General features: G+C 43.2%; 2 protein-coding genes across 2 annotated transcripts; both read right to left on the reverse strand.

Annotated features, from left to right (window-relative positions):
• Positions 1-11,828: 11,828 nt before the first annotated feature.
• Positions 11,829-13,586, reverse strand: LOC308288552 (complex I assembly factor ACAD9, mitochondrial-like; the record flags this gene model as incomplete). Its single annotated transcript, XM_080730017.1, has 1 exon — positions 11,829-13,586. Exon 1 carries the CDS (start codon positions 13,323-13,325, stop codon positions 11,829-11,831), a length of 1,497 nt encoding a protein of 498 aa, XP_080586143.1. The 5' UTR covers positions 13,326-13,586.
• Positions 13,587-23,042: 9,456 nt separating this feature from the next.
• Positions 23,043-99,520, reverse strand: LOC308289080 (Golgi apparatus protein 1-like; the record flags this gene model as incomplete). The annotated part of the gene is made up of 27 exons (XM_080730631.1): positions 23,043-24,938; positions 29,537-29,643; positions 31,248-31,368; positions 33,756-33,863; positions 35,428-35,529; positions 36,909-37,051; positions 38,014-38,137; positions 38,947-39,084; positions 40,026-40,118; positions 41,446-41,563; positions 44,847-44,935; positions 46,751-46,864; positions 48,111-48,173; positions 49,658-49,744; positions 51,727-51,864; positions 53,124-53,141; positions 55,609-55,762; positions 57,014-57,115; positions 57,715-57,836; positions 58,587-58,804; positions 61,234-61,420; positions 62,197-62,268; positions 64,560-64,763; positions 74,397-74,612; positions 75,556-75,642; positions 81,242-81,271; positions 99,131-99,520. 27 exons carry the CDS (start codon positions 99,518-99,520, stop codon positions 24,771-24,773), a joined length of 3,513 nt encoding a protein of 1,170 aa, XP_080586757.1. The 3' UTR covers positions 23,043-24,770.
• Between the last annotated feature and the right edge of the window lie 2,862 nt (positions 99,521-102,382).

Consider the following 102,382-nt stretch of genomic DNA (forward strand, 5'->3'; position numbering starts at 1 on the left):
TAGGTTAGCCAAGCTGTTAGCCCTAGGTTAGCCCATGTTCCACATGAGCGTGTTACAATCTTAGGCATATCTGTGCATAGAGTTGATTGATTAATATAGTAACAACACTCATAACTATATTAGATAACTATTAATGTATTTACTAGGGACACATTAATCACCATGATTAATGTAAATGACTGAGCCAGATAAGCAAGGTGACCGCAAAGCAGCCAAAAGGCACACACATCTCAAGCCACAGTTGGCTGGGTGCTAGACTAAACTTAATGTTTGGGAGCATAAATCGGTGTGAAGATTTGTATTGTTCTACTTGTAATGACTAAGCCAGAGCCAAACTTTATCAGTAGTCCCTGATTCCTGTGCCATGGCCATGCTGGCTTGTAGTGGACATTTCTTTTTACAACATTCTATTTTTGCCATGGACATACAACATGATAAATCACTAGCCCTAAATGACCATTACAGGTCTGACTGTTACTGTACTGTACTGTAACTGAGCATCACCTTACCGAGCATCACCACGACATGTACCTGACAAACTACTTCTTAAAGGTCAAGGATGTTCACGATCACAACACCAGAGGCAGCTCCACTAATCATCATCGACGTAGATTTAACACTAAACAAGGCTCTAACTCGTTCTCCTGCTACACCATCACCATGTGGAACGCCCTTCCACAAGCCTTAAAGGAGAGCAAATCCCTAGCCACCTTCAAAATTGGTATGAAAAGTCACCTTCAGACAGCTGCTACCCGTGACTTGTAAATAGACAAAGCCCCCATGCTCCCCCCCCCCCCTTTCTTTCTTTTCTGCCTTTGTAATTGATGTTATGCTTTTGAAACTGATATTATCCTAGATAAAGTACTATGTTCTATCCGTCTGTCTTTCAATGTTATATGAGATACTTAAAGTGTGGTTCCTGTGGAAATACGCCTTGGCTTTCTAGGATCTCCTTTTAGTTGACCTTGTACCAGTGATTTGTACTGGTACTGGTAGACACAGTACAGGACATTGAACAATTACACTACTAATGAGCGACGTTGTTGTTTTTCCCTCAGGAAAACCAGCCATGGAAATGGATGAGTGTGATCCTGACTGGGCACCCTCTTTACACCTGGGGCACACAGAAGTGAAGGCATCATTGGCTCACCGGCTTGAACGGAGGAAGAAGAGACGAAGAGCTGCTGAGCTACTGAGCAACACGGGCCCTGCAACAGCAGCAGATGTGGAGATGGAGGGCACAGAGGAGGTGGAGGTAGGGGTGGGCGATATGGTGATAAATATCGTTGAGACGATACAATGTCTCCACGATATGCCTTTTCAGAGATATCGTATATATCGTGATACAATGAGGGAGCCATATAAAAAATCCTGTTGAATTGTTCAGATTCATTGCAGAACTCATTTAAACTTGCATTTTGGTCTAAATCAGTAGTTTTCAAACAACAATGTTCTCCCCCATTTGGTTTTATTTGTATAATGTCAGAGTTACATACTGGTAATGGTCAATTTAGACCTCCCCAAAAGATTTGTGTTTGTAGGTGGTTGAGTAACTTGGAAAAAAAAGAAAAAGAAAACATAAAAACCAACATGAAAAATATTGTGATATTGTATTTTTTCGCCCACCCCTAGGTGGAGGATGCAGCCCGGCTGACAGATGAAGCTTTACAGGAGCAGCAAGTGGATGCTGCACCTCCCGTAAGGGTCCATTTGGTTTTATTTGTATTATGTCAGAGTTACATACTAGTAATGGTCAATTTAGACCTCCCCAAAAGATTTTTGTTACCTTGTAGTTGGTTGAGTAACTTGAAAAAGAGAAAACATAAAAACTAACATGAAAATATCATGATATTGTATTTTTCCATATCGCTCACCCCTAGGTGGAGGATGCAGCCCAGCGTACAGATGAGGCTTTACAGGAGCAGCAGGTGGATGCTGCGCCCCTACCAGGTGTTGTGGCCCCGCTGTGTGCTGAGATTAAGCGCTTGTTGGAGGAGAACAAGACGCTGAAGGAAACGCTCTCCCAAATGCAGAGCGAAGAACAGCAGGAATGCAGTTTGTGTAGCTGTCGGCGTGACGAAATAAATCGCCTGTTGGAGGAGAACAGGACTCTGAAAGAAGAACTCTCTGAACGTCGGATGGAACTCTCTGAACGTCGGATGGATTTCAAGTTCTTTGAAAATGATGACAAGAAGGTTAATTACTACACTGGCCTTGTAAGTTATGAAATGTTGTCAGCTGTGCTAACACACGTGCTTCCCCTGCTTCCACAGACAGGCCATAAACTGTCTCCTTTTCAGATGCTCGTTCTAACTCTCATGCGCCTCAGGCTGTATCTCCCAAGACAGCACCTTGCACACCTCTTCCACATAAGCAAGTCAACTGTGTCCACCGTCTTCTTAAACACCATATCTGCCATGTACACGAAGCTCGGCGCTTTTGTGAACTGGCCGGATAAAGAAGCATTGGCGTTCACCATGCCTCATCAGTTTGTGGAGGCGTTTGGCAAGAAAGTAGCAGTTATTATTGACTGCTTTGAGATTTGGATAGAGGCGCCATCCAACCACAAAGCCAAAGCAGAGACGTTTTCCAACTACAAACACTCGAACACCATGAAGTACCTCATTGGCATTACACCAAATGGAGCCATCTCTTTCATTTCCAAAGGGTGGGGAGGGCGCACCACTGACAAGAAAGTGACTGAGCAATGTGGCATTCTTGACAAACTGCTGCCTGGGGATTTGGTGTTGGCCGATCGTGGATTTGACATCGCAGAGAGTGTTGGTTTTATGTGTGCAGAAGTCAAAACACCTGCTTTCAGGGGGAAACACAGTCAGCTGAAGGCAAGAGATGTTGAGCAAACACGACACATAGCTCACCTCAGGGTTCACGTGGAGAGGGTGATAGGGGTTGTACGCAACAAGTACACTATGCTAAGCAACACCATACCAGTGCACATGGTGGTCCCACTTGAGGGGCAGGAGTTAACATTACTAGATGTGATTGTACATGTATGCTGTGCTTTGACCAATCTCTGTCCAGGTGTTGTGGTGAAACTACCTAACTGTCAGCAGGAACAGCCGCTCGTAACTGGTTAAAAAAAAAGATAAAAAGAAAAAAAAAAGAAAAGAAAAAAAAGATAAAAAAAAGAAAGAAAAAAAAAAGATAAAAAAAAAAGACCAGTTTTGCACTCCCTCTGACCCTTCTATTGTAAATATCTATTGTAAATATCTACTTCTATTGTAAATGTCTTCAACAGGGGGTCCCCAGAGTTACTACAGAGGGTCCTCCAAACTTGGAGTGATAGAAACCTTTTTTTTCTCCTTTTCTATATCTATTTTTTTCTATATCTGTCATTCAAGTATTGGTTTCAGAATGTACCAAAAGTAGCTAGTACTCATTATGCAGAAAGTCCCATTTCACATGTTTTAAAATGTATACAAACCTTTGAAAATAGTAGATCTACAAGCTCACAATTGGAATGCGCGCGTTTTAAATGGAATTTAAATACCCACAGTCGTAAACACTTCACAAGAACGCCGAACAAGATGGAGAGAGCCAAGCTTGGACTACCAATACCTTACAAAGACAAGCTCAATAACGAAGAAAGAGAGCGTTATCTGAGCAAAATTGAGGACATTGCTGGACTGTGTTCTGTCTGTCATTCAAGTATTGGTATAAAATAAATAATCGAAAAATGTCGAATAAACATTCTTGAATCTTGAAACCATGTCTTTCTTATTAATTCAGGTGTTATCATAGGAAATTTCAATACAAAATATATTTATAACCACTTACATTAGGAAATGAAAGAAAATTACTTCAGTTCTGAATGCCTTTTTTTGTGCAAGTAGGCTTACAACAAAAAAGTGCACAAGTTTCAAGTACAGTTGACAAATACAATAAAGAAGTCAACTAATACAATCCACATTCGCAACTGTCTTACTGCTGTGTACAGGAAGAAAAGCAAATACAGCCAAAAAGTCTCATCACAGTAGGTTGTATTTAACATTTTTAGCAGCTAATGGTCTGAACTACAATGCAGATATTATTACTACATTACAGGCAGGCATTGATATTAAGGCTTTGTTGTGGAAATTCAGCGTTTCTTCAGTGAGAGAATGAAGAGACTGATATGTCATTAAAAGATTTATTCAATACAACAGATGATAATAATATGACAAGAGTATAATATGACAAGAGTATAATAGTAGAGAGTAGTAAGATGGAGAGAAAGGGGTGAGAGAAGATGAGTGAGCTCCATGGAGAGAAAGGGGTGAGAGAAGATGAGTGAGCTCCCGAGTGAGAGTCAGTCGGAAGGTTCAGAAGTCTGACACTGATCTGAAACTATCAGCCTTGTTTACTGTAATGTACTGTACTGTACTGTTAAAACATGACATTGCACATATAGTCACACATATTCATCATAAGTGTGATAAATATGAAATGAATAATGCACCATGCATACTAGATCAACAATAAATCAATAATGAATTAAAATAAAAGTCTGGGTTTCCGAGGCTAATAATGAATAACCTAAATAGGAACTTTAAATTGTATTTCCATTACAGGCTTGTCCACATATCCCCGGCAGGTAAATAAAACCTTCGGGCAGCTAAAGTTCGCTTTCAGGATGTCTGACCGGGCAAGTGCTCATTTCAGAAGGGACACAACCGTCTATAAACATAACAAGATATATCTAAACACCTGGACATGGAAACCATAGACATATTCAATCATAGCTATGTAGGCTTTTGGTATTTTGATTTGTAAGTATTGAGGTACAGTAGTGTCAAGATAACAACCTCACTCTCCTCATGAACCGGACCAAAGAGCTGACTGAGGACTACAGGAGGATGAGAGAACACATCTGAAGGAGCCGTGTCCAAAAATGTGTTTTGAGCATTTTGATGCGTTGTGAGCTTGTAGATCTGTTATTTTCAATTGTTTTTTATGCAAGCCGCACAGTACCACTTCTCACTTTCTTTTGGTACGTGATCTAAAACACACCTGACATGGAACCACTTGATTGCACATCTGTGTGTGTCACAGCGCACCATGGTGGTGCCATCTTCCGGCCCTCTGCATACGCAAAACAGTTTTTCTGTGTTTTTTGGCCTTTTATTTTCTTTGCCTCTTGGCTTGCGGGTTGATGGCTGAGCACGGGGCGTTGTGAAGGAGGCTGAGGCACTTTGCTGAGCAGTGGATACGGTAGGGTTTAATGGCTGTGTGGATGGGGCTGGGGTGCTTGTCTCCCTTGCAAGCTTGTGTGCTCTGGAGTAATGAGATGCCACAAGCTCCGGAAGACAAACCTTGAGAAAAAACTCCTGTGCCTTTGTGAGGAGTACATTCCAGAACTCCACATCTGGACAGATCCGCACAATAGCAACGTCTTTTTCTGTCCAGACCACAAAGTCACAGTAGTCCGATTCTGTGACAAAGATTTGTGTCTGTACTTGACTGTAGTAGGGGTGTTTTTTCTTCAGTGTGTACTCGCCATCAAATCTTTGTAGACAGAAGTTCTTGTCCTCACAGGCTTGGAGGATGGTGTTGGAGCGTTGAGAATGTGGGCATTTCACTTCCAGACAGCCTTTGGCAACACAACAGTCACACTGAATGATGCCATCAGGTGATGACCCGACTTCTGGAAATGAGGGATTTATTATGAACCCACATGGCTCAACCCTGAGGTTCCGATGTTTACTCTCTGACTCTGTGACATAGGCCTGTATTGCCTCAGCCTCATGGCTGATGCCCCACGCCATGGGGCAATTTTCACCGCCTTCTCTGGCTCTCTTCGACCCTGACCTTCTGGGGTCACACGTACGATTGACCGTTGAGATCGCAGGGTTGTCAACAGAAGTGGCTGCAACAAAATGGATGTTGGACGCTGTTATTCTTCCTGTTCTTAAATTGTACCAGTCAGTGGATAAATGTTGCTGTCTGGTCTTCTTTTCCACCACCGCTGCCTGTGTTGCTGTTACTGCTGCCTTGTCTTTGAGGCCCTCACAGAGCTGGCGCAGGACAGGAAGTTCACATCCAACTTTTCCTGGATCGTAGAGCTGCTTCAGGGACTTTGGCAGTGCACAGGATTGAACAGAGTCTGGGTAATGATGGTAGAATCCAGGAACAGTAGACAAAGAAATGGACTGCTTCTTCAACATGACCGGGAGTAAACCTAGATAGATAGATAGATAAGATAGATTATTAGATAGATAGATAATTAGATAGATACATCCCTCCCTCCCTCCCTCCCTCCCAAGGGGGGAAATCAGTTGCTCAGAGGAAGCACAGCAGTATAAGGTTATTTACAAAGTTACAGAGAAGTATGAAGATAAAAGAAAAACAAGAACAGAGTACAGTAAAGAGCAAGGTACATCAAGAAAGGGAACGAATAATAAAACCTGTGTCTGTAGCTTTAGATGAGATCGGTTCAATGGGGAGCACAACAAGAGCACGAGTACGTTTCTCGAGTTCCCTGTCGCCACTGGCAGCCTCATCAAACATTTTCTTTTTTGCCGCTGCAGAAGTGTAGTCTATTCCACTGCCAGGCTGTCCCTCTACATGTGCCACGCTAGGAATCAGCCAGTAGGCTGGCTCCTCAGTGACCGTTTTCTTGTGCCGTAGCTTCACGATATATTCTATCTTGAATAGGAGAGCTGCGACATGGGAACAGCATTCTCCTAGACCAGCCACACATGTGCAGTGTGCACTGATCACACTGCCATCATCTCAGAGGATCACCCATGGCTCAAGCGGCTTCGCCCTTAAGCCAACACTTTGAGAGTGTTTAACCTGATGTATAAAAGACAGAGACAGAAAAAAAACATGAAGTTTAAAACTAATGCAAACAACAAAGCATTCACACATTCATGTGGTACAGCAATGGCTACAGAAAGTAGTCAAAACAAAATCACATTTCAGTGTTAAATAGCATGTCTATATAATGAAGTCTGAGTTACATGACAATAAGAAAAATCTATTAATAATACATCATAATTTGTTCAGGTGTGTGTTTGTGTGCATGCTTGTAGATCGGCTATTTTCACTTGTTTTTAATGTGTGTTTTTATTTATTTAAACTATTTATTGTTAATGTATTTATTTATTATGTCCATGAATTAAATACAGAGGGCTTTCAACGTAAAAAAAGACAGTGAAAGGTCTTATTTGAGATGTTCCTTTTAGGCAGGGTGTTTAACTGTACTTGTACTGCTCTCCATTTTTGGCTAGTAAAATAATAAATCAAAATGTGGTAATCTCCACATTGTAGCTCAGGCTGTTAGCTTCTCAAGATTTACAAACAGCCTGCCTATATGCTTAGTTGTATATCATTTGTAAATTGATGTTTCTAGAGAAGCCTTTGGGTCGTCACTGTTAGTGTTTTGCATATGTGTGCTGTATTTAATGAAAACCTGTTGGTCAAAAAACTGGGTCACTGTGAAGGAGTAGGCCTACTTGGCTTTTAATGGCTTTTAATTTACATTTTCCTGTAAGCATACTTGAAAGTTACACAGACACTTTAGCCTACTTTATTCTGCACAGACAGTTGAGAAAAGTACAGTAGTAGGCAACTATTATTCATATTACTTGACTTCACTGTGTGTGTGTGTGTGTGTGTGTGTGTGTGTGTGTGTGTGTGTGTGTGTGTGTGTGTGTGTGTGTGTGTGTGTGTGTGTGTGTGTGTGTGTGTGTGTGTGTGTGTGTGTGCACACTGTGTGGTCACCTACCATTGTACGAATGACGGTTTTGCCGTTTACACAGTGAATCTGCAGCTTGTACACCCACCCAGAGGTGAAATAAACATGGGCCAGCAGAGATTTTTCACTATGGAATGAATCAAATGTATAATAGCTTGTTCCCTCAATGAGGTACTGCATCAGGTGCACTCGTGTAAGTGGCGGCAGCATTTCAAAAGCATCTTCTGACCATTCACCATGTTCATATGGGTCGAGTCCAGCAATGTCCTCAATTTTGCTCAGATAACGCTCTCTTTCTTCGTTATTGAGCTTGTCTTTGTATGGTATTGGAAGTCCAAGCTTGGCTCTCTCCATCTTGTTCGCCGTTCTTGTGAAGTGTTTACGACTGCGGGTATTTAAATTCCATTTAAAACGCGCGCATTCCATGCATTCCAATGGGCATCACGTTGGGATGACGCGTTATTGACCCAAACAATGGCCGCGCTCGTACGGGGGGGGCGTGGCTCGCTCTTGATGACGTAGCCGTTGGCCCACACTATGCCAATGTTGTGAATTAGACCTACATCTCCTAATAGCAACGTTACTTTAGCATACTCAGCAACTGCTGCTTTTCAGAAAGTTTACCTTCAGAGTTCAGAGTGAAAAAGCACACAGCTGCCTGTTAAAACTGGTCGTTCGTAAATAAGCCACACTGAACGCACTCTCCAACATCACGCCCACTGCACTCACTACACTGAGCACACACCCGGTGCGGGTTTCCGAACGCACCCATATTATAGTCTTAATGAGAGTGGATTCCCTAAGTGTTTTTGTTACACATTTTGTTATGGACAAAACACATAATGTACACTGCTGTCAAAACATAAGCATGTAGTCAGTGATATTAAAGATACGCCGTTCCATGGCATCTATAGTGATGTGATATCAATATCGATGGACTCTTTTCACTTTTGGTAACTGTTGCATATTCAATTCCATGTTTTGAAATAATGTGAGAGCAGGGGCAGTTCATACAACTTATTTAAACATGCAGAATATTGCACAACAATTATTTAAACTGCAAAGTTTTATCTTTCAGATTGCACATTAGCTGCTGAGGAATTCCGCGAAAATGGGGAATAAGAATGCACCATTCGAGAGCGTGTGGAAGGCTGGCCACCAGCTAAAATGCTGCAAGTGTGGTAAAAAACTCCCTCCATGCAACGAATACAGAGATATACATAGATATGATGTTAATGCCCGAAATGTATATGTGTTCAATGGAGGTCAATACTTCAGACCAGCTGACCAGCCACCTCAGGCTTATTTGTATGAATGTAAAGATTGCTTTTATGATAAGAAATAAGACGTTCCAAGGAGGAGAGGAGGAGAGAGAGAGGGGAGAGGAGGAGAGAAGAAAAAGGAGAGAAAATACAGATAAAAAAGGCTGTTGACACAAGTGACCATGTGTCATCGAAATAAATAAAAACAATTAGCCCTATTCACGGCCCACCCACTCAGCATCCTCTTGGTGCTGAAGTCACGTTTTGAAGGGTAAAACCCTGCTAAAAGCCCATAGAGTTAACACAGAAATCGCAAATGTAATGCAATTTCCGAATAGTAAAGTATAAAATACGGCTAGCATGATCAAGTACACAAGATAGTAAAAGGCACAAAGCATTATAATTTACTTTACCATTCGAAATAGTGATTTGTTGGCTTTAAGTCCAGCTATTTCTGTTATAGTTTCCCCTTCTAAACTGACATCAGCACCAGGAAGTTGCTGAGAAATTTGCTGAGTGGGCGGGCCGTGAATAGGGCTTTAAAATAAATGTGAACACACAATAAAATGATAAAGAATTCAAATAAATGTCACATTATCCTTTTCCAGCAGCCAAGATTTCTAATGATTAAATGCCCTCAAACAAAAAGTTAATTTGATCGATATCCAGGCAATTCCACAGATTAAATATCCCTTTACTAGACTTAATAAAATGTATAAAGGCACACATTTGCAATACTGCTCTAGCTCTAGTAAATAATAATAATATATTTGACCTGAGGGAGAGAGAAAGAAAGAAAGAAAGAAAGAAAGAAAGAAAGATAGATTATCTTGTAGGACCATGGTCACTGTCAGTCTGACAGAGTGTGCCCTTGATTCCAGTCTTTGAACTGGTTCATACCTACTGTATGTGATCTAGATCAGGGCTATTCAACAGGGGGCCCGGGACCCCTAGGGAGTCCTCAGAGTTACTACAGGGGGTCCTCCAAATCTTCTAGTCCTTTTTATATTAACAACTTGAACCCTAGTGTCCATATTCTGAGAACTGTAGCCAAAAATAGTCGATCTACAAGCTCACAACGCCTTTTTGGCAAAGAGGTTTGGTGTAGAGGGGAAAAAGAGCAGACTAAGTACAGAGTGAAAGGTCAAGTTTATCAAGTATTGTTGTGGGGGTCCCTGCTTCATCTCTCTCAACTAAGGGGTCCTTGGCTTGAAAACGTTGAAGACCCCTGATCTAGATCTTTGGTTCTCTACCTGTTGAGACTGTGACCACCATAATGATTTGAACTGGGGACCCCCCACCCTGAGGCATTATTTTAGTTTGACTTGGTTCCACAGATACATAATGTGAAAATAGCAGTTCTAGTAGATCTGCTATATTTAAAAAAAAATGCATTCATATTTCTTTGATAATTTGGCCGATGTTTGACCATTTGTTATAGTATTGTTTGTTGATTATGTTTTCTTTTCTTTCTTTTTTATTTGTTGGGGTATTAAACAAGTCTTGAATTGTCACTGTCATCTGGAAAAAAATACATACATTTAATATGTTAAACAGTTCAAAAGCAGTCATTCATAAAATATATATATATATGGACAGTTGATTTGATATTGACTATGATTCTTTGCTTTATATGATGTATTTTTTTAAACTTAAGTTTGTATGATGTATTTGTATTACTTTTATTGATTGATTTACATTTAATTATGTAATTTTAAGGGTATTATATAACTTACATATATTACGTATTATAACATATTGTTTTACAACATATTGTTATTATAAGACAATGTAAGAAGGGGGCCAGACAAAATAAGCTTTTCCTGTCCCTTCTTGAACAAAAATGGTTGTGCTTTGTTATTGTGTTGATGATGTATGGGGCAAATAAAAAGTACAGTTTTCTGTAGTTTCTATACTATGTAACCATTTTAGCTCTTTCCATTTGTGATTTTTACACTGTTAGGGTTATGTGCATGTTGAACAATGCCTTAGACTTTCTTTTACTTATTATCCTATTGGATTGTAGGATTGTTCAAATTACTAATTAATAATGTGACCCATGTGGTTGTCTATTTATGAGACCTGAAATTTGACCTTGGCTCGAAATGTCGTCAATAAATTACACTGGAGCAGAGTGTGCAGGTTTTATTATTTTTCTTTGTGATTTATAAACCAGCACCTACTGTATAATTGATGTGAACATTCCTCCTGGTCCTCAGTGATGCGCTCGTGTCCATGTATGGGCATATCGGTTGGTTCTCGCTGGGCACAAGACTCCCTCGGATTGTTGGTTGAAGTCGGTCGGTCGCATCACAGAGGACCCGAGGGATTATGCGACAAGTGTTATTTTGGTCGGTTCAGCGGATCTCCAAAAATATATATAATAATACCAAAAAATCCACATACTGTATATGGAGTACACTGATGTCATCACTATAGCATCACAATATGATGTCAAAGTACTGACTCCAACTTTTACACGGATACCTCAAATGTTTGCCGTTACCGTATGTACAGTTGAAACAACATTCTTTTGTAGAACCGCCAATCCAACCAATATGCCCATATCTCCATAAATTATACATGGAACTCTGGTCCGATATATATATATATATATATATATTAATAATGAATTCCTCCTGCGCGACCTCGCCCTCTGCGCCCTTAGGCGTCTTACTGGTATTATACAACATTTATTATTCACATCGGGGGTAATAACATAATTGACAAAGTACATCTTAGACATTAGCAATAGCTTATACTCCGATATTCCGAGTGCATGTGCATGCATAGAGGCTTTAGAACAGCTAGAGTCAAGACAAAATATAGTTGAATAAAAACTCCAGCTGTTGCCAGATGCAACCAGTTCAAAAAGTCCTCTCCAGCGGATGAGAGCAGACGTAGGCTCTTTTCTCCAGGACCTGCTGGGCGATCTTCTTGATGTTGGCATCGTTGTTCTCTGGTGAATGCTTTTGCAACTGAGTCATCAAGTAATTGTTCTTGAAGAAGACCTCGGAGCAAAATGTATTTGCAAGCAGCACCTCGTGGTCATGGTTCCTCAGTCCTATGCAGACAGAACGTGTAGCTCTGGACAGCACGGCGGTCATGGCATACAGGTTGATGAGAACGTCCGCTACTCTCTTCAGAACCAGCTGCTCGTCTACGATTGTCTTTCCATATCGGTACAGCAGGCTCTCTGTGGTCGAGGCAAAAAAGTAGACATTCTGCTCAAACTTCTTTGCACTGTCCGCCAAGCTGGGATGCACCACTCCATCTTTGCCTGTTAGGCCCAGATCCACACTCCCTCCCACAGAGTCCTTCAGTTTTTTTCCCAGCATGCCCAGAGCAACGCCTATATTCCCTTTCTTCATCTCCTTGATTTTCCCCGTCAGGATCTTGCCGGCGTACTGCATGCCAGTCAGAGCTATGGACATCCTCAGGATTTCATTGGTCCCCTCAAAGATGAGCAGAATGCGACAGTCTCTTAGGTAGCGCTCGTACGGATAGTCCTTGGTATAACCTAGACCCCCCAGGATCTGCAGGGCCTCGCTGGCACAGATCCAACCTCCCTCTGAGCTGAACACCTTGACCATGGCAGCTTCTAGAGAGCAGTCTTCAACACCTGGTCTGTCCATCATCCCTGCTGTTAGGTACGCCATGCTCTCCATCACAAAGGCATTCTGGGCCATCACTGCAAACTTCTCCTGAATCATGCCAAATTCGCTCAGTTTTTTGTTGAACTGCTTTCTAGTTCCAGCGTATTCTGCTGTCAGTTCTATGAGTTTTTTGATCATTCCTGCCCCAGCACTGCCCATACTAAACCTTCCCGAGTTCAGGATGTTCATGGCAACCTTAAACCCACCACCAACTTCTCCTATGATGTTCTCCACTGGTACGGGCACATTGTCAAATGTTACTTCACAAGTGTTGGATCCTCGGATTCCCAGTTTGTCCTCAAGCTTGCCGCTGATAATGCCACCAAATACTCGCTCCACGATGAAGGCAGAAATCGTATCTTTTTCCACACCGTACTTGTCAACCACCTTGGTCCTCGCAAACACTGTCATTATGTCTGCCAGTCCTCCGTTGGAAATCCAAATCTTAGAGCCGTTGAGTAGGTAACGAGTCCCGTCTTCTGACAGAGTGGCACGCGTCTGAATAGAGGCAGCATCACTGCCACTTCCAGGTTCAGTCAGGCAGAAAGCTGCAACATGCTCTCCTGAGGCCAGTTTGGGCAGATACCTCTGTTTCTGTTCCTCACTTCCTGCTATCAGAATACCCTTCAGGCCAATGGCTTGATGAGCAGCCAGAGTGACAGCAATAGATCCATCCAATGATGTGATTTCTCCTAACCGTGCATACATGGTGTTGGAAAGTCCAAGACCCCCGTACTCCTCAGGGACCTGGATACCAAACAGGCCCAGATCTTTCAAACCCTTCAGGGTCTCTGGAGGAATCTTAGCTTCATGGTCTATCCTCTTTGAGTCAACCTCCTCGTTGAAGAACTTCTCCACTGGTGCAACAAACTGGTTGATCTCCTCCAACTCTTCATTTGAAATTTCTGGGTATGGAAAGACCTCCGACTTGTTGACTCGTCCCAGGAACAGATCTTTGGCATAGGCTGAATGTCTCACTGTGCTTTTAAATGTCCTCTGCTGCCCCAAATGAATGGCTTGTGTCCCTATGTGTTTGCCAGACCCATGAAATGGGTAGGCCTACATAAGCAAATGTCGGTCTGTCCGGGTTTTCTATATAAAGGGTATATATGATGATGACATGATGATGACATGCCTACAAAAGGCATGATGTCATAAATGATGATGACAGACAGGGGGTCTGGCACAACCAGGTTGACCTGGTCTAGTTTACATTACAGATACATGTTTTTAAATGTTTAGACACAAAGATAACTCTGTTTATATTCAACATTGTTCTGACCTGATACAGCTGACTGCCTAACGGCTCCACTGGACTTGGAATGAATGTGGCTTGCTTAGAGACCCATTTATGGACGCTTTAGGGACAAGTATCAGACTGACTCATTCAAGTGTCATCATAAACGGACTCAGATAGAGTTAACGTCATATACACACCATATTTAGACAGATATTGTGGATCTCCATATTGGGAGCTGATTGATTCCTCATGGCATCAGGTAACTCAAACTGACATTATGACTAAATGCACCTTCTGTAAGAGTGTGTGATACTGAGCCAGATGATATGGAGTATTACTTTGTCGTCAAATGGCTCTTAGGTTGTTAGTGAAAACGTAGTGGCTTAGTGTCTGTCCCACTAGTGGGTGCTTGTGACAGGACTAATTGTGAAATATTATAGCTTAAAAAAGGAGGACTGTATATTCTGAGGGGGTTTAGGTAATCAGGATTAATTGCTTATGTTTGTGTGTGTACACACACACAGACTCTCTCTTTTTTGGAATAACCTGCTGGGGTGGCAACAACAGAGCGGGTGACACCTTTAACCTAAACAGACTGGTGAGGAAAGCAGGCTCTGTTGTTGGGTCCTCTTTGCAGGGGGTGGAGGAAGTAGCCAGAGTGCGAACGGCTAGGAAGCTGAACTCCATCTTGAACAACTCCTCCCACCCCCTCCATCTTGAGATCTTCAGTTACTGGAGTAAGAGAGGAAATTACCGTTTTGTCTACCCAGGACGGAGATGCAAGAGACTAGGAAAGTCTTTTGTACCGGCTGCTCTCAAGCTGTACAACGACGAGACACACAACGGTCGATTGACAAGGACTACCTTCCTAATGTAGGACGACGGTAGCCTTTTTAGCCTCTTTTTTTTTTAATTTCTTTTACTGAAACTATATCTGCACTGACTCTGACCTCTAAGGACCTTCCAGGGAGGGTGCTCTTGTGAGTCTTGCGGCATCACCCTTGTTTTTTTTGCTAGTTGTTTTTATCGCTCTGACCTTGGACACTGCACTATTAGGTTGTGTTAGTAGCTTTTTTTAGTATTTCTGCTTGTGTTTGACATGATGTAGAGTTACTTGTTGCACTAACTAGCATTGACTGTTATGGTCACTTTGATTTGGGCACTGTATTATATTGATAGTTGTGCTTAGGACACTTTATGTATGGTCACTTTGATCTGGGCACTGTATTATATTGATAGTTGTGCTTTAGGACACTTTATGTATATATATTATCCGTTCCCTTTCTTGTTGTACCTTGCTCTTACTGTACTTAACTGTACTCTGTTTTTTTTTTTTGTTTTTTTTTCATACTTCTCTGTAACTTTGTAAATAACCTTATACTGCTGTGCTGCCTCTGGGCAACTGATTTCCCCCCTTGGGATAATAAAGGTATCTATCTATCTATCTACACAAAGGCTTTGTGTGTGTGTGTGTGTGTGTGTGCGTGTGTGCGTCCGTGCGTGCGTGCGTGTGTGTGTGTGTGTGCATGTGTTCACCGTATGGTGTTCACACTGCAGGTTGGTTGGTTCATGGTTCTCAACGTCTGGTCCGGGGACCACCAGCGGTCCAGTTGGGACTTCAACTTAAATCATTTGGTTGTTAGTTTTTTTTCTTTTTCTTTTTTTCAAAATGTGAATACTATTTAAAACTAGACCAGGTCAACCTGGTTGTGCCAGACCCCCTGTCTGTCATCATCATTTATGACATCATGCCTTTTGTAGGCATGTCATCATCATGTCATCATCATATATACCCTTTATATAGAAAAGGGACAGACCGACATTTGCTTATGTAGGCCTACCCATTTCATGGGTCTGGCAATTAACAAAATATTTATAATTTATGCTTTTGAAAATTGTCAGAATCAATGCAAAGTAGGCCTATATATGAGTGCATGGTTGGTAGGCCTACATCATAATTATATATATGTTTTTTTAGTCTCTCCCAAAGCCAAAGGGTGAAGAACACTAGCTAGCTCTGGTCCATATGGACCAGTGCTAGAAGAACACGTGGTGGTTGCTACCAATAAATACAATTTTAATATAAAACAGGTGTTTTGTCGTGTAAATATGAAGCCAACCTGTATATAAAGCTAGTTAAAGGGATATTTCACTTTAAAAAAAAAAAAAAAAAGTTTGGTAATTATTATTATCGTCTAATCAGGCTTTTATGAACACCCTGAACAGTTTTTAATTTGCTTGATTCAATATTTAGATATTTGATGTAAATGTTACCAGGTCCTCCAGGCCCAGGGCCTCTCCCCACATACACATTGTAACTTCAAACTTAATTTTAACCATGATAGATTCATTAAAAACACCCATTATTTTGGGTGTTTGAATCTATCATGGTTAAAATGGAGTTTGAAGTTGCAATGGGTGTGTGTGGGGAGAAAAGCCCATAAGGCAAAAATGAAGTTTGAAGTTACAATGTGTGTATGGGGAGAGGCCCTGGGCCTGGAGGACCTGGTAACAAGGGAATATCCCTTTAATGGGACACTGACTCAACACCAATTTAGCTATGTCTCAGAAAGGGTTATCATACCAAAATATAATCTACAGATATGGAGCTTTTCAAAAATGCATAGTTAACCGTTGTCACCTTTCAGAGAGCGACATCTCGTATGGCCCATGGACATGGACTGTGTGTTCTACTGTATGTCTCCCTCACTCCCTTGGGTCCGATACATTTTGTTCAGTTCCTGAGGTACTTATCTACTTTGACTGTTCATAAAACGTGTCTCTGTATGTGGGGCCTTTTTTTGGTTCAGTGTGAAATTCATGGTAAAGCTCTAGAACGACTGGAAGTCATCCAAATAGGCTCTATGCACAGCAGCCTCGTTGGAGAGAAGTTGGGTCTCTTCTCACTTCCTTCAAAGGTGTTACCAATGATACTAATGAAGGCCCTGTTCCGTTTCATGTAGTGGTTCTCAAACCTGGAAACAATTGGTTCTATTTGTACACTCTGAAGAGTTACACACCCTTTAAGGGGTCATTTGGAACCCCCAAGGAACCATGAGGGTCCCTGGACCACACTCTGAGACCCACTGGTGTAGCAGGGTTCTCTAATGAGCCAACATGCACAATATCAGCACTTTTTGACCAGAATTGAACAGAGAAGTGAGAAGAGACCCTACTTCTTTCCAAAATGGCTGCTGTGCATATACTTTTGGGCTCTGGGGATTTCAAGGCAGACAAACTGAGACGAGTTGAGCCTGAATGGACAAGCGGGATCTTCCATTGCCCAAAGGGGAAAATAAAATGAAAGAAATACAAAAATAAAAACATAAAAAGTTTAAAACAATAAACACAGGAGCAGGAGTGTTTGAAAGACAGGTGTCACTATTCCACCGCTTGACTGTATAAAATATATACGTAGTATAAAACTCTGCATTTTCTTTATTTATTAAACTGACAAATCTGATATGTACAGCAAAACAATCTCACAATGTTTAATCTGTTGCAATATTTTACAAGGCAAAACAAAATACAACTTCCATGAACTTTGTACAGAGGAACTCAGAAAAAAACATTTGTTCTCTCCATCAACATCACTTGCTTCGTCAAGATGATTCCAGGAATCTCATTTCCAACAGACAACAGAAAAAATAAAACGAAAAAAAAAAAAGCTCAGGCTGTCAGAGCATTCAAGCAGAGGGCTGCGAGTGGCTGGGCTACATCTGTGTCAATGCTTTTCTCCAGCTCTTCACAACAGTAACAAACAAAAAACTATTTGTTGGGCTTGGTGTTCACTAAGATTTTGTTGATTTTCCTCACTAATTAAAAAATAAACCAGATTTGGGATTGGCCTTGGTACAAGCATGATAAAGCACTCAACGTCTCCCGATAGAGGAAAATATCACCCCCTATTCATTGTTTCCACAATATTTGGACAGCTCATCATGCAATATTTGAATATTGCATATCTGCTGGCAGAGTGAGATGAAGTGGTGCATAATAACTTCCCAGACAACTCCATGTAAAAAAGAAGAATATGACCTCTAAATAATGGTTGGTGACCTGTGTTATTCTTCTTCTCTCCTTAGGCTGGTGATATTTACTTTTATAGGTTTCCTCTACGGTGACTAGAACAGCATTTAAAAGGCTTACATTTGATTGTTGAATGTTGTGTCATAGATGAACATCTATGCATGTAAAACAAATTCTGTGTGTAAAGATCGGTCCATTTGGCCAAATGAGATGCCGAAATAACCTATGAATAGCATAAATGCATATTTATTTGTGAATCTCTGCTTAACAATATTGTGACTTTTGTTATTTGTTAAAGTTATTGTATGTTTTTGTTAACATTCTGATAGTAATCATTTCAGTAACAAAGGCGTCCCAATATCTCCAGCTCTTTAGTAAAGAGACAATACAGTTTATGGATCACCAATTTAATCCATTCAGGAGAGAGAGAGAGCACATTCATCAGGTTCACGTTTATAGAGTTGAGGTTCACATTGTCTGCAAAGCTTTTGCCTCTTTCATCCATTCTAATTTCACTTGTTTATCCTGTAGGAGTTCTCTCTCCTGATTGCATGAAATTAGTACCCCAACCTGAAAACGTATTCTGCTCACTAAAGAGCTAGAGAGATGAGACCAACCCGATTACTTAACAGACATTCTATAGCAATGATAACTATGGAAATATTGTGTTATTTAACACATGTTGTAACAACTGAATATCACTTACACCAGCTTTAATATTTAGAAAGATGACTGCTTCCATCTGGCCGAGTGAAGAACATTGTAATCTGTTCACAAACTGCACACACAGTACTATCAATAGTTCCAGATTGGACAGAGAAGCCATGCCGTTATCACACTACGTGGCTTTAACCAATTTTCCTTTCAACAGGGTGAAGGAGAAATATCCCCAAAAAGATTGTTGTAAAAGAGACCGTTGCTGTCAGGTTACAGGTAAGGTACAGTAACCGTAGGAAGTTGTCAAGAGGGTCATCTGACAGATGCAAACAAATAGCTGTAACCCCAAATGCTGTTGCATAAGCTGTTAAAACATTTTAAAAAGTTCATGACGTGCTTTGGAAGCCTGCCTCGATCACATTCATTTTCAGTCACTTCCATGCAAAACCGTTGCCTTCAAAAGGAGTCCGAACAATCAGCCAGCATCAATCAGAGAAAGTTGAGACAGAGCCTGTATCAAGCCACAGCCAAACCATTCTTCACAGGGGGCGACACCGAGGTCTCAGAGGCACTTACGTGCAGGTAATGTTCTACTTGCCCAAAGGCAGGGGCGTCAATTGGGTATGGCAGGGGTATGCAGCTGCCATACCTTGGCTACAGGGGGAAATAATAAAAATGTACTTTTCATCGTGCCTGTTGCTAAGGTATGGCAACATGACTGGTGTCTTGCACGCGCGCGAAGGCGCGCGTGCAAGACACCAGTCATGTTGCCATACCTTACCTTTTTCTGAACTGACGCCACTGCCCAAAGGTCATGCTCACTTGCCTGACATGTATTTTCCATTATAAAATGATAGGTCAAATGTTCACTTGTAGAAAGAAATGTTAAATCGAATCGATAACTGCAGAGTGGCGACAGAATGGTTGAAACTGTTAGTAGTAAAAAGCCTACAGGCAGTGTAGGGCATAGCAGTGTGCATGGTTTTTTGGTGCCAAAAAAAAGTATAATAATAATAATCTGCTATTATTCTTTTCCCATAGAGATTTACAAAAATATTTATATCAATTATTTTAAGGCTAGAATCAAGCCATCCAGGATCCTGTTGAATTATGACCACAAAACCTTTGTTTTTGTGATTTCTTTAAATTATTTTGTAATATTTAATGATGTTATACTACACTTAATAAATACCCTTTGTTTAATGTTTTGCTGAAAAAGATTTTACACGGAATCAAAGGTTTTATGGTCATGATTCACCGAGATCCTGGATGGCTTGATACTAGGCTTAAAATAATTTATATAAATATTTTTCCTATCCCTCTATGGGAACAATTAATGGCAGATTTGGACTGGGAACTTTCCTAGTGGTTCTAGGAAACCAAGTCAACTGCTACACGCTATAATATTGAAGACAGAAAGCAATTGCCTGAGTTGTTTTATTTACTTATTTAGTGTCGACCCCTGCTTCACGAATGCTGATTTGATGGATTATGTTGAGTGGGCTTGCTAGGCTGTGGGGCAGTTTGTCCACTACACCAGTGGTTCTCAACCTTTTCAGGCCGGGACCCCCCAAATAATCATATTTTAACTGGGGGACCCCCCCCCCCCCCCTGACGAGCACTAAGAGTTGAGGCATTACATTTTGAATAGTCTCTCGTTTACAGACTTCTGCATTGCTGCAAAAGGGAAAAGGGCGTCTGAACTTTTCTTTGACGATGGCTAGCCAGATTGCATTTTGAATAACACAGTTCCATTGCGAAAATAGCATGTAGATCGTCTATTTTCACAATTTCTGCCTCTTATATTTGAATGTGCAGGTACCTGTTTACTGTTGAGTGAGAAAACAACGTTGCACATTTAGGTTAATCATCTGGGGACCCCCCTGGGGGTCCTGACCCACAGGTTGAGAACCAGTGCACTACACTACATAAACGCCGATGCAGGTTTGAACCAGTATTATGGCCATCATAGATAGAGAACAGTCTGTAATGGTGCATTTGACAGGAGAACCACTTTAATCTCTCCCAAACCATATACTCTTTTGGCTCACTTTGTATGCAACACTGTAGCATTAACACCAGCCTTGTTTTTAAACTTTTCTCTGATTAAGTCAGCCAAAAAGAAGGATTTTGGCACCGGCGCAAAAAAAACTCATAGCTGAAGCCTGGAACACTAAAACACACATGTATGTGAGTGTGTGTTAAACCGCCTGTCTGAACATGTGATATTTCAAGATTAAAGAACAAGTTTTATTTATATTTATAACAAGGGTTCATATTTTAGATTGTAATTAGATTGTAATGTTTAGCGATTTTGATTTCAATGGGTGGGGCCGGGGCATGTGTACAAGTGGCTAAATATGTCTTTCTAGACACAATAAGCCGGCGATTTCATTATTGTTATTCACAGTAACACTTCTAGCCCTCATAAGTCACATCCAACCATGAAAGATTCTGGTGGATCTTGGGAATGGGCTTCCAAAATCCACTGAAATCAAAATCATTAAAATCGCTTAAACGATAGAAAGCAGCAAATGACAACCTTTTAACACTCATCTTTTCTTTTCTCTAATTACAATCTAAAATATGAACCCATGTTGTCCTTTAACCAAACCCAAGCCGACCCGCGGGTCAACCTGCACCAACCGCAGTCTGAGGGTTGACCCATGCGTCACCAGTGGACAGGGTCATTTAGACCCATGTGTCACCAGTGGACAGGGTCATTTAGACCCATGCGTCACCAGTGGACAGGGTCATTTAGACCCATGCGTCACCAGTGGACAGGGTCATTTAGACCCATGCGTCACCAGTGGACAGGGTCATTTAGACCCATGCGTCACCAGTGGACAGGGTCATTTAGACCCATGCGTCGCCAGTGGACAGGGTCATTTAGACCCATGCGTCACCAGTAGACAGGGTCATTTAGACCCATGCGTCACCAGTGGACAGGGTCATTTAGACCCATGCGTCACCAGTGGACAGGGTCATTTAGACCCATGCGTCGCCAGTGGACAGGGTCATTTAGACCCATGCGTCGCCAGTGGATAGGGTCATTTAGACCCATGCGTCACCAGTGGACAGGGTCATTTAGACCCATGCGTCGCCAGTGGACAGGGTCATTTAGACCCATGCGGCACCAGTGGACAGGGTCATTTAGACCCATGCGTCACCAGTGGACAGGGTCATTTAGACCCATGAATCACCAGTGGACAGGGTCATTTAGACCCATGCGTCACCAGTGGACAGGGTCATTTAGACCCATGAATCACCAGTGGACAGGGTCATTTAGACCCATGCATCACCAGTGGACAGGGTCATTTAGACCCATGCATCACCAGTGGACAGGGTCATTTAGACCCATGCATCACCAGTGGACAGGGTCATTTAGACCCATGAATCACCAGTGGACAGGGTCATTTAGACCCATGCATCACCAGTGGACAGGGTCATTTAGACCCATGAATCACCAGTGGACAGGGTCATTTAGACCGTCCAGTGAGGATGGTCTGACAGAGTGCTTGCACATGTGCGTCCATGCAAACACCTACAGTGTACAACTACAATGTACACACACACACACACACACACACATACACACACACAAGTAGCTCATCCAAAATCAGTATCAATCATTAGTAAACAATAAATAAGGCAAAAAAACTAAACAAAACAAAACAATCAAACAAAAATAAAAAGTGCAATAATTCAGTTAGCATTTTTAGATAAAACTTCTGAATAGCCGGTGAGCCAGTCACCAAAATGGGAGGGGACCTGTGAATTTCTGCCGTACTTTTTATTTCTGTTTTATCTATTAGTTTGGTCATTAAGGTCCACAGAATGAGAGGCCTGCTCTGCTGGAAACATCGCGAAAAAAAGTTACGGCCATTTGTATATTCACTGTCCCATTGACTCCACTAGAAATATTTAAAGAATAAAAAAAATCTGCTTTAAGTAGCATGTGAGGGGTCAAACTAGTGGTTCTTAATGATTCTGAATCCATGTTTCCAGCAGAGCAGGCCTGTCATTCTGTGGACCTTAATGTCCAAAATAATAGATAAAACAGAAATAAAAAGTACGGCAGAAAATCACAGGTCCTACCCTATTCCTTGAGCTTTTGGGCTTGTGGGTCCCCGGCTAGAATGAAAACGTCCACTCAAAATCCCAACGATGCAGAACGCACTGACTGTTTGGCATAGGATTTCATCATCGTCATCATCATCATCATCATCATCATCCTGGATCTCCAGGTGCTCCAAACCTGGAGAGCAGCAGGACCGTGATCAACGGGGAACGAGGACTGTTTTTTTTTTTTACATTTCAGGAGCCCAAAAAAAACCCTCTGTTAGTCTGGCAGCGAGGCACCTATTAGGCACCCATTTAGGTCTAGAATTATTGAATGCTTTAACCAGTGAAAAATAGCAGATATACAAGCTCACAGCGCGGCACCGAGTGCCGCGCTGGGAGCTTGTATATCTGCTATTTTTGAAAAAGTCGGGAAAATGTGTGCAAATCTTTGAATATATGTATTTTCAAAGCGAACGTTTGTAACTCAAATTTTGCTTCTGGGGGGTCCCTGGAACTAAATATTTTGAGATGGGGGTCCGTGGCCAAATAAATATCATTTTGGGGGTCCTTCACATGAAAAGGTTTGAGAACCACTGACATAGTAGTCTCTCAAGAACAGGCTAACTGAGCTCCAGTGAAGTGAAAAGGACCTTTTTTCTTTGACGATGGCTAAGCCAGATTGCCGACATAGAAACATAGGTTTTTCAAAAAACCTTAGGTTTCAAAAGACACTTATAGAATCGGGTCGAGCTCGCAGCGCGGCACTCGGTGCCGCGCTGTGAGCTTGTATATCTGCAATTTTTCAATAGTTAAAGCACAAAATAATGATACACAATAATGTGTACCCGTTCTGAATGGGTTTAAAGAGAACCAGGGAAGCCTCAGTCCACCCAGGACTCTGCACGCTCAATGATGACAAGCAACTGGACGGTGGTGGTGGTGGTGGTGGTGGTGGGGGTCCCCAGTCCCTACTGTTCATACCTGACTTCAACTCATTCCATTCTTACAAGAGAGCGGAGCGACAAGGCGCGCTTGTTTTGTGACTGTCAGCAATCGAGAGAAGCCGAAACTTAAAAAATCACCGGATGCTCACCTTCAGTCCGAACCTCCCCCCCCCCCCCTTCCCCCCCCCCCATACACACAAAAAGAGTTGGTAAAAGAAGGCTTGCTCATCGTTACAGCAGGGTCAGTCAGTAGTTCAAAAAAAGATGCACAGCTACAAGGTTCTAGAAAAAAAAACATGTCCCTCTGGGGGCACAGGGCTGCATCTTCCTGGGTTAATTCAGAGAGTGAGAGAGAGAGAGATAGAGAGAGAGAGAGAGAGAGAGAGATGGGTATTAGGGATGGGACGATACGGATATTATCGTTTATCGCGATAAAAAAACCCTCACGATAATCGTATCGTGGAGATTTCATTTATCGTGATATCGTCGTCCGTCATGCACTGGGATCAATTCACCTTTTATTTGCCGAGCTGCATATACGGTACCATTTAAATCCTCTATAATTGGTAAAAGGACTTATAATATACATATTTGATACAGTCTTTGTTTCACTCTATCAAAATGTCTTTGCCAAAAAATAGCAGATCTACAAACACACAACTCGTCGCAACGATTTGTCACAATAATCGTGATATGAAACGTTCATATCGTCCCATCTCTAATGGGTATAGAGAGGGAGGGAGGGAAAGGGGGAGAGAGAAAGAGGTAGGAGGGCCTCTACAGCAGAACGACACATTTAACCAATAGGCTTCAGCGACAGCAGGACGGGATCAGAAGCGAGTCCGTTTACGCAGCAGGAGTTGGCGCTGTGTGCCGAGTGGCTGCTGCTCACACAGACACACTGTGTGCCGAGTGGCTGCTGCTCACACAGACACACTGTGTGCTGAGTGGCTGCTGCTCACACAGACACACTGTGTGCTGAGTGGCTGCTGCTCACACAGACAGACGTCGGTGCTTTACGAGGAGGTGGAGAAAGAGGCGGTTGGAGTTCAAACCCTCCTTCCTCCGCCCACATCACTGGGATCCCCAGGGAGGTGGAGGGTGGAGGCTTTTGGGGGGGCGTCGGAGGAGAGGGGGGGTTTCACAGGGATTTAGACACTGGTCTTTTTCCGGGGTGGTAGGGGGAGGGGGGTGGAGGGTCCCCCCTCCTCTCTCTCTCTACCTATCCTTGAGCTCCTGAGTGACGCGCTTGGTGACGCGGCCGCACAGCAGCCCCACCAGGAAGAGGATGCACACGCTCAGCGCCATCACCAGCAGGATGTAGTTCTTGGAGGGCGAGGTCATCACCTGCACCGCCAGGTCTGAGAAACCCTCCGCTGGCGCCACCTGGAGGCGAGAGAATATACAAATACACACTGTTATTACTTGTGCCAGCAAGAGTGCGCAAGTACTGCGTTCGGTGATTTTGTGTGTGGCGTCAATGTCCCGCGTAGCCAATCAGGGACCAGCAGTCTTGGTGAAGTCAGATGTCACTATTAACAGCCAATGAGGGACCAGCATTCTTGATGATGTCACCATCGACAGCCAAACAACAACCAGCATTCTTGGTGATGTCACCATCAACATGTGCAACCCGATATGAATAACATAACTTGTGCGCTCTGCTGGCGCACCAGTAGGCCATACATGGCCACGAGGTGCAAGTTGGCACCTGACCTGGACAGAGTGCAGTCGTAGTTAAAACATGCTGTACAGTCTGTGAGCGCCTGACCTCAGCCAATAATTCACCCGCACAAATTGTAGTGTAGTTGAGAAACAGTTTGTGTTGTCTGTGAGGTCAGAGCACAGCCCCGGTCAGCCTACATAAGGGGTTCGTAGGGCCTCAATGCCTTGAGACATTGGCCTACATGGGGAGCCTGTGATACGTAGATAGAGAGAGACAGAGACACCGATACGCTGAGAGATAATCTGTAGCAACAAAGCGCTCTCCTGGGAACAATGGGAATGTTTCTAGATATTCTGCGAGTTCTGCTTGTCCTTTATCCCCTCATCCCCTGATCTTTTTAATCTTGTGTGCATTTTCCCCTTTCTTTGTGAGGTCTTTGACTAAAAGCAGAAAACAGATGGCTACTGGTACCTGACTCCTCCTGACTCCTGTGTGAGGAACGGAGAGAAAGACCACCAAGCTCGTGAACGGCAGGGAGAGAAACAGTGCAGTACCTGTCTGTAATAATGGACATGCTAAACCTGTTCAGAAATCTGGTTGGAATCCGAAGAGGCTAGCCGTGTTTTGAGAGGCTCTCTGTGTGTGTCTTTATGCGTGGTCATCCGCATCCACTTTGTATACAGCTTGGGTCTTCAACGTTTTCAGGCCAAGGGCCCCTTAGTTGAGAGAGAAATGAAGCAAGGACCCCCACAACCATAGATTCCATATACAGTAGTTTCATTGGTTGACAGCACAATCATCAGCGTATTTTGGATTCACGTCAATTTGTGTTTTCAGATATTTAACCACTTGAACCGTCAATACTTAATAAACTTGACCTTTCACTCTGTACTTAGTCTGCTCTTTTCCCCCTCTACACCAAAGCTCTTTGCCGTAAATAGCCGATCTACAAGCTCACAACGCCTCGCGCTTGTAGATCTGCTATTTTTGGCTACAGTTCTCAGTATATGGACACTAGGGTTCAGGTTGTTAATATAAAAAGGATTGGAAGATTTGGAGGACCCCCTGTAGTAACTCTGAGGACCCCCTAGGGGTCCCAGACCCCCTGTTGAAGACCCCTGGTATACACTGAGAGAAGGCCCTGGCTTATAAAGGAAGTCAATGGGATGAAACCTTGCCCGGATTTGGTGTGACATCTGTCATGGACAGGCATGTGCACACATAGACTTCAAAGGGGGCTTGTGCCCCTGCCCTTTTATCCGTCTGTAAAAAGTGCCCTCTCCAGACCATGAATGCAGTTTTTACTATGGTGAAAGAAATGCAAATGCCCCTCTTTCCATGCCATACCTGAAGGCAGCAATCTAGAGAATTGCTTTGTCCAAACTCTCCTGAACTTGAATGCAACATCTTATGCGGAAATAATTGCCCTCTCTGAGTCTGTGTAGAAATCAACTATGGAAAATAGCCGACCTCCAAGCTCCAAGCTGGAGGCCTGCTATTTTCTATATTTTCACAGAGAGGCCCTTTTAGTAATTTCAGCCCCTGCCTCTCTAACATTATCTGCATGTCCCTGGTCATGGATATGTCACAGACGACTGACTGTCACAGGCTGGTCACATTTTTACTCAGTATATTGACTTCGCACTTTTTGTCTTAACTCATTGAATGCCCTTTCAAGATGGCCGCCAAGTACCAGGATGCCACGTTCCTAAATTTCTAGTGCACGGATCAATTTCTAGTGCACGGATCAATTTTTAGTGCACGGATCGTGCACGCCCATGCACCATATATGCACCATATGTGTAGTACCTTTTAACAGCTTTCAAACAAAAAAATACGCTTGGAAATCCGTTCAGGCATTCATGAGATAGAAACCTTCAAAGTCAGACAAAACAAACACTGCCACCTTCCTAAATTTCTAGTGCACAGATCAATTTTTAGTGCACGGATCGTGCACGCCCATGCCTAGATCATGCACCATATGTGTAGTACTTTTTAACAGCTTTCAAACAAAAAAATCCGCTTGGAAATCCGTTCAGGCATTCATGAGATACAAGCCTTCAAAGTCAGACAAAACAGCCATTTTTGACATTTTGAAAGATGTGTTTGTTATGAGGCTAAACATGCAATTTCGCAATTGCGATCATGCCTAATACATTTGAGGCATTTTTTGAAAAAAAATTCTAAAAAACAATTTTGAAAAAAAAAAAAAAAAAAAGTTTTTCAAAATGGCTTCCAACTCGGGAAACTCAGGCTGTGGCAGCCTGGGACTACTGTAATAACTCGGGAAACTCGGGCCTTGGTTCAAAATGGCTTCCAACTCGGGAAACTCGGGCTGTGGCAGCCTGGGACTACTGTAATAACTCGGGAAACTCGGGCCTTGGCAGTCAATGAGTTAAGTTGCCTCTCCACCAAACAGGTTTCAAGAGACTCTGTCCAACTCCAACAGACTAGCATCAAGTCAGCCCAGACTAGTCTGCCACGCTGGTCTGCAAACAGTGTTGCCAGGTCTGGTTATTATAAGTGACTTTGTTTTGATTGTTTTCCTGTGAAGTCGCTTAAATATTTATAGTCGCCGGTTGCTTTTATTAAGGCTTATTTCTGAAGTGTAGTTGCTTATTTGGGCTTGCTTTCAAGTTTCTTTTTGAAACACACGTACCATCTTTGCCTACAGTAGCTTTGCTTTGGAGTTGATCGATTGGCATGGTAATTGAGAATTGAGATTGAGATGGTTAAAAGTTCATGTGCGACAGGTCAATGTCTCTATTATTTAGGCTTACTTCTGCGTCAGTAGTCAGCCCTGAAACATGATGAATGTTGTGTGATCCATGACTACACCAGCAGCAGACCTGAGGTAGAGTTCTCAACGGGCCTGAAAATTAAGGCCCGGCCCTAACTGAGCCCGACAGGGTCGGCCCGAGGCCCGGCCCGACCCTAACTAGTTTCATCATTTTAAGCCCGAAGCCCTAAAAAGCCGAGTGAAGGAAAATAAACACATTTAAAAACGCCTCCAGGTGGCGCCACGCCGCCACCGCGGTGACCGTACCATGTGTTATTATAGCGAGTAGTAGGCTGAGAGAGAGTGAGATTAGCCTACCTTTCCACTTTTGGTTCGGCAATGTTAGCATGTTCTCTCATGAAGAAAAGTTTAATCCTTAATCCTCCTCATCTTGTTCACACGGTGCAACGCATGCATCTGTCTGCTCTGCATGTGCCGTCTCTGTCACTCAACTCTCAGTGAGTCTCTCTCTCCTCCACTTTCTTTCGTTTCGGATAAATTAGGAGTCGACCTGTTGTAACCCCACCATCGTATAGCTGCTGCTGTCGCTGATTTATGACCCTGGGCCTGGCTGGCCTGGATAAGAGATGCACTGATCTGCAAGTTCTAAACAAGTCAGATCGTGATGCAAAGCAGACTTCAGTGTGTTTGCAGATTGAATGGTGTTTTGGTGCGCAACACCAGCCTGCTATTATTAGCAACCTGCTGCCAGCATCGCTGACTGCGGCTCTCTGTCTCTCACTCACTCTACTCTGCCTCGTCTGCTGCTCCGAGTGCTCGTACGGTCACATAGTAAATAAGCGAGTGAAACGCCAGTCAGCGCCATGTAATTTATCTTTATTAAAAATTAAAGATTTTTTTTTAAAAAAATTAAAAAAAAAAATTTTTTTTTCTTTTTTTTTTCTGAACCCTAGGCTCGGCCCGACCCGACTAATTAGCATAAATTTTGAGCCCGGCCCGGCCGAAATTGAGAACTCTAACCTGAGGTTCACTCTACAGCGGGGTATTTACCCCCCCTTATCACTACCACACGGATATCCACAGCTACAGAGGTCGATGAACCACCAACATGCTCGCCTTCTTCCACAGCCGAGTCGGGACGATGTTTGCAAGCAAAGTAAGTGAACCTGTTTTTTGTTAACCTTTTTACAGTGGTGTAAAGTAACTGAGTACGATTGCTTAAGTACTGTACTTAAGTACAGTTTTGAGGTATTTGTACTTTACCTGAGTATTTCCAGTTTGCCGTACTTTTACTTCTACTCCACTACATCTCAGAGGCAACTGTTGTACTTTTACTCCAATACAATTATTTGAAAAGTTTAGTTACTAGTTACTTTGCAGATATAAATGATTATTATAAAACATACATTAATCCACTTTAGCCCTATTTAAACCTAGGCTATTTTCAAACATTTTGTAGAAGATTTCAGATGAAGCCGGTTGATTTGACAGATTACCAGGTATAACATATCAATAGGTGAAATCATTACCATACTACATTTTCTGTATTTGGGAGAAATGGTGCCCTCTGGTGGTTACCTTAGCAGCATAGCTCCACATGTCAATCCGGTCCTGTAGTCTCTTCTTACACTCTGGCTGCAGGCGAACTCGCTTGTCCTGCAACGCCTCCATCAGACAGGACATCTCTGCATGGAGTGGACGGATGGATGCAGGGAAAGATGAATGGATGCATGGAAAGAGACAGTGACATATTAGTGGAGGGCCGGAGAAAGCTTTTCTCCAAACAGGGACACCTCAGCTTGTATTGGTGAATGCCATGATTACAATTTATAATTTAGGCATTTAGCAGACGCTCTTAATCCAGAGCCATTTACAATAAGCAAGGTAATGCATCAATACATCAAATGCATATGAAAAATGTATCTAGAAAAAAAAAAAAACATAGGTAGACCAAGTACTGTACCTATTGAGTAAAAGACTTTATATAAAACCTACAAATGTTATCTAATATAATACACAGTACAACAAAACAACATTAGTACGACATTTTGAATATCCCTTATTGGATCAATATAATCAAGCATGAGGCTTTCTGTCAAAAGGTGTAGCATTTGAACATGTGATCTTACAGTCACAACCCTGCGTCTCATCTCTAATGAGGGTTTTTAGTAAAGTCGTACTAACAGCATCCTCTAATGTCTAATGAGAGCTTATACTGTAGGAACAGAGTACTGTACTAACAGCATCCTCTAATCCAGGGGTCTTCAACAGGGGGTCCGGGACCCCTAAGGGGCCCTCAGAGTTACTACAGGGGGTCACACAAATCTTTGTGTGAAAGAAAGATTTTTTCTACCGTCCATATTCTGAGAACTTTAGCAGATCTACAAGCTCACAACGCCTCGCAGCGTTGAAGACCCCTGCTCTAATCCCTAATGAGTAGGGATGGGTCCCGAAATTCGGTACCGGGACAGAACCGATAAGAACATGACGGTTCCTGGGTACCCAAAAAATATATGTAATTCCGGTACTGCCTATCGGTTCCTAGATGTGATGCGCTAAAAAAAAAAGACAGCACAAACGGCACAAATACACCGCGATGCACCGAGCGCATTCTCTCTTCTCTGTGTTGAACGGAGGAGAAGTACAGACACAGCACGGAGCGTCGCTACATGCTGCATTCCTTTCCTCCCCTCCTCCCTGCCCCCCTGCTTCCCCCGTCTCAAGACAAGTAGGAATTGGGAAGAAATAGCCAACCAGTAGCCAAGCTTCTCTGCTGGAATTAACCAAACTAGAATCCACTGTTCCACAGAGGGTCTAACGTTAGCGCTACTGCGCTCCCTACTACTAACGAGAGCTTATGGTAACAGAGTAGGGCTGTCACAATTATTACATAATCGTCTAATCGTGATTATTTGACATTATCGCAATTATTTTGTCATAATCGTCATAATAGTGAATGTTGAAAAATGTCCGAAATAGTGGAAATAGCAGATCTACAAGCTCACAACGCGTCGCATCGCGACGCGTTGTGAGCTTGTAGATCGGCTATTTACACTATCAAAGTTATTTTTCAAGTAGTAAGTTGTCAAATGTGTCAGTAATGTATTTGCGTATTTAGGTTATGTGTCATATCTGCCGTGTGCAACTTCAAAGCCTAAAAGCCAAACAGAAATGTAATTATCAACGACAAAAAACACAATCAAATCGTTAATCGCCAATTATTTGAGTGACAATTAATCGTCCTGTAAAATGTCATATCGTGACAGCCCTATAATAACAGAGTACTGACGGCGTCCTCGGCCAGGAGTGATGGCAGCGCAGTGATGTTTCAGATCCAGAGCGCAGGCCGTGTGCAGGACCGGGTCCACGAAGATGTCCGCCTTGCTCTCCTTCAGCATGGTCAACACCTCCTGGAACGCACAGGAACACATCCGTCAGCACATCAACAACTGCTTTTTATCCCAATACCTGGAATTATTTTATGCTTTAACTATTGAAAAATAGCAGATATACAAGCTCACAGCGCGGCACCGAGTGCCGCGCTGCGAGCTTGTAGATCTGCTATTTTTGAAAAATCTAGATTTCTTTTGCAAATCGAATATGAATATATCTTTTTTTTAAAGCGAACATTTGTAACTTAACATATTTGCTTCTGGAGGGGTCCCTGATACATAATATTTTGAGATGGGGGCCGGCGGCCAAATACATGTAATTCTAGGGGACCTTGACATGATAAGGGTTGAGAACCACTGACATAGAAACGTGCGTTTTTCAAAAAGAAGAGGCCTATAGAATCAGGTAAAAAATATTCAAAGACTTGCTAAAATGCTCAAGATTTTTAGGCCTTTATTAACTCATTTCCCGCGATCCCCGTCGAAACCGTTGATTTCCCGCTGTACCTCTCTGCGATGCCCGTCGATCCCGGAAATTTAATTAGCTTTAATCATTATGAAACGATTAAAAGTATGATCGCTGTTTATCGCCGATTCTGGCTCTTTAGGCCCGCTTCCTAACTGTATCCTGTCGTATTTCCTGTTTAGACCGGATCTAGGTTTCCATATCCGGTCTGACGTCAAATCATAGCTCCGTTCCCATAAGTTTTCCTTGTAAACAGAGGAAGGAGCTGCTCGGTCATATCATCGTCTTTTTTCACACGTTTTTTTATTTATTTGGTAGCTGTTTGATTCTTGTGCCCGCCTCTGCGCACATATCGTCTGCTATGTGCGCGAACGTGTCCACGTGTTACCATTGCGCACAGCTGGCCGTTTGCAATGTTTTCTTATGTAACACTAGCGGATACAGCAGGGGTAACTGCCTGGCAACGGATTTGTCTATTCCAATGGATTTTTTTTTATTCGAAAGCTGTCATCGAGTCTACACGTCTACTAGATGAGTCGCGCACAGATAGTGCAAGATGCATGCGCGTGCCCACGTTAAAAGGTAAGGACAATTTGGCAGCTGCTTACTACAGCTATGTTTAAAATGGCAGCAAAATTGTTAATAGGACAGTAGACTGACAGGAAATGGGGGGAGAGATGGGGAGTGACACACGGCAAAGGTCGTTCGGATCGGGAATCGAACCGGCGACGCTGCCAGGCATCCATGCCTATGTGGCAATGCCTAAGTGGTATGGGCCTGGACCAGTAAGCCAGCGGGCTATCTTTTTTAAATAGTTAAAGCATAAAATAATGGTTAAAGTGGTACAAATCTGAGTGACACAGATTTGCGTTCCAGGTCTATTTAAACAATCCAAAGTTAGAGCAGAGTCTGTTTATTATGACTGTAAGGTGCTATGGTGCACAGTACAACCTTCTAGCAGGTGTTTATTAGGACTGTAAGGTGGTATGGTGCACAGTACAACCTTCTAGCAGGTGTTTATTAGGACTGTAAGGTGGTATGGTGCACAGTACAACCTTCTAGCAGGTGTTTATTAGGACTGTAAGGTGGTAAGGTGCACAGTACAACCTTCTAGCAGGTGTTTATTAGGACTGTAAGGTGGTAAGGTGCACAGTACAACCTTCTAGCAGGTGTTTATTAGGACTGTAAGGTGGTAAGGTGCACAGTACAACCTTCTAGCAGGTGTTTATTAGGACTGTAAGGTGGTATGGTGCACAGTACAACCTTCTAGCAGGTGTTTATTAGGACTGTAAGGTGGTATGGTGCACAGTACAACCTTCTAGCAGGTGTTTATTAGGACTGTAAGGTGGTATGGTGCACAGTACAACCTTCTAGCAGGTGTTTATTAGGACTGTAAGGTGGTATGGTGCACAGTACAACCTTCTAGCAGGTGTTTATTATGACTGTAAGGTGCTATGGTGCACAGTACAACCTTCTAGCAGGTGTTTATTATGACTGTAAGGTGCTATGGTGCACAGTACAACCTTCTAGCAGGTGTTTATTAGGACTGTAAGGTGCTATGGTGCACAGTACAACCTTCTAGCAGGTGTTTATTATGACTGTAAGGTGCTATGGTGCACAGTACAACCTTCTAGCAGGTGTTTATTAGGACTGTAAGGTGGTATGGTGCACAGTACAACCTTCTAGCAGGTGTTTATTAGGACTGTAAGGTGGTATGGTGCACAGTACAACCTTCTAGCAGGTGTTTATTAGGACTGTAAGGTGGTAAGGTGCACAGTACAACCTTCTTGCAGGTGTTTATTAGGACTGTAAGGTGGTATGTTGCACAGTACAACCTTCTTGCAGGTGTTTATTAGGACTGTAAGGTGGTATGTTGCACAGTACAACCTTCTTGCAGGTGTTTATTAGGACTGTAAGGTGGTATGTTGCACAGTACAACCTTCTTGCAGGCATCCTGTTTGATCTTCAGCAGGTTGACCTTCAGACACTCCTCCACCTGGCCCGTCTGCTCCTGAGCTGCAGCCTCCTCAGAACACAACCTGGAGATCTGCAGCAGGGAACAGATGACAGGGACTGCTGTGCATGTTTGCTGCTTACCATGCTTCTCTGTGTGTGTGCGTCTTGGTGGACAAAATTCATATAAAAGTCATTGTAGTATTGATTTATTTAATGTATTAGTAGATGCAACGTAAAAACCCTCTGCAGGTTTGACATCATCACCTGTTCCTCCCTGACAAACTCCTTACAAACAGCCGACTCACGCAAACCTATTTCAAAGATGCAGACTGCGTGTGTGTGTGTGTGTGTGTGTGTGTGTGTGTGTGTGTGTGTGTGTAACTATAGAATAAAGACCATGTAAGGAAGGAGAGACCATATGTTGTTACCTCTATGTCAAGGGTCTTCAACAGGGGGCCCGGGACCCATAGGGGATCCTCAGAGTTAATACAGGGGGTACTCTAAAACTTTGTCTCCTTTTTTTTGCCAGACCCATGAAATGGGTAGGCCTACATAAGCAAATGTCGGTCTGTCCCTTTTCTATATAAAGGGTATATATGATGATGACATGATGATGACATGCCTACAAAAGGCATGATGTCATAAATGATGATGACAGACAGGGGGTCTGGCACAACCAGGTTGACCTGGTCTAGTTATATTAACCACTTGAACCCTAGTGTCCATTTTCGGAGAACTTTGGCCAAAAATTGCAGATCTACAAGCTCACAGTGCCTCGCAGCGGTTGTAGATCGGCAAAGAGGTTTTGTGTAGAGGGGGAGAAGAGCAAACTAAGTGGTTAAATATCTGAAAACACAAATTGACATGAATCCAAAATACACTGATGATTGTGCTGTCAAACTATGGAACTATATGGAATCTATGAACAGGTTGTAGGGGTCCCTGCTTCATCTCTCTCTCAACTAAGGGGTCCTTGGCCTGAAAACGTTGAAGACCCCTGCTCTATGTACATCTCCTGCCAGTATAAATGTGTGTGGGACACAAGTATCTCTCTGCTGTGATGAGATCTACAATAAAGCATGACGTTTGATTCCAGACATTGCAGTCCTGCATCCTCCTGTTTAACGTACTGTACAGTGACATCACAAGCGTCACGTACATCGTCTGTTACTGTACAGCAGGGGTCTTCAACAGGGGGTCCGGGACCACTAGGGGGTCCTCAGTGTCACTACAGGGGGTCCTCCAAATCTTTGTGTGGTAGAAACCTTTTTTTCTCCTTTTTTATATTAACCACTTGAACCCTAGCATCCATATTCGGAGAACTATAGCCAAAAATAGCCGATCTACAAGCTGCGAGGCGTTGTGAGCTTGTAGATCGGCTATTTTTGGCAAAGAAGTTTGGTGTAGAGGGGGAAAAGAGCAGACTTAAGTACAGAGTGAAAGGTCCAGTTTATTAAGTATTTGACGGTTCAAGTGTTTATCTGAAAATACAAACTGAATACACTGATGATTGTGCCATCAAATGATGAAACTATAGGCCTATGTATCTATGGGTTGTGTGGGGTCCCTGCTTCATCTCTCTCTCAACTAAGGGGTCCTTAGCCTGAAAACGTTGAAGACCCCTGCTGTACAGTAACATCACTAACGTGACGTACCTCGTCTGTGCAGTGGATCTGGAGTTGTGGATCCAGTCTGTAGTCCAGAGCAGATTCCTGCAGGATCACTCTGATCTGGTCCTCACAGTCTGGAGACAACCTCTGCACACACGCACACGCACAAACACACATTAATACACATTATCCTATCTGCATTTACCATTTATCATTGTATTTCATTTGGATCAGAGGTGACCAAATAATATAATCTAAATCAAAACAGAAAAACAAGACTAAGAGAGTTCCATTCAGGGTCACGCATTTTTACCAATAAATTTCCAAAACTTTTCCAGAATATTTAACCCAATTTCCAGGACTATATGAAAATAATTCAGCGCAATAATGAGTCGCTTACTCCTCCTTACTCCTAAAATGTGAATATTGTGTGAAAAAGCATTGCAGATGCCATAGCACCCCAAATCATAACTGACTTCGGAAACTTCCCACTGTTATCAAGCATCTCTGACTTCAGAAGGTTGACATTTCGCTATTATAAATCCTTGTTTTGAGTGGTTTCGTTTAATAGTGTAATATTTTGAAATATGGACTTTTGAAATTCATGAGATGTATGCAATAAAAAATCAAAATCTTAACAAAAAAAGGTTGGGAATAATTCACTGAATGTCCAATCTATCTAGTCTGAGCGTTTCAGGCAAACATCGTGCACTTTATGAAAGAAGCATGACATTTGGCACACAGTTAGAACATGCCATATGGAACATTTTTGGCTATAGGGGCATCGCAGATTTGTCTTGGGAAACTTGTGGGAGCCAATCAAAGTTGCTCTCATAGACTTTACTATAGAGTCAAATAATACAAAAAATAAATATGCTTTAAGTAGCATGTAAGGGGTCAAACTAGGTGTTTTTGGGGATTCTGAATCCAATGCAAGCATTTGTTTGCACGAAAAACATTCCTTTCCGAGAAACGGCTGCCACAAAACTTTGAAAAGTGATGACTCATCACTAAACCATAGTTTTATGGGGTCCGTTTTTAGCCCAAGGAATGTTTTTCTTGCAAAACAAATGTTTGCATTGGATTCAGAATCCCCAAAAACACCTAGTTTGACCCCTTACATGCTACTTAAAGCATATTTATTTTTTGTATTATTTTACTCTATAGTAAAGTCTATGAGAGCCCAACTTTAATTGGCTCCCACAAGTTTCTCAAGACAAATCTGCGATGCCCCTATAGCCAAAAATGTTTCATATGGCATGTTCTAACTGTGTGCCAAATTTCATGCTTCTTTCATAAAGTGCACGATTACATCAAAATACTGCCCGAAACGCCTGGACTTAGAATATATGAAAGTTTCAAGAAATATATGAAAGTTTCAAGAAAATGTACTTTTACACAATATTCTAATTTTTCGAGAAGGATCTGTATTTCCAAGAATTTCATGACCGTGGGAACCCTGTCCATAGAACATGACTGGTAGCCTGTTAGCGTGCGGTGTGAGCGCAGCACCAGAGGTGACAGACCTGGTCGGCGTATTTGAGTTTCAGACAGGAGATGACTTGTCCCTCCAGCTCTGAGTCGTCGCTGGCCTTGTTCAGGATGCTCTGACAGAACTTAGGGATGTCCGCACGACACGCCTTCCTCAGAACGGGATTCAACCTGTAGTCTGGTGCACGCACACACACACAGACACACACGCACGCACGCACGCACGCACATACACATCAACATGAATATCGTCATTGTCAGGAAGAAACCTTGTATTTCCAGATTTCTTCTCATTAATGCCATACTTCATCACACAAAAGTGTTGCATAAGAAAATAGCCGATCTACAAGCACACATCGCCTCGCATCTGCTTGTAGTACGGCTATTTTCACAACTTAAAGATAACCAGTAAGACTCCCTGATCGGGAGATAAGCAACCGTCAGGACGCATACACAAACTTTAGAAGGCAATGGTAGCCAATCAGGAGGGAATATGGGAAATGGGACAGAGCCATGTTGATGACATGACTTTAGAGCTACTGTGTACCGCTTTGCCAAAATCTGTAGGAGCAGTGTCCAAAAATTTGTTTTGCTAAAATCGGCCTAGAAGAGGGCCACTCACCTAAGACAGGCAGCCTCTGTGGATAGCTTTTAAGCACAGCTAAAGACCTATTTCTTTACTCTTGCTTTTAGCTGAATGTTTAAATCCCTGTGCTGCTAATTGACGTCCGCACTGTTCTGAAATTGTTCTTCAATGTTTTACGTTTTTATTTTTACTGCTTTATTGTAATCATTGTAATGTTTTTTTTTCTTTATTTTTTTCTGTTAATCACCTGTGCTTCATCTTCTGCTCTGTAAAGCGCTTTGAGCTGCATTTCATGTCATGAAAGGTGATATAAAATAACATTTTATTATTATTATTATGCGAGAAATGAGGGGTGGAGGTTGTGGTTTGCCATCCAAGGAGTGTGTGTGCAAAGGTTTTCACCCGACAGCGACAATATGTTGATTTGTATTGGTGTATTGGCGTGTGTTTCTGTGTGTGTGTGTGTGTGTGTGTGTGTGTGTGTGTGTGTGTGTGTGTGTGTGTGTGTGTGTGTGTGTGTGTGTGTGTGTACATGCACATCCATGCATGCTTACCTGTATTCTGTGTGATCTGTCTCTTGGTGATCATTTGTTTACACTTGGGGTCCATCAGCTCACTGTTCTTGTTCTGTTTGAGACACTGAAGCACGTTCCTGGCATCTGCGTCCGTACAGAACCTCTACACACACACGCACACGCGCACACACACACACACACACACACACACACACACAATTAGCAAATAGCACACGTCAACTACATTCGCGTCGGGCGCTCCATGCACGCGCTCTGTGCATGTGATGGTAACGATAGGAAGCGGGTTGCCCCACGCTGCTCAGATCTTCCCGGATTGAAGCTGCGACTTACGGGTGAGGAGAAATGTGTGTTTATATTTATAATAGAATCTAACCAGAATCATACCAAAGGCGACCCAGAACGGATCGTGCACGTCCGGGTTCACGTTCAATCACACGATCTGCCGTTGGAGGGAAGCATGTGTTTCGGATGAAACAACTGTTTTACAATTTTGGCAAAAAATGATTTTTGTTGTTGTTTTATAACCAAAAAATGCCTATTCTCGTCAACCTTCGTTGCTGGCATAAATGCCTAATTAATGATTCTGGCCAATCTACGTCTGGGGCATTAAATGAGTTAACCTTTATTTAACCAGTAAAAACACACTGAGACAAAGTCTCTTTTACAAGTGTGAACTGACCAAGAGGCAGATTAAAATGTCACTTCTCCGCTGTACATAAAATTATAATACACGACAAAACAACAGTAGTTCATCCATAATACGCAGCAAAAAAACGTATAAAGAAATCTCCAAAGTGATACACTTTAAGCAACATGAGAAACTAATAATCATTTGGATACTTGGTCATCAGGTGTACGTGCTTCTTTGACCAGGTGTTTGCCTTCTCATCTATTTCTAAATCCTGTACCTGCTCCTTCTCTTGTCTGCATTGTACCGTCAGAAGAACACACCTTGATCATCTGCTTGCAGACTCTCATGAGCTGGTAGTCCAGTTCTGGATCGCTCATCTCCGTCTCCTGCAGTCTGAAGATCCTCTGATGACACCGCTGAGACAACTGCTTCTTGTTCTCCTTCAAACACTCGATCATCTGAGAGAGAGAGAGAGAGAGAGAGAGAGAGAGAGAGAGAGGGGGGGGGGGGAGAGAGAGAGAGAGGGGGGGGAGAGAGAGAGAGAGAGGGGGGGGGGAGAGAGAGAGAGAGAGAGGGGGGGAGAGAGAGAGAGAGAGAGAGAGAGAGAGAGAGAGACAGAGAGAGAGAGAGAGAGAGAGAGAGAGAGAGAGAGAGAGAGACAGAGAGAGAGAGAGAGAGAGAGACAGAGAGAGAGAGAGAGAGAGAGAGAGAGAGAGACAGAGAGAGAGAGAGAGAGAGAGAGAGAGAGAGAGAGAGATTAAAACGTGTAAATAGGGCTGTCACAATTATTACATAATCGTCTAATTGCAATGATTTGACATAATCGCGATTATTTTTCATAATCGTCATAATCGTTTCCATGTTGAAAAATATTCATGTATTTTTTTTAAATAAAAAAAAATAGTAATAGAAATAGCAGATCTACAAGCTCACAACGCGTTGCATCACGCCGCGCTGTGAGTAGATTGGCTATTTCCACCATCAATGTTCTTTTTTAAGTATAAAGTTGTCAAATATGTCAGTAATTTCTTTGTATATTTAGGTTATGTGTCATATCTACCATGTGCAACTTGAAAGCTTAAAAGCCAAACAGAAATGTAATTGTCAACGACAAAAAACACAATTAAATCGCTAATCGCAATTATTTGAGTGACGATTAATCGTCATGTTAAAATGTCATAATCGTGACAGCCCTACGTGTAAACACATTACTGAATGGTAAACGCTATGTCACTATTGACAAAAGAAAACCATGCAACGTAGGCTATTAGGATAATGCCTTCAACACAGCTGTAAACAGATGTTTCTAGTTTTGTGCATAGGTTTCCTGCAATCTTTTGAAACTAAATCACCTTTTTTCCCCCTGTTCCAGGGCAAATAAATAATAATCGCAACTCACCTGAGCATTACCAAAGTTCACATTGGGACACAGGCGATTGACGTCCATCTTACAGGAGTCGTACAACTCTGGCTCCAAACGAATATCTTCAGACTGAGGAGATGAGAGGACTTTGATTAATATACAGTTTTTACACACGTTAGTTTCAATAGTATGAATATTTTTGTTGAGCTTTTTTATGTAGAGCCATCACATATACAATCAATCAGTATTGGACTTTGGACTCATTGCCTGTGAAATTGATCATACAGCTGTAAATACATGTCATTGTCTGTTCAGAGCTTTGGACATTCATCTTATCAGATCCTTTTTCTGTTACAGCATTATTTTTTAAAATTTTGCATAGCTTTACATGTATCTCAATTAAGCAATATTACACGAGAGGGTGTGCATATAACACGGTTATCCTGCACGACAGCCCTTACCGCAGGAACGAGCCGACAGGCGAGTTCCGTAGGTAGGGCTGGAGTAGGTAGGGCAGACCCTCGAGTGTAATATTGCGATTATACAACTGTTGCCCTTAAAAAAAAACACGTCAACTTCATTTCATTGTAATTAAGATATTCGATAGGAATTTGTAATTTTTTAATGCCACATTTAGCTACTGTGTCCCTGAACGTCACATGAAAACCGCTAGCCAGCCGCCTAGCATAGTGTAGGGAGAGAGGAGCGCTTGCTGTTGCTGCCGTGACCAACGCAGCTGATTTCTTTACTTGATGAGAGACAGTGCATCTGTGCTCGTTATATGCACGGTTGGAGAGCCTGTTTTCCATTGAGAGCCTGACTACCTGTTGTATAATAGTTATTAATCACTGCGTGGTTAATAAGTCATGGATGTCACGTCTGTGTTTTGTTTGTATATCAATCATTACTGCAGGGACTGTATTTGACATAGAAGGCATTAAGCAACATGAAACAACTAAGCAATACTAGTGTTGGACAGCCCATCCTCAAGCAAGTTTCAAGTCTCTGCGAGGTGAACCATGGAATGATTTTAAAATGGTCAACTATTATAATGTCAAGTGCACTGTGAGTCATAGTCCATGGGTCAACAACAGGGGGTCCGGGGATAGAAACTTTTATTTCTTCTTTTTTATATTAACCACTTGAACCCTAGTGTCCATATTCGGAGAACTTTAGCCAAAAATAGCCGATCTACAAGCTCACGACGCCTCTGTGAGCTTGTAGATCGGCTATTTTTGGCAAAGAGCTTTGGTGTAGAGGGGAAAAAGAGCAGACAAAGTACAGAGTGGCCCTATCGCCAACCCCACCTAGGGTGTGGGCTCTGATGACGCGGAGGGAGGAACACGCCCCCAGCGCCCACAGCGTCCCCCGGCGCGAATCGAACCCAGGACCTTCTCGCTGTGAGGCGAAGCGCTAACCACTGCGCCACCGTGCCCCCTCTGGGCTAGGGTCTTACCATCTCTAGCTCCTCCACACGCAGCTGTTTACGGCATTTCAGGGAAACGCGTTGTTCCTTGACGTCCTGGAGGGTGTCATTCCTCACTGTGGTGCTCAGACAGATCACCACATCCACCCTGACAGACACACAGACACACAGAAAGAGACAGACAGAGAGACAGACACACAGAAAGAGACAGACAGAGTGAGGGCGAGAGACAGACATCAACATTGAATCAACATTGTAACTATTCCAAAATAAGCAACTCTAGCATTTTCTTTTTTTTTTTCAGCCCGATGCCTGAACATTACCAACAGCTTTGTGTCCTGACCAACGTTTTTATTGTGAAGGCAAACGTTTATGAACATTTTACATCCTGCAAGTTTCTGTGTCTGGACCCTTTACTTGGGTCATGTGTGTGTTGGACGAGGCGATTGCACACACAGCGCCGCAAATTAAATATCCAATGCAAGGGACAGTAGCACTGGGGAACATGGCACCAACAAGCTACAAGCTCCCTTCGCGGGGCACGCCACGTCCAATCAAATCACAACAACACGTTTACCTCAGCGTTTGGGACATGCTCCGTGCTTAGAGGTATGGCTCCGTGCCTACTGCATAGTGCGAGTGAGCACACAGTGCCACACACCGGGAATTGTGCGCTGTGTGCATCATCAGAGAGAGTGCATGTCGTAGGCTATATCAACAATATGACCCACCCGAATCGAAGCCCAACCATCAATTAAGTAAACACGTCCAAACCCGAGCCCGGACCGCCAGTACCCGACGGGTCCCGAGGGTTTTCGGTCGGGTATCCTCACATTAGAGTCCACATATGATGAGACAACTACCATCTTTATTAGCCTTCATCTTCCCCAAACCCTGGTACCCTGGACCTTTTAACAGCCTTTTAACAGCAAGGGCCGAGCTCCCAGAGTTTCCACGACTGCAGACGTGTCCTCCCCCACACCCCCACCGTGGTGCTCAAACTCGAAGCAGCGTCGCACCGTCTTCCTGTGACAGGGTTCCTGCACCATTTTAAAAGTAAAATTTAAGACTTTTTAAGACCTTTTTAAGACCTCAACAAATGTAATTTAAGACCCAAATCGCCCTCCCGGGCCATTGGCCCTACCTCACCCTCACCACGCTGACGGTGGAGATGATGGAGGCGCGCCGTCTCAGGCGACCTTGATCCACGTGAGACACTGCCGAGTGAGCTAAAGCAAGCGAGTAGCCATGTCGAGCGTTGCGAAGGTCGCATGAGCCGACTCAACGCCGTCCGAGGGGGACAGAATAGTAAATAATTTCACCCCCGATTATCATTACGCTGGATAGACACCCAGGGTGAACGGCTGGGAGGGAGAACAACAACTTGGGGATCGTGTGTGTATTCGGACAGCAGGTGGGTCAGCAGACCACCGTGGCCTGTCACCATTATTCAGAATTGGAGATGCACAATATTGTGTTTTGAAGCCATAAACCCAGCTTCTGCAGTGAATTACAACTACAAGATGCTGTATTTACTGACTCATACATACAAGCAGCAAAATGTTGGGAAAAAATAAAATATTAATATACAATAAAAATATAATAAAGCCTATGATATACAGATCCAAATAGCCAAGTTAGGGACTTGTCTTAGAAGACAGGCATATCACAGCTAAGAATGCCAACCCTCAATGTTAATCTCAGACAGTCTGAGATCACCAGAACACAGGAAATTAAATCTATTATGTTCAAAAAGTTCTGGGGGAGGACCCGACCCCCAGATCCCCTGCTTAGGGTGTGGGCAGTGCATGTAATCATAGTGAGATATCCACTCAAGTAGTGAATATTAGTAGGCCTATACATATGGGTCTTACATTGCTTCAGTTATAAAATCAAATTCTGTACACCTACTTCTGGCGTTTTAATTGCTGAAATTGTACCCATCCTTTTCCAATAAAGCAAGTATAATACAATTATCAAAATCAGAGTTCCATATGCCCCCCCAAAAAACTCCTGAATTCTGACTGTCAAATGTTGGCAACCCTGGTCACCGAGTTAAATTATTATATTCAAGTCGGGAGAGGAGAGGGGATACGCGTGAGCGTGTAGAACGTAAAAACACACGGTACAACAGCTGTTGTAAATCACAGATGATTGGTGGATTCTCCTCTTTGAAAACGGGCTGACCAGAGCCCTAGAATGGAGAGTTGCGTCACTCCCGTTCACTTCATGGGGCCAGGTCTTCTACGCACACATCTATTGGCGTATAGTGACAAACGGCGAACCGGAAGTTTACAAAATGCATTGAAGTCTATGAGGTGTAAAGTGACAATGAACCACGTGACCAGCGCTGTTTCTGACCCCGCGGTGACACCACTCTCTGATTATACTGCTCTGGGGCTGACTAATGACTATGACTGTCAGCTTCATTCTGTCTCACAGGCAGAAGAAGGAACGGGACAATATAGCCTTAGCATGTAGCTAGGCTAGCTAATTCCTCATGGTTGAGGAAAATCAACAAACATCGATTATGTCACATCCCCGCATCAATGCAGAATCGCGCGCGGCCGCATCGCCAATTTGTCTTAATCTAAAACTTTTGAAGAAGTCCACTCCACAGCCCACAAGCACAACTCCACTACACGCCAAATGTGTTTAGTTGTATGCTCTCGTTTGTGCTCACTCACAGTGTGTTGTGAGAGCTCTACAGGGAGGGCATGCAGTTGATGTGACGGGAGGCTAGGGAAAAGGAGCGCTTGTTTTGTTAAAAAACAAAACTACCCTCTTCCACATCCATATACATCACCACAGTACTGACAAAACGGGCGGAGCCGAGAACAAGCAAGCTCCTCTTCCCACTGACTGCTGCTCGCTTCAGCCTGTTAGCGGTCTCTCATCGTCTAATATTAATAAATCAAATAAACGAATCAAATGAATACGTACAAGTTTATGGCTTAATTGTCCCATGAGCCTTAAAAACATCATCTTCAAATTTAATACCTACGGTCAGATTTGGTCAAATTTAAGACCTTTTAAGACCTTAAATTCAAGTTTTATTTAAGACAATTTAAGACTTTTTAAGGACCCGCGGGAACCCTGCTGTGAGGGCGCCAGGACGGAGCGGAGGACGGAGCGTCGGCAGGTTTGCATTTCATCCAGGTTAACATCACCAGCGCCAAGCTCCGAAAGCGTCGGCAGGTTAGCATGTCACCAGCGTTAGTTTTACTGAGGTAACCGCGGAGTGGAGCGTCTCGTCCGCGGAGAGGACGCGTCTGCGGTTGTGGACACTCTGGGAGCTCACCCTTCCTCCCTTTTAAGGCAACCATGATTAACATTCACATAAATTACTAGAAGCAATGTTAATCTGAAAACTCATCGGCATCCACAATGATATTGAAAGCCCCATGCAGGTCAAACCCTGAGGGCCTCACTTCTTCTTGATGTTGGGACACAGCTTGAGCACATCCTCCTTGCAGGCCATCTTAAACTTGTAGGAGAAACGGAAGTCTTTCATCTGAATCTGTGGGAGACGAGAGGAGAGGAGAGGAGAGGAGAGGAGAGGAGAGGAGAGGAGACACACACACATTCTGTCACATTAGATCAACTATTTCAGTGTTAATCCAGAAACCATAAAGAAAGATGTATAGTTCAGGGGTCTTCAACAGGGGGTCCGGGACCCCTTGGGGGTCCTCAGAGTTACTGCAGGGGGTCCTCAAAATCTTTGAGTGATAGAAACTTTTTTTTTCTCCTTTTTTATATGAAACACTTGAACCCTAGCATCCATATTCTGAGAACTTTAGCCAAAAATAGCCGGTCTACAAGCTCACGATCGGCTAAGAGGTTTGGTGTAGAGGGGAAAATAGAGCACAGATAAGTACAGAGTGAAAGGTCAAGTTTATTAAGTATTGACGGTTCAAGTGGTTAAATATCTGGAAACACAAACTGACGATGATTGTGCCGTCACACAATGAAACTATATGGAATCTATGAAGAGGTTGTGGGGGTCCCTGCTTCATCTCTCTCTCAACTAAGGGGTCCTTGGCCTGAAAACGTTGAAGACCCCTGCATTAGATCAACTCTTTCAGTGTTCGTCTTAATCCTAATCCAGAAACCAGAAAGAAAGATGTGTAGTTCTTATCTTCATAATGGTGTCTCGTACACACAGAATGTGGTGTTAGCTTAACTCTGTCAGGCAGAGAGGGAAGAGTTAAGTACCATGCATAGTAGTACTTAAGGACCGCAGGAATACACAAGAAACGGAGGGGGAGAGAACTTTACTCCGTTTGGTCCGGTTTGACTCCCAGTACGTAACACTCCGGATGATTTATCTCCGTATACGGATCCTTACGGACAGCACCCAACTGGACGGACTGAACGGACTGAAGATGTATCCGTAGCAAGAAGTACGCACGGCCACCGTTGTCAAACATAGGCGCAGTAGTGAGGAAAATTACTTTTCCTCTGCTCTATGACAGCGGTTCTCAAACTATGTGTCCCAATGATAAATATATTGTATCAAGAAACGGTAAAAAAGGAACGTCGCAACTCGCAACAGGACGGCTTGACACACACACACCGCCTATCCTCCTCCAACAGATGCCAACAAGACGAGGCACACAAGAGCTGATCAGCGGCTCATCATACTTGGGAATTATATGCGGGTGTGTTTTGTTATAATCACTCCGGGTCCTGATCCATATGTGGTTAAATCTGTACCCTCGCGGAGTTTTACATTTACCGCGAATCCGCGAAACAACTTTGCCGACAGACAGCAGAAGCTGCAGTCCAGACTGTTACCACTTATAACATCACGTCGTCAGGTCGCCTCTCCTCCAAAAGCGAGATGGGTGCAGTGCACTGTGTTTTGTTATTATCAGTCCGGGTGGTTAAATCTGTACCCTCGCAGAGTTGAATTTACCGCGATAATGTTGCCGACAGACAGCAGCTGCAGAACCAGTCCAGAGTCTCCAGACTGTTAAAAAACATCGGTCGTCGGGTCAAGAAATTCTGTGGTTCTACATATTTTGGCTAAAAATGCTTCGGTTTACACGTGTGTGCTGTGCAGAAGATCCCCTCCATGTGGCGCGCGCAGAATTGGAGCGGAGAGCGCGTCGGCACGTAAATAACGCATAGAGGAACTATGTATGACGACATAACTACCGTACGTACTGTCTCACCCAAAAACGTACACAAACTCAACCATACGTAACTATAAATGGCCCTTTAATAAAGACAGGGACAGACAGACACTAGGTAATACAGTCTAAGGACAGACAGACAGACAGACAGACAGACAGACAGACAGACAGACAGACAGTGTGTGTAATGTACTGACCAGCTGGAAGTGTGTGACTCCCACAGAGCATTTGTCGTTCATCTCCCTCTGATGTTTGTTCTGAACCAGACACTCCATCAGCTCCCCCGTATCCATCTGGTTATCAGCAGCATCCTAACACACATGAAAAGACACCACATTGATTATACACATGATGTACTAGCCTGGCCAGCCAGCCTCATACTGTGCTTTCACTCACTCCTTCCTTCCCACAATACGAGTCTGGACTTTGGGCTATTAGACAGCTTGAAAAGTGGGCGGGAGTACTAGCCTTGACAGACAGACTCCACTAACCAATCAGCGTAGCAAAACATCTGTCATCACAGTGCAGCCAGTCGGAAGAACGGCAAACAAACACAACTTTTCGGCTGACGGACTCCGCTAGCGCATACTCCTGTTCCTTTTTAATTGCTGTAATTGATTCCAACTCTGAAATAACTTCACTTATTGCTTGTTTTATTGTTTAAGCGTTAACTGTTACACTTGTTGCATCGAGGGCAGACATTGTTGTTTTGAAAATGCTGCAGCATGCATCTACGTCACCATCTACACATGGACCAATCAGGGGAAGCTTTTCACTTGTTGTGCAGACAGCAGTTGAAACACAGTCACTGATTGGCCCCGATCATTTTCTGATTTCTCATACTCTGTGCCTATATGCCGAAGTCCAGACCTGATACTGGGGAAGGAATGAGTGACTGAGCACGTATCAGGGCTGGCTTGCCAGGCTAATGATGTACATCCATGGATATACAGTCACAAGAACTGGAAAGGTGCGATCAATAGATGCAAATCTGTGCGGGAGGAATTCCCTGCCTATGTAAAAAAAATAAACAAACGATTACCGATATTTTGAATATTTTGTACAACAATCTAATAAAAAAAGCGTAACACTTAACTTCTAAGCAAAGAATGAATAAAAATAAACACAAATAACACAGCAATGAATGGAACTAAAAAGATATATATATATATATTGTAGCTGATCTACAGTACAATCTACAATGTGTGCGTTGCAAGTTTCTAAAGCAGTTTTTTAGGGGCGTCGGGTTGAAAGTGGTTACAAATCGGGACAAATCAGCAGCATAATTGCCGTTGTTGTCAGAATATTAAAAAGAAATTGCTGACATATGGGCCAGACTGGTATATGGGTCAGGCTCTGAAGTGAACTAGGTGAGGGTCCATAGATACCAGACTGGTATATGGGTCAGGCTCTGAAGTGAACTAGGTGAGGGTCCATAGATACCAGACTGGTATATGGGTCAGGCTCTGAAGTGAACTAGGTGAGGGTCCATAGATACCAGACTGGTATATGGGTCAGGCTCTGAAGTGAACTAGGTAAGGGTCCATAGATACTCACGTGACAGTGTGCCTGTAGAACTGGTTCACAGGCTCTCATCAGCAAGGCCTCAATCTGAATGTCCTGTCAGACACAACACACAGCATTCACTACACAATAGGGGTGTAACGATACATCTCAACAACGATACGATACCTATCACAATTCACGATACATGGTTGACGATACGATACATGGACGATATTGGTTCATTCAAGGCGATACGATATGATTCAATGATTTAAAATATATAGTAACTATTAACACATCTACTGCCTCTTAATCTGAAGGTTGCTTGGTGCCTCGGCGCCACGTCGTTTCCTCCGTCGGCCGCCGCTATTATTTTGAAGGGCCGGAAGGGGGTTGTTTTTGTTTTTTTGGATTATCACTTGACGGCAACGATTACGTCATCTAGTCACATGACAGTGTGCGACAAGAAGATGAAGATGGCTGCGCCCTGCCTTTTGCCTTGTTTACATTTAGATCTGCTGCAAAATGTCTCAAAATGGCTATTTTGTTTAAATGAAGTTTCTTTATGGGCCTCGCCATTGACTTAACATTGAGGAGCTTCACTTCGCGTGCACGCCCAACGTGCGTTGTAAACAAATCGCCGACATTACCGATGCGAGCGGGACCGGAGCGACATTAAGTAAGTAATAATATCTTTACTGTATATACAGTAAGATTCACAGTCCTCACCGTCAACGGCGCCATGGTATTAACCCTTTCAATGACAATCCTCACCGTCAACGGCGGCAGATGGGTTAAGCAGACATTATATCTGTGTTAAACATGTCAATAGAGCAGGTTTTTAAAGGGGAAATCTATTATTGTGGATATAAATAAGTGAACACTGTGATTCTTTAGCAAATACATAGACATTATATTACAACACAAGAACACATATGGACAAATCCGCGCCTTGACATGAACACAGAGATTACACACATTTATCGGGGGCGGCATAGCTCAGGGGTAGAGAAACCGTTATTAGAGCACGAAGGGTTCCCAGTTCGAATCCGGGCTCCCCCTGAGTTAATGTCGAAGAGTCCTTGAGCAAGACTCTGAACCCCACATTGCTCCCGGTGAGCAGGTTGGTGCCTTGCATGGTTTCCTCCGCCACCGGTGTATGAATGTGTGCATGAATGGGTGAATGCAATGCAAAATCTATTGGATAAAAGCGCTATATAAATGCATCATTTACCATTTATCGACAGACCAAGAGTAGCTATATGGAATGGAAAAGTAATTAGACCCCTCTTTTTCACTCTCCCTCTTATAATTGCTAAATACAAGGCACAAATTGATTATTTGCATTGCCATACGATTCGATACCGATTACTAGTAAATGAAAACGTTTTAACACTCATCCTGTCTTTTCTCTAATTACAATCTAAAATATGAAAAAAGAAAAAAAAAATTGTCCTTTAAAGACTTCTAAAGACTTGCGTCACATATGCTGTACATAAGAGATAAAATGTCAACTGTGATTGTGGCTCATGCATTCAACCTTCTCAGCAAGAGAAAGCAAGAGCCTCAGAGAACCCTGGACAGTGTGTTGTCTGTACCTCTGACTCCAGCTCCGTCAGGTTCCCCACCACCTCCTTACACACTGGAACCAGGTCCTCCAGGTGGTCCTGGAGACACTCCAGCTCCTGCAACAGCAGAGACGTGCAGAGAATGTTAGAGAGGCAGGGGCTGACATTTCTAAAAGGGCCTTTTGGATGAAAATATCGAAAATAGCAGACCTCCAAGCTCACAGCGCTGCGACGTGTTGTGAGCTTGGAGGTCGGCTATTTTCGGTACTTGATACCACACTAAACTAAGCATAAAAAAGGCAATACTGGACATGTGGCGTAACAACATGGATTTCTACAATGCTCTCAACATAAGATGCCGCATTCAAGTTCAGGAGAGTTTTGATGAGGCAATTCTCTTGAATGCTGCCTTCAGGTATGGCATGGAAAGAGGGGCATTTGCATTTCTTTCACCATAGTGAAAACTGCATTCATGGTCTGGAGAGGGCACTTTTTACAGACGGGTAAAAGGGCAGGGGCTCAAGCCCCCTTTGATGTCTATGTGTGCACGTGCCTGTGCAACAACACTATGAGCGAATCAGTATGAGTGGGATTATTAGGACTAGTCATGTCTGCAGTCAGTGGTGTGGTGGACGTAGTGTTCTTAGAACTAGTATGTCTGTGTAAAATACACCACAGTTTGTCAACCAGAGGTTGATTAACACATCGGGTGCCCACGAGGTGTCTACACGCCAATCTCTTTGATGTCTCTGGACGCCCAGCCCCAGTGCCCACTACGCGTTTGACGCGTTTTACAATACTGTAGTTACTGTACATTGCTACCGCAATGAAGGCTCTACCACGGTGATCAAACGCCAACAAATGGGAAAAACACTACATTTCCCAAAATGCAGCGCGGTACATGTGACCAGGATGTGCAGTCTCCCTGCAGCCAATCACAAGCTTCTGTTCCTATCCTGCACTGCACTCTATCGTCCTCCCCTCGCAGGCTAGCACGACTCCTATGTATCATGGATACTAGTATTTTCCCAGTAACGGAGTCTCGGCGGAGATACACGTAACATGGCGGATTCTTCTCCTAGTCTAGCTTTTTCAATCACCATGTTCAATGCGCGGTCCTTTCTACCTACCGTGACACAAACGCTGTGGCCCAGGTTTGATAAAAAGATGTCCTGACTGAAAGAAAACTTTATCGTAAAAATAAACAGGACATCCGTGGATTACATTTACTTGTATCATGGATACTATTTTCCCAGTGACGCTGCGGAGGTAACGTAACATGGCGGATTCCTCTCCTGGTCTAGCTTTTTCAATCACCATGTTCAAAACGCGACCCTTTCTACCGCCCGTGATACACACACTGTGGCCCAAGATTGGTAAAAAGCTGTCCTGACTGAAAGAAAAGATCATCGTGAAAATAAACTGGACATACTTGGATTACATTTACTCAACGTATTACGGATACTTTTTCCACGAAGCGAAGGTACGTAAATGACGTGTTGCCATGGAGACGATGGGCCCCTGTGAGGGTAAACCCTGAATTAACGTGGGCATCCGATGTGTTAAAACACACCTCAAAGCACTCCAGTCTAGACTGTCTGAAGTTTTTACCCCATTCAATTTATTCTCCTTTGTTTTCTTGCTTTGTCTTTTGTTGTTAGCTAAATTTAAACTAGATTACCAGATTTTCATGAAACCTTCCCTAGTTGCAATAGTATATAGTGTATGTAGTCGGTATTCATTCATTAGAGAGTTGTGCCATTCCGGGGGCAGAAAACAGGGTGCCATGGCATTGGTCCGCCATCCCATTAGTCTGACACTGGTGAATACTAACCTGGTGAATGCTAACCCTAACACTAACCCTAACCAATGTAGGACTAATGAGATGTGGGACTTATGGGCAGTCCCCGAAAAGAGTGCCGGTCACATGGTAACGTAACCCAAAATAGTGACAAATGCCCACAGATGCATTCTGTGAACTTCCGGTTCAGCGCTTTGTCACTATTCACCAATAGGAGTCTATGTAGAAGACCTGGCCTGATGAAGTGAACGGAGGTGGTGTTAACTCTCCAATAGAGGGCTCTGGTATTGAGCATTACCTGTCCAGTATCTGTCTTGTCACTGCACCATTTCCCCAGGTCAGTCATACAGCGTCTCTGGAGTTCAGGGTCTAACTTGACATCCAGCGCCCTCTGGTGGAGAACCCTCTGTACTTCCACCTTACAGTCCCTAGATAACTGCACACACACACACACACACACACACACACACACACACACACACACACACACACACACACACACACACACACACACACTTAAAGTGAGTGCAAAACACACATAGAAACACAGACGATTATGATATTTTACACGACGATTAATTGTCACTCAAATTGCGATAAACAATTTAATTGTGTTTTTGTCGTTGACAATGACATTTCTGTTTGGCTTTTAGGATTTGAAGTTGCACATGGTAGTTATGACACACAACCTAAATATACAAAGAAATTACAGACATATGACAACTTTATACTTAAAAAAGAAAATTGATAGTGGAAATAGACGATCTACAAGCGCACAACTCGTCGCGTTGTGAGCTTGTAGATCGGCTATTTCCACTATTTTTGAAAATGTTTGAAAATGAAAATGTTTGAACGATTTTGACAATTATGACAAAATAATTGTGATTACGTCAAATAATTGCGATTAGACGCTTAAGTAATAATCGTGTCAGGCCTATAGACATTACACACACAGACATGCAAGCATGCTGACACAAGCACACACAAACGCTGGGGATTACATAATCAATACGGGACCACTTCATCATGAGTCATTCAGTTAGACAGTGTAATTACATCACTGAGAGCCAATCAGAAACGTCCTCCACGTGTACCCAGTACCTCATTGGCTCCTGGCAGCAGCACCCAGGCTGCACGCAAACCCAGGCAGAGCGGACTCAATTATTTACAAACTGAATTATTCTGAAGTGTTATGCAGTTCGACTGGATTGTTTTGTCCATTACGACTGTGAACGCGTCTGTGTCATGTAACCACTTTAACCATTATTCTTTTAAACCATTATTTTTTATACTTTGGCTATTCAAAAATAGCAGATCGAGTGCCGCGCTATGAGCTAGTAGATCTGCTATTTTTGAAAAAACGTGAACATTTGTGCCAATATTTGAATATATTTTATTTTAAAGAAAAGATTAACTCAAAATATTTGCGTCTAGGGGGTCCCTGGAACAAAATACATATCGGTCAAATACATATAATTCTAGGGGTCCGTGACATTAAAAACCTTTGAGCACCACAGATAAAGACACATACGTTTTTCAGAAAACTAGGATTAGGATTTAGAAGTTATTTTTAGGTCCTATTAATGGATTATTTCAGATTTTATCTTCACATGCTGTATTCATTGGTCCCAGATCAACCCGCCACCACCACCATCGATACTTTTCATTGAGGAGGGTGATCGGGTGGAGACTTACATGGTCTTCTGAACCAGGCTGTCAGACAGAGAGTGAGAATGGGTTAAACTAAAACTACAGTATGTGATGAGGACACAGTCGGATTCTTCCCTTTAAACGCTCACAAAAAAATAGCTATGAATTGGATTATGGGTTCACACAATATTATTGTATATACAGTATTTTCTGGACTATAAGGCGCACCTGAATATAAGGCGCACTGTCAATGAATGGTCTATTTTCAAACTGTTTTCATATATAAGGCGCACCTGACTATAAGGCGCACATAATAGACGCTACCGTTGCATTATGCATCAAACAGATGGAGCTGTGCTAAAGGGAATGTCAATGTCAATGAATGATCCATATATAAGGCGCACTGGACTATAAGGCGCACTGTAGTTTTTTGAGAAAATTAAAGGCTTTTAAGTGCGCCTTATAGTCCGGAAAATACGGTATTTAACACATTTAGGCCTAGAATTATTGAACGCTTTAACCAGTGAAAAATAGCAGATATACAAGCTCACAGTGCGCGCTGCGAGCTTGTAGATCTGCTATTTTTTTTAAAGTCGTGAAAATGCGTGCAAATCTTTGAATGTATGTATTTTCAAAGCGAACGTTTGTAACTAAAATTTTGCTTCTGGGTGGTCCCTGGAACTAAATATTTTGGGATGGGGGTCCGTGGCCAAATACATATCATTTTGGGGGTCCTTCACATGAAAGGTTTTGAGAACCACTGACATAGTAGTCTCTCAAGAACAGACTAACTGAGCTCCAGTTAAGTGAAAAGGACCTTTTCTTTGACGATGGCTGGCCAGATTGCTGACATAGAAACATAGGTTTTTCAAAAAAAATCTTAGAAGGATTCAAAAGACACATATAGAATCGGGTCAAAATTCTCATTTTCACGATTTTAAAAAAATAGCAGATCTACAAGCTCGCAGCGAGGCACTCGGTGCCGCGCTGCGAGCTTGTATATCTGCTATTTTTCAATAGTTAAAGCATAAAATAATGATACACAATATAGTGTACTGTATCCGTTCTGAATGGGTTAAGTGTAGCAACAGTGAAAACAGCTTATTGTAGGTCAACAGTGCTCTTATTTTACATTCCACAGATCAGAAAACAGAGCACTCTGGCCACGTTCAGGTCAGGACATCTCGTGTTGTGTTCATGGCAAACTAAAGATGGGTTAGGGTTAGGGTCTCAGAGTTAGGGTTAGGGTTAGTCTCAATGCCTGCTCATGCACACATATACACAGAGGCTTGCAGTGGAATTTTTTGTAAAAATTCAAATTTTGCCACGGACATACAAAACGAGTGGACAATAATATTACCAGACATCATGAGCTAGCCCTGAATGACCATTGCAGGCCTGTTAACTCATTTAATGCCACAGACATAGATTGACGAGAATCATTAATTAGGCAACTAGGCCACTGACGTAGATTGACGAGAATAGGCTATTTTTGTTATAAAACAACTCAAAATACATTATTTTTGCCGGTTTTATAAAACAGGTGTTTCATTCGAAACACTTGCTTGCCTCCAGCGGCAGATCATGTGACTGAACGTGAACGCGGAAGTGCACGGTCCATTCTGGGTCTGCTTTGTTATGATTCTGGTCAGACTCCATTATAAATATAAACACACTTTTCTCCTCACCCGTAAGTCGGATTTTCAATCCGAAAAAAGATCTGAGCAGTTGGTGGCAACCCTGATCGTTACCATCACATGCACGGAGCGCGTGCGCGGAGCGCCCGGCGCGAAAGTAGGAATTTGCTCATTTTGTTAGCATGGTTGTATGAGTGTAACAATGGTGGAATTTAGCGTCACCCAGGGTACTGAAAAGAATGGACAGAACGGATAGATGTGTAGACAGCGTTTTCTTGTGGTCGTACAAAAACACTGAAATAGGCTGGCATTGAAAAAGTTAAGAGAGTTAAGGGAGTCCTAGCAAATTAAATATTTGAGAACCGCTAGTACTGAAGAACTCATAATGTGTCAGAGTAAATCAGTGTCATACACACTGAAGAAAACATGGAGACTTGGCATTCAGTAGCCTCGGAAACCCAGGCTTCTTTTGGCGATCGGAAGAAAAAGAAGCCTGGGCGATCGTGTTATGATCACTGTTGCAGGAAGTGTAGAATTTCCCTAACCAATCAGAGAGCAGAGAGCGTCGCACCGAATGTGTTGATGTCATGACGCAGCAGCGTTCTCTGCGCTGAGCAGAGGAGCAGAGGGGGGTGGGGGGAGGAGAACACATGCTATTGGCCAGAGACTCGTGGAGAGATTCGCCGCGCCCGCCCATCTGCCTACAAAAACGGGTCCGCGTTAGGTTAGAGTGGGCATTCAGTAATTGGGTGCTATGATCAAAATAAGAACATTCTAATGGTGTGTAAAGAAAATAATCTAAAATGGACACATCTGTCCGTGTACACAAACACACACACACACACACACACACACACACACACACACACACACACACAGTGTACAGTGCGTACCCTGCGGCCCTGCTCCTCGGTGCGGTAGGCGTGGCGGTACAGACAGGAGAAGACGGCGCCGGGCGGCATCAGTTCACTGCTCTCGTTCCAGCCGTGTGTGTGGCAGAGCCGCGCCGCGTCACCCTGGCACTTCTTATACAGCACAGTATCCAGTCTGGCACAGGAGTACAACCACACATATATGAACTTAAAGGGATATTTCACTTTAAAAAATTACATTTTTTTATCATTTAATCAGCCTTTTATGAACACCCTGAACAGTTTATAATTTGCTTCATTCAATTTAGATATTTGATGTACATGTTATCAGTCCTCCTTCTCCCATACACACCCATTTTAACTTCAAACTCCATTTTAACCATGATGGATTCATTAAAAACACCCATTATCTTTTCTGGTGACTCATATTACACTCCTAATACGTGAGCAGGCCGTGTTTTTTTTTTTTTTTTTTGATAACTCATTCATTTTTTATAATTTATTATTGTATTTCTTTTTGTAATTTTCCCAAATAATTATTAAAAATAAATGAACAGAGTTATAAAAAAACACAGCCTGCTCACGTATTAGGAGGGTATTATGAGACAACTAGAAAAAAATAATGTTTTTTTTTAATGAATCTATCATGGTTAAAATGAAGTTTGAAGTTAAACTGTGTGTGTATGGGCCCTCCTACATCAAATATCTAAATATTGAATGAAGCAAATTAAAAACTGTTCAGGGTGTTCATAAAAGCCTGATTAAATGAAATATCCCTTTAACACATTAAGGCATTATTACGTATTATTTTATCATTTAGCTATAAAAAAAAAAATGCAGATATACAAGCTCACAGCGCGGCACCGAGTAGATCTGCTATTTTTTTTAAATCAAGAACATTTGTGCAAGTATTTGAATATTTTGACCCGATTCTATGTGTGTGTTCTAAATACTTCTAGGGTTTTAGAAAAACTCATGTAACTTTTTCATGTCAAGGACCTCTCAAATGATATGTATTTTCCCACGGACCTCAATCTCAAAATATTTAGTTCCAGGGACCCCCCCAGAAGAAAACAATCTTGTATCTCCAAGTTTCAAATGTGTATGTTTTTTCGTTAAGTAAAGCTCTGCTTCATCATACAAGACTGTCGCACAAGACTAGTGAAAATAGCCGATCTGCAAGCACACAACGCCTCGCGGCGCGAGGCATTGTGTGCTTGTAGATCTGCTATTTTCAATGATTTTTAAGCAATAAATACCAAACGAACGGTTTTGGACATACAAGGTTTCCTTTCGACAACAACGTTATCAGCAAATCAGCAGAAATCAATGGAAGATTCAAGATTTTTCTTTTTAAATATCTTACTTTGAAGCAGAAACAATAAATGTGTTTTGTTCTTTATCAGGTCCATCAGAGAACACTCACTTCCAGTCCCTGGAGATGAAGTACTGCAGCTCCAGCAGTCTGTGTTCACAGTCCTCCACCATCTTCTCTGTGTACAGGTGTTCCATGAGACAAGACAGGATCCTACACACACACACACACACACACACACACACACACACACACACACACACACACACACACACACACACACACACACACACACACACACACACACACACACACACACACACACACACAGTCCATTAGTCTGTGCTCTACCAGGGTATGCATGCTTTTATACAAGTGTGTGTGTGCGTGCGTGCGTGCGTGCGTGCATGTGTGCGTGCACGTGTGTGTATATATCTATACTAGTAAGTATGTATATACTGTATGTAATTGATGCATATATGGTAAACAGTGGATTTATATAGTGCTTTTTATCCAAAGCGCTTTACAGAGATTGTGCATTACTTTCACACATTCACACACACATTCATACACCGATGGCGGAGGAAACCATGCAAGGCATCGACCTCCTCATCGGGAGCAACTAGTGGTTCAGAGTCTCAAGGACTCTTCCACACTAACTTTAGGGGAGCCCCGGGATCGAACTGGGAACCTTCCGGTTGCCAAGCAGCCAGCGCCACTCTACCCCAGAGCCATGTACATGCGTGTGTGCGTGTGTGTGTGTGTGTGCGTGCGTGCGTGCGTGTGTGTGTGTGTGCGTGTGTTCTGCTCACATGGGGTCTCCATTGCGGATGTGTTTACATGCTGTCTGGATGACGGACTCACAGGCCTCGTTCAGGGCCCGGTCGATCCTGTAGTCAGCCCCGGGGTCTGCAGCCTGGATCAGAGACTGGAGCTGCAGGGAGAGCAGGACCAAGTGTTTAGAAATACCTTCTTATTGCAGTCCCTGATGCGTTGTACAGACTGGACTTTACGCTAGGCATAATGTGTTGTCCCTGTATTTATAGCATTTAGAATTATTGAGTGCTTTAGCTATTGAAAAATAGCAGATATACAAGCGCACAGCACCGAGTGCCGCGCTGCGAGCTTGTAGATCTGCTATTTTTTTTTTAAAGTCGTGAAAATGTGTGCAAATCTTTGAATATATGTATTTTAAAAGCGAACGTTTGTAACTCATATTTTGCTTCTGGGGGGTCCCTGGAACTAGATATTTTGAGATGGGGGTCCGTGGCCAAATACATATCAGTTTGGGGGTCCTTCACATGAAAACGTTTGAGAACCACTGACATAGTAGTCTCTCAAGAACAGACTAACTGAGCTCCAGTTAAGTGAAAAGGACCTTTTCTGTGACGATGGCTGGCCAGATTGCTGACATAGAAACATAGGTTTTAAAAAAATAAAAACCTTAGAAGGATTCAAAAGACACTTATAGAATCGGGTCAAAATTCTAATTTTCACAATTTCTCAAAAATAGCAGATCTACAAGCTCGCAGCGCGGCACTCGGTGCCGCGCTGTGAGCTTGTATATCTGCTATTTTTCAATAGTTAAAGCACAAAATAATAATACACAATAATGTGTGCCCGTTCTGAATGGGGTAAAAATGAAAAAAAAAAATAAAGTTGTATAAAAACAGACGGTGCTCACCGCGTTCTGACAGGGTGCGTCCATGGTGCTGCCCTTCTCCCCTCGGCCCAGCCTCATCAGACAGTGGAGGGTTCGTCCCTTGCGGTGCAGCCCGGAGCAGTGGGACTCGATCTCCGTGCGGCAGTGGAGCACGATCTCCGGGCTCAGGGAGAAGTCCTCCATCAGCATCCTCCTGTAGTCCAGCATCTCCCCCTGACACTCCCCGCTCACAGCGCGCCCTGGACACCCACACACAGGTGGAAGGGGCAGGGGCGTCACAAGGGGCAGGAAAAGTGGGACTGAGTTACTAGGGCCCAAGGTGGAGGGGCCGATGTACAGGCCCACAAGCTTAGCCTAGCCAGCCAGCCTTATACTGTGCATTCACTCACTCCTTCCTTCCCACAATACGAGTCTGGACTTCGTTGGCCTATAGCAGGGTTCCCCAATCCACCGTTTGTCAGCCTTCTGATTGGTCCCTGAGACTCCCTGACTGGCCAACCAGAAAAAACCATTCACTTTTTGCTATCGGGGGTGGAGTTTGTGCAGTGGAGAATGTTGCTTCAGGCTTTCAAGAATGGTCCGCACTGCGCTACACGCCGTGCGTCTAGTACGGCCGCGCGAGGTGATCGCGATTTCGCTCAATATAATGAATAAGCTTCAACAAACTAGTTCACATGGACCTTATCAATGTAACTAAGAGTTACGATTGGGTACATATATTTTAAATGGGCAGAATTACGAAAGCCAGCCTATTATGTGAGGAGAACTATAATCTGGCTGTCATCTTCCTACCCAAGATGCACTGCGCTTTCTCTTTCTATTTCTATTCTCTCTCTGATCCAGAGGATTAAACTAATTAAAACATATATTTTCGGGGGGAAACTACTGTTTTGCTATGTAATTACTGTACCTTTTTCTTCCCTTTTTATTAATATCACGTAGATGTGTTTTTTGGGTACTTTATATAGCTGTAATGAGGCAATGAAAAAAAGAAAAATCCCATCCACTTCCACTATAAAAGAATCTGCAATGGTGATTCTGTCCCACTGGGATTAAACAAATTAAAACATATATTTTCAGGGAAACCCCCTGTTTTGCAATGTAACTACTGTACCTTTGTCTTCCCTTTTTATTAATATCACCTAGATGTTTTTCCTTTGGTACTTTAAATTGCAATAATGAGGCAATGAAAATACCCTCTCCCCCCATTCACTGCCACTATAAAAACAATCTGCCCAGGGTCATCTGTACCACCATAGTAACAGGGCAGAATGGGGCGGGATTTGCAAAGGGGAGAATTAGTTTTCCCCAAGGGCCGAATTATGTCTGGGACACCAAGCCGAGGGCCACAACATTGCAGGGGGCGACGGTGGTGCTCCCGCTACTCCAGCGACAGTTTTTGTCGTTGTCGGGTGAAAATCTTGTATGTCGAAAACTGTTAGTTTTGAATTTATCATTTTAAAAATGATTTAAACTAGTGAAAACAGCCGATCTACAAGCACACACGCGAGGCGTTGTGTAGATCTTGTAGATCTGCTGTAGATCTGCTGTTTTCACTACTTTTGTGCGACGGCCTTGTATGATTTGTGACAGAACGTACAAATTTGGAGATACGAGATTTCCACCCGACAATGACGATATACTAGTGTTGTTGCTGCTCTTATACCACCATTATTACTGGGGTCGGTGTGGGCCAGACAGGAGCCCCCCGCGGGCCGCAAATGGCCCGTGGGCCGCCTATTGGGGAACCCTGGCCTATAGACAGCTTGAAAAGTGGGCAGGAGTAATTGCCTTGACAGACAGACTCCTCTAACCAATCAGCGTAGCAAAACATCTCTCAGCCAGTCGGAAGAACGGCAAACACACACGTCTTTTTCGGCCGATGAGCTCCGCCTAGCGCATACTCCTGTTCCTTTTTAATCGTTGTAATTGATTCCAACTCTGAAATAACTTCACTTATTGCTCGTTTTATCGTTTCAGCGTTAACTGTTACGCTTGTTGCATCGAGGGCAGCCATTAGAAAATGATCTGGGCCAACTTCTCATACTCGGTGCCTATCTGCTGAACCTCATACTGTGGGAAGGAAGAACGAGTGAACGCAGTACGAGGGATGGCCCGCCAGGCTACCACAAGCTTGCACTGTGAGTCGGTCGCTCGGCTATTTTTTTAAATACATTTCATATTTTATAATGCAGGGGTTTTCAAAGTAGGTGACGGGGCACCCTGGGGTGCCGTGATGGCAGTCCAGGGGTGCCGCGAGATCATTTGATAAAATTTGGAATTTATTTGGACACTTGAAAAAATATTTAGTATCATTTTAACAAACAACGTTATTTTCAGTCAGTTCATCAGTATCATCAACGTTTTCATCGCAACATAATCACTAAAATATTGTCACTATCGGGCAGAAACCTTGTATCTCCAAGTTTCAAATGAGTACGTCTTTTAGTAAAGCAAAGCCCTGCTTCATCATACAAGACTGTCGCACAAAACTACTATTTTATAGATGATAAATACAAAACGAACGGTTTTGGACATACAACGATATGCTATAAAAATAAGGTGCTGGGAGTGAAAATTATAATGTAGATTAAAACAAATAGTTATGGGGTGCCCTGAGACAAAAAGGTTTGGGAACCCCTGTTATAATGGATTAAAGTGCACCCACCTCTGTGCACGGCAGACTCCAGACAGAGCAGCAGGTAGGACAGGCGGGCCTCGCGGGCCCTGGGCAGGCTGGTGTCCAGGTTACAGCGGTAGCGCCTCAGGTCGGACTTGCACGCCTTGGCCAGAGAATAGCTCACCTTGTAGTCCTGAGCGATGAGCTTCTGACGGGTGGTCAACGCATCTCGACACTGTCATGCGCGCACGCGCACACGCACACACACACACACACACACACACACACACACACACACACACACACACACACACACACACACAGCTGTCACAATTATTACATAATCATCTAATCTCAATTATTTGACATAATCACGATTATTTTTCATAATCGTCATAATCGTTTCGATGTTGAAAAATGTTGATATATCTTTTTAAAAATAAGAAAAAATAGTGGAAATAGCATATCTACAAGCTCACAACGCATCGCATCGTGACGCGTTGTGAGCTTATTGTTTATCGTGAAAAACACTCACAATAATCATATCGTGGAGATTTAAATGTATCCCTCCGTCATGCACTGGGATCAATTCACCTTTTATTTGCCAGGTTGCATATCCAGTAACATTTAAACCCTCTATAATTGGTCAAACGGACCTGGGAATAACGTACTTGATAGTCTTTTTGTCACTCTCTACCAAATCTCTTTGCCCAAAAAAATAGCAGATCTACAAGCTCACAACGCGTCGCGGCGTGTTGTGAACTTGTAGATCTGCTATTAATTGGCAAATGTTCCGCCCCAGGATTATGGATGTCGGGGGTATTTTGATTATCGCGCTAATATCGTAAGTCGCTTTCTTTTCTTTATTTTTCACAATAATCGCGACAAGAGATTTTCATAAGGTCCCATCCCTAACAGATTATCATCACCATATGAGTAAAGAATTCAGTCTAACGATTGGCTGGATCAGTTAAGTTCTCTGGGCCAATGACAACGTGCCAGGTCATATACCTTCTCCGACATGGCCTCTTCAAACTTGTGGTTGAACAGACACTTGTAGACCTTCCCTTCTCCAGCCAGGGTCTGGGGACACAACAAGAAATGACTCTGTAAAAAGGTGCAAACACAAACACAAACACACACACACACACACACACACACACACACACACACACACACACACACACACACACACACACAGTGGCGATCTGCGCCTTTAAGACTGCCTCTGCTGTCCCGTGCACACGCCTATACAGGAACTTCCCCGGTGGCGCGCACTTCGAGCTGGCGCTGGTGTGAAACGGTGTGTTTGCGGTGCGTTGTGAGCTTGTGTCCCGGTCCCTATGTAAACGTTACGTTAGCAGCCTACCCCTGGCTCGTGAGACTAGTTCGTGTGTAGCCTACGGAGTGATGCACTCGGCGGATCCTTCCCACGAGACCACAACCAGCCCTATACTGGAGTTGTATGCTTTCCCTGTCTGACGGAGGAGCCTCTGGGCGGCCGCTGGAGCGGACGCTTGCCGATGCTGCGGTGGATGCGGATTTGCGGAGACGTGCCTGCCCTGCAGTAGCCCCCGTATAAGGTGCCCTGACCGTGAGTGACTTGACGTTGACGTGTGACAGACTGGGGGGGTTGTTCTACTGAGACGTGAACGTTTAAAGGACCGGACTGTACATTTCGCTTCGCGATTGCTGCCTCGGACTGAACCTCGAACTGTGCGTGCTGTTTATGGGTTTTGGAGTGACATGTGGGAAACGGGAACTTATTGTGAACACTGTGGGGTCTGAGGGGAAAAAAGGACATTCAATACACTGTTGAAAACTGTGCTCTGTGTGTGTGTGTATTCTCTTTATGATTTATACTGGTTTTGTGTGTGTTTACTGTTTGTATTAGGGGTTGACCTAACGTTAGTCAATCCTGTGTGCGGTTATTGTTGGGTTACATATTTACCCTATTTTGTCAGACTGGGTCTCTGACTGGCACCCCGACGCTACACCCAACAAAACCGCTACAACACACACACACACACGCACACACACACACACACACACACACACACACACACACACACACACACACACACACACACACACACACACACACACACACACACACACACACACACACACACACACACACACACACACACACACACACACACACACCTAGGGGACATGGGGGTTAACTGGTTCAAGAAGAGAATTAGAAAGAGATTGTGTGAGTGTGTGTGTGTGTGTGTGTGTGTGTGTGTGTGTGTGTGTGTGTGTGCGCGTGTGTGCGTGCGAGAGAGAGAGGGAATGAAAGTAGGGATAGGACGATAAAATCGGTATTATTATTTATAGTGATACAAAAAAGCCTCGCAATAATCGTATCGTTGAGATTAACATTTATCGTGAAATTGTCCTCCTTCATGCACTGGGATGAATTCAACATATGCAGCCGAGCTGCATATCAAGTAACATTTAAACCCTCTATAATTGGTAAAACAGACCTATCTTTTCCCACTCTCGACCAAATGTCCTTGCCAAAAAATTGCCGATCTACAAGCTGACATGAGCTTGTAGATCGGCTATTTTTTGGCGAATGTTCCACCCCAGGATTGTGGATGTTGTGGATATTTTGATTATCGCGATAATATCATAAATCGCAATTTCTTCTGTCACAATTATCGGGACATGAAACTTTCATATCGTCCCATCCCTAAATGAAAGTCATAAAGAAAAGTGTGTGTGTGTGTGTGTGTGTTTGTGTGTGTGTGTGTGTGTGTGTGTGTGTGTTAGGGCATTCACGAATAGGGATTTTTAGTATTCGAATTATTCGACCTCAAAGTATTCAAATAGTCGAATATTCGACAGGACTCGCCAAACTGTCCAATATTAAGTAAGCAAGAGGCGAACATTGTGAAAATAGCAGAGCATGTAGATCTGCTATTTTCACAATATTTATCTGCGGAACAGAGTCACATTAAATGTAATACCTACAGTTCCAAGTGCTTGTCAGGGTGGGGGTCCCCAGTTCAAATATGTTTATTTTGGGGGTCGTGGCCTAAAAAGGTTTGAGAACCCCTGGTATAGAGCATTAACAAATCCATCCACCAGGGGCATTGACAACTCATTCTTATGACTTCCTATCTAGTCAAGCTTTATAAACTATATATGTTTTTAAAGAGAAAACAATAGAAAAAAAAGGTGAATATTCGACTTCGGTGAACAACGTCGAAGAGTGACTTTAATATTGGAATATTCGAATATTTGGTGAATGCCCTAGTGTGTGTGTGTGTGTGTGTGTGTGTGTGTGTGTGTGTGTGTGTGTGTGTGTGTGAGAGAGAGAGAGAAATTAGAGCTAGAGAGGCGAGGTGGGCGTGGTGTCGTACGTTCTCACAGAAGCGCTCGCGGTCGTCCCGGCAGGCGAAGTACAGATGGCGGTCCAGGTGGAAGTCGTCCGAGGACAGCTCGGCCACGCGCATGGTGGCCCTCCTGCAGTCCTCCGTGACCGAGGAGCGCGCCTCCTTCTCCTCCGCCTCCCTCACCAGAGCCTTCTCCAGGCAGGAGATCACCTCGCCCTGGGAGTGGACGTCCTGGAGACACAAGACAGTTTACAGTTTAGGCATTTAGCAGACGCTTTTAACTCATTGATTGCCAAGGCCCAAGTTTCCCGAGTTATTACAGTAGTCCCAATTTTTTTTTTTTTTTTTTCAAAAAAACTTTTTTTTATAAAAAAAAATCCAAAAATGCCTAAAATGTATTAGGCATGATCGCACTCGCGAAATTGCATGTTTAGCCCCATAACAAACACATCTTTCAAAATGGCAAAATGTTTGTTTTGTCTGACTTTGAAGGCTTCTATCTCATGAATGCCTTAACGGATTTCCAAGCGGATTTTTTTGTTTGAAAGTACTACACATATGGTGCACCATCTAGGCATGGGCGTGCACGATCCGTGCACTAAAAATTGATCCGTGCACTAGAAATTTAGGAAGGTGGCAGTGAGGAACTTGGCGGCCATTTTGAAAATGGCAATCAATGAGTTAATCCAAAGCGACTTACAATAAGCAGATAATACAGTACTATAATAATAACAAGATAACATGTTAGAAAATCAACAACAATATAACAAATGCATATGAATATCAATCTAAAAACAATATAATCAGTAAAGAGAACTAGCTTCATGTATGGTCATTGAGTGGTGCTATGGGTCAAGGTGGAGTCTGAAAAGGTGAGTCTTCAGAAAACTAGCGAGTGAGTCCGTTGTTCTAAGTGCGACAGGAAGTTTATTCCACAGTTTGGGGGCCAGGAGGGCAAACTGTCTCGGACGAGTGGATTTCTGTCATGGGGCCTTCAGCGAGGGTTCTGTCAGCATCCCTGTGTTAAGACGACAAGTAAAGAGGCAGCTCCACTGATCATTTTCAACCCATTTAGAACGGGTACACATTATTGTGTATCATTGTTTTATGCTTTAACTATTGAAAAACAGCAGATATACAAGCTCACAGCGCGGCACTCGGTGCCGCGCTGTGAGCTTGTATATCTGCTGTTTTTCGGGCATTGCGGAGAAGTTGCACAGAGCTTCCGGTGCCGCAGCCGAGTGTGATCTACAAGCTCACAACGGTTGCATCTGCGACGCGGCGTGAGCTTGTATGTCTGCTGTTAACCGGAAGTGTGGTGCAAAGAAATCTCCAGTAAATTCCCGCGGAAAGAGGTGGATAAGTGGCTTTTGAATCCTTCTAAGGTTTTTTTTGAAAAACCTATGTTTCTGTCAGCAATCTGGCCAGCCATCGTCAAAGAAAGGGTCCTTTTCACTTAACTGGAGCTCTGTTAAACTGTTCTTGAGAGACTACCATGTCAGTGGTTCTCAAACCTTTTCATGTGAAGGATAACTTCCCAAATATTTAGTTCCAGGGACCACCCAGAAGCAGTTACAAACGTTCGCTTTGAAAATAATTTTTTCACGACTTTTTCAAAAATAGCAGATTTACAAGCTCACAGCGCGGCACCGAGTGCGTGTGTAGCAGGGGCCAGGGGGCGGAGGAAAATAAAATGTCATAAGGGAGCAGATTTAAAAGCTCTCAACATTTCATGCTGCAAGGTGTTGTGGGCTTGTAGATCGGCTATTTTCATAAAGATTGTAAAACTAGTGGAACAATTTTAAAATTGTTTATTATAAACAAATACCCTTTTTTTTACATTCCAGACTACAAAATCAGAAATAAATAGTACATTATATAAGTGTGCTGCCTGCCCGATGTCAGTCATCATAGAAAGACTTAAAATGATGTGCTATATCGTATCGGTCCATATCGGAATCGTATCGAATTAGATGCTTTCATATCGTATATCGTATCGAAGGTGAAAAATCTATATCGCAGCATCTCCAAGTGTTCTCCCAAATCCTTATATAGTAAGGTTATTCCAAACTGTCCGACACTACAAAGGCAGGGCCTTTAGCCAATGAGGGAGCAGCGTTCTTGGTGATATCACCACCAACAAGTGCAACCTGATATAAATAAACCTTTTGTACTTTTTTTTTTAAATACTGAACTTTAAGCACCCTTCTCTTCCTCTCTCTCCAGACTCATGTCCAATGGGAAATGAGAAGGGTGGATCTTTATGCCCAAACATGGTGTTCCATGTGAGCCCACACTGTTTCGTAGGAACAGTATTTCTAGTTATAACTAATGACACTGTTTGCTTTTTACTTTTCTTTTTCTTATTTTTCTTCATAAAGCTGTGCTATTTAGGGCTGTCCCCGACTAAGGATTTGTATAGTCGACTATGACTTTAGTCATTGTGTTGATAGTCGAATATTAGTCGAATATCCAGGTTTTTTTTTATTATTTCTTTTTTTTTTTACTTTTTTTTTTTTTACTTTTTTTTACAATGGCGTATAAACAACAGAGGTGAAACACTCATTTAAATAGCATGTCTTCTTGACTTTTGTTTTAATAGATAATTCATTCATTATTTAAGCCAAGGTTTATTATCATGGACTTATAAGAATAGTAATCAGAATAATACAGCAATAACAACAACTAAATAATATCTCTAAAATAAATAAAGTAACTAAATAATATAAGGCGAATTAAAATAACAAAATACTAAAATAAGTAGGCCTATAGCAGGTGTAAAGTTTATTCACTAAAGCCCCAGACTCCGATGTCTGTGTGTAACAGCCATGTTACTACTACTGTATAGGCGATGCGGTTGCCGGTCACACATTTCTGTAGCCTCTGCCCGACACCAATATCTGTGTAACATCCTCCATGCATGCATCTATCCACGAGACGCTGCGCAGTGCGCTGACAGAGAGACAGCGATTGGATTTTACAAAACAGACCCCGTAACAATATCGATTCGATCGATTAGTCGACTATTCGAGGTCACCCCTATATTGAACATCCTTTATGTCTGTGTCTTGGTTAAAAAAATCAAACCTCGGTTCGAAGTGAAGCGGTGAACTTTTATTCTATGTGTTCTAGAGCTATGAACTCTGTGATCTATACATTCTTCCAATTCTGAAAGAAATAATGATTTTATCTGGAGGGCCGAATTGTCATGTGAAGCTTGACCAATTCTCAAAGTATGGTCTCATTGGACATTTTTAATCATCCAATCATCAGACCGGGATGGACGTTACACACGTATTCTGGATATACGGGACAGATAAAACCTGTTCATTCTGGACTGGAATGACCATATATGGACATGAACGGGACACACAAAGCCACTCCATGGAAGCGGCTTTCACCGCTTCAAAAATATTGTTGAACCAATGAAAAGTATTAAAATGTTTTTACATTTCCTGAAAAATTAACATTTTGGAGTTAGCTGGGCTCTGCCCGGCCACAGAGATATTATAATGTACCTGTATGTACAGGGTTCCCACAGATTTTTACCAATTAATTTCCAAAACTTTTCCAGAATATTTAACCCTATTTCCAGGACTATATAACAATAAATCAGCTCAATAACGAGTCGCTTACTCCTATGTGCAATATGCCCAAAGACAGGTCGTGTATGCCAGTGGTTCTCAACCTTTTCAGGCCGTGACCCACGAAATAATCATGTTTTAACTGGGGACCCCCCACCCTGACGAGAGAGTTAAGGAATTTTGTATAACACGGTTCTATTGTGAAAATAGCAGATCTATGTAGATCGGCTATTTTCACAATTTCTGCCTCTAATATTTGACAGTTTGGCCCATGTTTAATTTGTCATTTTAGAGGTATTAACAAAAACAATATCCAAAGACAATGCATGGCTATTTTTTCCAGGACCTTCCAGGACCCTTGATCAATTCCAAAACTTTTCCAGTGCTGGAAAAATATTTGTGTAATTTCAAAATATTTCCAGGAATTTCCGTGGGAACCCTGTTTTTTTCTTTTATTTTTCTTATTTTTCTTCATAAAGCTGTGCTATTGAACGTCCTTTACGTCTGTGTCTTGGTTAAAACAATATTGTTGAATTTAAAAGTATTAAAATGTGCTTGGGCCAAAACCTCCACTTGAGCTGAACCCCTAATGAGTTGGAAACTGGCTCATAAGCTCAGTAGTAGAATCGTATTTAATAGGTTATTAAAAAGCATTTGTAATAACAGTTCATTAATAAATATCAATAATTCCCTTCCGTGCACACAATAAGTTAGCTGAGGATCCCTTTCTTACAGGATAGCAGCAGGGTGACAACACACAACATTATTTTAACCATCCATCCAACATATTGCTTTCACAACATTTAAACATTTTTTTTAAAGCTTCCCTCCTTATTGGAACCACTAATACCTGTCAGTAGATGTGTTAAGCACCTACTGTATATACGCTTTGCAAAAATAGCTGATCTACAAGCTAACAATGAGTCCTGTTTTTGAGCGGTGGTAAACCGCTCCTATACGTGGCTGTGCGTGTGTCCGTAGCCTTTTTTCTCAGCGTTTTGCCATAGTAAAATGTGTGTGCGTAGCATCATGTTTGTCTAGTGATGTCATATGTCGTATGTCTGTAGCCTTCTTCCTCAGCGTTCTGCCATGGCAAAACGTGTGTACGTAGCATAGCCTGTACATCCTAGACTTGCCTTACCCCACAACGCTCCATAGCGTGAGTGTGTATCCATGTATGTGTCTGTAGCTAGGCCTGTCAAAATTTGCCACAAAAGGCATTCGAATATTCGGTGTAAAATCCGCCGTTGATTCGAATAAATTCTAATATTCGAATAAGTAGAGAAATTCGAAGCATTCGCACTTTTTTTTTTACATGTTATATTCACACCAATACAGCCATTGTTGCCGTTTTCTTTGGTCACGCGTTTTAACAAAGAAACAAGCCTATTTGCATATCAATATACCTGTATTAGACGATGTTCGCGACCCCCCAAACCTGAAGCTGTTTATTCTAGACAGTTGCTTCTATCGCTTTACTGGTGGTCGTGCAGGTCCGCGTTGGTCAGGGACATGCAGAGAATGTTAAGAGAGGCAGGGGCTGACATTTCTAAAAGGGCCCTTTGGTGGACAATTCTCTCTTAAAAGGGCAGGGGCTCAAGCCCCGTTTGATGTCTGTGTGCACGTGCCTGGCGTTGGTAAAAGTGCAGAGCAGCATTATAATCACACCAATGGATTATGTTTTCGTTTGAACCAAATTAGGTGTCGCTAAACATGCACCCTTAATCTACAAGCCCACAACGTATTGGATCAGCGACGCATTGTGGACTTGTAGATCAGCCCACTTTTGCAGCAGCGAATGGAGACTTCTGCCTCGCGAGACCAGCCACCTTGTAACGTTACATGCGCCCAGAATCTCGCGAGAAGTGCGGCAGATTTGTTTTAATTAAATATAATAAATTAATTCGAAGCTCAATTTTTTTACTTTCGAATGTTCTTTTATTGTTAACTTTCGAACGAATATTCGAATATAGAATATTCTTTCACACCCCTATCTGTAGCCTGATGTTGAGTCTAGCCTGAGCATTAATTGCAACGTCACGTACAGAATGGCCCATACAAGGAGATATGCATGTGTGCCGTCTTTGCACCGCTCACTTCACATTGGGTGTGATTTTTTCTATAAAACTGGCAAAATGTGCTGAAAACCTTTGCTTATATACGCAAAATGGGGATACCAGGTTGTTTCGTCACTGAATGGCCGAAATGTATTTGGACATTCTAATACAGAGGTTCTCAAAGTCGATTCCAGGAACTCTGTGGGTTCCTTTAGGGGGGTCTAAATGGACCCATACAAGTCTAACTCTGACAGAGTACAAATGGAACCAAATGAACCCTTCATTTGGTTCCATTTGTACACTGTCAGAGTTAAAATGAGAATTTGAAAGTTTGAGAAAACACTGTTCTAATAGTCTCTTTGTTTCCTCTGTACCGCAGAGCAGCAGAGCTTGGTCAACGACCGCGATGGTATCGCCAGTGGGACAACCTGTGTCACTGCAGCAGAAGCGTGGCGGGTCCGAAGAGGCCCAGGTTGTCACAGGCCTTGAGCCAGCGCTGGACGTTGTCAGCCGGGGAGGAGGGCAGTCCACCCCGCAGCAGACAGCAGTAGCAGGCCACGTCTGCCAAGGTAAACTCAGATCCTGCCACCCAGGCGCCACGGCCCAGGGCGGCGTTGAGGGCACGGAGCGCAGCGGCCCGCTGCTTGTCGCTGCCCTCGGCCAGCTCGGAGAAGGCCCTGTCCACCCAGCCGTCCAGCAGCGTGGCGATGCCCGGGTCGCTGGGGTACCCGGGCAGCAGGCGGGACAGGAATCGTGCCACGTTGGCCTCGCCCTCGACGGGGGACATCTTCTGGACGCAGAACCTCATCTGCAGCTTGGGGACGTCCTTCCATATGAGGGTGAAACCCACCTGGCGGTCCAAGCCGTCAGGGCGGCACGGGGCACCGAGGCAGGAGCGCAGCTTCGGCGGGACGCCAACGGCGGACACGGAGGAGTGGACGTTAACGTTGGACGACACCCGGTAGCCACACCTGAGCAGCGCGTGGAGGACCAGCAGGGTGAAGGGTGGCGGCTGCGCCGGGTTGGCGTTGATGACGATGTCTCGGAGAGCGCCTAGGTCCTCGCCCAGCAGCGCGCCCAGGTCCGCGGCGGTGCCTCCGAAGGGGGCGGTCGCGGTGGGGGAGGACCCGCGGCTGTGAGTGGCGGAGAGGCTGTCGCAGCCAACCGTCAGGTCCTGGTGGTCATCTGGGCCGGTCACAGTCCTCTTGACCAGTCCCTCCAAGGCCACCTCCAGCTCGTGCGCCTTCTGCATGACCTGATACTGATACGTCTCCAGCGCTTTAATGGCCGGGTCTTGGTGGATATTTGGTAACGGCGTCTTAATGGCAGCGCTGCCTCCGAGAGGGCTGTGAGTGGCGGAGAGGCTGTCGTCGGTCACGGTCTTGACCAGTCCCTCCGCGGCCAGGTCCTTGACCAGGTCATTGCCCAGGTCCTCTCCCAGGTCCTTGCCCAGGTCCTCTCCCAGGTCATTGCCCAGGTCCTCCCACAGGTCCTTGTCCAGGTCATTGCCCAGGTCCTTGCCCAGGTCCTCCCACAGGTCCTTGTCCAGGTCCTTGTCCAGGTCATTGCCCAGGTCCTTGCCCAGGTCCTCCCACAGGTCCTTGTCCAGGTCCTTGTCCAGGTCATTGCCCAGGTCCTTGCCCAGGTCCTCCCACAGGTCCTTGTCCAGGTCCTTGTCCAGGTCCTCCCACAGGTCATTGCCCAGGTCCTTGTCCAGGTCCTTGTCCAGGTCATTGCCCAGGTCATTGCCCAGGTCATTGCCCAGGTCCTTGCCCAGGTCCTTGTCCAGGTCCTTGCCCAGTAGCGTGTTGAGGTCTGCGGCGGTGCCTCCGAGGGGGGTGGTCGCAGTGGGGGACCCACGGCTGTCGCTAACCGTCGGGTCCTGGTCGTCAGTCTGGTCCAGTCCCTCCGCGGCCACCTGCAGCTCGTACGCTTTCTCCACGATCTGATCCTGATAGGTCTTCAGCGTTTTAATGGCCGGGTCTTGGTGGATATTTGGTAACTTGTACATGACGCCAGGCAAGTCAACCTTCATCTCACCACAGACAGGCTTTACCTTGTACATGGGCATGGTGCAAATATTATGGTGACAAACTTAAAAAGTTGTAGGTCTTCTCTAGGTCGTCCTCACTGACAACGAGCCGGTAGCGTGACATGCACGAGCCAAAGATAGGAAGCAAAGCCGGCAATACGTCGTCTGGGTTCTTATAAACCTTGGTGCTCTTGTTGACATGAGTGAGGACCATGCCCAAATATGGAATTCCAGGGGTCCATGATGTCAGACAGGCAGCCTCTAAAGGTTCATGCTACTTCCAACGTACGAACTTTACTTCAGAAAGGGAGGTGAAATCTTATCTATCTATCTATAGATGCGAGAAGTCTCTGCGTGCGTGCGTGCCTGCCTGCCTGCCTGCCTGCCTGCCTGCCTGCCTGCCTGCCTGCCTGCCTGCCTGCCTGCCTGCCTGTCTGCCTGTCTGTCTGTAATCCGCGTATCTCGCGAACCGTTTGTCCCACCGGCTTCAGATTCGGCACTCGCGTTCCCCGCCGTGGCGCGGAGTGCAGTGCCGGGCCTCGGCCCGACCCGATGCGCGGTTTTCCCGAACCGGCGGGAAACGTTCGGAATCTCCGTATGCGGAGATAGATGATTGTTGACATCAGGCTGTTTCAGAGGAAACCGGCGCAAGCAATCACTCATTGTGACATCACATCATAAAAGGCTCTGACATCACGTACGCCACATGAGTCAACACAAAATGCCACGGAGTCCAGGACAGTCTATGATGTCAGTACCATGTCATCATATTGATGACATCACGGTACTCCATATATGGTGATTTGCAGATTTAACTATATTTCTGGGCCAGAACAATCTCTGTATAGTTTATAGTAACCTCTGTGACCTTGTGATGTTACAGAGCGTGTACAACACTCCGCACACCAGAATAGTTTCCATTGTAGAGATCTTTTTCTGAAGCGGTGAAAACCGCTTCCAAGTTATAGCTTTGTCTGTCACGTGCATGTCCCGTGCATGTCCAGTCCAGAATGAAGAATTGAGGATTGGTCAAGCTTCACATGACAATTTGGCTCTCCAGACAAAATCATTCATTCATTCAGAACACATAGAATCTAATAAAAAATCGAACCTCGGTTCGAAGTGAAGCGGTGAATGCTTATTCTATGTGTTCTAGAGCTATGAAATCTGTGTTCTAGATCTACACATTCTATCTTCTAGATCTATACTATGTGCTTTAGTTCTATATTTTCATGAATTCTGAATGAATGAATGATTTTGTCTGGAGGGCCAAATTGTCATGTGAAGCAGACATGGGACAGACAAAGCCACACCTTGGAAGCGGCTTTCACCACTTCAAAAATATGTAAGGGATAAATACTGGCTCCGCGGGGGTTGTCCATATATAACATCCCGACGGACTGATAACTCCCGAGGCGTCAGTTCGAAGGGATGTTATATATGGACAACCCCCAAGGAGCCAGTATTTATCCCGCTTATTACCCGGCTACTAAATAAAATTAATAATTTTGACTCAAAACTAAAAACAAAACGAAGTATTTCCTTGTTTACAGACGGCTGGAAGTGTTCCACAAGTGTTGCGCTGGGCGTCCTCCCAGCGCTACACGGTCGCCTTGGAGAACAAGGAAGTGCCGATTAGATAGAATCCATTTTCTGATACTAGGTCGTCTATTTCTCGCTTAAAATAATTTTAAAAACATTCTTGAGATCAACGTTTAGTTCTAAATGTCGCTGTGTGGTTGTTTACATGGCTGACATATTGGATACGGCACTAAATTCATGCAGTGCAGTTTGACTGCAGCAGGTGCTCTGAGTCTTTGATTAGGCAGCGGTCTGTTATAGAGCGGAGCGGTCTGCTATCCAGAAATAACAGACCTCTGATTTCAGCAACTGACCAATCAGAATCAAGCATTTTAACAAGCCGGGTAATAAAGAACTAAAGCATATAGAAAGTATAGATCTAGAACACAGAATGTATGTATAGATCTAGAACACAGATTTCATAGCTTTAGATCACATAGAATAAAAATTCACCGCTTCACTTTGAACCGAGGTTTGATTTTTATGCCTCTTCTTGGCATGTTTTTCTTTAGTGTCAATCTCCCCGCAGCCTTCTTCTTTTCTCCTCATGAAAACGACACAAACTTTGAAAACAACCCTAGTAAATGACATCCATCCATACAGTACATACCTTCTGTCCGGTGCTGATGCTGCCGCAGTGCAGCCTGTTGATGTCCTCTTTGCACTTGTCCATGAAGCCGCAGATGAGACGGTAGTCGCTGAAGATGATGCCCGTCATCTTGGTGATGTACTGGTTGCACTGGTACTCGCTGATGTTGCCGCGGTGGTCCACCAGACAGGACACCAGGTAGCCCCGCCCGCGCTCCTCCTCGTTGCACTCCTTTGTCTGAACACACAAAACATCCAGGTTTTAGGGCTGGGCAATTTATTAACACAGGGGTCTTCAATGTTTTCAGGCCAAGGACCCCTTAGCCGAGAGAAAGATAAAGCAGGGACCCCACTACAGTACATATTGTATAAAGTTGTGTTGCAGATTAAACATTTTCATAGATTTCTGAGACAGCTTAGACTTGATCGCAGTGCGAGGCATTGTGAGCTTGTAGATCGACTATTGTCACAATGTTTGCCTCTTTCATACGTAGTTTTTGACAATTTGGCCAATTTTGTATTAAAAGGGTGTTAAAAGACATTAAATTGTAACTTCAGAAATGTACAGATATCCTGTATGCACACGCTTATACGGTATTATACTGCATGTTGGTTTGTTTACTGTTGAGTGAGAGAACAATGTTGCACATTACAGTAATCATCTGGGGACCCCCCAAGATAATTCGGGGATCCTCAGTTTGGGAACCACTGATCTAATCATATAATGGAGAAGCGGGTTTTTTCTCAATTTGACCGCTTGTGTTTCACGTTTTTAAAAGTCCTACATCGCCCGGCCAAACAGAGTTTAGATTTTAGTATTGGAGAGTGTAAATGTTGAACAAATGTTCATATATTTTCAAACATCTTCAAAAATAGTGGAAACAGCAGTTCTGCAAGCTCACAACGTGTCTTGACGCGACGCGTTGTGAGCTTGTAGATCGGCTATTTCCACTATCTATGTATCTTTTTTTAAGTATAAAGTTGTCAAATATGTCCTTCATTTCTTTGTATATTAAGGTTATGTGTCATATCTGCCATGTGCAACTTCAAAGAGAAATTAATTGTCAACGACAAAAACACAATTAAATCATTAATCGTAATTATTTGAGTGACAATTAATCGTCATGCATAATGTCATAATGGTGACAGCCCAAGCCTAGGTGTGAGTACGGTAGACTGACCTCAGCGATGGTGCTCTTGCAGACCTCCATGGCCACCGACTCAAACTTGGGATCCGTGGTCAGATTGAGCTTGTAGTTCCATAGAAGCTGATGAGGAGAGACAGAGATGGGGCGGGGCAAGGGGCAGAACAGTGATAGACAGAGGCAGAGAGAGTAAGAAGAGAGAGAACGGAGAAAGTTAGGAAAAGAGAAAGAGAAAGAGGGAGTAAATCTAATTTACGCAATCAAACAAGGCTCGCTGAAAATGTGATTTTCAAATAGCTATCAACAAAGAGAGTCATCGGCCACAATGAGGTTAGGCAGTCAAGCAGGCAGCTTTGCTGTGTTTGCCATTGATATGAGATTAAAACCCATTCAGGCCTAGAATTATTGAATGCTTTAACCAGTGAAAAATAGCAGATATACAAGCTCACAGCGCGGCACCGAGTGCCGCGCTGTGAGCTTGTAGATCTGCTATTTTTGAAAAAGTCGTGAAAATGTGTGCAAATCTTTCAATACATGTATTTTCAAAGCGAACGTTTGTAACTAAAATTTTGCTTCTGGGATGGGGGTCCGTGGCCAAATAAATATCATTTTGGGGGTCCTTGACATGAAAAGGATTGAGAACCACTGACATAGTAGTCTCTCAAGAACAGACTAACTGAGCTCCAGTTAAGTGAAAAGGACCTTTTCTTTGACGATGGCTGGCCAGATTGCTGACATAGAAACATAGGTTTTTCAAAAGATCTTAGAAGGATTCAAAAGACACTTATAGAATCGGGTCAAAACTCTAATTTTCACGATTTTTCAAAAATAGCAGATCTACAAGCTCGAAGCGCGGCACTCGGTGCCGCGCTGTGAGCTTGTATATCTGCTATTTTTCAATAGTTAAAGCATAAAATAATGATACACAATAATGTGTACCCGTTATAAATGGATTAAACTTTAGCTGTAGGATCAGCTAGACGGCAAAGCTCTAAAGCCAATGGGATTTCTGCAATGGACTGTTTGAAATCCAACAGTGCTTGTTGCCAATCGAATGCTGGTCAAATAAGCTTGTGACCTCAACTGTGAGTGTAAGCCAAGGTTCTCTAACATTTTCATTTCAAGGACCCCAGTAGAGGAAACCCCACGTGAGGGTCCCTGGACCGTACTTTGAGAACCACTGGTGTAAGCCATTTATTTTCTGTACCCATATTCCCTCGTTGTGAAAAGCCAGTGAGGGAAATGTTGCATTGTCTTCACGTAGTTATGGAATGACAAAACTTTTCCAGAATATTTAACCCAATTTCCAGGACAATATAACAATAATTCAGCTCATTAACAAGTCGCTTACTCCTATGCGCAATGCACATAGACAGGTAGTGTATGCCAGTGGTTCTCAACCTTTTCAGGCCGAGACCCCCGAAATAATCATATTTGAACTGGGGACGCTGACGAGCACTACGAGTTGAGGAATTTCGTATAACACGGTTCTATTGTGAAAATAGCAGATCTACATGCTCACAACGCCTCGCGTTGCGAGGCGTTGTGAGCATGTAGATCGGCTATTTTCACAATTTCTTCCTCTAATATTTGACAATTCGGCCAATGTTAAATTTGTCATTTCAGAGGTATTAATAAAATCAATAACCAAAGACAATGCATAGCTATTTTTTCCAGGACCTTCCAGGACCCTTGATCAATTCCAAAACTTTTCCAGTACTTTTCCAGTACTGGAAAAATATTTTTCAAATTTCTAAATATTTCCAGGAATGTCATGACCGTGGGAACCCTGTATGGAATGACAGTGAATGTATTGGGGCAACCTGTGTTGTCAGGCTCCACTGAAGAGTAGAGTGCCTGTAACTGGTGTGACCGCAGTTTACGCGGTGAACCTAAGCGCAACGGTGGGGGCCGAAGGGCAAGGAGGGTCGCGAGCTTATGAGAAACAACTAAAACAAGACCTGTACAACCTGGCGAAAACAGCTGCCTGCATTAGCGCAAGATGACGATAAAGGAAATCATTAAATGGAAAACATTCAATTAACTTCTGAAAAGGCTACTAAAACTAGTAGAACGGCGATCTTGCCACACGTGAATAATTGTGGTTGTAAACTAGCCTTACATTAAAGTGATCCCTGACTAATACGACAAATATGTCTTAATACATTATAATTGTCCTCTATAACTACAATGTAAAATTAAAAACACCTTCAATATTTTATTAATTCTAGAAATAGCTAATCTTTCACTCAGTAGGGGAAATGCCTGTCGCAAGTTGATGATGTCATAAATATCATGTGTCATTTTTATGGCATGCATGTGCAAAAAAGCAAAACACAAACACATTTGAAATATTGATTTGATGCTCATATTAACCATAGGAAGTATTAAGTTTGTTTTTATTTTCACATGCATGCCATACATTCCATAGGGATAGATCACACTTGACATTTATGACATCATCAACTTGCGACAGGCATTTCCCCTATTGAGTGAAAGATTAGCTATTTCTAGAAGAAATAAAATGATTGAGGTGTTTTTAATTTTACATTGTAGTTATAGAGGACAATTATAATGTATTAAGGCATATTTGTCGTATTAGTCAGGGATCACTTTAAGACGCTCCTCTTAACACTTTGCCGTCCGAAATAGAATGGTGGTTGGTAGATTAGCCGTGAAATTTCTATTATTGTATTGTGATCTGAGACATAATATTATGGACAGCGCCGTTGTTTTTTCTTTTTTTTTTCCCCAGGTCATTAGCTCACCGTGATTTTCTCGATCTCCGTTGGGATAGAATGGGGGTTTTGGCCGATCATCGATCTCCCCGTGCGTTTCGCGTGCGCGATCCGTTCACGTAAATGTCCCCGCAAATAATCCATATGTGACTCAAGAACAGAACTGAAAATGTTCGCTAGCATAGCCCCAAGCATGGCTGCAGTAGGAGCACTAGTGTACAGACAGCAAACGGATGGCTGGGAGTAGCCTTGGAGAAGGAAAGGAGCTGACGTCACCTCTGCTTCATGTCAGAGCGTGCATGAGCTATCAATGCACGAGTGGTGACTAGGGAAGGTTAGACGATCGCCGATCATCATGGCCCCAAATAACTTTTAAATATCTTGCAATTGGTGACGAGTCTCTTACGAGAGTGCCTCTCATTACATAAAGCTATATAACCTCTCCATCATCTGCAGTAGTCAGTGGTGTGTGTTCCCCACACTCCCGCGCCCCCAACCGTTGCGCTCAGGTTCACCGGGAAAACTGCGGTCGCGTAACTGGCACCCATAGAACTGCAATAAACAACCAATAAAATCCTTCCACCCTGTGAGTGTGCATATGTATGTACGTGCGTGCGTTTGTGTTGAGCATGAGAGAGGTTTTAACTGTTGCCTGTGGAGCAGCAAAACACTGAAATAAAAGATTAACAAGGTGCTTCAACCTTGACTGTGTGTGAGTGTGAGTGTGTGTGTGTGTGTGTGTGTGTGTGTGTGTGTGTGTGTGTGTGTGTGTGTGTGTGTGTGTGTGTGTGTGTTGACCGCTCTTGGCCAGGGAACAGGTCCACGGGAGCAATGAAGTGACCGGTGAGAGTCAAAAGTTGGAACAGATCATTGCTTCAGTGGGATTCATCCCAAGCTGGGGCCCGTTTTAACGAAAGCAGAAAGCACAGGTAGGTCAGTAAGGTTATCCTGGCCTCCTGGTGGCGCTATAATAGGCCAATGTGAAAACGGTGCCAGGTCTTCTTCGGCCTTTCACGGATGCTTCATGGACGCTGCCTGCACGATTTTGTTCCAAAAGTCTACCAGATGGTGGTGCTATAACAGGCCCATGTGAAAAGGGGGACATTTGTTCCTTGACCCAGTGGTAATGTGCGTGCAAATTTTCACGGAATGGGGCAAGCTGCGTTCATGATTTGAGACATTTTGTTCAAAACCGACCAATCCTGCAAGGTTTGGAGGCCAATCTTTAGCCAATCAGGATGGAATTTTGGATAAAATCTGAAGGAGTAATATCCAAAAATGTGTTTTGCATAAGTTGGCCTCCTGGTGGCGCTGTGAAAGGCTGGTGTAAAAAATGCAGGGAAAAGGTTTTTCCTTGGCCTCTAGGGGGTGCGCGTACAACGTTTGGCGGAGACAATAATCCAGGATTTAAGCCAAATCCAGGCTTGACAAAGTCAAGTACAGCCTGGTTTATTCCGTTCCACTAACGCCAAGCCAGGCTGAGAAGGAGCGACTCTGTCGAGTCAGGATGGTAAAGCCAGGCTGAAAGCGTGTTCACACATTCCTTTAAAAGCCCATGAGGTCGACCATAGATTCCCTGATCGTGACCAATCATTATGGAACCAAAGACCAGAGCTGTTCTTCCTGGCTAAATTAAGCCAGGACAGTTGATCAATCCTGGCTTAATCCCCAATCTAGGTTTGGTGAAACAGGCCTCTGGTTGAGGGTTTCAAACCAGCAAAATTGCAATCTCAAGTTGCTTTCTCAGGATCCAGCCTGCTCATATTCTATCAGGCTAGGTCCTTACATGTACAAACTAGGGATGTCAAAAATGGACCTTTATCAAAATTGATTATTCTACAGCAATAATCGATTATTAATTATTAACTCTCTCCCAGCCATTTACAATAGGCTTGTGCGCCTATACTGCCAGGAATTTTATTAATTTCCAAGTTAGCTTTAATCTAACCCAACAGGGATCATATTGTTGTTGAATGTAGTACTAGTACTATCCACTAGAGTGTGCCCAACGATAATCTCCTAGAGTCTGGACTAGCGAGTGGACAGCAGTAGACCCATAATGGCGGCGCCCATTGGCGGCCATTATGTCTCCCGGTCCGCCGAACGGGAGCTATAAAACACGATCCGAACGTCGTGCGCACGCCATTTACACTCGTTTTTGCTCTTGAGTGACCAATCTGTCAGTCCAGCCATTTTTTTCCGAATGAAAATCGGTCTAAAAATGGTAAAGTTTGATAAGAAAAACGTCAACATTCAATGCTGTAAAAAGGCCCATTCTATGTTATGGCCGAACGACTTCCGGGTTACGTCATCGATGATGTCACTTCCTTCGAATATGTAACTTTAGACTAAAATTAAGCTAGAAAGGTCATTTATAGCTCAAAAAATGTCAAAAAAATACCAAAATGATCAGAAAATGATCCCCAAGGCGACGTTGGGCGATCTGGCTGCCTCACCCTCCTCAAAATGGCGACGTTTGGCGATTTGGCTGTGAACTAGTTAATGAATATTTTAATTAAAAAAACAAAAAAAAAACAAGTTTTTTTCTTTTGGAATGCAATGCACATTTACATGTGTACAACGTGGCTCTTCAGGTAATTGGTAGCCTATAACTACTACTCTTCATCTTTCTTTTTAGTGATTGGTGTTCACCAAACAATCAATTACACATGTGTCTGACTGAGACAGGGGGAGGGGTGTGTGTGTGTAGCAGCCACTCTGCTGTGCTCCTCCACTCTACACACCATAGTTTACAGTTGGTGCTGGTGTGAATAATAAATCAATGGCCATTTACTATTATCATTAATACTATTATTAGACTATATATTGGTTGAAACTAACTAACTAAGCCATAAAATAGTAATAAAAACAAATCGATTTTCGATCATGAAATATTAAAATCGATTGATTAATCGGTCGATTACATCGTTGACATCCCTATTACAAACAACAATGTGATCAAAAGCAGCAGCGGAGGAACTCACATGGTTGCAGTCGTTGGAGATCTCTGCATCCTGCACAAACACAGACAAGAAGACAGACAGAGAGACACAAACAGTTGTTAAATGCGTTGCATTCAAATATTCATTTGTTCACACAAACTTCTGATGCAAAACTTTTAGATAGTGTGTTTGAATAGGGTCTGAATAGGGTCAACTCTTTAAATGGGTCTTCAACAGGGGGTCCGGGACCCCTAGGGGGTCCTCAGAGTTAATACAGGGGGTCCTCCAAATCTTTGAGTGATAAAATCCTTTTTCTCCTTTTTTATATTAACCACTTGAACCCCTATAGTGTCCATATTCTGAAAACTTTAGTCAAAAATAGCAGATCTACAAGCTCACAACGCCTCGCGCTGCGAGGCGTTGTGAGCGTGTAGATCGGCTATTTTAAGTACAGCGTGAAAGGTCAAGTTTTTTAGGTATTGACGGTTCAAGTGGTTAAATATCTGAGAACACAAATTGACATGATTCCAAAATACATGTAACAATATGGAATCTATAAACAGGTTGCGGGGGTTCCTGCTTCATCTCTCTCTCAACTAAGGGGTCCTTGGCCTGAAAACTTTGAAGACCCCTGGTCTATACCATGGTAGTGTGTGTGTGTGTCTTTAGTCTTTGAGCCTGTGGCTTAGAACAGAGAAGGGTGAGCTGCTGGGGAAAACCCCAGAGGCAGAAAAAGCAAGCTCCATGTAGGGCTGTCACAATTATGACATAATCGTCTAATCGCAATTATTTTTCATAATCGTCATAATCGTGAATGTTGAAAAATGTTCATACATTTTCAAACCGTTTCAGAAATAGTGGAAATAGCAGATCTACAAGCTCACAATGTGTCGCAATGCGACGTGTTGTGAGCTTGTAGATCGGCTATTTCCACTTATCATTTTTTTAAGTAGAAAGTTGTCAAATATGTCAGTAATTTCTTTGTATATTTAGGTTATGTGTCACATCTGCCATGTCCAACTTCAAAGCCTAAAAGCCAAACAGAAATGTAATTGTCAACGACAAAAACACAATTTGTTAATCGCAAATTATTTGAGTGACAATTAATCGCTCGGCGGTAAGCCGTCTAGAAGAGTATCCGTCCATGTAGGTACACTGTATGTTTGGTTTGTCTGTCCGTGGCTAATCTTTCAAACCACAGCGCCAAAGACAATGGGATAATGTTTGTAAACACAGCAGTAGTTTAATGGTGGGATTAGAGAGAGAAAGAAAGAAAGAAAGAAAGAAAGAAAGAAAGAAAGTGACAGAAAGTGACAGAAAGACCAAAACATTCAGAGGGACAGCAGAGAGACTGGTTTTCCAGCTCCCACACAGTGACATATCTTTAACAGACTTCTGTCCCCCAGCCAAGAACACATTCTGCAGCGACTCACACCCCACCCTGGATGAACTGTCCTCGCTATGCTTGGACCACAACGCATCACAGAAGACCGTGTAGGAGAGACAGACAATAGGAGAGCTTAGACAGACAATAGGAGAGCTTAGAGACTACATGCCATGGACAGGCTAAAGAGAGAGACCGTAGGACATACATGGGCAACTGGCGGCCCGGGGGCCACATGCGGCCCCCACCTTCACTTAATGCGGCCCGCAGGTTCATACCGGAATACTGATATATTATTGATTTCAGCTGTTCCAATTCCAAACATGCAAACATGACCGTTTTAATTACTACAGTCTGTAGTAGCTTTAATGATAAGTAAAATATTGTCTTTTTTTTATGTCGAATGTAATTGTGGGCTCGCCAGTACCTGGCGAGCACACTTTAGATATTGTCATTATTTATTTATTTATTTGTTTATCTAGTAAGTAGACGGGATTTTCGGTTCCTTTCTACTCCTACATACTTAGTGAGAAAATGAAAATAAAAACATCAATGTGTTCAGTTTACAGTGGCGAAGTGTGCTATCATTTTCTATAGCAATCGGCCAAATGGTGGCGCTGTAGGAAGCCTTCGAAAGTGCGATCTTTGAACAGGTATAGCTCATGCTGTGTTTTAGGTACAGCCATGAAACCTGTATACACGTATGCGTCTCCTCATGCCGAACAACTTTTACCCTCTAACTTTTGACCTCTGACCTTTAGGTCTCCCACAATTCGGAATTATATGAAAAACAGTAAAAATCTATCTCCTCCTGGGATTTTCACGTCAAGTGCACGAAACTTTTTTTCACATGAACTTTGAACCTATATCTACACAGGCTATGTGGTGAGAAGTTTGTACGTTAAATAATGATTTTTTAATAATTCAATATATGTTGCGGTTTTATGCAAATTATTCTTCGGCCTCTAAATCATACATGCAAAGTTACACGTTCATGGCATTTGGCAAAGATGTGGAGGGTTAGTCAAAGTATCACTGAAACCAATTTTATTCCAATTGGCCAAAGGGGGGCGCTATACGAAGCGTCTGAAAATTCAAACTTCAAACAGGCATAAGTCATGACTCGTTTCGTTTGAAGACATGCAACTTGTTACACGCGTGCTTTGACTCAAGCGGAAGACATCTGTGTTGTTGTTAAGTAAGCTCCGCCCTTCGATTTTCCGCCATTTTGAGCAGTTTGTAAAACGCGTAAACCCGCTTTTATTCTGGAATTTTCGCGTCACGTGCACAAAACTTTTTTTACGTGAACTTTGGACCGATATCTAAAGATCTGTCAGATCGGATTTCTTTAACATTGAAACATGCTTTTTTAAATAATTCAAACAATATTGCAGTTTTATGCAAATTATTCTTCTGCCTCTAAAACATACATACAAAGTCACATTTTCATGACAAAATAGTGTAGAGGGTTAGTTCAAATATCACTGAAACCAATCTTACCCCAAATGGCCAAAGGGGGGCGCTATATAATTTTGAGCAGTTTGTAAAACGCTTAAACCCGTTTTTATTCTAGGATTTTTTTTGCAATTTGCATGAAACATTCTACACGCAATCTAAGGACCTTTATCTAACATGCCTATGAAGTGCACACAAAAAAAATATAAAATAATAATAATAAATCTAGCTGCAAGCAGCGATAAAGTGGCCAAAGCCAAAAACACCTCAAATCATGAACACAGCCTGCAATGTGCGTGAAATCTTGCAAGCACATTCCCAATAGGTCAAGGAACAGATACCACCCTTCTCACATTGGCCTGTTATAGCGCCACCAGCGGGTCAACTTTTGCATAACACATTTTTGGAACAAAATGGACCAATCTTTGACGTCAGTAACGTCAAAGTGAGCACTGCCTGCGATCTTGACATTTTGTACTTTTATAGCCATTGTTTTCTGGCTTGAAGCGAGCCCACAATTGTTTCGAAGGAACAATATTTTTCTAGTGACAATATCTAACCGTCATATCAAGTTCTCCTCAAAACTTCGGTTCCTTTCTACTCCTACATACTTAGTGAGAAAATGAAAATAAAAACATCAATGTGTTCAGGTTACTGTGGCGACGTGTGCTATTACTTTTTACAGCAATCGGCCAAATGGTGGCGCTGTAGGAAGCCTTCGAAAGTGCGAACTTTGAACAGGTATAGCTCATGCTCTGTTATACGTACAGCCATGAAACCTGTATACACGTATGCGTCTCCTCATGCCGAACAATTTTTACGCTCTGACTTTTGACCTCTGATCTTTAGATCCCTCAGAATTTGGAATTATATGAAAAACAGTAAAAATCTATCTCCTCCTGGGATCTTTGCGATACGCGCATGAAACTTTTTTCACATGAACTTTGGACCAATACGGTCAAACTAGTCTCGGCGGATTTCTTTTAAAGTGAAATATATTTTATTAATAATTCAATCAATGTTGCGGTTTTATGCAAATTATTCTTCGGCCTCTAAATCATACATGCAAAGTTACACGTTCATGGCATTTGGCAAAGATGTGGAGGGTTAGTCAAAGTATCACTGAAACCAATTTTATTCCAATCGGCCAAAGGGGGGCGCTATACGAAGCGTTTGAAAATTCAAACTTCAAACGGGCATAAGTCATGACTCGTTTCGTTTGAAGACATGCAACTTGTTACACGCGTGCTTTGACTCGAGCGGAAGACATCTGTGTCGTTGTTAAGTAAGCTCCGCCCCCCGATTTTCCGCCATATTGAGCAGTTTGTAAAACGCGTAAACCCGCTTTTATTCTGGAATTTTCACTCCACGTGCACAAAACCTTTTTTACGTGAACTTTGGACCGATATCTAAAGATCTGTCAGATCGGATTTCTTTAAAATTGAAACATGCTTTTTAAAATAAATTCAATGAATATTGCAGTTTTATGCAAATTATTCTTCTGCCTCTAAATCATACATGCAAAGTAACATGTTCATGGCATTTGGCAAAGATGTAGAGTGTTAGTCCAAATATCACTAAAACCAATCTTACCCCAATTGGCCAAAGGGGGGCGCTATATCATTTTGAGCAGTTTGTGAAACGCTTAAACCCGTTAGGATTTATTTTTGCAATTTGCATGAAACATTCTACACACAATCTAAGGACCTTTATCTAATATGCCTATGAAGTGCACACACACAAAAAAAATTATAATAATGAATATAGCTGCAAGCAGCGATAAAGTGGCCAAAGCCAAAAACACCTCAAATCATGAACACAGCCTGCAATGTGCGTGAAATCTTGCAAGCACATTCCCAATAGGTCAAGGAGCAGATACCACCCTTCTTACATTGGCCTGTTATAGCACCACCAGCGGGTCAACTTTTGCACAACACATTTTTGGAACAAAATGGACCAATCTTTGACGTCAGTAACGTCAAAGAGAGCACTGCCTGCGATCTTGACATTTTGTACTTTTATAGCCATTGTTTTCTGGCTTGAAGCGAGCCCACAATTGTTTCGAAGGAACAATATTTTTCTAGTTTGTATTTAAGTTCATAAAGTTAACATAAGTATAACTAAATGCATTTGAAATTAAATAAAAATTTTACTTTCAGGATTCCAATTCAAAAATAGCAAAAAACTACTCAGGATTCCAATTCAAAAATAGCAAAAATAGCTGATCTACAAGCTCAAAACGCGCTATTTTTGCTACTTTTGTGTGACACTAGCCCTTACCCGTTCAAAGATATGAGCTCCAAAATGATGTGCAGTGTGTGGGTTATGGGATGTGCACTGTGCACACAGTATATGAGGGATGGAAAGTAACTTTAACTGGTGCTTGCATGATGTACTGTAGGAGCATCAATGTAAGAAACCCGTTTCGTTTAATGGCTACAGAGATACTGTCCCCCCCCCCCCCCCCCCCCCCCGCCCGCCCACCCGCCTGCACACATACACACACACACACACACACACACACACACACACACACACACACACACACACACACACACACACACACACACACACACACACACACACACACACACACACACACACACAGAGCTGGTTAAACATTTTGCCTCATGCTAGATGCAGAATAGATGTGCCTCAAGCTAGATGCAGAATAGATAGTAGATACACCATAAAAATGCTAATATACGGCATATGATTTGTGAAAGTGACAAACGGGCTTCACAGTTATGTCAGGTGTGTTCATATGCTTATGGTGATGCGATTTCAGATCAATTGCTCCAGCCACTGAGGAGAAACGCTGTGACAGACACTCAGACACTCAGACATTCGCAAAATTATAGTATAGATAAAATGACGGAGTATAGGGCATTCATTTACGAAAATAGTTCAAATACGAGATAACTGCCCGATAGTATATGCAATGTGGCCCTCTGGAGTGAGTGTGGAAATATAGTGGCCCTCTCCATCATCAAAGTTGCCCACCCCTGCCGTAGGACATCTGAGAGGGAGACCGGAGAGACAGTAGGAAAGCTGAGAGGATGACGGTGCAGCAGAGACAGAGTTCTTGGCGGCGGGACAACACTCTTCTCTGATGCAACGTTCTCATGCGTTTACTTCCTTGTTACATGCAAGGAATGTAAGGAAGGAAGGGATATCACGTGACAACGAGGATGCGCCATGTCCGGCCATGAAGCTCGCCATGGGTGCCAGAACTCGCACCGGAAGTGCGATGAAATACGTGACACTGATGGAGCCGGCTGGATCAGCTCATGAACAAACCTGGAAGAAACACTATTTATGAACGACTGAGACCTTTCTCATATAATCGGTTCAGGAATATAAAAGAAAATATTAGTATTTTTCCAATCACTTGCTTTTCGATGTGCACAGTACATAATTAAATAATAATAATAATAACAGTAAATAATAATCGCTTCTGTCTCCGAAGTATCGTGAGATTTGGTTCCCAGACAGGAAACAGTGGATAGTCTCGCGATACTTGTCACTTTTAGAAATACTTTGTGCTCTTTAGATACTGCTATAAAATGACACAGTCCACACAACGAAAATCAACACAGCAGAAAAATAATTGTGACATGCCTTCTTTTATTGTCCTGAGCTGTGTGTGTTGTAAAGGTCTCAATTGTTCAGAAATAGTGTTTATTCATGAGCTGCTCCCAGGCTGCTCCGCAGTCTTCCACTGACTCCAGTGCATTCTACTGAACTTCCGGCTGCAGTTTGGCACCCATGGTGCGACGAATCTGCCGGTTGGAACTGCGAGATAGCGAAAGGGGAGTGGGTGTCTTTACCTCCTATTTACCTTGGTTACATGCAGCATTAGCATTGTGGGTAGCTGAGATGCGTTATTGCAGTCTACGGCATTATTAGGGGCTGTCACGATTATGAAATTTTACATGACGATTAATTAATAGAAATGTAATTAGCAACGACAAAAACACAACTAAATTGTTAATCGCAATTATTTGAGTGACAATTAATCGTCATGTAAAATGTCACAATCGTGACAGCCCTGATCAGAGCGTAACTCGAACGGCTAAAGCTGACTTCAAGCTCGCTCGCACGGTGGAGCCTCTCGTGGCTCAAGTCTCGGGGTCCTTCTGTACTTCATAGTTTCACCATCTAGTTAAATGTTCAGCCGTCCTCTATAGCTGATGAATCATTGAATAACAGGCACTGAATAAACCAACAGGAACTCCTCCTGTCAACCCTGTCAACTCTAGTCACACTTCACCCACGTTTACATCGCCTCAGACTGAGAGAAATGCAGTAAGAGATTGCAAGGGTCAGATTCAAAACAGTAAATCTTTTAAGATGAATTAAAAATAAACTGACAAATGTAGATATGGAATCAAGAGCCTGGAACATTTAGGGTCAATTCTATATCCATTCTGCTTCATTTCATACTTTTTTATATATATATATTCTATCCTAAGAACAACTCTCCTATCTGGATTAATACCATCAGGAGAAGAAGATGCGCTCTCTGCAGGAGTCTTGTGAAGATTGATGTTGGTATCTCTGGGTGCAGATTCACTAAAATGTGAGACCATCCTCTTTCTTTCTTTTTTTCCTTTTTTCTTTTTCTTAGTACAAAATGTGGTTATGGTACAGCGCAGCACAACAACAAATACAGATACATACAGTCAGTCCAAGATATTTTACGGAAATACAAATAATTATAAATAAATAAAAGTAGGAACCCCTTCACATCTTCATATAAGAGTTGTATACGCTAGAAAACTATCCCTTATCTCTTTCATTTTTCCCATACCATTCACTCTTCCCAGCATGTACTCATACGATGTAATTTTGATCATTTCCTCATTCCCCTCTTTGAACCCAGGCGTTATTGGAACTCTAACCTCGCACACACTTTTCAATTTTGATGACTTTTTGTATACATTTTTGTGAGCTATGATTTTAAGATGAATTAAAAGTCATCTTTAAACGTATTGATTCTTTTCTATAAAGCAGGATTCTATGGGAGCGGGGGCATTGAGGGTAGGACATTTACTATAACCCCGGATAATCTCAAAGCCTAACGTTGGCAGGTATGATCTACAATATGTACATATCTGCATGAAAAGGGGTGACAAGGTGTGCGTGAGTGTGTGTGTGTGTGTGTGTGTGTGTGTGTGTGTGTGTGTGTGTGTGTGTGTGTGTGTGTGTGTGTGTGTGTGTGTGTGTGTGTGTGTGTGTGTGTGTGTGTGTGTGCGCGTGCGTGCGTGTTACACTGAAAGCTAGTGGGCCATGCGGCCATCCATCCTTGTATTGGAGAGCACACAGTCTGCAAAAGAGAGATAACGCACATCTACTACCGTGTGTTATACTGTTGTGTGTGCCGCCAACTAGTGTGTGTGTGTGTGTGTGTGCGTGCGTGCGTGCGTGCGTGCGTGCGTGCGTGCGTGCGTGCGTGCGTGCGTGCGAGAGAGGCCAAGTACTTGTCTCTGATAAGGACAGTTTTATTCTGCTGGCGTGTTGTTTCAGAATTCAAATCACATCCAGGGAGACGGCACCGCTTGTTTCTTAAAACCTTCTAACCTTACGAGCACGTTCACTGTATAATTACTGTCTTGTCTATGCTATGGAAACCCTGCCAAGCTTTCACCAAGACAATACCAAACCAAACATTTGCTTAGTCGACGTTAATGTCCTCCCTGTAGCCTGAAAGTACAAACGTCGACACCATACTGTCCTGCCTTACTAACATCAGGTGTGAGGAGAACATCGGGACACGTGTACTTGAGACAAAAGAATATTTATTACATTTCTATTGATGACAGCATTGTATATTGGTATTCTCATACAATACTTACTCAGACAGACGTACGTACATAGCAGTGTTGATTTTGTCGACTAAAACTATGACGAAAAATGTTTGTCGACTGTGTTTTTTTTTCACTGACGAAAACTAAATAAAAACGAAATAAAAAGTATGCTGTGATGACTAAAACTAAGACTAAATATATTGACAATTTCGTCAACAAAATAAAAACTAGACTAAAACTTTAGGGAGGGACTAGTGGAGAAGAGAGTTATTTTATGTTTGGTTGTTCTCAAGTGTTGCGTGTTGAAAATAGCAGATCTACAAGCTGTTGTGAGCTTGTAGATCGGCTATTTTCAGCACGCAACCAAGTGTAAAATCAGCCATTACAATGTCATCAAGGCCTGCCAAAATACATTTTAGTTGACTAAATCAACTGTAGATTTAGTCGCCTAAAATCTTGATATTTAGTTGACTAAAATTAGACAAAAACTAAAACTTTTCAGGTGACTAAATTATGACTAAAACTAAAAGATATTATATTCAAAAGACAATGTACCAGTGACACAGACACATTTCTGAAATAGCTGGCTGGTCAATTGGCATGCATTGGCACTGGGCTCTCTCAGACAGTGTAAAAAAGCTTACACCTTCAACATGTGTAGAGACTGGAGACTGGAAAACACTCTAAGCACATGATGAGTGCTGTGCTGCTGCTGACAAGACTAGCTCACGGTGTGACCAACTGTTTGCCACTAACCCTGCATTTACTTACAAACTGTATTTCTCATCCAAACTGAAAGCCTAGAATTTGCCTTGTTGTAATCTGACCAAACAAGCACAGCCAAAGGTCAACAAGAAAAACATATCCCTGCACATGAATTCCAGTCATATATTGCAATGCATGATGTGAGCATTCTGAGCAAGTCAGAATATGAACACAACACATCATCCCAGCCCAGTGTGCTAGTAGCAACTATAAAAGTAAACTATAAAAACTAGCCCTTACCCGTTCAAAGATATGAGCTCCGAAATGATGTGCAGTGTGTGGGTTATGGGATGTGCACTGTGCACACAGTATATGAGGGATGGAAAGTAACTTTAACTGGTGCTTGCATGATAATATGTAGGAGCATCAATGTAAGAAATACCCGTTTCGTTTAATGGCTATAGAGATACTGTGTACCGATCTGCATGATTTCTGGACAACATCATTCTGTGACAGGGCCAGACAACCCCCCCCACCCCCCCGCACACACACACACACACACACACACACACACACACACACACACACACACACACACACACACACACACACACACACACACACACACACACACACACACACACACACACACACACACACACACACACACACACACACAGCTGGTTAAACATGTTGCCTCATGCTAGATGCAGAATAGATATGCCTCATGCTAGATGCAGAATAGATAAGATACACCATAAAAATGCTAATATACAGCATATGATTTGTGAAAGTGACAAACGGGCTTCACAGTTATGTTAGGTGTGTTCATATGCTAATGGTGATGCGATTTCAGATCAATTGCTCCAGCCACTGAGGCGAAACGCTGTTTCAGACAGACAGACAGACACTCAGACATTCCGAAAATGATATGTTAGATGCAGCGCCCGCTGGCCTACCAGTCCAGGCGCATACCACATAGGCTCTGATGCATTGACAGCGTGTCGCGGGTTCGAATCCTGATCCAGACGACCTTTGCTGCGTGTCACTCCCCTTCTCCTGTCAGTCTACTGTCCTATCAATAAAGGCATAAAAGCCCCAAACATATCTTAAAAAAAGAAAAAATATATATATATAAAATGTGTTCGCCCGCGGCCTCCCCACTAGGCAAGAAAGCTGAATCCAAAAGCTCGATACAGAAGCTGAAAGCAGAATTCACAGGAGCCGGGTGTCAGAACAGTTCAACTCAGCAGCAGCCAGAGCTGAAACTTACCAACAGAGTTGGGTGTAACTGAGTTACTGTAACTGAGTTACTGTAATAATACTACTTTTTTCGGTAACGAGTAGTGTAACGGCACTACTCATCCGAAATAATAATAACACTACAAATACTGCCTGGTCGAGTTACTCGCTACTCGCTACTTTCGTGCCTGCAGTTCCTGCTTCTGCCTTCAGCAGGAACCGATTGTAAACATCATCACATGTCTTTTAGAACATTGGAACTGCCATTTCCCTAAAATAACTAACCAAAGAAGAGGTAATCAAACACATTTGATTACACATTTGATTTTCAGCAGCAGCAGGTCATGGTGACACTGTGGCAATCAAGCAGCAGCCACCCGACATTTGATAACCGTCGCATAGCCTATAGATTAATACAAGGGACTAAAAACAGCAAAACCCCCAAATAAGGAGATTTATAATATCAAGCAAAGAAATGAATTACCTTTTGCCTATGTTTCGAGAGAGAGAAAGAGAGAGAGAGAGAGAAAAGAGAAAAAAAAGAGTGGCACGGCAATGCATCACGAGGTGCGCAAAGCCGACGTTTGAATCACAGCCTAGATTAATATCCTACATGTGACAAGATAAATAAAAACACCCTATTAAATATCCAGCGACTGCGAGCCACAGGAATGAATAAGCCTACTGGAAATCAATGCACGGTAGGCTGAGGGAGAGAGGGAAAAAGAGCACCTCACCTTGCTCTGCGACTCTGACATGACGCTCATGATGACGGACAATTAATAATTCCTTATGCAAAAACATCGCTGTTATGTTGCTTTTTTAAGCAAATGGGAAGTTTTCCGCTGCTAGAATCAGTTTGACATTGTTTTAGTGCTTCTGCTGGAGTCTGGAGTCATCTCCTTAGTTCATGCACTTTCGCCTGCTATACAGTATGACCTGCTGCGCTCTGTGGGGGGAAGATCTCCGCCAGGTCATGTCCACCTCTGGACTGTAAAATTCATAGGAGCCAAATGGAATGAAATCTGCTTAATCTGACTGACATACGGATACAGAACTATATCAGGTGGAAACCTTGTAGGCCTATGTCCATAAATAAATGAATAAACTCATGAATGTATGTGAGCTGCACAAACCTAAATTACAACATGGCCACAGGGGCTCAGAAATAATTACATTATTATAATTTTTATTATTATAATATTATTATTATTATTATTAGACTCATTCAAATGACCACCAGTGAGCCCTGGGACTCACTTCATTGAACAACATAACTGTATTGTATTAGATATTATAATAATATATAATAAATATTTAATACGTCTAATATATGGCAATGCATCTCAGGCTTTTTTATGGAGTAACTCAAAAGTAGTGTAACGAGTAGTGTAACTAGTTACTTTCTCCGGGGAGTAATGAAATAGTGTAAGGCACTACTTTTTTCAAAGGTAATATGTAATATGTAGTGCACTACTTTTTTGAGTAACGGATCCCAACTCTGCTTACCAACACACTAAATCTAAAGCTAAATCTACTTCATCTGGGGGGGGAAGAGCGGTCCGTGCACAGAAGCGACGGGAGATTTATAAGAGCCATTTACCTCTTCAGACTGTTCAGAGGACTACAGCTGTTACTGAAGTGGAGCGAAGTCATTATTTCTGTAATTAGAGCTCCGCTCAAGCCCGAGATCACCAGGGGAAGCAGTCATGTATGGCGTCAGCAGCGGAGTGCAGAACACGTAGGAGGATGATGGGAGCCAAGGAGGACAAGAAGAGCAACTAGATATTTGACAGCAATCTACGGAAGACATAACCACATTCACACTCTTTAGCACAGTGTGGTTTTACTTTAGGCCCTTATTCACTAGGGATGGGACGATACGCGATATAATCGCTTATCGTGATAAAAAAACACTCACGATATAATCGTATTGTGGAGATTTTATGTATCGTGATATCGTCCTCCGTCATGCACTGCGATCAATTCACCTTTTATTTGACGAGTTGCATATCCAGTAGGACTTAAAGGGATATTTCACTCTAAAAAAAAACTTTTGGTAATTTTATCATCTAATCAGGCTTTTATGAACGCCCTGAACAGTTTTTAATTTGCTTGATTCAATATTTAGATATTTGATGTAAATGTTACCAGGCCCTCCAGGCCCAGGGCCTCTCCCCACACACAACCATTGTAACTTCAAACTTCATTTTAACCATGATAGATTCATTAAAAACACCCAATATTCTTTCTGGTGACTCATACTACCCTCTTAATATGTGATCAGGCAGTGTTTTTTCGATAACCTTTTTCATCTATTTTTAATAATTATTTCATTTGTTAAATTTTCCCAAATAATTATTAACAATAAATGAAAAAGGTTAATGAAAAAACACGGCCTGCTCACGTATTAGGGGCGTAGTATGAGTCACCAGAAAAAGATTATGGGTGTTTTTAATGAATCTATCATGGTTAAAATGGAGTTTGAAGTTACAATGGGTGTGTGTGGGGAGAAAAGCCCATAAGGCGTTTCCCTGTTGAAAGTGGAATATCCCTTTAAACCCTCTTATAATTGGTAAATGGTTTTCACTGTACAATTAGCCCACTCTTTGAAAGGATTAAAGACATTTTGAGAATATGTATAGATAGGCGCCTAGGGGGCCACATGGCCCCATACTGAAATATCAAGTTGACACTTGACAAATAACACATAACAGTAGTATTAGCAATCAACAGCCCATGGCCATGTGCCCCTAGCCTGGCGGGGCCCGACGTCATACTGCGTTCACTCACTCATTCCTTCCACAGTATAACGTCTGGCCTTTGGCCTATTGGCAGCTTGAAAAGTGGGCGGGAGTACTTGCCTTGACAGACAGACTCCTCTAACCAATCAGCGTAGCAAAACATCTCTCAGCCAGTCGGAAGAACGGCAAACAAACACGTCTTTTCGTCCGATGAACTCCACTAACGCATCCTCCGTGTTCCTTTTTAATTGTTGTAATTGATTCCAACTCTGAAATAACTGCACTTATTGCTCGTTTTATGGTTAGAGCGTTAACTGTTACACTTGTTGCATCGCGAGGGCAGCCATTGTTGTTTTGAAAATGCTGCAGCATGCATCTACGTCACCGTCTACACATGGACCAATCAGGGAAATCTTTTCACTTGTTGTCAGGAAAGACAGCTACGTTTGTTGTGCGGAAGCAGTCACTGATTGGCCCCGATCAGAAAATAATCATAATACTATTACTCGCTGCCAATACCTGGAAGTCCAGACGTTATACTGTGGAAGGAATGAGTGAGTGAACGCAGTATGACGTCGGGCCCCGCCAGGCTAATGTGCCCCGGCATGCACCTCAGCAAGATTCTGTAAGTACCTGCTTACTAAATGTCATGTGTAATGACCAAAGCATCAGCCTAAATGTGAAACGACGGTAGTGTAGGTGTATTAGCTGACATGTCGCTGACCACAGTAAAATCCAGGACCTTTTTACACTCGCAAGAGATAAATGAACACTGGAACGGACAGGGGATTGGGACAGGGGAGGAGAGAGCGTGATGAGGAGGACAGTGGCGACAGTTAATCAGGCCATGTCATCTGCCGTCGTGATCACTGACAACACAGCAGCTGAAGGTCTTGGACAACACAGGGACAGCCAGCTCCCAATGACACCATCACACACACACACAGAGAGAGAGAGAGAGGAGAGAGAGAGAGAGAGAGAGAGAGAGAGAGAGAGAGAGAGAGAGAGAGAGAGAGAGAGAGAGAGAGACAGAGACAGAGAGAGAGACAGAGAGAGAGGAGACAGAGAGAGAGACAGAGAGAGAGGAGAGAGAGAGAGAGAGAGAGAGAGAGAGGGGAGGATGAGATAAAGAAGACAGAGAAACTCAAGAGAAGAGAGGGAGGAGGATATGTATAGCTACTACACTGTACCACTGTTGCTCAAGGAAAAGAGACCATTTTCAACTGACGGTTGAAATTTCATAACAGTATCCAACTGAAGGTTGAACATTGTACAACAAAGTAATACGGCTAGGCTGAAAGAGGGAAATTGTACCCGAATAAAGTGGGCCAATCATAAATAATGCCCGTCATCATCAACAGTACTCGTAACGTCTCCCAGCACAGCACACATCACTGTTTGTCTGTGAGGTGGCAGACTGGCCAGCCTCACATAATCACATACGCAGTCCCACTGCTGGCAATTAGACTGACAGACACAGAAGAGACTGACAGGAGGGGAGGAGAGGAGGCAGATGAAGAGAGAAAGGAAGGGGAGGACATTTTCAAAATGTGAGCTCAGAGGATAAAGACGTGCAGTCATAGCCGTTTGGCAGAAAAACGTTCGCAGTACCATTCCTTCTCCAGTATGCAGCCGTAGAATAAAGGCTGACTGCTGGCTGGCTACCCAGAAATGCTGGTTTTCCTGTAGGCTGACAGCAGGGAGCGTTCCTGCTGCGTGCTGGTGACCCCGGGGTAGTAGATAGATATAGCACCTAATCACCCAGCCCACCAAGGTTGCTAAACTGCCCTTGGGCAAGGCACGGAGCCAGATCCACTGCAGTGAATCCTGTACCCTGACTGACCTCAGAAATTCTAGGTCTACATACTTAGTATGTGCCAATTTCCAGTGAAAGCTGGCAATATTGTATGAAATATGTTGATATTATCCATCATATGTTCAGTTCAGCTCTTTGTAATTCTACGATTTAAAGTACTAGGGCATAGCTCAGGGGTAGAGAAACTGTCATTAGAGCACAAAGGGTTCCCAGTTCGATCCTGGGCTCCCCCTGAGTTAATGTCGAAGAGTCCTTGAGCAGACTCTGAACCCCTAGTTGCTCCCAGTGAGCAGGTTGGTGCCTTGCATGGTTTCCTCTGCCATCGTGAATTAATGTGTGTGTGAATGGGTGAATGCAATGCACAATCTATGTAAAGCGCTTTGGACAAAAGCCCTATATAAATGCACCAATTACCATTTACTTATTTTACTATTTACAATGCGACGCCTTGTGAGCTTGTAGATCTACTATTTCCATTTTTTTAAGTATAAAGTTGTCAAATATGACAGACTGTCATTTCTTTGTATATTTAGGTTGTGTCATATCTACCACGTGCAACTTCAAAGACTACAAGCCAAACAGAAATGTAATTGTCAAGACAAAAACACAAATCCTTAATCGCAATTATTAGACTAAAATTAGACTAAAACTAAAACTTTTCAGGTGACTAAATTATGACTAAAACTAAATGACATTTTATTCAATGACTAAAACTAAAAAAGGATTTGCTGTCAAAAACAACACTGACCACCACCCCCACCCCCAAGAAAAGAAAGAAAAACTTTGGGGAGAAACACTGAAGTTATTATGAAGTCATGTTCTCTCACAATGCAGTGAGACGTGAGATGACCATGTGATGTTTGCTCAGCAAAGCCAACAGTTCATGGCATGGCCTGTACAGGGCAATAAGGAAATGATCAACAGTAAAATAACTAAAACAAGTGTACAATACTCGACTAGTGAACTTTGGCTGTGGTTGGCGAGCGAGTCTACTCCAAAAACTCAAGTTCCAGGTCCTTATAATAGTATCCCATAATATACCTACTAAAATCTAGTTGCTTGGTACCAGACACTTTTGACAGGTGTCTGACTGAATGAATATGGAAAGTGTCTGGTGGAATTAGTGGAATTTCTTACATTTTGTTCCCTGACAGACCTACCACAAGCTGTGCATTTTTACATACGCTATTGCTCTGAGCAAGGAGAATAGTCTGTTGGCAGTGGCAATCAGGACTGCCTGTAACAGTAGTAGATGCTACCAGCCAGTTTGCAGGCATCACATCTGATCTCTGTGGCCAAATTAATCACTAATATCACAAACTAAAGTGCAATGTGAAACAATATTATGGAGTGCAAGATGATTTACTTTACCAGGTCGATCCCAGCTTGGAGACCTTGTGCCCTTCCCCGCTCTCTCCTCCCTGCTTTCCATAGAGATTCTGAGATAAGCATGCATTTGCATAGAGGATGTTGATGTTGTGTTGGTGTCTTAAGTCTGCAGGTCCCTGAAAGCGCCATTGTTTGTGTGCATATGTCAGGACATGATGATGCAATCTGTACCAATACATTGTCTGCTAAATGTCACCGCGGACGTCAGGATTTAAATCATACAATAATCTGTCAGATACAAGGAAAGCTTTGTAGTACAGTTGGCGGCAGTGGCTCAGGGGTAGAGAAACCGTCGTTAGAATACGGATGGTTCGCGAAGGCTTCCCAGTTCGATCCCGGGCTCCCCCAGAGTTGGTGTCGAAGAGTCCTTGAGCAAGACTCTGAACCGCTAGTTGCTCCCGGTGAGCAGTTTGCATGGTTTCCTCAACCATCGGTGTATGAAAGTGTGTGTGAATGGGTGAATCTATGTAAAGCGCCTTGGATAAAGGCGCTATATAAATGCATCATTTACCACTAGCCAGTAGCAGAGATTGTGCATTACATTCACTGTAAAGCACAATCTCTGTGAAGCATCATGGATAAAAAATGTATTTTTAAGTACCATTGCAAAACAACATGCCACAGTTGTGGCTTCAATGCAGTCAGTTAGTGGTGGTGGTCCTGTCCTGGGGGAGCTGACAGGGACACAAACACCACCACTGACTGGTCTGACAGAGAGAGAGGAGACCCAGGATTAACACACTTAGCTTAAATCAGTGCTTCTCAAAGTGGGTTCCAGCCAGGGACCCTCTGGGTTCCTTTACTAAGGGGATCTAAATGGACGCTTACAAGTCTGTAACTCTGACAGTGTACAAATGGAACCAAATGGACCCGCTAGCCTAGGGTCCATTTGGTTCCATTTGTATGCTGTCAGAGTTAAGCAGAGCCCTTGAAATGTAAACGACGTTTGAGAACCATTGATCAGTGGGGTCAAACTTTTTTCATGTCAAGGACCCCCAAATTGACACCCGGACCTCCATTTGAAAAGATATGCCAGGGACCCCCATTAGAGCAGATCTTAATACAGCTCAAGCAGTGATTTTCAACCATCTTAATTTCAAGGACCCCCCAGTTTGACATGACATGCATTAGGATACGGACCCCCATTTAATGGCATATTGTATTTCTATCTCTGAGGGTCGATTTGGTTCCTATCTGGGGGACCCCCCCTAGTTGGAACTCCCTCAAGGACCCCTGAGTGGGGGGGGGGGGGGTCCACGGACCCCACTTTAAGAACCAAAGGCTCTGATCATAAAACACTGAACAGGAATGAACCGGTAAGAAGGACTCCCATCAGACCCAGCACCACCAGCCCACTGCCAGCCCAGGCAGCTTGCTGCTCCCTACCTCGGTGCGGTCCTGCAGACACTCCAGCACGGCCAGGTTGTTGGTCCAGGTGTGCTTGGGACAGAGCCGGGCCAGGTCCTCCCGGCAGGCCTCCTCTTCGGACAGCTTCCAGCCTGCGGTGGCCCTGCCTCGGGGCTGCGAGGCCGCGGCGGCGGCGGCGGCATCCCTGCTCTCCCTGGCCGGGGGTTGGGGAGGAGGAGGCGGCGGTTCTCTCGCAGCCGCCGACGGCGGCTTCGGCGGACGGTCATCCGCGGCCGGGTCGTCCGCCGCGGCGATGTCGTCGTTCAGCGCGGCGTCCGGCGGCCCCTCGGCGCCGCACAGCGCGCAGAACCACAGCAGGGACGTCAACAACAGCAGGAGCAGCAGCTGAGCTCGTCTGCACGCCGCCATCTTCAGGGAAATGATTATTACTGAGGGAGAGAGAGAGAGAGAACCGCCGCTAGGCGGCAGTAGAACGCCACCGCTGACTGAATTGTTCAAGAGCTGTTTCCCAAACACTGGGTCGGGACCCCATGTGTGGGTCGTGGACAGATTTGTATGGGTCCCTTTGTTTTGTTTTTTTGTTTCCCAATTCCTACATTTAGTTTTTTCATTATACATATTTTTAAAAAACATTCCCCAAAAAACATTATTTTCCATGAATTAAAAACAAAATTCAATGATTTTAAGTAATTTTTTTAAGTAATTTCATTAATAAATAAAAGAAAATTTGAAGAAATTCCATAAATTAGAAAACAAATGTCTAATAATAAGTAGTGAAAATAGCCGATCAGCTGTTTTCACTGGTTTGGGTCTCGGGCAAGCGTCTGATTTCTCTTTTGGGCAGGGTGGCCAACATTGTACAGTCAAAATTCAGGAGATTTTTGGGGGGTAGTTTGGAACTCTGATTTTGATCATTTTATTAGGCTTGCTTTACTTGCATAGGAAAATGATGGGTAAAATTTCAGCAATTAAAACACAAAAAGTAGGGGTACGTGTACAGAGTTTGATTTGACAACTGAAGCAATGTAAGACCCATCTGTACTAATATTCACTTCTTACTGTAAGTGAACATCATTACATGCACTGTGTCTGGGGGTCCCATACACAGACACATTTGTCTGTGGGAAGATGTCCAAATTCTACATTTTTGTTTTTACATAATATTTATATCATTCTTATTTTGATTATAAAGTCAGTGTCCAGGGTTTCTTCAGAATATGTATTACACTGATTTACTATGACACTACATTATGAGTCCACTATAGTGGTTTCTCAGATTGTTTTATTTTCAAGGACCAGTGGTTCTGGACCACCATAACTCGGAGAGTGTACAAATGGAACCAAATGGATCCGTAAAGTCTGTTTGGTTCCATTTGTACACTCTCAAGAGTACAGGGGTGTGTGTGTGTGTGTGTGTGTGTGTGTGTGTGTGTGTGTGTGTGTGTGTGTGTGTGTGTGTGTGTGTGTGTGTGTGTGCGTGCGTGCGTGCGTGCGTGCGTGCGTGCGTGCGTGCGTGTGTGTGTTTCTGGTAATGTTGTATGCTCATTTCCATGTCCATGGCAAAAATGACCAAATTTTGACCAAAATGTCCACCACAAGCCAGCAAGGCGATGACCTGAGCTTCACTGACAGAGAGAGATGAACACGAGACATGAGACACATTTAAGGCCTAATATTTAAACAATTGCTAAACTGTTGATAAACCTGGCTGTGGATAAGACACCAGTAAGACTCCCGGGAGATAAGCAACCGTCAGGTCACATAGGCCTACGTGTACACAAACTTTAGAAGGCAGTGGTAGGCAATCTGGAGGGAATATGGGAAATGGGACAGATCCATGTTGATGACATGACTTTAGAGATGTACCGCTTTGCGTGATTTTAGGGCAAAATCTGTAGGAGCAGTGTCCAAAAATGTGTTTTGCAAAAGTCGGCCTGATGGTGGCGCTAGATGGGACAGGTGCATGTTGATGACCTGACTGTAGAGATACCGCTTTGCGTGATTTTAGGGCTAAATCTGTTGTAGCAGTGTCCAGAAATGTGTTTTGCAAGAATCGGCCTCATGGTGGCGCTAGAAGAGGGCCATGTGAGAAATGAGGTTATGGTTTGGCAGCCTTAGGAGTGTGTGTGTGTGCAAAGTTTGGCATAGATAGGGGCAACTGTGGCGGAGATATGAGTAGGGGAAAAGTGTGACGTGACGGACAGACTGACTGACTGACGGTGGAGGTTTTGATAGTAACTGCGACTTGACGGTCGCAACAACAGTTAAGCCTATATGGCAATAATGGCATGAACAATAAGTTGACTTGTAATTTAGGTCTGATGATGTACCATGCTATGTGCTTGTTCAGATAGGCTACATTACATTTCAGCTTCTGTGAACAGCTAGTTTCCGGTGTTTCAGCCCCATGCAAAAATATTATTCTTTTAAATGTGTTTTAGTTAATACAGCAATAACCATAAAAAAAACCCGGTCTAGCAACAAACACCTGGCCAAATTCATATTTACAGAACAAAAAAACCCAGTGTGAAGTGAGTAATTTCATCAAGCATCCCACTAGCCAATCACAGCGCATCCTGCAAAGCCTGGCCAATGGGACCTTGACGTACAACAAACTTTGAGCCGGGGTTTTCGACCTGACAACAAACTTTGAGCTGTTTGTGCCAGGACATAGGCCATATCTAGGCCTGATGTAGCCGTGTTTCAGTTTACTTAAGCCCGGAGGCGTTTTCCCATGGGTTTTTGAGCGGACATAGCCAGATGTTGGAGCTATAGCTCCTGTTCCAGGATTATTGTGAGATGGAGCACGTGATCATAACAGCAAACAGTACAAAACAGCACACAAAAAATAAAAATAGACATAGAATCAATAATAACAAGGAATACAAAAATAATAACTAGAAGCAGTGCTCTTCCGAGCACAGGTCTCCGCCAGGTTAGGAATGTTGGTTGTGGGGGGTCCTGGGTTCGATTCCCGCTGGGGCCGCTGTGGGCGCTGGGGGTGTGTTCTCTCCTCCGCGTCATCAGTGCCCACACCCTATAGGTGGGGTTGGCGAAAGGGCCTTTCTGTGTGGAGTTTGCATGTTCTCCCCATGTCCCTAGGGTATAGGTAGGTACCATCACAAAAACATGCAGTAATCCTAGTCTCTATACTGCCTCCTCCTGGCCAGGGAAATGAACTGGTTGGAATAACGTGACTTCCAGGTGCTATACGTCTTACCGGGGAATCTCCCCCCTGTCAGGTGAAAATAAGAAATAAGCCAAGGCTTA

This window comes from Nannobrachium achirus (assembly GCF_963921795.1).
Source record: "Nannobrachium achirus genome assembly, chromosome: 7".
Classification (NCBI taxonomy): domain Eukaryota; kingdom Metazoa; phylum Chordata; class Actinopteri; order Myctophiformes; family Myctophidae; genus Nannobrachium; species Nannobrachium achirus.